The 128840-nt window shown below is 33.2% G+C and overlaps 2 protein-coding genes and 1 long non-coding RNA gene across 3 annotated transcripts; 2 read left to right on the forward strand and 1 right to left on the reverse strand.

Annotated features, from left to right (window-relative positions):
- Nucleotides 1-7323: 7323 nt before the first annotated feature.
- On the forward strand, nucleotides 7324-88170 carry LOC132735315 (serine-protein kinase ATM-like). The gene is made up of 24 exons (XM_060722255.1): nucleotides 7324-7473; nucleotides 9070-9198; nucleotides 11558-11702; nucleotides 13725-13889; nucleotides 14876-15041; nucleotides 15780-15942; nucleotides 16789-16893; nucleotides 18064-18131; nucleotides 18864-18924; nucleotides 19497-19660; nucleotides 21785-21892; nucleotides 22717-22854; nucleotides 23658-24255; nucleotides 26090-26446; nucleotides 26703-26925; nucleotides 27461-27672; nucleotides 76346-76428; nucleotides 80074-80146; nucleotides 80835-80995; nucleotides 83005-83113; nucleotides 84147-84317; nucleotides 84661-84821; nucleotides 85623-85875; nucleotides 88030-88170. The coding sequence occupies exons 1-24, from the start codon at nucleotides 7402-7404 to the stop codon at nucleotides 88126-88128; spliced, it is 3984 nt and encodes a 1327-aa protein (XP_060578238.1). The 5' UTR covers nucleotides 7324-7401; the 3' UTR covers nucleotides 88129-88170.
- On the reverse strand, nucleotides 62735-67072 carry LOC132735314 (uncharacterized). The gene is made up of 3 exons (XR_009626439.1): nucleotides 66935-67072; nucleotides 66287-66367; nucleotides 62735-62796 (listed from the first exon to the last, which is right to left on the reverse strand). It is a non-coding gene; the product is annotated as an uncharacterized LOC132735314 (long non-coding RNA).
- Nucleotides 88171-93091: 4921 nt separating the features above from the next.
- LOC132735312 (serine-protein kinase ATM-like) lies at nucleotides 93092-126948 on the forward strand. The gene is made up of 33 exons (XM_060722254.1): nucleotides 93092-93300; nucleotides 94191-94290; nucleotides 95152-95229; nucleotides 95852-96013; nucleotides 96655-96781; nucleotides 97166-97344; nucleotides 97820-97887; nucleotides 99198-99348; nucleotides 99965-100153; nucleotides 101515-101695; nucleotides 102014-102107; nucleotides 102488-102622; nucleotides 104574-104777; nucleotides 105119-105221; nucleotides 105678-105832; nucleotides 106394-106495; nucleotides 107018-107137; nucleotides 108528-108738; nucleotides 109546-109704; nucleotides 110382-110504; nucleotides 110944-111149; nucleotides 112927-113137; nucleotides 113530-113649; nucleotides 114015-114173; nucleotides 114950-115094; nucleotides 115814-115896; nucleotides 118442-118582; nucleotides 119538-119654; nucleotides 120104-120250; nucleotides 121418-121577; nucleotides 123140-123341; nucleotides 125648-125871; nucleotides 126421-126948. The coding sequence occupies exons 4-33, from the start codon at nucleotides 95918-95920 to the stop codon at nucleotides 126603-126605; spliced, it is 4497 nt and encodes a 1498-aa protein (XP_060578237.1). The 5' UTR covers nucleotides 93092-93300; nucleotides 94191-94290; nucleotides 95152-95229; nucleotides 95852-95917; the 3' UTR covers nucleotides 126606-126948.
- The last annotated feature ends 1892 nt before the right edge of the window (nucleotides 126949-128840 follow it).

Genomic DNA, 128840 nt, shown 5'->3' on the forward strand with positions numbered 1-128840 from the left:
AGAAGAAGGCGCTGAAATTTGTTTGGGTCTCGAAATGAAAGAAAGGTACAGGTTGTGAGATTATATGTATAGTTCCACCAATGCTTTCCAGCGTTTTAATTGTAGTAAAATTGGCTATAAGACTAATTGCAACATGATATTCAATCCAATGTTTATTTGACTTAAACAATTTGAAAAAAAAATGAGTTGCCTTTACTGGTATTTGAACTCCAGACCTCTCGCTTCCTAAGCGAGCGCGAAAACCCTTCAGCCACGGTGAATTTATATGTGAACGGCCTGAAGAAAACCATATTATTCTAAATTAGGGCTTGTAACGACTTTAACTGTTGTTTAACACAGATGTAAATAATCCTGGAGCTTACTGTAAGCATGTATATTTATAAAGAATCAAAGGGCTGCAAGTTCTGTGGTATTTATATGACATGTAGAATCTATATATTCCAGTACTCGGTCTGTGTAGTATTCGGTAATCGACATCCCTAAAAATAGTATTTTCATTGATAAAATCATATTCATCCGCGTAATTTGTGATTGTGCATTTATTGACAATTCTATAAGCCAACGCTATTTTTAAACTTTGAATGCGTTGTAATTTGTTGGATACTTGTAACAAAATAAAAATATTTCTTTCTTTTAAATCGCTAGTTTTAAGCTGTTCTGAGAACTACTTGTTGATAGGTTTGTCGTAAACTTCTGTGTCAGAGATTGAATGTCCGCTTTGTCTTTACTTATTTTTGATCAGAAAATACAATAAAACAATATTAAAAATCTTCGACCATTCGGGAATTATTTTGCTTGAAAATTAATGTGCCTGTCTTTGACCATCTTTACGCAGTGATCTCCCCTGAATTTTTCGGAGTTAGTGTAGCCCGGGGTTCTATGATATCACGGTACTTAACGTTTATCAGAAAATATTTAAATAAAAATATCATAAATTAATGAGATTATTCTTCCATCTTATAATTGAACCTTTTTCTGAACTGTTTGTCAAAAAATTATTTCAAAAGAACCAATAAAAATGACATTTTTTAGAATATTTTCAATGTCTGCCATTTTGGGTAATTTCAGAGGAGGTTACTACGGTATCAAGGTAATCCCAAAAAAGCAAGGTATGATAGGATAGAATGGGTCAAAAACTTTCAAGTTAAGTCGAGAAAAAACTTCCAACACTTAACTTGCTATAAAATTAAAACTATATGAACAGACTATATGTCAGTACATGTATATGTGTTTATAACATATTTTAATTGACTGTGTAAAAAACATCAAGGAAAATGGTAGTCAAATATGAAGGTTTTATAAAATAGTTTTCTTGCCACAAATATATTCATTATTCACCAAATTAAACTTATTGGCAGATAAAAATGAATCTAGTGTGCAAGTTTTACAAATATTAGCATCATCATGTGTTGCTTTTACTAGCAGTCACAGAAAATTTAAATACATTGATATCATAGAACCCTTGATATCATAGGAACCGAGTATACACATAAAGGGAAGTAACCGCATCAAAAAGTGGACTACTTTCGGCATTTGCAATTAACAGCATTAGACTCTGAAATTTCGCTACCATTATTTGTTTGGTCTGACGACCCAAACAAATAAAAACGGTGAAAAGCAAAAATAATTGTATAATTTTCAAATACAGTAGATAAATATCAAACATCAAAGCACAATCAATTGATAAGCCTCAATTAAAGGCATTTTAAGCCTACCAAGGGACTGACAATAGAATTTTAAAATGCGTTTTACAGAACATGCAAACTTTCCTTAATGATGAACATACTTCTAAACTGTTGGTAATTGACGCAATTATCAGAGCCCAACAACAAAAATTTTCATTATAAAGGTGTCAAAAATTAAACTTAATGAAACAAAAATGGATTATCATCAAAATTTTGTAAACTATTTCAATTGATGTTATTTAACTGCGCCCAAACACTATTTTTTCTCAACGTCTTGAGATGATGAAGATCGATATTCGTACTTTTTTTACTGTAGCCAACAAGGCGATTAATGTCTAAAAAGTAAACAGACGAAGACAAATGCTGCTTATTGGTTAAAATCCTCGCTTAAAGTCATAAAATAACATATGCATTTTCGACTTCAATCTAATTTTGAAAATGCCGTACGGCTATAGCCAATACAGTATGTCCTTGATAGTCGTATGTGACTCACGTACGGCTAGAACTTTTGGCTAGCCGTACGGGCCTGTACTGCTAGCCACTTCCTAAACGTTTAGGTGTGAAACTAAAAGTACGAAATTAACCAGGTACGAATATCACTCATGTGGTTATACTTGGTTTTTATCGCATATCACTTGTCAATGGCCAGTGATTTTTCTCACTTTAATTGGGAAGAGGCTTAGCCTCTTGATTTTGGAAAAAAAATACCACTAAAATTTGCTGATTTGGGACGTAAAAACGCTGGTTTAAGTTCAGATTTTTGGGAAAACTGCATGATTTTAAAAGAAAATTTCAATTGGGAAGAGGCCTTTTTTTTCGGAGTCTGTATATAAGTAGGAAAATCACTGATGGCATTTCTGTTTTTTGTTTACCTTTAAATTTGCCGATTTTTGAGGAAATTTTGTGTTATTTTGGGAATTTATCAGTCATGAATTGGGAAAATTTGTTGTCTATTTTCTTTGGGAACGGTGGCCGTTTTCGGTATCAGTTATATAAGGAAAAAAAAAACACTGTGAATATATCCCTTCAGTGATTTTTTTTCCAATTTTCAAAACAACCTGTGGTTTTTTCTAAAGGGGGAAATACAGCACGATAAATCAGAAAACGGGGAAAACCTGAAATCATATTTCAACAACTGAAATGTAATTTACCCACACATTTTATATAAAATTTTTCAATTTCAATTCAATTTAACATGCATGGTACATAGCAGAGGCTATCTTTAGGGACAGATTTCTAACTTCTACCTGATATTAGACAGATGCTGTTTTAATTAATAAGTCATGATTCAGGTAAGGAAGAGCACAAGGCATTTTAGGGGAAAATATAAAGCATTTTAGGGGAAATTTTACCTTTTTTGGGCGAGGGGAAAGTTCAAACAGCCTAATTCGGCTGTAAATACAAGTGAAAAAAATCACTGCCCTTTGGTTCTTTTACATGCCCAGTGATATATATATATATGCGAGGATTACCTGTCCTACCAGTACACCTCTAGGTAGGTGGGAAATACTGAAAGTGTCCCTCTGAAAAATCCTAAGGATGTTACCAGAATCGAACCCGAGACCTCAGGAGTGACAGTCAAGTGGTCTAACCCAACTGAACTATCGCGCCATCTATGTAAGTAAGTGTTATGGGTAAGGGTTAGTTTTGTAAGTTAAAGTTAGATGGTTAATTAGGATTATAAAACATGTATTTCACAGACAGATATGAACTAAATCGTTTTTGAAAAGTGACAAAAAACTGTACACACAATTATCATTAGACCTAATAGAAAAGAAGCAAAAATAACGTTGGTATCCATATGTTACTATGTCTGTACAAATTTGAGTGACATAATGGTATCAGTGATTTTCCTACTTATATAACAGACTCCGAAAAAAGGCCTCTTCCCAATTGAAATTTTCTTTAAAATCATGCAGTTTTCCCATAAATTTGAACTTAAATCAGCTTTTTCACTTCCAAAATCAGCAATTTTAGCGATAATTTTTAGCTCGACTATTCGCAGAATAATCGAGCTAATGCAGTCACCCATTTGTCGGCGTCGGCGTCGGCGTCCCTGTGGTTAAGTTTTTGTATGTAAGCTGGTATCTCCATAACTACTGAAGGGAATGGATTGAAACTTCACACACTTGTTCTCTGTGATTATCTAAGATGATTGGCACAAGTCCCATAACTCTGATTTGCTTTTTTTCATAATTATGCCCCTTTTTTTCGACTTAGAAATTCTTGGTTAAGTTTTTGTATGTAAGCTGGTATCTCCATAACTACTGAAGGGAATGGATTGAAACTTCACACACTTGTTCTCTGTGATTATCTAAGATGATTGGCACAAGTCCATAACTCTGATTTGCTTTTTTTATAATTATGGCCCCTTTTTCGACTTAGAAATTCTTGGTTAAGTTTTTGTATGTAAGCTGGTATCTCCATAACTACTGAAGGGAATGGATTGAAACTTCACACACTTTGTTCTCTGTTATTATCTAAGATGATTGGCACAAGTCCCATAAACTCTGATTTGCTTTTTTCATGATATTATGCCCCTTTTTCGACTTAGAAATTCTTGGTTAAGTTTTTGTATGTAAGCTGTTATCTCCATAACTACTGAAGGGAATGGATTGAAACTTCACACACTTGTTCTCTGTGATTATCTAAGATGATTGGCACAAGTCCCATAACTCTGATTTGCTTTTTTACATAATTATGCCCCTTTTTCGAATTAGAAATTCTTGGTTAAGTTTTTGCGTGTAAGCTGGTATCTCCATAACTACTGAAGGGAATGGATTGAAACTTCACACACTTGTTCTCTGTGATTATCTAAGATGATTGGCACAAGTCCCATAACTCTGATTTGCTTTTTAACATAATTATGCCCCTTTTTCGACTTAGAAATTCTTGGTTAAGTTTTTGCGTGTAAGCTGGTATCTCCATAACTACTGAAGGGAATGGATTGAAACTTCACACACTTGGTCTCTGTGATTATCTAAGATGATTGGTACAAGTCCCATAACTCTGATTTGCTTTTTTGCATAATTATGCCCCTTTTTCGACTCATGAATTCTTGGTTAAGTTTTTGCATGTAAGCTTGTCTCTCCATAACTACTGAAGGGAATGTATTGAAACTTGAAGAGTTTGTACCTTTTCGGACAATTTTATGTATTCATATAGGTAAGCATTATTATACTCAATGAAACACCCTTGTGACAAATTTTCGAATAGTCGAGCGTTACTGTCCTCCGACAGTTCTTGTTCCTGAAATCAAGAGGCTCAGGCCTCTTCCCAATTAAGTGAAAAAAATCACTGGGGATGAATATCCCTGCTCATTACATAAAGTCTTATACTTGTAGGGAAAAGGTTGCTTATAGGGTTTTTGAGATTAGATCAATGATAAATCACATCAGCTCATAGAGGACAAACTTATCAGAATGAAAAAGTTATCAGGACTACTCAAAAACTACCAGTGCAATTTCAACCAAACTTCACAGGAATGTCTGGACTGCTCCTCATAAACTTCTGGTGCAATTTCATCCATACTTTACGGGAATGATCAGTACCAAGTTTAGTTGTGCATAGAGTCAGCATGTTCCTGTTCAATGATTTCTCTTCAAGTTATGACCCTTTATTTTTATATTTTTAAAGTTTTGTCAGCACAAATTACGAGACACAAATTTTCCAAATCAAACATAGTTTGCACAACATCTCCTATACTGCAATAAATGCATTTTAGTGAAATTTTACAGGATTTATTAGTACCTTGAGTACTTTCACATATTAAATGGATTTTTTGGTTGAATGTTTTTATGCTCCCCGAAAAATTTCGGGGGAGCATATAGTCGGCGCCTTGTCCGTCTGTCCTTCTGTCCGTCCGTCCGTTGTCTTGTCCGGAGCATAACTTGAAAACCCTTGGAGATAATTTGTTGAAACTTCATACAGTGGTAGAGGGCATTGTAGGGGAGTGCAGTGTCAAAGAACCATAACTCTATTTTGCCTGGTTTTTGAATTATCTCCCCTTATAGAAAAATCTTGTCCGGGGCATAACTCTAAAACTATAAGAGATATCAACATGAAACTTTGTGGGTGAATAGATCTCAATGGATAGATGTGCAGTGCATAAGAACAATAACTCTTTTTGTCCTTGTTTTGGAGTTATTGCCCTTTGTTAATTTTAACACTTTGAACTTTGTCCGGAACATAACTCTAAAACTATAAGAGATATCAAGATGAAACATTGTAGGTAGATAGATCTCATTGAGTAGAGGTGCAGTGCAAAAGAACCATAACTCTGTTAAGCCTCATTTTTGAATTATCTCCCCTTTTAGAAAAATCTTGTCCAGGACATAGCTGTAAAACTATAAGAGATATCAACATGAAACTTTGTAGGTAGATATATCTCAATGGGTAGATGTGCAGTGCACAAGAATCATAACTCTGCCTTGCCTAATTCTGGAGTTATTGCCCTTTGTTTAGTTTTACTTTTTGAAGTTGTCAGGAACATAACTCGGAAATCATAAGAAATATCATCAAGAAACTTTGTAGGTTAATAGATCACATTGATTAGAAGTGCAGTGCAAAGAATGGTAACTCTGCCTTGCCTAATTTTTGAATTATTGCACTTTGAACTTTTTCCAGGGACATAACTCTGAAACTACAAGAGGTGTACTTTCCTGTGTCCAAAACCTATTTGGGGAGCATCACCCGGCTCAAACCGGGCTCTTGTTTGGCTGAGTTATGGAGCTTGAATCAAAAACAAGCATTTTGGCATGTTAATGATTTTTGTGTCTCATGCTACAAAGTAGTTGCAACACATTATAAGGCATCAAACTGTCCAATCATCCCTCTATACAACTGCTAAATAGAGAATACCATGCTAGTGTCTGATATTATAAAATTTATCAGGCAAGGCTAAGAAAAAAAAAGAAGGGCGAGGCTGTGCCGAGCTCTTCATTTTTTTTCGTGCCGAGCCTGATAATTTTTATAATATTAGACACTTGTTTGGTATTCTATTTATCATGTTTTCAATTTCAATTGTTGATTGATTTGTTTTTATTTTAATTGAAGCAAAACCCTATCCAGAACCTCTCGTGTTCAGACGGCGCGCAATAATATGTGAAATGTCAAATCAAAAAGAAATAGTCCCGAATGTTTTAGTTAATTGTAAGTGACGCGTTCATATTCAAAATTTCTATTCGATTCAAAGTTTATCAGTTAAATATTTCCAACTCAGTAGCAGGAAAATATATTCCATTCTTTTATTTCATTTCGCAAATTTCGCATATTTTTGATAAGGTGTCTGATAAAGCTTGGGGTGACTGATAAAGCTAGGTTTATCAGGCATGCACTTTATCATCAGAAATCAATGTAATGACATGATAAATTAAGCTATCATCAGGTGAAACATGTCATCACTGATATTGCTCTAAGCCTCTTGTTTAAGCAAGAAGAGCGCTTATGCGCCTCAAACTTATTAAATCCCTCACATTGTGGGCTTCAGGTTTAAAGGCATCCTCATGCTTCAGCAGATGTTTTGCATGAGAAAAAGGTTCATTAGCGTTATATTGAATGCAAAGTCTTTCTTTGATATTATTATTATTAATACCTTGAAATACATTCAAATTGATGGTCGCCAATATGGTTTATTCGGTTAGGGAGGGTAGGTAAACCAAACACACACAAATTTAAATTGACTCAACTATGTCTACTAATTTCAGGCTATAAAACGATGGACAGGCAGATTTCAGATGTTTATAACATATGTCGTGATTTGAATTCTGAACGAGGTCCAGAACGTAGGGTGAGTAGTCAGAGTACATTATACCATAAATTTGTGTTTTAAGAATAAGTAAAAGCACTTGGTTATATTTCCAAGTTGCCTTTTTATTGCCTCCACCACTTTAGGGTTATATTTGTTTCAAGTTTGCCCTTGTATATGTGTCTGTTCATCCTGCTGTACATTACAGCTGTCAACTATTAAAACAATCATTACTGATATTATTCAGTAGATAGATTAACAATACAAAATCAATACAGAAAAAATCAATAAATTTGACTGATTTGATAAAATGTCTAGAAAGGACGAAAAAAAGTCACTCAAAACATAAATAGAAGCAGATACCCTGTCAAATGGACCGATCTTAAACTATACTGTAATTACTTATTGGACAAGTTCAATTGTCTTTATACATGGGTGCAAGTTTTTAGGCATATGCCTGAAGCTCAGGTTTTTTTTGTGACAAATTTGATCATGTTTTACTATTAGATTATGTAGGAAAATGATTTTGAATTACAGTTTTTAAGGTTTTTCCAAATTTTCGACTTATACCCATGTTTATAAAATTCGTATTGGATGAAAAAATATGGTCAGCAATGCACATGATGGGGGCATTTTTAAACAGTACATATTTTTATGCACAGACCATGTATTTTAATGAGATAGAGATAAAAGGAATGCCTAAAGAATGCCCAAAACGGCATTTGAAAATGTTGCAGCTTTAGCTTTATTGTGCCTGTTCATGGATGATACTATAAATTGCAAACTACTGTCCACACTTTCTAACCCACCTGGCTTAAGTAGTATTCAACATTTAAATGAGAAAATGAAATAATAAGATAAATAATACTTCATATATCATTAATATTTATCATTTAATATCAAAATTATTGAATCATTGACAGCTCTCCTGTACATAGACAAGTTTTTTACATGAAACTCATAATATATAACTCCTGAGATCTGTCACGGTTCAGAACTGTTCACTATTTAGGGGAGAAGATGTGTAAGCGGCCGGATAGCTCAGTCGGTAGAGCCGCGGTACGGTATTCCGAGGGTCCCGGGTTCGAGTCCCGGTCAGGCTGCACATTTTTCTCACCCTGTGACATTTGGCGCCCAACGTGGGGCCGTGACTGATATAGCTCAGAGTTTAATTTACATTGCTCTGTAACTCTGTGAAATTCGAGGACGAATTTCAATATAGCAGGGGAGTATGTCACGGTTCAGAACTGTTCACTATTTAGGGGAGAAGATGTGTAAGCGGCCGGATAGCTCAGTCGGTAGAGCCGCGGTACGGTATTCCGAGGGTCCCGGGTTCGAGTCCCGGTCAGGCTGCACATTTTTCTCACCCTGTGACAGATCTATTGAAAACATAAGAATTGTTTGCTAAAGCATGTAAACTTACCTATCTAGGTATTGTGTCTTATTACATTTAAATGTTGAATTCTGCTTAATATAAGCCAGTGCTAGGGGGCGTGGACAGAAGTTTGTACTTTACGGTACCATCCATGAACAGGCTCAACAAACCCCAAGCCTGAAACATTTTCATTTTTTTCCATGTTGGGCTTAATCTTTAGGGATTCTTGTTTTCTCTATTTTAAAGAACATTCTTATTTATAGAAAGCTGCTGTGAAGCTGAAAAATGTACTATCCCATTCAGCGACTAAAAAGGCACTGGACAAAAGCCATGAGAAGAAGCTGTCGTCTAAGAGTTCAAGCAAGATTTTCTCATGGGAAAGTGTGTTTAGGGTAAGTTCTAGGAAACTAGGCAAGAATTGTATGAAAATTGTTGTGTCTTGATAAAAAGAGCAAAAACACACTTTCACTCAGGTACAGATAAAATAGGATGGTGACCCCCACCCCCACCCAATTTTTCTCATCAGTTTGTTTCAATTACGATTCTTTTTAATGATGCAAAGTATAAGAAAATTCTTTGCTCCAGTTTAAATTTTCCTTATTTACCTGTTTAAAAAAGCAGTTCTCCCAGAAAGGCACTCATTTTAAGCATCTTTTCTCAGAATAGAAGGACTGGAACATTGAATTTTTTATGATACGCCCGTTTGAAAAACGGGACGTATTATGGGAAAGCCCCTGGCGGGCGGGCGGTCGGTCGGGCGGGCGGGTGGCGTCCAATTTTGTCCGGAGCATATCTCCTACATGTATGGAGGGATTTTAATGAAACTTCATAGAAATGTTCACCACTATGAGGAGCAGTGTCGCGCACATGAACCAGGTCTCTAGGTCAAAGGTCAAGGTCACACTTAGAGCTCATTGAAAAATGCTTGTCCGGAGCAAAACTTCCACATGTATAGAGGGATTTCAATATTACTTGGCACAAATGTTCACCATTGTGAGGCGGAGTGTCGCGCGCAAGATTCAGGTCCTTGCGGCCAAGGTCAAGGTCACACATAGAGGTCAAAGTTCAGATAAAAATATGAAGATGTGTATATGGACCATTTAGTCATCATTTATTGAGGGATTGTAACACAAATGGTCATTTTCAAGAATATGGCTGTGATACATATAATTTAGGTCAATATATACAAGGTCAAGGTCACTAAAGATGATGAAATATCCAGATTTTGTCCAGAGCATATCTCCTACACGCATGGAGGGATTTTAATGAAATTTCATAGAAATGTTCACCATTATGAGAAGCCATGTCACGCACATGAACTAGGTCTCTAGGTCAAAGGTCAAGGTCACACTTAGAGCTCATTGAAAAACGCTTGTCCGGAGCAAAACTTCCACATGCATAGAGGGATTTCAATATAACTTGGCACAAATGTTCACCATTGTGAGGCGGAGTGTCGCGCATAAAATTCAGGTCCCTGCAGCCAAGGTCAAGGTCACACATAGAGGTCAAAGTTTAGATAAAAATATGAAGATGTGTATAGGGACGATTTAATCATCATTTATTGAGGGATTGTAACACAAATGGTCATTATCATGACTACGGCTGTGACACATGTACTTTAGGTCAATATATGCAAGGTCAAGGTCACTAAAGATGGTGAAATATCCAGATTTTGTCTGGAGCATATCTCCTACATGTATGGAAGAATTTTTATAATACTTTATGGAAATGTTCACCACCATGATATGTATTGCTCCATGCATGATCCAGGTCTCCAGGTCAAAGGTCAAGGTCACACTTAGAGCTCATTGAAAAACGCTTGTCCGGAGCAAAACTTCTACATTCTTAGGGGGATTTCAATATAACTTGGCACAAATGTTCACCATTGTGAGGCTGAGTGTCGCACGCAAAATTCAGATCCCTGCGACCAAAGTCAAGGTTACACATAGAGGTCAAAGTTCAGATAAAAATTTGAAGATGTGTATAGGGACCATTTAGTCATCATTTATTGATGGATTGTAGCACAAATGGTAACTATCATGACTACAGGTGTGACACATTTAGGTTAATATTTGCAAGGTCAAGGTCACTGGAGATGATTAAATATCCAGATGTTGTCCGGAGCATATTTTCTACATGCTTGGAGGAATTTTAATGTTACTTTATAGAATTGTTCACCACCATGAGACGTAGTGCCCTGCACATGAACCAAGTCTCTAGGTCAAAGGTGAAGGTCACAGAGCTCATAGAAAAACACTTGTCTGGAGCAAAACTTCTACATGCATAGAGGGATTTCAATATAATTTGGCACAAATGTTCATCATTGTGAGGCTGAGTGCCGTGCATAAAATTCAGGTCCCTGCGACCAAGGTCAAGGTCACACATCCTGTGCATATCTTCCCTACTGATTTGTTTTAAGGTTCATTTAACAACACAGTGCCAAGAATAAAAACTTGCTTGCTAGATAACACTTATCCATAATGCCCCCATCTCCATCTAAAGCTTTCGTAAACGGGCGTATTTTGTGACTATGGCACCCTTGTTATTATTATTTTTATCTTAATTTTTTTTACGTATGAGTGGATGAGTCAGTACAAGCACCATTACTCGCTATTCTTTTCTTAAATCTCAAACTGCCATCATAGTCTGCAATTTTTTAATCAAAACATTTTATTTTTTTGAACAATGAAGTGTTTAAAATGTTTTTGCACACAAGAAGTTCTGTTTTGTTATCATCTTGAATAATTCCAGTCTGTGAGTATTTATGTTACCATGGAAACAGAAGAGCTTCAGAATGCCAACCAGGAAGTCTCGCGTACAACACTCAGCAACAGAGAGTCCAGAAAACAAGAAATAAGTGCACTTGTGAAACATGTGATTAGGCTTGCTGACAAAGGTTAGAAATTTTATATATTTACTGCCAGCAATACATGTAATCCAGTTACATAGCAAGCATATGTTATGAAAATAGATTTTTTAGAGCTTTAAACATGTTGTTTTGTTCACAGACACTTGGGGTGTGGAGCTTAAAATGACTTTAAAATCCAATTAAAATATATATTTGTCAATCCAAGCACATGTAATGATCATATATATCAAAAAAACTTAATATAAGCTGTTTTGAAAAAATTTCATATTTCAATGTCTATAATAATACACAAGATAAAAATGTTCGCCGGAAAAAATCCACACACCTACCGTCAACATCACCATGTAATTTATTCCGTTTCCAATATTTTCACATAATCCTTTGGTCCATCGACACAGAAGATATAATTCTTCACGATGATGGTCAATTTTAAATTTCAACGGTAATATAAACAACGCAACAGCCGAAATAAACATCAAGATTATCGCCGTTTTACTCCATTTACAAAATCTTTCGATAAAGTCAAACGTGGCCCCAGCTTTATCCAAATTTATCATAGCAACTAGTAAAGACCATAATCAGCCGACGCATCCTTGCCATCTCATCATGGTCTGCACTGATCATTATTCATTCAGTTCAACTTTCGAAAAATTTTCCTAAAAATGATGAGTATAGTTTTGTAGGGTTGGACAATGAAAGATAGACAAGTCCATTTAAGATGTTCAGCAGGTTGAATTACTATTTCTTATGAATTCAGGGCTGTCATTGATGGAAATTTTGTATCAATATATCGAGGGATATCGATGATGTATAGACTTTGACAGTAAATACAATGAAAAACATTTAAATATGTGTTATAATTGGGATCATGTTATTACAAATACTACAAACTAACAGAAAGTTTGTTTTTTTCTGTTTTTTTTTGTCACTGACATTTGAAAACGGAGTTTAAAATTCAAGGTAGCCAAGCAAACTGGAAAAAGAGGTATATTCACTTACAGAAATAATTTTATTTTTATTTTTAGCTTGTATCGATATTTGAAAGTGTGTATCAATATTGTATCGGATAATGAATATCGATGATATATTGATATTGCGATATTCAATGACAGCCCTACTTATGATAAGTCACAAATGATACGACAGAAGAATATTATGGTCCACTCTGCATGCTCATCTGTAGTGATGGAAATCGGATGAAATTTGTCCCAATCGATAATCGGTTCAGTCGGATGGGACATAATCGATAACTTTCGAATAAAGTCGCGTTAAAAAATAATAGGGAAGTTACATTTCTTACCAAGGCACTTGATTATATTTAATAACATGAACTTCATTTAGCACTTTTCAACACAGTTTTAACCTTATATAGTCATAATTTTACGAAATAGATTTTATTTTTCAATGGATATCAAATAATACCATTTTCATCACATTATATTTCTTTTGTTTTACATCACTTATTGATCCTGTTCAACTCCAAATTGTCTCTGAGTGATTTTTTGCGATCCGTGAGGTGTTCCTAAAGGAAAATTACCGTGAGAATTAAATTCCCTTTGATAATTAAAACATTTTGACGACGTCGCGGAACAAACTTTTGTGAATCGATTATTGTCGTTTTACATAACAGTAAGTGATAATCGGCGACTTGCGACAATCGGAACATCACTACTCATCTGTTCATGAATCTGTCTATTTATTCACTTCATTAAACACAGATCTATATTTCTTATGAGTGAGACTAAAAAAGGATTGGAGCACCATACTATATACCATATTCTGGTATATACCGGACAAGTCGCTTGAATGATTAAATGCTAAAATCTTGTCTTTTCACCCAACAGATTAAACTTTAAAGGTCTACTTCATCTTTTCACACCGATTTATATATGATAATGATAATGAATGAAAAATGTAAGAATCGTCGAATAAAATGATATTTGTATATTTTGTGATCATGATTTCTGCAAGTGTATGGAGGTACTGCTTCAGTCCTGTAATGAGTTAAATCCATTTCTTATAATAAACTTGTGTTATGTTGTGTTGTAGGAAGCCCAAAGTTAAAGGGTAGTCTGTTATTTGATCATATACGAAAGATTTTACATGAGGAATATACACTTGACTCATACGGGCAAGATTACTGTAGTATACTACTGAAGAATGTCTTGTCAGTCAGGAAATATATGGTGGAATTAAACACGAAAGAATGGCATGGTAAATAAGCTTGTTATCTATATTATTTTTATTTGATGATTGCTTTTGTACAAATTGTGTAATATATAAGTTTAGTGTGGTTGTGCATATTTGATATATCTCAAAGTGAAATGATATTTTTTGTACATTAAAATCATCTTTGGCAAAAGTTAAAATAAATTAAATACTACAACTTGTTAATTGCTGACATGATATATTGGAGAATATAGCCTCACTGATACAACTATAAATGGCCCTACCAGAGGGTTATTTTACCGGAAGGTTAGTTACCAGAGGATAATATACATATAGATTTCAGAATACTATAGCCTGACTGAGACAACTTTTAATGGTGGCCCTACCCGAGGGTTAAATACATAGACTATAAATGTGTTCTTCCTATATATTTTGTAAGCAATTTAAAACAACAAATTTAAGATCAGATATGATGTTAGTAAGATCATGAAAGTTACTTCTACTTTTGAACTCAAAACATCTTTTATTCTACAATAATGCACTCAAAATTGACATCTATTTCTTAAACAAACATTGCTTTATACCAGAATAAAAAAAGAATATAATGGTTCAGAAATAACAGGCTTAATTTTAAGGCAGCAGTGTAAAGATTAGTTAAGAATAGATTCTTTGTTTATATTGTTCAGTATTTAGAAATTAATGATAGTTTACTATTGTATATAAATGTTTAAAATGAAGCAGAGTTTGTTTGTTGGTTTTGGTTTTAATGCCAATTTTGTCATATCTCTACAGCCACATAATCTCTGCAAGTGTCCGACTGCTTTTATGAAATGATTTGAATTAGCCGAGGGAGATCAATTGTCAGGAAAATAAATCACAATGGGACAAGTTAAGTTTCTGCTCAATAGTATAGCAAAGTTGGAAGGTCACCATGGCATTATATAACTGTAACTGTGAATATGTAAGTGAACACAAAAAGGAAATAAATTCCATGAGTTTGACTAAAATATATTTTCTCCTCTCAATTTCAGAGCTTCTGTTTATGTTTTTCAAGCTTTTTAATGAAGCAGATGTGAAGATAGACAAGCTTGTATTGTCACAGATTATTCATTCTCTAATCAATGGAGTAACTTCACAATGTGATGTCAGACCAAAGAAAATTCTAGCTTTCTTCACAGAATTCTTTTCCAGAGCTAAGTAAGTATTATGATATAGGATAATCATATATCAATCTTTTCATATTTGATTTGTTTTAATTGAAAAGAAGCTATATCTGATAATTGTTATTATTTTTATAAGATTTATGATCGTGATACTGAAGGGCTGCAGTATATACATATTTCAAACATTTTGAGTAGAAACCATAATTTTGCTGGGTCATTTGTTAGCTGAATGCTATTATTTGTTTCTTAAAAATGTTTTATAGGAAAACATTTTTTCATAATGATTATAAAATAGAATATTTCGAGTTACTCATTTCTGAAAAAGAGCCTTTCTTTAAGAAAAATCTCCATAACTCGTAAACCATACGGTAAACTTTGTTTAAATTTTGCATTCTTGTGTCTTTTAAAGTATATAACTGACCTATGTTGTCAATTTTATAGTTCCTTATAGTGCCCATTAGGGGGCTCATACCTTAAAACAGATTTAGATTATTACCCTTTCGATTTATGAATATTCGATTCTAATACCTACAGTATTCTTTAAATGATCTCTATAGGAGTTTTTAAAACCAAACTTTGATCATGATGAATTAAATTAAATTCTTTGAAGTCATTTTGATGTTATAAAAATTGCTTGTAATTGTTGTAATATTGTACCAGCTAGCTATCAATGACATAATAGTAGGTGAAAGCTGTAAGCAACAATAACTTTTTGACTTAGCTATGTACTTAAAAGTAGGACATTTGTTCAAGTATTTTAATTATTTAACAGATATCAGAAATCTTCATTGTTGTTACAACATATGCTGTCAGCTTTAAATGTGTTCATAGAGAGCATAGGGCCAACATCACGAGTTCAAGTGTGTAAGCTGGGAGAAGAGATTGTACCAAAATTGCCATACCTATGGCATAATGTCGCATCAGAGGAGTTAAAGGTATAATTGTTCTCATAGAAAGTTTCTAGGCCAAAATTTGGGGCCTCCATATGTAAATGGTTGTGATAGTTTACCATGAATCATCTTTTCATCCAATGTTGGTTTGAATCCGGCTGTAGAAATAAAATCTTACATTTGGAGAAGCTATTCAATAACTTACTCTAGGATAGTGATTCTACCCAAATGCCAGCTTTGTTATGATAAAGTATATATAAACTATATAAAATAATGGGGGTGTTGGATTAATTAATTGATATTTTTGGTCTAACTAATTATTTTATGTATGAAATACAATAGAGACTTATATTTTACAAATCTTCTGAATTCACAATGCTATGATATCATTTTTCAATTTTATAAAAAAAATTCATGAGATATAGCTTTAAGGACGTGTGGCATTGTTTTTATTTTGATTCAGAAATTGTTTGTGTGAGTGTTTAACGTTTTTGTGTTGAAGATATTCTTATGACTCGAATCCTTAAAAGCATGAATTTTAGTCATGCACACGAAATGATATTACATTTAAAATAAAGATGTTTTGTTTTGAAGGTTGTCATTTTACCTATATAGTGTAAGGATCTAGTTCAAGAATGGCAGTAGCGTATACTAAGTACTTACTTCCTGCAGTAAACTTACATTCTATACTGTTTATGAGAATATTAAGAGATATTGTTGATCTGTAATGGCAACAAGATATACTTGCATAGTCGCAGACTTGGTCTTTTTATGCATAGTAATGTTCATATTTTTTGTGACACAATAGTTGTAGTCCAAACCCAAGACTTTTATTATAAGATATGTAACAGGATTATTTCCACTTATTGTGAATATGTGTTAAATTTGCAGGATGAGTTGTTGAAGTTTTTGCAGACACAGATGTGGTGTCATCACCCTAACGGCCTGAAGAATGGCTCGCCTGGAGCTTACGCTGTTGACTGGGACAAATGGATGGTCAGTGAATATCAGTATAATACACCATTTAAAGTATTATTATAACTACAAAAGAAAAAAAAAAAGAAAAAATGCTTTATGTACTACTGTACAAGCTTAAAGTGACATTATGCTCTTTTCTTTTCATAGTTAAGTTAAGCTGGATTGAATATATATTTCAAACAATTGACTTTTATAATGGTGAGTGACTAACTGTTGAAATTGTAAAATGTTTAAGATATAAATCTGCCAAAACTATAATAAGACTGTCCCACTCTTTTTATAAATAAAACATTACAGGTAAATTCTGATGGATATTTACATAAATTTCCTACGGCCATTAGAGTAATTTATCATTCATGTGAAGTAAATTATAAAATTGAAAGGAATTATGGTAAAATGTAAACTTATTTTGACTTTCACCTGTTCATTACCTATATACCCATGGATTGGCATAATGTCACTTTTATAACTTTACTGTACTTCAAATTCCTTTGTGCGGAAAACTTGATATATAGTCAAAGTTATAAACATTCTGAAATCTACTTCTATATGATAAATCAGGGAATGTTTCAAGTTGAAAAGCCAGTAAGCTCATAAGTCATATTTTTTAGCTATCCAGCTAGCTTACGAAACATTGGTGGTTCTACTCAGCTGCCGTTGTTGCCTGAAATAACATACAGAGGAGCACCTTACAACTTCCTCATCTAAAAAAAGCTGGAAAGTTCCCATGTGACCTATACTTTGTTGGTGCAACATAAAAGACATAAAACTCAACCAAAAAGATACGTAGAGTAGTTTTCAAACAGTCACAAGCATATCTTGAACTTGTATTTTGCACTTGAGTAGATTTTACTTGAATAGGATCTGAGGAGGTGTGGTAGCGCAGTTTGATCTGTTCTTAGCTATTAAAATCCATTAGAGCCAAATACAAATAATACAATACATTTCAAACTATACATTCAACAATAATATACATTGATATACATAAATGGCACAATGCCAGCAATATCATTAGATTTCACACTCAAGTTATAAAGATTTTATTACCTTTGGTTGTATTTGTGCATTTGATACTTGAATTAAATGTAGACAAATATTTACAGGTATATGATAAATTTTTGTATTTTTGCTGGCTGATATAAGTTTTCTCCTGTAGCATATAATTTTGAGATTGTTGAATAATTTCAGAGTAATCTCAAGAAGTTGTATGAATTGATGTATTCAGAGATTCAGCAAATGGGACCTTCAAGAAATAGGTAATTATGTTACGCATCCAAAGGACAAACAGTGATTTAATTAAGCAATAATATCACTGCTTGGGATATATTAATTCAATTCTCACAACCCATCAACAAAAACAATGCAGTTGTATGGTATGTTCCTGATATCAAGATTAATAATATCTGTCATATGTTGCGGTTCAGATATTCCGATCCGAACAGCAAACATATGTCAGATATTTTTTTTTCATACTCTACCATATTCCATTATATTTTAAACATTAGCTTAATAAAACAATTTTCCATGGAAATTTATGTCATTACACCCGTAACTATTTTCTTACAACAATGTATGAAATCCAACTTCATAGTCATCCTAAGCATGATGAACTTTTCCGGCATGGGTAAAACTAACAGAAACGCCAGTCTGATATGCACGAAAATTTGTGCTTGATTCGTTTCTGTACTTATTTTCAGAGTGTCACATTTTTAATGGCCAGTCCCATGTTTAAAAAAAAGGTTGTCAACGGTGATTTGATTGCATATTTACATACACTTTCAGTCCTTCTATGTTCAACAGGGAAAAATGCAGGTTGTGTTAAAATAACTATTAGAACATTTTACAATTTTAGGGAACAACTGACATCAAAATTCATTAGTTTCCTTTATTTCCCAATATGAAGAATAGTGTGAACTTTTGAACATTTGAAATCCATCAATATTTGATATAATTTGCCATGAAATTTGAATGTTTTACTTATATTTTAGGGGGAAAATACAGGAGTTGAAGTTAGCATTTGTAGATTTAGCAGTAGATGTTTGTCAACAGGTATTGATTGATTAAATTTTTGAAGCAGTTTATTGCCTCAGTTTGTCTTGCCACAAATTACCAAACGGCATTTTAAATATTTTTAACCAAATGTAGTGAGGGGTTCACACAGAAACGATCATAAATTTATCAGATAATTAATAATTCATGTGTATCTGAGTGTGATATATCAAATATGAGTTAAAAAATATGATAATGTGATTAAATAATATGTCTCTAATTTTGAATTACCTTATATGGTAATTCATTTATGGTATGAAATAATTCATAGAGGGATATTCAGAATCTGTACCCATTGAACAGTGAAAAAAAATGAATTTCAGACTCAAGAAATTGCTTTATATGGGATCCATTTCTTCATTTATACATGTGTTATAATCTGAAATAAAATCTCCATACTGCTCTGGCATTATTAATTCTTTTGTGACCACTGTTGGATGAATCTTTTATATGTAAACATAAAAATTTCTTTTAACAGAAAAATGGCACATTAAATTACAAAGGTTTTTTTCCCTGATAATTGTTATTAAATATAATGCAAATTTATCATGACGTTGTGCTGATGTTTTCAGATTTTTTCTGAAAGTTCACACATGATTGAAGTCACCCAGATCTCCTGTACTGGCAGTGACGGGCAAACAGGACCGAGTGCTAAGAAACGAAGATTGGAATCTGGCTGGGATTCCATTAGGAACTTTATCATTTCTGCAGGACAGACCCCTAAAATGGTTCCTTGGTAAATAGAGTTTCCAAATCATGTGTGTAAAAGACTTTAATCCCTTTGAATTTAGAACATTTGGTCTGTTGATTTATGATTAAGTATAAGATTTAACAGCCTACAGTATAGAAGCTGGTCTTATATTATAGGATTTTAATATTATGATGATAAATGGCCATTAAGCAGTAAACAGTAAAGAATCAGATCACATGTATAATATATGCAGGCATGCATGTATATATAAAGTTTGCATCACCTCCCACTTTTAAAGAAGTTAATTATATTTGTTCTGTCTCTGTCTGTGTGATCATTTCTTAATGATCTATAATTATATATGGTGATGAGGTGAATATCACACCATTTCCTGTCATGATTATTGTGTTTTGACAACACTCTCACTGTATTTAATATATGCTGTATATTGTGTAATGATAAGGAACTGTTATGTTCAAGTCATATTTAATAATAGAATCTGTTCTGTTGTATTATGACAAAATTCAAAATTTACCTTGAATGTTTACTAGTATTTAACGAAACTATGTTTTAAATAAGTTGGATAGTACCCTGAATTCAGTAAAGCCTTTGGTTTCTAATAATAAATGGTTAAATTTGGCATCACTGTTCATAAGGTTGATTCGTTTACATGAATACTACATTCAAGTGACTGTGTCTCAACCAATCATAACACATGGAAATTGTTAGTCAAATGATAAAATTATGTGACTGTGTTTCAACCAATCATAACATAGGGAAATTAATAGTCAAATAATAAAATCATGTTACTGTGTCTTGACCAATCATAACACAGGGAAATTGTTAGTAAAATAATAAAATCATGTGACTGTGTCTCGACCAATTATAACACAGGGAAATTGTTAGTCAAATAATAAAATCGTGACTGTGTCTTGACTAATCATAATACACAGGGAAATTGTTAGTCAAATAATAAAATCATGTGACAGTGTCTCGACCAATCATAACACAGGGAAATTGTTAGTCAAATAATAAAATCATGTGACTGTGTCTCAACCAATCATAACACAGGGAAATTGTTAGTCAGATAATAAAATCATGTTACTGTGTCTTGACCAATCATAACACAAGGAAATTGTTAGTAAAATAATAAAATCATGTGACTGTGTCTTGACTTATCATAATACACAGGGAAATTGTTAGTCAAATAATATAATCATGTGACTGTGTCTTGACCAATCATAACACAGGGAAATTGTTAGTAAAATAATAAAATCATGTGACTGTGTCTTGACTTATCATAATACACAGGGAAATTGTTAGTCAAATAATATAATCATGTGACTGTGTCTTGACTAATCATAATACACAGGGAAATTGTTAGTCAAATAATAAAATCATGTGACTGTGTCTTGACTTATCATAATACACAGGGAAATTGTTAGTCAAATAATAAAATCATGTGACTGTGTCTCGACCAATTATAACACAAGGAAATCGTTAGTCAAATAATATAATCATGTGACTGTATCTAGACCAATCATAACACAGGGAAATTCTTAGTCAAATAATAAAATCATGTGACTGTGTCTTGACTAATCATAATACACAGGGAAATTGTTAGTCAAATAATAAAATCATGTGACTGTGTCGCGACCAATCATAACACAGGGAAATTGTTTGTCAAATAATAAAAATTTCAATTTTAATATAGCTGGTGAATTAAAATTAAGACATTAACTCGCAATATGACTGATCTTTCCAGCACAGCATTTTGGTTGTTCTTCATTGAAAGCAGCTGTGAATGATTAACACAAATGTAGCATGGCAACAGCAGCAGTTGATAGTTGTAGATGCCCTCTAGGTGAATGGGTGTGAGCTTAGTAAGGCTGTGTTGCAAAAATGCCAATGTTGTTATTTCATACCATTAATTAAAAAAATGTTGCATTGATGTTTTTGTAATTAAAATTCATTATTAAAAATTTCTGATATTATAAGAAATGTTTATTTATGCATTAATTTATAAAAAAATGTTTAGAAATAATACAGTCACAAGAGTGTTATTTTGAGAATATTACTGGTAAGTATGATCATGTTTAATTGTAAGTTAATTTATCTTTATAATTATTGTTAGGAGATATAAATATGACAGGTTTTATGTTATTTTAGGTTACAGCTTGTTACAGGCCTTGTATCAAAGTATACTGATAGTATTCCAAGAGATGAGGTTATACCATATTTGTTATGCCTGTCACATGCACTCTCAGACTGTAAAAGGTTTGTATTACCAAAAGTGATCGGTGTTTTCTACCAGTACAGAGCTAAACTGTCCTGTACAGCCATGCAACCTAACCAGGCTCTCTACTTTTGGTAGCGTATTTTTTTGCTTCTGTTTCGAAGATAAATTCAAGCTATTATGGTCGTTGTGCAAAGACTTTAATATAGCCCATTATTCAAAATATTTACTGAAACATATAAACATAAAACTTGGAATATTTGCTTATCATGACAAGGTGCAGTTGTAAGACAAGGGGAATAATTCTGAAAGCAATATATTTGGAGTTATTAAAACAAAGCAATCTGGCTTATTAAAATGTAACACAGGTGATAAAGGGCATTACATTGTTATTAGATGTTCTTTTTTATCGACAAAAATTATTAACGCCCCTGATTGTCTTAGTAAAGATATGTGAATACAAGTCCTATGTGTGGCACACGTTTATCACATGATAATTTGGTTTAATTTGGGGAGTAAAACCATTTTTGTTTAACCACAACCTCAAATGGTTTATTTGATGAAGATTTAAAAACAGGCAAGATATACAATCAAAGATCCATTAAACTTGATAAAATTGTTACTGTGGTGTTTACTGTTTCAACATTTTAGTAAAATGTACTGTAAAATTTATCTCATTCCTTCATGTGTTGGTGTGATACTGAAGTTCTTGCTTTGGTATTAGACAGTGTTAATTGCATGAAAATAAGCACTGATTCTACATTTCATCTCTGAAATAATATTATATTGAAATACTAACTTATTTTCCTGTAATATAATTTTATTGATGCATCAAATTATTTTCATGTATTTTGCATTTTATCAGGACAGATCTGATGGTATACATAATGAGGTGTATTAAGTCATTTGTCGTCAGCTGGGATACAATTGTTGCCATGGAAACAGATACGCTGATAGAGCAAGCAAAATCTACATGGAATCAAATATGGATGGTTACTTTGAGGTAAATTTGATACCAAGTTACTTTAATCATTAAAAAAGATATTTCCTGGCTTGGTCATTAATCTATGAATTATAAATAGAAGGTTTGCATTTAGTGACTGGTTTTTAATCAGGTTCTCAATTTTGAAAATCCTGGATATATGATTGGCAAATGGCGGGTGTGCTGGTGAGCATCAAAGTTGGTATCTTGTTGACAGAGATTAAAAGTTCCTCTTGTCCACTCATAATTACAAGTAGAATTTAAGAGAATTTGATGCTGGACGAGTAGAAAATTGTTGCCTGCATATTTAATTTAGAAGCTACTCGTCCAGCACAACAAGTGACTCTGAAAATAATTTTCAATGCCTGATTGATAAGTTGAGATAGGGGTGATATATTGTTATCAAACTTGGAATATAACAAGCTTATGTGGAGACCGCACTTGGGATTGCTTTTGGAGCCCCTAGGGTCAAGGCCACTGTTACTAAAAAAAAAAAAAAATGTTTTCATGGCAATGTCATGTTTCAAAGATTATTAGCTTTTGATTGTTGTGGAGTGAGTGAAATGGAGTTACATGAGTGGAAATTTTTTGTGTCAAATTTTTTGATGTGTCATAGTTTTCTTGTAGTCCGTATAGAATAAATCTGAACAATAAAGCATATAGATTATCAGACAATGATTTGAAAAGAAGAAAAGTTGAAATATTTGTATTACATCTTAATTTGAATTTTCTGATCTCAGGATTGGCAGTATGTTTTGATACAAGTATGTGAACTTTATTTCTTTGATCAGCAGTTTAATTTTGTTCTCCATGTTGAATTTCAGGTTTGTGAGTCTACATAATGCTGAACCAGAGGGATATGTTTTGCTTTCTGCCATGATTGAGGCACGCCTGGTTACACCGAGGAAGGATATCTGGTCCATCTTTATGCCATCATTAACACGTCCCATCACTGAATCTGTAATATTTCTATGCCAGTGTTTAGAATACTGTGATTTTCCTGAAAATTATGTGCCAAATTTAGCAGTCACCATTGCGTCTGCTTCAGCGGACGTTAAATTTCCTCTTAGAAAACAGCTTCTTCAATGGTTGCTGCCTTCAAGAGATGATGAAACTGAAGGGTCAAGGTCACATTGTAAGCTGAATCCTAATTGGACAGCTCATGCATTAATGACATTGACCTTGAGAAATCTCACTGTTAGGTTGACTGGGTGCAAAAATGAACAAATTTTAATGAGTCCATTGGAGAGATGTTACCTAGAGACTGCCATTGAGATGCCGCTAGAGGTGGAAGAAGTATTGTTTAAAAAAGGAAAGAAAATAGAAAACATTGACTCAGTTCATATACCAACAGTGCTGTTGATGGTTGAAAATTTGGTAAAATCAGAAGTGCAGTTCTATACTTCACGAGCTGAAGAACAGGTTAGTTGGTAATATTCTCCAGTATACTCCTTTATACAAGAGCAGAACCAATTCTTTCCTGATAGTGATTTACGACTTATTCTAACACGACCCGCATTTTTCCCTATTGCACATAGAAGGACTGAATGTGAGTGTTATTATGCAATAAAATCATTGTTGACATCCTATATTAAGACATGTGACATAACCATAAGACAAGTGACGTAACCACTGAAAATGTAACATGCTGAAAATAAGAACCAAAACAAATCAGGTGCAATTTAGCTTAATATCAGGTATGGCAGCATAATATTTGTTGATTTTATGTTAGAATCGAAATAATATAATATATCCAAATCAGAAAATTATCGCATGATGGGATATATTATTTCTTAAATTTAACCTCTCATATCGACACCTCTAAGCAACAACTAAAATTTTTGCCTCACAAGTTGTGGTTTTTATGCAGAGGTTTACAGTGCAATGTTTTAAATTTATTAAGTGTAAAATGGAGTAAAAAAAACTCAATACAACAACAGAGTCGGATCTCAGATGTCTCAAAGCTTATTTGGGTACTTGTTGCATCTTTTCCCTATATGACAGTCCAGTCGAAAATATAATGTTTAAAGCAATTTATTTTTAGTTATTGATTAAACTGTTCAATTCATGGCGAAGTATGTCGATTTTTTTAAAAAGATATTAAAGATAAAGTTCGATATTGGTTCAGACTACAGAAATACATGTACTTATTATAATTAGGTATACACCTGGCTGTATGGCATGCTTACAGATTTGAGTATATCAAACCATATAGAACAAAGTGTCATTGAAGAAAAATTATGTTAATATGTTTTTGTTTAAGAATGTGCCACTTGTGATTCTTGTACATAAGCCATATGATAAATGATTATTAGCTTAATTTCATTACTGTAAAACACTTATTATTCGCGAGAAATTTATTTTCGCTAATATTCGCGAGTTTTCTAAGACGCGAATTCATATTTCTCGCGAATATTTCACTTTGTCTATACACTTGTCCGAAAATGAACACAATCCGAAAATGCGTACACATGGATATATATCTGCGGGAAAGTATCGAAACCAGTTCTAGTACATCATGTAGCTATTCAAGTGTTGCAGCATACACATATCGTACATATTACTAGTATGAAAAAAAAAACAACAACAGAAAATACGATTTTCAGAATAACTGTTTCGGTATTTGGTACAAATAATTAAGCACCTGCGAGTTGTTTGTAACATATCTATTTATTGTATCTTATTGTATTGTACTACAGTTTAAGCCGGAGGGTAAACATAATCGTTTACTACAGGTTAAACAAATTTCAGTACCGTGTAGTTGATTTTCGTCTGCTTGCCTTTGAATGGCTAATCAGTAATACATGACAAACACAGTGAACACATATCAAATAATTATCAAACTTTATTGACACATTATTAGACAGACAGTTTCACTTAACAAGAAGATTAGCAAGCTATTAGAAAAATTGATATAGTTATAAATGCATCCGTTGCACAATAAAGGACGCAAAGTTAGTGAACGGACAGGACAGAAAATATCCGAATGACATCTGGTTTCCGGTTTCACATTTTTCGGGAAGAGGGGAATTCATGTTGACGCGAAATAATTATTTTGGACATTTTGCCTCAAATTCGCGAAATAAGGTTCTCGCGAAAAATAAATTGTTTTACAGTATTTTGATGATGGAAATTTATTTAATTTTTTTTTACATTTTTTTTAGGTGGGGGTGGGTTTGGAGAGTAATATAAAAATAGCATATCTTAGATCCATTATTATCAAATAGTTTTGAAATAAAAACAATTTATATTTCAGGTATCAGACATAGAAGAAAGTGTGAAATTTTTAAGGCTGGTTTGCAGGCTCTTGTCACTGTTGCTAGGCAACCAGATTCTTACACCACAAACTATAGTTACATGTAGTCTGTATGAAAGTTTAGTCCGAGTTTTGAAAAAAGTTTCAAACTCACTTCAAGAAATTATCAAGAAAGATGGATACTCAAATTTGTTTTTGATTGTGAAGGAGTTACGGAACTTGTTTTGTTGGGACGAAGAAAGTTTGTTGGAGAGTATCGGAGGTATGGAGGAGTGTCGTAGGATAATGTCTGCAGTATGTAGGTCTGCTACACCATCAGCACTAGTTACTGTCCTCTTAGACATTGCAAATGAAAAGGTAATTTTTGCTGTTTTTTGTTGTTGGAAGAATATTTCAATTTTACAGTATTTTAACATAAATTCTGCAATTGGTCCTTCCACCATTATTTTGCTGCTGATTGCCCTCTTTAATTGTTAGCTTCATCAGAAAGAAATTTTGCAAGGGTATAAAGTAGGAAATCTAGTTTTGCATTTTGAATACTATCTTCATGCTCTGCAAGGATAATTGTATTCAAAATAATGAATTCTGAAAGCAAACATTCATCTTTTTGCAGCACTGTACCAACAGACAGGCTAGTAGCACTAGTGCAGACTCTAGTTTAAACCAGTCTAGATTTAATAGAGGAGCCAGCAAGCTTCTAGATGACTTTGATGATGATTTTGATTTAGATTTTGAGGACCAGTCTAACAACAATAATGCAATGGAAGTAGATGATCTGGACTTTAATGATGGACCAGACAGTCAGGATTCTGATGATGTTACTACAACAAATGAAGGTAGTTGTTTTGGCAAAGCTAATTTATAGTTTTCTTATTTTTAAAAATAAGGGGATTCATCTTTATCTGCAATTTCTTTATGTTTCCATTAGTTATGACATGATGTTCATGTTTTCATGTTTTTGTATAAAGTGCTTATTATGTGCAGAAATGACCAGTAATGTGTGAGATAAAATTCAAGGATAATTCATTTAAAAGTTGCCGCCTAATGATTTTAATTAAATATTGTTTTTTTTTTTGTTTTTTTTTTTTCATTATATATTAAAGTAGTCATTTTGGATTTAGTTCAAACATTCTTTCACACCAGTTTCAGAAAGAGATGTAGGCAGAAAAAAACAAAACAACTGTTGTGGAATTAAAATAAATTTGCATGTTCTTAGAATATGATAATAGAAACATATTTCACTTATTTCTCCTACATGTATATTGATGTCCCAAGAATTTTCCCGAAATGATTAAAAAAATACTTAAATTGTAGGATCTTTTGCATAAAAAATTGGCAACAATAATGTATCGTGTGTCTGTATTATTACAGTATGTCAGAGTTTATGTTCTCCGAGCTTGTTAACAGACAATCAGCTGTTACGACTTGAGGCGATAAAGACGTTATGCGAGTGGGGCAGATGTGATGTAAAAATTCCAGTTAAACTGAAGAGTGAAATAGATGTGAAATACGTAAAGTCAAAGATTGTCACTTTGTTAGAAGAGGATGTGTTCGACCCATGCAGGGCTGTTGATGTACAAATGGTAATGACTTTATCTAGATTTCAGATATTGTAGAATGCTGTTAGTTGCCAAGCATAGCCAAATAAGATGTGTTGATCTGGTTGTTATTGTTTTGCCTTTCCATTTTGAAGTTTATGCTAAATTAAACCAATAAATAAGTATGAAACATCCTGGAATGGACTTTAGTTCTACAAATTTTGTTCAGAAAAAGATTTGGCAGAGTCATTTTCTTTTAGATTACACCTTAGCAAAACAAATTCCATTGTAAGATACCTGTTTGTAAGTGTATGAATGAAACTTCATCAAACTTGGTATATAGTTATTCTGCATAAGCCATTTTAAGATGTTCAAATGATTTATAGCTTCTTCTTCTTAAAAGTTCTTGTTTTAAGTTTGAATCTTGGCTTATTTTGGGGATTTCAACAGTAAACATTAGAATGAACTTAAAAGTGCACCCATTCAGATGAGCATACAAATTTAAAAAAAAGGAGTTAACTTTACAAAAATTGATAAAAAAGTTTAATGTATAAATGATCACATTCAATTTTACACTTTACATGTCAAGGAGTTTTTAAGACCAGCCTTTAGTTTCTATTTTCCATAACTTTATATGTTGGATGTTAATATATTTTGAACTAGATGTAAGAAATGTTGATCACTTTTCTAATGAGATTTTTTTTCAAGTTTATTACTACTTTTCACTTGAATATATGTCATGCTTTATTGAAATTACTCTGGGATAATGTTGAAGATTAAAACCCATAGTCTCATTGATTTCAAACCACTTGGTTCTACATGGTGGTGGGTTTAAATCTCACCCGGGTCTTTTGAATTCTTTCATGGGAGGAAGCTTTTCAGCTAAGCTAAGCTTACAGAATGTGTTTGTTCTACTCAGGTGTATACTCGTTCCTGAAAAAATGCACCGAGGCGCACATTTGGTCTTCTTTCACCAGCTTGAAAGTCATCTGATATTATAAGTGTGTCAGTGTGTCTTAAAATAAAAATACCCCAAATAGACAAACTAAAATAAAAACCCCAATGAATTGGTTAATATTGACTTATTTTGGCTATTATATTGTCACAAACCAGAAGCTGCTCTTATTCATATACTTTTAATTTATTGGTAACAAGTTAAAAGTAAGAACAGGTTCCCAGTGATAGCTCTTAATGGTTCAAAGATTTAATCCCAACATCCCCATTCTCATTGTCCCCAGCCATGCCATTTTTGCAGATCACCTTTGGTGGTTCTTCTCAAAAAGGTGTAAATTGGTGTAGATAGGGTTCTTAAGTGAGTCACCAGTGCTAACAGTAGGAATACTAAGGAACTTAGCAAATGTGAGTTTTTCCCATCTAATCCTGGGGTACATACAAAGTTATGCAGTTACAAAGTAACATGGTAAATACATTAATAATAACCATTGTGAGTGTTTGTGCTTTGTACCTTGGGCTAACAAGGGAAAACCTTACCTTTTCTAAGTTACTAACAACTTTTGTTTTATTTTTGACCACCTGTGTGTTATACATATATTTATATAATATCACTTTATCTATAGTCTGATTCATTACTGACCTGTCAGTTATGAATACATTATGGCACTCAATTAAAATTTCGGTTCTGCCAGTGTAACTTAGGGGAATTAAATGTGAAATTTGTTATCACATCCTCAATAGCGTAGAGGGTCAAGTTGTTTGTTTAATATAAGTGAGGTCTGTGGTGTGAGTACTACTGTTGACCTCCCTACCAGTTTAACCCGAGGGGACTTTAGGTTTACCCTCCGTCCGTCTGTCCGTCCGTCCGTCTGTCTGTCTGTCAGTCCGTCAGTCCGTCCGTCCACAAAACTGGATCCCGCGATAACGCAAAAAGTACTGAAAATATTTTTATGAAACTTGATATATGGATAGATGGCAGTATGGAGATTATGCACGTCTTTTTCTTTTCTTCCTGTGTTGAAAATTCTGGTTGCTATGGCAACAAATAGTCTGAAAATATGACAAATTTAACACATAAAGTTGATCCAGTGATAACTCAAAAAGAACTGAAAATATTTTTATGAAACTTGAAATATGGGTAGATTGCAGTCTGGAGATTATACACATCTTTTTCTTTTCTTCCTATGTTGAAATGTCTGGTTGCTATGGCAACAAATAGCCTGAATTTCAAGATTTCTGATTTAAATTTTTCAGCTTTTTCACTATAAGTATTTTGTTTCTTAAGGTGTTTACTTCAAACTTTAGATATAAGTTTCTGGTCATCAACCACATCATATGTGACAAGGTTTACAACTCTAGCACAAAAATTATCAGTATTACCTCCCTTGAACTTAGAATTTTTATGAAAAAAAATGTTGTCTTTTTTAGATAACTTCTTTATTTCATAATGTACAGAATGTATCTACTTCAAACTTCATATATATGTTTCTTATTATCACTCAACATTTTTGAGAAGGTTAAATACTCTAGCAAGACTATTTCCAGAATTATGTCCCCCTTGAACTTAGATTTTTTTCGAGAAATTGGTATTTTTTACTCCAACTTCTTCATTCCTTATAGGATTAACTTTAAAATCCTACATCAAAAAAATATGACAAGGTTGTATAAACATAATTTCCTTACTAGGCAGGGAAACTTAACACATTATTGTGATATAGACAAACTTAGAACTCAAAAGATTTAAGTTCATTCATGTCATTCATTCAGTGGTAAAATTAAATGGCCAATGGCCCATCAAAATGTTGCTGGGGTTCTAACCGGTAGGGGACTTATGGATTGCTTGCAATACTATGATAATTGCTTGTTTTAAAAGAATTTCGGGCACATTATGTTATACCCCCTGGCATCCGTCCGTCTGTCTGTCCGTCCTTCCGTTAGCAATTTGGTTTCCGGAGCATAACCTAAGTTCCATTCCTCCCACAATATTAATACTTCATAGGATGATTGTCCATACTGGGTAGAAGACCCCTATTGATTTTGGGGTCACAAGGTCTAAGGTCATTATTACCTTAAAACTGCAAACAGTTGCCGGAGCATAACTTAATATCCATTTTGCCCACAATATTCAAACTTCAGAGTATGATTGTCCATATTGGGTTGAAGACCCCTGTAAATTTTGGGGTCACAAGGTCAAAGGTCAAGGTCACTATTACCTTAAAACTGAAAACAGTTTCTGTAGCATTACTCGAAGTTCAATTTTGCCCACAATATTCAAACTTCATAGGATGATTGACCATATTGGGAAGAAGACCCATATTGATTTTGGGGTCACAAGGTCTAAGGTCAAGGTCACTGTAACTTAAAAACTGAAAATTGTTTCTTGAGCATAACTTAAGTTCCATTTTGCCCACAATATTAAAACTTCATAGGAGTTTTGTCCATATAAGGTAGAAGACCCCTGTTGATTTTGGGGTCACAAGGTTAAAGGTCACTTTTACTTTAAAACTGAAAACAGTTTCTGGAGCATAACTTAAGTTCCATTTTGCCCACAATATTCAAACTTCATAGGAGGATTTTTCATATTAGGTAGAAAACCCCTATTGATTTTGGGATCACAAGGTCAAAGGTCACTATTACCTTAAACTGAAAACAGTTTTAGGAGCATAAATTAAGTTCCATTTGTCCCACAATATTCAAACTTCATAGGATGATTGTCCATATTAGGAAGAAGACACCTATTGAATTTGGGGTCACAAGGTGAAAGGTCAAGGTCACTATTAACTTAAAACTGCAAACAGTTTCCGGAGCATAACTTAAGTTTCATTTGGCCCACAATATTCAAACTTCATATGATGATTGTCCATACTGTGTAGATTAGACCCCTATTGATACTTTATTAAATTCCCATGTCTTATAAATGCTTCATCCTTACTAAAAAAAACACTTTCGGGCATATAGTGTTCCTCCTAGTGGTGCTCTTGTTGCAGTATATGTTAATGGAAAATGTTTGCATAATAGTAGACATGGATATGAAGCAACCATTTAAGAGAGTAATTGATTGATAATTGATTACATTCAATGTAAAGAAGTAGAATCCCTACTTGAGACCACCCCTGAATTGAGACCACCTCCATAATAAGACTATTTTTACACGGTTCTTTATGTGGTTTTATGATCTAGAGTTAAGAACAACTGCTTATAAATCTATTTTCAAGACCACCTGATTCAGTCCAAATTCTTTGCTTTATTTTTAATTTGACCAAATTATTGAGAAGACTGATATTAAAGTCAACACCTATCTAGATCTTAAATTTGTTGTTATGGTCTGCTTGAATGCTTTGCATGACACTTCATTTCACAAGGTGTGAAAAACTTATTTATTGAGTTATTGTATGAAATAAGGTGAGAAGTTTAAATTTTAAAGTGGTTTAATGCTGCTTTCAGCAAATTTATTTTGTGAAGAATTAATTTTTATTTGACAGGTGATTTATGTACATCACATAATAATTGATATTGAAATCTGACCAAAGAAAACTTAATGTTAAATTTCTTCAAAAATATGTTTTCCTCTCATCAGATATCAAGTGTCTTTTATATTATATTTTTGACTTAAGATAATACTGTTTTTTCATACAAAATGACTAAAAAAGACCATGGTCATAAAGTATGTAAGCAATGATAAGAATACTCAAAATTAAGACCACCCACAATTAAGACCACTTTGGTCCAGCCCAGATGGTAGTCTTAATTAAAGGCTTTTAATGTATAAATGTAAATACACGGGTAAACTGTATCATATAAAATAAAGGCATCCTTTGAATTAAAATAGTTTCCTGTTAAATCTGAAAGTAATCAATGTCAATCAAATTGTAATCATAATGACTGAATTTTAGCTGTAATTGATTAATTACAATTAAATTAATCAATTTTGGACAAGGTAATCAATTACATGATGATTACATTGTAATCATGTAATTGATTAAAAATTCAATGATTACAATTAATGATTACCCCTGGTCTGGCAACCAAGACCTCTGTTTTGTCTTGTTTGTATTGTATTTTTACAAATTGATATAACGTTTATTAACTTAAATAAGATTGTAATATAGATTATTTAAAAAAAGCATAGACTTTATCAATATAAGTTAAAAAGATATTTAAACAAAAAGAACAATATAAAAACAATCATAGCTTCTATAATGTTGAAAATATAGATAAGAAAAAAATTCTGCCTGGTTGGGCATGTAGTAATTATACAAACTGATAGTTTACCCTTTTGTGCTATAGAGCTCAGTACAATTATTTCATACACAAAATAAGATTAAAACGAACCTTAACAAAAATTTATCAAAGAATTATTTATTTATGTGCACTGACCGTGTAACGCAATTGACAGGTTAATAAAATCAAACAATACCATAAAATAAGCCTTTTGTTATGAGAAGTAAAGTTGAAATAGTTTTGACTGAAGATATCATTGATCAGGATAGTCTTTCCTTGTTTCTCAGGTTAGCAATTACTGGTCCTCTTGCCTAAAATGAATAGTTTAAAATATACTTGTCTTTAAATACACTGCCAGTGCTTAAATATTTTGTAAGAGATATTATATAGTAGGTACTTAAGTGGCCTTTGATAGTACCACTTTCGGTCCTCTACATAAGAATCAGATTGTAAAAATAGGGTCAAAATTATTCAGTAATTCACTGTTGTTATTTTGTTTCTTTTTCATAGAATTACATTTGAGCAAAATATAAGAATCCTGGACCTGTGGAAACTACATTGGTCCCAACTAAGAGTATGCGAAAATTATCTCCTAGGGTTAAAAATGGCAGAATTAGAATTGAAGAAAAAAATCTAAAATTCCTACTTTTTAAGCAAAATGTTCAGATTTTGGATATATACATGTACTTTGTAGCATTGTGTAATTGATTGTTTTAAAAGTTTGATAAATTGGTGCCCTCCGATTTAAAAGAGGTGACGTCCTTGGCTAGGTGGTTATAGTCATTGTTCCACTCTAATAGGGAAAGTAGTTTATGTAGGGACACCTGGTGTTTCCCTCCTAGTAAAGCTGGAAAATTAGATACAGTAGAACCCGACTAATGAGACTGCATGTGGTTCTGGAGAAAAAATGATTTTAATTGTGGGGTGGTCTTAATTTTCGAAATTGTCTCATACTGTAATGTTGTCCTTTTTAGCTCGACTATTCGATAAGAATAAGTAGAGCTATTGCAGTCACCCGAGCGTCGGCGTCGGCGTAACCACTTATGTTAAAGTTTTTGTAATAGTTCAAATATTTTAAAAGTCCATCGACATATGGCTTTGAAACTTTGCACACTTGTTCACCATCATGACCCCAACCTGTAGACAGGAGGAGGTAACTCTATCAAGCATTTTGACAGAATTATGCCCCTTTTTCGACTTAGAATTTACGTTAAAGTTTTTGTAATAGTTCAAATATTTTCAAAGTCCATTGACATATGGCTTTGAAACTTTGCACACTTGTTCAACATCATGACCCCAACCTGTAAACAGGAGGAGGTAACTCTATCAAGCATTTTGACAGAATTATGCCCCTTTTTCGACTTAGAATTTACGTTAAAGTTTTTGTAATAGTTCAAATATTTTCAAAGTCCATTGACATATGGCTTTGAAACTTTGCACACTTGTTCACCATCATGACCCCAACCTGTCAACAGGAGGAGGTAACTCTATCAAGCATTTTGACAGAATTATGCCCCTTTTTCGACTTAGAATTTACGTTAAAGTTTTTGTAATAGTTCAAATATTTTCAAAGTCCATTGACATATGGCTTTGAAACTTTGCACACTTGTTCAACATCATGACCCCAACCTGTAAACAGGAGGAGGTAACTCTATCAAGCATTTTGACAGAATTATGCCCCTTTTTTGACTTAGAATTTACGTTAAAGTTTTTGTAATAGTTCAAATATTTTCAAAGTCCATTGACATATGGCTTTGAAACTTTGCACACTTGTTCACCATCATGACCCCAACCTGTCAACAGGAGGAGGTAACTCTATCAAGCATTTTGACAGAATTATGCCCCTTTTTCGACTTAGAATTTACGTTAAAGTTTTTGTAATAGTTCAAATATTTTCAAAGTCCATTAACATATGGGTTTGAAACTTTGCACACTTGTTTACCATCATGACCCCAACCTGTAAACAGGAGGAGGTAACTGTATCAAGCATTTTTTTTACTATCAAGCACTAAGAATAGTCGAGCGTTGCTGTCCTACCGACAGCTCTTGTTTATCATGTTTTTAGAATTATGTAAGCACAAAGTGATTTGTTATGAATTTTGAATTAAAATGTTATAAGACTTTGAACATTCAGACACAAATTCATAATGTAAAATTTTCTTTTTTATTTTAATCACTCTGTACAATCAAATAGGTAGAAATACTGTTCAAAGCGTCGGCAGCTGTACTAGTATATACATCTCGGAATATAAATAATTGACGGACAGTAAGTATTTATCTAGTTTTAAAATATCCAAACTGTGTTCGAGTAAAGCAATGATATGGATTCATAGTCAACATCTAAAGATTAACCTGCTAAATGTTGATGTTTAAGTATCGTATCCTAAAAAGATTTATTTTCATGAGAAAATGTAAGTAATTGTCGCATCTCATCAGAAAGTGGTTATTTTCAAACAAAATTCACGTAAAGTAAAGCTTGCACCAGACCAGAAATTTGTTATTATTATATTGGATATTATTGTCCTTTTTTAAATTTTTTTTTTACTTAAGTATTGTCTAATGTTATATGTAATATAACTGTGTCTTTCATGGTGTAAAAGACCGCCTCCGTGGTCGAGGGGTTAGAGTCGATGACTTCTAATCCAGCTACCTCTCTGGCGTGGGTTCGATCCCCGGGAGATGCTTTGGTAGTTTAGCGCGGAGGAAGGTAGTCTAGTACTGGTGTAACTTTCCAGGAACGATGGTTAGGAAACTACCCGCCTATATGACTGAAATACTGATGGGAAAAGGCGTAAAATGAAACAAAACAAACAAACAAACATGGTGTAAAATAACTACATTTGAAAATATAAGGAAACTTATCACCTGTTCCTTGTTGACTACAAAGTGAGTCCTATTTTCTTTTTAACTAACAAAATAATGACATTTCTGTATTAAAAGGAAGGTGTCGAAACATCTTAACTTAAAGAATATAAAAGATCCTTTTCACATAGCAGTTTCTACTCCCTTGGCTGCAATTTTGTAAGTCATTTACAAATCATGTGCTAAATATAAGATATAGAATCTCTTATAATTCTATCATCTTCATGCTGATTAACGGCTGAAAAAAGTTATGATGAGCATAATATTAATTTTAATAGAAAGCTAAAATGTTTTTGAGAAATATACACAATCTTATATTCTATAAAATGTGTTTTAACATAAAACGTTTAACATTATTAACACTCAACACTGGAATATCAAAAGACATAAGTATAAGCTATTTGTTTATAGAATCATATAGCTTTTTATTCTGGAAAAATATGTGAGGTTGAAGTTCAAGGTTATAGTTCTAGAACATCAGGAGGTGGAGGTGCAGGACGATTTCTCCTAGGGACATAGGGGACATTCCCTTGTGCTATGATTTTATCCATTATTGATTTCTGTGTCTCATTATTGTCAGAACTTCTGACTTTTGGTGATTTGTCATAAAATTTGTTTGTATTTATGTTTGCTTTATGTTTATGATTATGTTTATCATTCTCTGGTTTTCTCAAATATGAATCATGTAAGCCATATTCTCTTGTTTCTTTAGATCTGGATGGACTTGAGCCCATGATTGTTATTTTGGGAGATCTGGATGGTCTTGAGCCCATGATTGTTATTTTGCGAGATATTGGTGCTTCAGCCTCAACAGTCTTGATCTTTGTTGAATCTTCGTTGTCTGTATCAGATTCATCAATTACTTGTGCAGACTCTTTGATTTGGCATATTTTGCCTTTGTTTTTATACTTAGTTTGGAATCCTACCTCACTATTTTGTATTTCACTAGTTTGTATAAACTTTCTGGAAGAGTCTTTTATCTCAGATGTTTGTTCTGTAAACTTTTGTTTGTTGTCCATGCTTGTTTCTTACTGAATTTTCCATCTTTTTGTCTTTTGAACGTTTTGGTTTTGAGTTCATAAATCCCATTTTCCAATATGCTTGTTATCTAAACTTCGTTAAACATAGATACCAACAGGTTTTATTAATAACAAACTAAGGCAAAACAAACTAAGGAAAAGGTAGGAAATACATGTATGCCTTATTTTTAGCAAATTATCATTGTTTTCTGTCCACATAAATTATTAGGAAGCTGGTTATTTTTTAAACACTTTAATTCCCATGAATAAAATTCTGATTTTTTTCACCCATGAGCTGGTCTTAGATATATCAAGTTAGTAATTTATCATTAAATCCAATATATCTTAATAAAATTGTTTAGTATTTTCTGAATACATTTACAAGGTTGTTCCTAAATTTCCAAAGTTTACAAATAGGGTTGGACACCGGTTCCCGGTATCGGTCCTATACCGAATAGTAACTTCGTAAATAACCGGTATATACCGTTTCGTAAAATACCGGTACTGGATTTGATACTTTTGTAATTTTGTAAAAAAATAATTTAATAGTCAATATGTCAAAAAAATAAGAAGATTTTTAAATAAAACATCCTACAAACACATAAAACAAACTATGAACTACTATTATCATGCGGCGAGTACGGCTTTCGCGGCAAAGTTGAAGTTTGTGACGCGGCGATATTTTTGTAAAAGTATTGTGTCACTTATGTTCAAGATAATAATATTTTTGTACTCTGCAGGAAAATATAATTATTTAAACTGATTTTGGTAAAAGTTTGTAAATTTTAAATGTCAAAGAAACAACGAGAAAACAAATCAAATACTTGAGTAATCATCGGCACATCGCACACAGTCCTTCCAAATACATCGCACACAGCTTTTGCCGTAATGACAATGTAAATCCAACATATGACAATTGTTAATTCAAACAATGCTTTTAAAAAATAATTAAATCCTTTTTTCAGTTTAAATTTCTAAACACTCATAATGAATACATATTTAATGTTTCCAGGTTCTTTTCTTCCATTACCACATGTACAAATAAATACCCTCCTTTTGTTTTTGGTGTAACACTGAACTATTATTAAACATGTATACATTTTCTTAACAAAAGAATGCTGATAGAACTTCAATCAAAAAGTGTGAATGTCAGCGGCTCTTTGATGGTGATAGAGTAACAACATCAAAGGGAGGCATATTCTTTTGAATAGCCTATTATGCACCTGTCAAAGGTCAACTTTTGTGTGTTACACATTTAGATCTGTGATACTTTAAACAACTAAAACATATTTCATATAGTGTTTTGTAGGATTTATTAGTATTTTTGCGTATTTGAGCAGTATGGAATTATGCAATTTTGTGAGGACACTACCCTTTTTTCTGTAGCAAGATGTTCACGGTGCATGCTATTGAAAAATAAAAAATGTATAAAATTGTAAGGTAAACGCAATATTAATAAATACCAAATCCTTATTATTTGTAAAGCATGGGTATTTTCTTTATGACTTCTACAAGGACTAATATTTGGTTAAAATGAAAATGTAAACAAGTCATTTTGGAAACAGTCTGTGCATATACATGTATTTTCAAATTTCTAAGTTAATAACTTGTGGAAAATATGTTTGTGATGTTGTAGTAGAACAGACTGGAAACATAAGTGACTTTGAAAAAACATCTGATAAAATTTCTTTCTTGTACACTGTAGCCTCGATAACTCGCTCTTCACTATAACGCTAATCTCAGTAGAGCGCTCATAGACCTTGGCTCCCAAAAAAAAAAAAAAAAAACTTCCCCAAAAAATTTTTTTTTTTTTTTAAGTAGACTAAGATTTATAGCGCGCTATAACGCTTGCTCAATTTGATAGCCAAGTACAATAAACAATTGTTATTAGGACATTTAAGATCGCCAAAGGTGTGAAAAACATGCCCAGGTAAGCGTTTATCCGCTCTTTAGTCTTTTGTTGTTTTACCTGTCTTCAAATTGTTTCCAAAATCTCAAATTCATATCATAACTGTTACATTGGCATTCGGTGGTGAGTATAAATAAACTAAAATTCACACACATATCTTTGACATGTAAACCTCGCTGAATTAAATAACCCACAAGCCCAAAATCAATTTAAAATCCTACACTGTAAATAGAGCGGCCATGACAGGAAGTAATTGGCGTTTGATTACTAGGGGACACAACTAAAGCTGGACTTTAAATTACAGTGTTATTTACAGTCCAGCTTTAGTTGTGTCCCCTAGTTAATCAAACGTCATTATAGTAATGGCTACCTGTTTTACACTACATTCATGATTTATAATTTTCTTTCGAAAGTTTTTCCTTTCTTTTAAATATAATTAGTATTATTTGTGAATATAATATATGTTTACATCATTGAATGGTTTTAGAAAAAGATAATGTAGATATTCATTGAACAGTAAGTAAAAAAATCAGCGTTAAATATATCTGCAGTGGGTGGGGTAATGCGGTAATTTCGCAATGAGCGTTCTAATGAGAGCCTCGTTAGAACGCGGTGTTGAGACATTGGACCCCAACATGAGCGTTTTAATGAGGCCGAAGTGTAATTCAAAATTGCAAAGTAAGCCAACCAATCCAGTGATTTCATTTATTACAGTAAACAATAATGTGATTTAAAAAAGAATATCAGCATCAGAATAAAATTTCTACACAGTAATAATATAAATAGCTGTAAGAAAATAATACTGTAGATAACCAATTGTCTTAAATTCTTTTAGATGTAGAAATATCAAGATTAAAACAATAATTTGTAGACTTCTCAGCAGCTGCAGACCGCTGTCCTGTATAAGTTATTTTTCTGTGTTTAAATCATGTCATGTTCTTTTGATGAAAAAGTAAAAGTATTTTACAATTAACATGTGTAAATGTTGTAAAAAAGAGTAAACACAAAACATGGAACTTGAGAAAAGTATACTTTACAGCATGAAATTTCAGAAAGACCAGTAATGTAACATATTTATTTTTTAGCACTACATGCTGTATCTCTTCAGTTCTTATACTTGCAGCAAAATGTTTGATGTGGTATTGTAAAAGTATCAGTAACAGTATCGATAAAATACCCGTATCGTTTCGTCAGTACCGGTATCGGTATCGGACCGTTTCGTGAGGAACGATATCCAACCCTATTTACAAATGAAATAGTTTGTTTGATCACCTTTATATTTTTTTATTTTTTTCTATCGATTGTTTAAATCATTATTTCTTTTTATATAGCGCTATCTATTTCTAATGGTCTTGTTACCATTGATCAATGTTTTGAAACTTTACACTGATAATTTCCTGGTCACATATTGTCAATGTTGGTATTAAATAATTAAATGTAATTTTATAAATTTGAAATTATACTTCATATAGTAGGTTTAGTTTTACTTACTCTAAAGAGTGATTATTTTGATATAGGCTTAAAAAAGAAAATATATTTAAGTCTTCTTTTATGAAACTGCAATGCCCACAACTCGGATATGAAATACAGTTTTATTAATCATACCCACCTGGGGGGTCAAATTTGGTCCTCTCACCCAGAGGTGACAATAACTATACAGACTTGTATGGTAAAAATATCATTGGAAGAACTTCTTCTCACAAATGCCCAGAGCTTAGATATTTGGCATGATGCAACACCATTTGGTCCTTTACAAAATTTATAGAAATCATGTGACTTAGTTTATAATGACTTATATCAGTGAATTACATTTAAGTTTTCTTTTGTGAAACCACAAGAGCAATATATTTGGCATGTAGTACTCTACCTAAGTTATATAAGTCATACACCTGTGGTCACTTAGTTAATATTATTATATATACAAATAAATTATATTTCGATTTCTGATTTGTACGCAGACGCGGGTGGTGTTGCACTTCTGTACTTTAACTTTTTAACATTTTAATGGTTGTCTAGGCATTTAAATGAATACTTTTAACTGTAAATAATTATGTATATTACATAGTCTTAATATTTATTAATTTTCTATTGTGGTCCTAGGAAGTGGCCCTGGAACGGAAGTATTATTTGATAAAGGAAATTTTTATCAAAATATCTTAATTGTCTACATGCCAGACATTGTTTTATTAATGTAAATCAAATGGTCATATAAATTGGGTTAGAAGGCTACTGTTACCCATAATGTTAAAAAGACTCCATATTGTAAATACCCCACCACCCCTGCCCTGTGTTTGTTTTTACTTTTATATTTGTCCCATGTATAAAGTATATAAGTGTATGTGACCCCCCATATGGAGCATAAGCTATACACATACACTCAAGTATGAAGTGTCCTTATATTTATTAAAAAAAGGTCATTTCATCAAATTATGGGTAACAAAGGTATTTCTTATAGCCATGTTTTGGGAATTTATCATTTTATACCGGCACATTGAGAGAAAGTGCAGTGCACAAGAACCATAACTCCATCTTGACTAATTACAAGTTATTGCCCTTTGTTACTTTTCCTTGTCCAGAGCATAACTTGAAAACTACTGTTTGGAATTCAATACAAATTCATACAGTTGTCAAGGACATTAAAAGGAAGTGCAGTGCACAAGAGCCATAACTCCATTTTGACAAAATACAGAGTTACTGCCCTTTGATACTTTTCCTTGTCAGGAGCATAACTTGAAACATACTGGTTGGAATTCAAAACAACTTCATACAATGGTCAAGCACAATAAGAGGAAGTGCAGTGCACAAGAACTATAACTCTATATTCAGTATTTATAGAGTTATTGCCCTTTGTTCCTTTTCTTTGTCTTTCTGGACTTATTACAGAGTACTTCAATTAAACTTCATCAATGGCCAACCACATTGAAAGGAAATGCAACATATAAAAACCACAACTATCTTTAATTGCCCACAACCATAACTCTATATTTCAATTCTTTTACAAGGTATTCTGTTACTAGTAACATCCTCATTTCCGAAGCAGTCTTGTGGGGGTATTAATCACATTTAGTGATAGTTCTAGTTTATATTATTTTTGCAACAACATAGATCACAGTTACATAAAAAAAATACTTTCAAACATTGCTAATCTGTGATTCTTTGAGATTCTATTGCCTGATATTATTTTTTTATCTGCACTTATCAACTTCAAAGACCCAATGCCGACAACAAACTCAAGGCGGGGCTATATATCCCAACAAAAATTGATACGTCACACATTTAGTATCGGACGCTGTCATTGATTAAGCACCTGCAATACTGACACTGATTGACAGGTTTATCAAAGGAGAATTTGTTATTCCTTGACAGCTGAAGTGTGTCGGAGTAACTAACAATACAATTATCCGTTAGACCCTTGCTGTTTAATGGGGAAATATTACTTCAGGCATATATAGTTGTAAAAGTTGTTTAAGTCTATTGTTTAATTATGTTTGTTGGTAAAAATGATGCTTTAATTTTTTTGTTTGTTATCCCCCGCCGATGGAATCGGGAGGGGGATATAGTTTTGGCGTTGTCCGTCCGTCCTTCCGTCCTTCCGTCCGTCCGTCCATCCGTCCGTCCGAATTTCGTTTCCGGAGTAGTTCTCTGCAACTAATGGCTGGAATTCAACGAAACTTTATGGGAATGTTGATCAGCATGTGAAGTTGTGCACCTGGGTATTTTCGTCTGGATATTTTTAGTATTTTTAGAGTTATTGCCCTTGACTTAGTAAAACGTCCGAATTTCGTTTCCGGAGTAGTTCTCTGCAACTAATGGCTGGAATTCAACGAAACTTTATGGGAATGTTCATCAGCATGTGAAGTTGTGCACCTGGGTATTTTCTTCTGGATATTTTTAGTATTTTTAGAGTTATTGCCCTTGACTTAGTAAAATTTTGTAATTTTCAACTTGTGTCGCATGTAACTCAAAAAGTATTTGACCTAGAGTCATGAAACTTTACAGGAATGTTGATCAGTATGTGTAGTTGTGTACCTGGGTATTTTCATCTGGATATTTTTAGCATTTTTAGAGTTATTGCCCTTGACTTAGTAAAATTTTGTAATTTTCAACTTGTGTCGCATGTAACTCAAAAAGTGTTTGACCTAGAGTCATGAAACTTTACAGGAATGTTGATCAGTATGTGTAGTTGTGCACCTGGGTATTTTCGTCTGGATTTACTATTTTTAGAGTTATTGCCCTTGACTTAGTAAAATTTTGCAATTTTCAACTTGTGTCACATGTAACTCAAAAAGTATTTGACCTAAAGTCATGATACTTTACAGGAATGTTGATCAGCATGTGTAGTTGTGCACCTGGGTATTTTTGTCTGGATTTATTTAGTATTTTTAGAGTTATTGCCCTTGACTTAGAAAATGTTTGCAATTTTCAACATGTGTCGCATGTAACTCAAAAAGTATTTGACATAGAGTCATTTAACCTTATTGGAAAGTTGCTCAGCATATTTAGTTTGTTCCTGGGGTTTCGCTTGTGGATTTATCCAGTATTTGTAGAGTTATTTCCCTTGACTTAGTAAAAACTGTTTCATTATGTTGTTATTTGATCCTTGAGTGCTTGAGTTAGAATCAACCAACTTTACAGGAATAATGATCAACATCACTAAATTACGAATAATGAAGTCTGGAGATTAAGATGTTTTTACATCTAGGTGAGCTATTGTGATCCCCCACCGTCCGTCGTCATGCGTTGTCAGCAATTTCTTTAAACAACATCTCCTCAGAAACAAATGACTGCACAGCAACCAAACTTTACAGGAATGATCCTAGGGTGGTCCCCTGCCAAAGTTGATCAAATGGTTCTGGTCTGTTGCATAGCCTTATGTCTTCAGTTGTTGTGTTAATAATAACCAGTACTCGGCGGGGGATATAAATTCAACGAATTTGCTTGTTGAATTTTTGAAAATCGGGGGATTTCGATCCCACGGCGGGAGATCGGGAGACATGGTCGAAAATCGGGGGTTTTTGTCCCCTGGTGGGGGATATGGCATGTATGCCAAGATTACTAAAAAAACATGATAAAGAAAGTGGTCAGCTCTCGGACCCTTATACGGAGAATGAAGCGAAAAGGTGACCGCTTTCATTTTCGGGACATCATAACAAACAGAAAAATGGTTATGGTTATATAATTTGGAGACACAGAACACTTGATAATGTTCTTTCAGAATTGAAATTTCGATATCACGAACGTCATTTTGTTTTATCATTAGCGTGCGCCGGATCGCGTACCCCTTGCTATTTGTAATTTTCACAGAATTGTTATTTTTAAACACATTTCATTGATTTTTTCACTGTATTTTTAAGACATGTGCCAATATTTGTCTCTTGTAAAATCGTGTACGCAGCTTTAAAGATGTGAACAGTACAGCCACAGTCCACAAACTTTTTGAACAGCCTTCGTATATATACAAAATACATAGACAAAACTAATGTGACAAAACAGACCGATTAAATTTTTAAAAAGGAAACTTTAAGATTTGTTCAAACATTCTTTGTTTGCTTTTAGAAAAAGTAAAAAGTCGAGCGTTGCCCCAGCCCGGCGGTGGCTCTTGTTAAGAAAAATTTTACCCTTTTCTTTACTTAGAAAATTTTACATAAGAATAGTCGAGCGTTGCTGTCCTACCGACAGCTCTTGTTTAGTAAATCACTAGAAATTCATCAATTTCAATATCCCCCCCCCCCCCCCCCCAATATTTTTTGACAGTGCAGAGCCCTAGTTAATTTTTGTGTACAGTTGAGAAAAAAATATTGTCCTCTAATAATATCAAACTGCATCCGTTGCAAGTTAAAATACTTTGCTTAAGTTGAATTTTATTTGAATATCACGATCGTCAGTTAGCAAGTGTCATCACAATGAAAATTTAAGTTCTTTCATGTACAACCGTTCTTACAGAAATTCATTTAAAGAATAATCATCGGATATTTCACCACTAAGATTATTTACAGAAGATCATTTACTTATCATTTTCATTCGCCATTGATGCATTTGACAAGAAAATAATAAAAATCAAAACTTTTGAATGAATCATTAGTTTTTGGTGACAAGGTTTTGTAAAGGAAACATATATCAACATGATCACTAGACTTACCGACAAATTTATGCGTTGTGTGTCTTATTGGTCTTAATTGAAAAGAATCACCGCTAATCTGTTAATATTGTTGTTTTTTAGCTCGACTATACAAAGTATATGGAGAGCTGTCCTACTCGCTCCGGCGTCCGCGTCCAGATTTCAGATTAAAGTTTTGGTGCTGTAAAATATTTTTCACTATAACTTTGTCATTTCTTAAGGTATCAACTTCAAACTTCAAATATATGTTCCTTATCACCAACCACATCTTATGTGACAAAGTTCATAACTCTAGCACCAATATTTTCAGATATATCTCCCCTTGAAGTTAGAATTTTCCTTAAAAAATACTATTTTTTACTGTTACTTCTTTATTTTTTTAAGGGATCAATCTTATACTTCAAATATATGTACCTTATCATCATCCACATGTTATGTGACATTAGGTTCATAACTCTAGCACCAATATTGCAAGGATTATTATTAAAATGTTATTTTTTACTATAACTTGTTTAGTTTTAAAAGTATCTAACTCAAATTTCAAATACTTATACCTTATCATCAATTACATTTTATGTAACAATGTTCATAACTCTTGAAGCAATATTTACAGATTTATCTCTCTTTGAATTTAGATCTTTAAGAAATATTATAACTTCCTTACTTTTTAAGGTATCTACTTCAAACTTCAAATATATATTTCATATCATTACACACATGTTGTGTTACAAGGTTCATAACTCTAGCATGACTATTTCTAGAATTATTCCCCTTTATCTTGGAATTTATGTTAACAATTGTTATTTTTTTACTATAACTTAATACATAATTATGCATAATTGATTTTTCTTTCATAGTTTTGTCCTCCTTACTGCGTCCAGTATTTTATTAGTCGAGCTTCGCTGTCTCCTGTGACAGCTCTTGTTGATACATTTATTTGATCGGCAATTATCAACACTCTGATGATGTCACCTGTTGACTTCCAACACCTTCTCAATTGTATCGCTGCGTTTCATTGGTTTTCCAATTATACTGACCAATGAAAATAGGTTTTACAGACCGTTTTGATAAAGGCGGAGTGTGGAAGATTTTGACATTTGGAAAATTATTGCATGTGTTTATCCTAATAAGGGTGACATTGTTTTCGCTTTTCTAAGCAAACTGGAGACAGAGAGCCTAGAAAAGAGTATATTTCTAATTATATATATATAAGTTCTACTGCTAAAAAAACAGGACAGTAGGTCCAGAGAACTTTAATAATTTAACCCTTTAAAAAAAATTACCAGACATGACCAACGGTCTGACGATGTTTCGCTTGGACTGACTATAAGCCATGTAGGATAACCTGACAATTTGAGGCACAGCTGTTAAACAAGGTTCATGATCTTGAAAGCAATATATATTAATTATGACCCCTTTTTAGTCCCCTACCGGTTAAACCAGAGGGGACTTTAGGTTTACCCTCTGTTCGTCTGTCGGTCTGTCTGTCTGATTACCTATTCAGTATAATGATTAAAAAAGTATGGAAGTTTTCAACATAAATCTTGGATCACTTGTTTGTCTTGGCAAGGCATAGTTGAAAGATAAGGGGCATTGTTTTTAAAGCTATATATTTGAATATATATATTAGTTATGTCCCTTTTTCACTAAAATTGCCTATTATTAGTAGGGTGATTTCAAAACTATCAAAACTATAAACTTGAAACTTGTAATACTTGGTTATCATGACAAGGTACTAGGAGCTAAATGATTACTCACGATAATGCCTTTAACTGCGATTCAGAGCTGACTCTTGATTTGTCAGGGTCGTATTTGTATTCAATTTGTTGTCACTATTTTCAGGAAAATATCTCCTTTTTGATATTAAACCACCTCTCCTCTTTATCAAATCAAAATGCACGTAATGTAAACACTAGAACATGATATTTAAAAATGGAAGACAACCACACATTGTTTACAATCTTAGGTTATTAAAGTCAGGTGTCTTTGCTTGCAGCTAAAAATTAGGGATGTCATCTGGATCCGAAACGGCCATCCGGATATCCAAATCAAACATCCGGATACATCCGGATGTTCGGATCGTTGTTATAATTTTAGTTGGCTGATATGACGTAACCATACTTTCGCGACCTTTTTCAAAGTTTAATATTTCGTTTTACTTCCTTTTTAATTAAATGTTTCGTGTCAAAAATGTTTCGTTTTTGATTTTATTATTTCTATATAGAATATGACTGTTATCTATAAATTTAGTGCATATGGTACTTACGATTTAAAATGAAATAAAAATGAAATTCACCGCAGATTGTCTCAATTCCTCAATTAGTGCAATAACACTCGCTCACATTTATGAACCGTAAAATATATATATGTTTCCATTGTTCAATAACACGCATACAATTTACACACGATGACCTTTGACAGGTGTGTAGTCGGCATTTCAAAAGAACCTGCCAGCATGTAGTCCTGACTGTTTGATTCGAATCATCAAAGAAGTTGCCGAAACTTACATGAATAACACACATTTTAAGTGTTCATAAGTAAAAAAAAGCTGTGAAAAAAATGTTTTTAAAAAATGCACATGTTTGATTAACACTACAGTTAAGGAGAAAGTTATTTTGTCGGATAATTATCATATCAATTTCAATACAAGCTGTGATAATTAACATATTATTATTCGTAAGTGCATTTCTTGATTTGATTATTTTATTTCTACAGATTTTTCATTTTCTCAAAATAAGGAGTCGACGGGTCGGTAAGCCGAAATATATATTTAAAAAAAAGCCTTATTAAATAAAATTTGGACATAAGAAATGTAACATCGTTGCCGATGACAATCGCACGGGACTTAGAATCGTTGCCGATGACAATCGCAAGAGACTGAGAATATTCATCTTAAATCCTACGAAACATAATTTGTTTGGTGTTTAATATATATTAACACTCGTAATTATTATAGTAATTATTGATTTTTTGTGGTCCGCAGAGATTATGATGTGTATTGTCAACCTAAGGTACAATATACAATATGGTGTCAACACCATGACTACGTCGATTATTTCAACACATGTTTTTTTTATCACATTTTCTAAATATTCTGAAATATTTTTTGCGAACATCCGGATCCGAATATCGGCTCCGGACACCGAATCGTGATCCGAACGTTCGGATATCCGGACTCCGAATGACATCCCTACTAAAAATTGTTTTTTAAGTATTCCCTATAGAAAAATTAATATTAACATAGCCTGAGTAATCGAATTGAAATAAATCAAACCACAAAATAATAATTGAGAATTCAATTAAGAAAAAGCTGATTTGTTGCACCCCTGCAAGACACATAAGACACTGTGAGAGTATACTGTATGATTATCCTGAAACCAATAATTTTAGAAGTTATTGCCCTTTTAAATTATAATATTTTTAACCAGGTAAATTCCGAAGGAAAAAACTGGTTATTAGATTGAGGTATGTCGGCGGACTGGCGGGCGGGCGTTAACAATTTCTTCTGTGCGCAACTCCTCCTACTTTTCTCAACAGATTTTGACCAAACTTTCACAGAACTTTTGTCATCAAGTGCCCTGGCGCATATTGTCGGGGTTTTGTGATTGGATAATATTTGACCTAGTTATGGCCCTTTGTTTTTTTTCCTTATACAGAATATATAGTGAACAATTTCTTCTGTACGCAACTCCTCCTACATTTCTCAACGTATTTTGACCAAACTTTCACAGAACCTTTGTCATCAAGTGCCCTGGCCCATATTGTCGGGGTTTTGTGATGGGATAATGTTTGACATAATTATGGCCCTTTGTTTTTTTTCCTTATATAGAATATATAGTGAACAATTTCTTCTGTGCGCAACTCCTACATTTCTCAACAGATTTTAACCAAACTTTCACAGAAATAAATAACAATATGTTTGGACCCAAATATTACAGATGGTACTGATATACTTCTGGTGGGGATCTAACCTGTAGGAGACTTCTGTATTGCTTAGAATACTTCAGGCTTTCAAGCGGGCCCTACTTTTCCCTACTTTTTTTGTTTGACCCCTACTTTTTTCTTGAAATGCCCTACTATCCCTACTTTTTTAAGAAAATAGCTCGAGGATAATTGATACAACTCCAGTATAAGTAGTAGATTGATTTTGATAAAATCTTTATCTCAAATTTAATAAGAATCAGATGCAAGTTTAATTGTAGGAAAAAGTTGATGGAAGTAGGTCATCAGTGGTGCAAGGGGGGTTCCATGATGAGGATGGTTGGAGCTGACATGGCAGAATCAGCGACTTTAGGTGAGTTTGCTTCTATAGAAATATTACTTAGTGTTCAAATTATTTTTTATGTTTCATTTCAAAATTATAATATGTTTTTGTACACAGACTAGCCTCTCAATTGTTTCATTTCAAAATTATAATATGTTTTTGTACACAGACTAGCTTCTCAATTGTTTCATTTCAAAATCATAATAATTATGTTTTTGTACACAGACTAGCTTCTCAATTGTTTCATTTCAAAATTATAATATGTTTTGTACAAAGACTAGCTTCTCAATTGTTTCATTTCAAAATTATAATATGTTTTGTACAAAGACTAGCTTCTCAATTGTTTCATTTCAAAATTATATTATGTTTTTGTACACAGACTAGCTTCTCAATTGTTTCCCAATGATGCGTATGCTGAGGGACAATACTTGCCAGCATCTTTGAGCATATATAGATTTTAGGCAATGTTTGGCATATTGGCAAGTACTGAAGTTGCTCACTGTGATCATTTTGTCCTGAATTTTCATTGAATGAAAGATACTGGAAAAATGTAGTGAGTGTTTCTGAAAAATATGTATGCTTTAATTAGATAGAATTTGATAGCTTTAATATGTTGGGGGATTAATTAATACATTATGAAGTGTAAATCCTTGCTTTGATTTGTCAGTTTTGCATGTACTAACTTTGCATACTAACTGCTTGTGTACATGTATATATCTTAAAATTTACTTTTGATTGTTACAAGTATCTATTTTGCATGCCCATGTAAACTCCATGCATAACTAGGATGCTAGTAAACCTTTGCTTTTTTTACATTTACTCCTTTTCATTTTCTATTGTGTTATAATGCTAGTTAAAAAATCATGTTTTAACACCTATCCTTGTTCTAGTCTGTGTTTCACATATTATGCTAGCTAAAACCATATTTTTGCACATAACATTTTTCTAGTTTGTATTTTGTAACAACCATGTTATCTTAAACAAGGTTTTAACACATTTCCTGTTTTTAGTCTGTGTACAAAAAACATGCTTACTTAATGTTTAATGTTGCTAATAGTCTGTGTTCTGACATATTCATTGGTAATAGTTTTCTGTTATTATTTGGAATTGGATCTAATAAAAAAATATCAATTCCAGGTTCATGCCCAGATCGATCCATCCTGTTGTGGAATCCCTATTGAGACACTGGTGACTGGTTTCCTAAATGAAGAAAATGCCATGGATACTAGTTGATAAGGGTCTGTATTTGTTTTTGTATCAACTTTGGAAAAAAGGTGAGTAGAGAGTCCTACTTTCCCTACTTTTAGGCTCTGAAAATCCCTACTTTTCCCTACTTTTCAACAAAAAAAATCCAACTTTTATCCCTACTTTTTTGTTATTGGCCACTTGAAAGCCTGATACTTATATATTTGCTTGTATTATCCCCTATTTTACTTCCTTGCATTTATGAAACAGATGAAACAGAACGAGATAAAGTTTTGTTTTTAAGGTGTTAATTTTTAAAATTATACCAGACTGTGTAAACTGAGGAATTTCTGAGTTAATTTTTTTTAAGTCAAGTGGCTTCTGTTGATCTGTTTCACCTCAATGATTCCCTGGAGTCACTTGGCATTGTTCAGTTTAAGATTTGAGGTGCATTTAAGGTGACAGTTGCCCTTTTTGTGTCGCCTTAAAAAAAGCGACATAATAGGGGTTACTTTTGTCGGCGGTGTCGGCGTCGTTGTCGGCGTCCCCTTAAGCTTGTCCGGAGCATAAGTCAGTCATTATAAGTCGGATTGACTTCAAACTTGGTATGCATGCTTCTTATAATGACCCAAAGTGCAGTGCACAAGAACCGGTACTCTGCATTTCTTATTTTTTGAGTTATTGCCCTTTGTTAATTTTCATACTTTATTTTTGCCCAGGCCATTTCTCCTAAAGTGTAAAATCTATGGACTTGAAACTAAATTCATAGGATAAAAGATCTCATTAAGAAGAAGTGCAGTGCACAAGAACTGGTACTCTGCATTTCTTACTTTTTGAGTTATTTTCCTTTGTTAATTTTCATACTTTATTTTTGTCCGGGCCATTTCTCCTAAAGTATAAAAGCTATGGACATGAAACTTCATAGGATGATAGATCTCATTAAGAAGAAGTGCAGTGCACAAGAACTGGTACTCTGCATTTCTTATTTTTAGCTCGACTATTCGATAAGAATAAGTAGAGCTATTGCAGTCACCCGAGCGTCGGCGTCGGCGTAACCACTTATGTTAAAGTTTTTGTAATAGTTCAAATATTTTCAAAGTCCATTGACATATGGCTTTGAAACTTTGCACACTTGTTCACCATCATGACCCCAACCTGTAGACAGGAGGAGGTAACTCTATCAAGCATTTTGACAGAATTATGCCCCTTTTTCGACTTAGAATTTACGTTAAAGTTTTTGTAATAGTTCAAATATTTTCAAAGTCCATTGACATATGGCTTTGAAACTTTGCTCACTTGTTCACCATCATGACCCCAACCTGGAAACAGGAGGAGGTAACTCTATCAAGCATTTTGACAGAATTATGCCCCTTTTTCGACTTAGAATTTATGTTAAAGTTTTTGTAATAGTTCAAATATTTTCAAAGTCCATTGACATATGGCTTTGAAACTTTGCACAATTGTTCACCATCATGACCCCAACCTGGAAACAGGAGGAGGTAACTCTATCATGCATTTTGACAGAATTATGCCCCTTTTTCGACTTAGAATTTAGGTTAAAGTTTTTGTAATAGTTCAAATATTTTCAAAGTTCATTGACATATGGCTTTGAAACTTTGCACACTTGTTCACCATCATGACCCCAACCTGTAAACAGGAGGAGGTTACTCTATCAAGCATTTTTTTACTATCAAGCACTAAGAATAGTCGAGCGTTGCTGTCCTACCGACAGCTCTTGTTTTGAGTTATTGCCCTTTGTTAATTTTCATACTTTATTTTTGTCCAGGCCATTTCTCCTAAAGTATGAAAGCTATGGACTTGAAACTTCATAGGATGATAGATCTCATTAAGAAGAAGTGCAGTGCACAAGAACTGGAACTCTGCATTTCTTATTTTTTTGAGTTATTGCCCTTTGTTAATTTTCATACTTTATTTTTGCCCAGGCCATTTCTCCTAAAGTATAAAAGCTATGGACATGAAACTTCATAGGATTATAAATCTTATTGATAAGAAGTGCAGTGCACAGAAACTGATGCTCTGCATTTCTTATTTTTTGAGTTAGTGCCCTTTGTTTATTTTCAAATTTCATTTTTGTCCTGGCCATTTCTCCTAAACTATATTGTTCACAAGGCGACACATCCGACTCGCGGAGTTCTAGTTCAATTTTGCACTGTGAACTTTATCTGGGATATTACTGTGAAACCACAAGAGGTTTCAATAAGAAACTAAGTAGGTAGATAGATCTCATTGAGTAGAAGTACAGTGCAAAGAATAGTTACTCTGCCTTCCCTAATTTAGACATTTTTTTTTTTGCACTTTGAACTTTGTCCTGGACATAACTCTGAAAATACAAGAGGTGTACTTTTCTGTGTCCAAAACCTAGTCGGGGAGCACATTCTGGTTCAAACATGCTCTTGTTTAAATTTTAACCGCAATGACTCTCAACCACTTGGGATTGTCCAGTTTAAAAATTAAGATACTAAATAGAAGTAAATTTTGTTGGGGACGTCACAAGCTGGCATTTAAAGCCAAGTGACAGTATAAAAGAAGTTACCATTATTACATGTTCTGACACATTACATACTTTTACTATGAAAAATATCATTTAATCTGTCAACTTTATTCCTTTATATAAATTGCATATTCAGTAGAGCTTTGGGAACATTGAAGGTAAATGGACTGGCATAAAAACTTTGACACATCAGGACAAGTTGACTCATGAATCAGTCTCTATTTATCCCCCGCCGAAAAATAAGTATTTGAGTTATCAACTTGAAACTTCATAGGTGGATAGACCTCATTGAGGAGGAGTGCAGTGCACAAGAATGATAACTCTACCTTGCATGAGTTTTGAGTTATTGCCCTTTGTTATTTTTCAAAATTGATTTTTGTCCAGAGCATAACTCGAAAAGCCTATGAGATATTAACATGAAACTTCATAGGTGCATAGATCTCACTCAGGAGGTGTGCAGTGCACAAGAATGATAACTCTAGCTTTCATAATTTTTGAGTTATTGCCCTTTGTTATTTTTCATACCTAATTTTTCACCTGAGTGGAGCATAACTCAAAAAGTGTTTGAGATATCAACATGAAATGTCATAGGTGGATAGATCTTATTGAGGAGGAATGTTGTGCGCAAGAATGATAACTCTTTCCCTATACAATTTTTGAGTTATTGCCCTTTTTTTTTTTCATGCTATTTTGTCCAGAGCTTATCTGAAAAAGTATTTGAGGTATCAACTTTAAACTTCAAAGGTGGATGGATCTCATTGAGGAGAAGTGCAGTGCATAAGAATGATAACTCTACCCTGCATTATTTTTGAGTTATTGCCCTTTGTTATTTTTCAAAATTAATTTTTGTCCAGAGCATAACTCAAAAAGCCTATGAGATATCAAAATGAAACTTCATAGGTGCATAGATCTCTGACTCAGGAGGTGTGCACTGCACAAGAATGATAACTCTACCTTTTATAATTTTTGAGTTATTGCCCTTTGTTCTTTTTCATACTTTAATTTTTTCTCAAAAAGTATTTGAGGTATCAACTTGAAACTTCATAGGTGGATAGATTTTACTGAGGAGGGATGCAGCACACAATAATGATAACCTACCCTGCATTATTTTTCAGTAATTGCCCTTTGTTATTTTCAGCCATCGGTATTCACATAGGTTTCAAATCTGTAATCACTATAGCCATCAGTTTTCATTACCAAAAGACCTCTTAAAATAGAATTATTCCGCTCTACTACATATACATTCTTCCAATGAGCAAACACATTCGGCGGGGGATAGCCATGTCAAATTTTGGAGCTGTCTTGAAATACAAATGTTGTAACATATTAAGTAAAAAGATTGGTTACTTAACCAACTAACTGTAAAGTAGATATATCCTGTGTGATTTATACCTGTGCAATAAAATAACAAGAAATCCTGGGATTATCCCAGGAAATCCTGAAAAGTCTCAAGAATTTGTCGTGGAAAAAATCACTGGATTTTCTGAGATAATCCTGAGACTTTCTATGCCATTAAATGGGACTGGACAATACTAGGAATTTCTTCAAGACAGAAATAAAATTTTGTTCTGGTGTCCCAGGAATGTCCTGTTTCCAGGAATACTCTGTAATCCCAGGAAATTCCCCTGTTCCCAGGAAAGTTTCATAATCCCAGGACAGTCTCATTATTCCAGGAAAGTCCTGTCCCCAGGACAGTCTCATTTTCCCAAAAATGTTCTGTCCTCAGGACAGACATTTCTTAAATGTAGAAAACAGTAAAAACTGAATTCTTAAATGCTGCTTTTAAAAACTAATTTAATGCACAAATTTAGTTAGTTTAAACATATTTATTTCATTATATTTTACATTTTATATGTATATAATTATTACATGTTATTGAAGGGATTAGAAAGAAATTTTTATAATGCACAAAATTGTTAAATTATGCCAATTTATTGAATCACTGTTAAAAGTAAAAAACTTCATATCTGATACAGATTCATCTGATGTAAATATGATGAATTTTAATAATCAACACTATGAATATACATTTCTTAATTGTAATTGATAAACAATATAAGGAAAGATAGATATTTTAATACTTGTATTCACAAACAAAAGTATCCATCAAATACACCAGCAATTAATCTCACTTGCATACTAATATGTACATGATGAATTTATAACAAAAATTCAGAAAAAAATTAGTAATACACAGTTTCACTATTTCTAATGTCAGCAAAACTGAACTAAATCCACAAGAAGATAATAAAATTTGAGAAAAAATACATAAAATGTCTGACATTATTAACACTATTCCTGAATATCAGAGGTATAGGTTAAATGTTTATAACATAAAACTTCTTATTTTGAAATAACACGCGTGGTTGAAGTTTAAGGTTATAGTTTAATCTAGAACATCAGGAGGAGGAGGTGCAGGACGATTTCTCCTAGGGACCCAGGGGAAACATTGTGCTATGATTTTATCCATTTTTGATATCTGTTCCTCATTATTGTCAGAACTTCTACATCTGTATGGACGTGATAATCTAGTGTCAGTATAACTTATGTGACCATATGTACCGGTATGTGTATAACGTAGTACACAATCGTTACGTGGAACACATGGTTCAGGTGAATGAGATAATGACATCCTACTCAAGTGATCAAAATCATGTAAGTCAAAGTAATTTCCTCTTGGTTTTTCAGATCTGGATGGACTCAAGTCAGTGATTGGTATTTTAGGAAATATTGGTGCTTCAGTCTCCTCAGTCTTGACCTTTGTTAAATCTTCGTTGTCTGTATCAGATTCTTCAGCTTCTTGTGCAGACTCATTGTTTTGGCATATTTTGTTTTTGTTTGTTTTCTTCTTTGTTTGGAATCCTATGTCACTTTTTTGTTTTGTTTTGGGTAGTTTATAAAGATCTTGTATTGGTGCTTCACTCTCCTCAGTCTTGATCTTTGTTGAATCTTCGTTGTCTGTATCAGATTCATCAGTTACTTGTGCAGACTCTTTGAATTGGCATATTTTGCCTTTGTTTTTGTTCTTCTTAATTTTGAAGCCTATGTCACTATTTTGTTTTCCAGTTTTTTTGGCTGAGTGTCTGTTATCGGATGTTTGTTCTCTAAACTTATTCGTTTGTTGTCCATGCTTGTTTTTAACTGAATTTTTAATTGTGTGGTCTTTTGAACGTTTTGGTTTTGAGCTCCTTAGACCCATATTCAAATATGCTTGTTATCTAAACTTTGTTAAACATAAATAGGCTGAACAAACTAAGGCAGAGGTAGGAAATATGTCTAATTTATAGCAAATAATCACTGTATCCTTCCACATTATTATGAATTTGGTTATTTTATAAACTCTTTCATTCACATGAATAAAATTCTGATTTTTGAAACCCATGAGCAGGTCTAATAGGTATATCAAGTAAGTAATATATCACTTAATCCAATAAATATTTCTTAATTATTTTGTTTAGTATATTCTGAACACCTAAATATCCATAGATTACACAAAAAATGCTTTAATTGAAAATGCCTGACAACTAAAAATTTTATTTTTTTTACTATCAATAGTTTTTAAAACAATTTTTCTTTTTAGCTCACCTGTCACAAAGTGACAGGGTGAGCTTTTGTAATCGCTTTTCGGCCGGCGTCCATCCGTCGTCCGTCCGTCCGTCCGTCCGTAAACTTTTGCTTTAAATGACATCTCCTCATAAACCACTGAGCCAATTTCATCCAAACTTCACAGGAATGTTCCTTTGGTGGTCACCTTTAAAAAATGTTCAAAGAATTTAATTCCATGCAGAACTCTGGTTGCCATGGCAACCGAAAGAAAAATCTTTAAATATCTTCTTTTAAACAACCCTAAGAGCTAGAGCTTAGATATTTGGCATGAAACATCTTCTAGTGAGTGTCTACCAAGTTTGTTCAAATAAAAGCCCTGGGGTCAAAATTGGCCCCGCCCCAGGGGGTCATTGATTTTCCCTATATGCATATAGTAAAAAGTTAAAAAATCTTCTTTTAAAGAACCCAAAGAGCTAGAGCTAAGATATTTGGCATGAAACATCTTCTAGTGAATGTCTACCAAGTTTGTTCAAATAAAAGCCCTGGGGTCAAAATTGGCCCCGCCCCAGGGGGTCATTGATTTTCCCTATATGCATATAGTAAAAACTTAAAAAATCTTCTTTTAAAGAACCGTAAGAGCTAGAGCTTAGATATTAAGCATGAAACATCTTCTAGTGAGTGTCTACCAAGTTTGTTCAAATAAAAGCCCTGGGGTCAAAATTGGCCCAGCCCCAGGGGGTCATTGATTTTCCCTATATGCATATAGTAAACACTTAAAAAATATTCTTTTAAAGAACCCAAAGAGCTAGAGCTAAGATATTAAGCATGAAACATCTTCTAGTGAGTGTCTACCAAGTTTGTTCAAATTAAAGCCCTGTGGTCAAAATTGGCCCCACCCCGGGGGGTCATTGATTTTCCCTATATGCATATAGTAAAAACTTAAAAAAATCTTCTTTTAAAGAACCATAAGAGCTAGAGCTTAGATATTTGGCATGAAACATCTTCTAGTGAATGTCTACCAAGTTTGTTCAAATAAAAGCCCTGGGGTCAAAATTGACCCCGCCCCAGGGGGTCATAGACTTTCCCTATATGCACATAGTAAAAACTTAAAAAATATTCTTTTAAAGATCCCAAAGAGCTAGAGCTAAGATATTTAGCATGAAACATCTTCTAATGAGTGTCTACCAAGTTTGTTCAAATAAAAGCCCTGGGGTCAAAATTGGCCCCGCCCCAGGGGGTCATTGATTTTACCTATATGCTAGTAAAATCTTAAAAAATCTTCTTTTAAAGAACTCAAAGAGCTAGAGCTAAGATATTTAGCATGAAACATGTTCTAATGGGTGTCTACCAAGTATGTTCAAATAAAAGCCCTGGGGCCAAAACTGGCCCCGCGCGGGGGGAGGGGGGGTCATTGATTTTCCTTATATGTGTATAGCAAAAACTTAAAAATCTTCTTTGAAAAAACCCAAATAGCTAGAGTTTAGATATTAAGCATGAAACATCTTGAAGTAAATATCTACAAAGTTTGTTCAAATAAAAGCCCGGGGGTCAAAACTGGCCCTGCCCCAGGGGTGTCATTGTTTTTAACTATATGTGTAAAGTAAAAACTTTAAAAATCTTCTTTTAAAAAACCCAATGAGCTAGAACTTAGATGTTTAGCATGAAACAACTTCTTATGGGTGTCTACCAAGTCTGTTCAAATAAACAAATAAAAGCCCTTGGGTAAAAATTGGCCCGGGGGGGGGGGGGGGCCTATATACAGGTGAGCGACCTCAGGGCCATCATGGCCCTCTTGTTTTAATTTAGCGCTTATCTATTTCTGATGACATTTATCACTTTGCTATTTTGCATGTCTGCACAGATAAAAGATAAAATCTAAGCCATATATCGATAGTGTTGGTATTTTAAATGCATTATAAATATACTACATGTAGATCAGCAGACCAGGGTTTAAGTTTGACTATAATTTATTATAAAGAGTTTTATAAGATAAGAATATACTACATGTAGCTCAGCAGATCAGGGATAGTTTTAGAATAATTTATTACAAAGAGTGATAAACTTATTTTGCAGACCTTGTAACCAACATTTATACCAATGCACTACCCATTGTATTTAAATTATGTCACTTTAATTGGGTCAAAATTGACCCATTTTACCCTGATAGTTTAGCTAAGATATTATGCTTGTAGTCCTGTTTAGTGGAACTCAACCTGAAATATTTAAGTCATACTCCTGTGGTCAAAAATGGCTCCACCCTAAAGGTGACTTAGTTTACCTAGACTTGAATATAAAAAATGTCTTAAAAATCTCCTTCTCTGAAAGATCATTGCCCAGAGCTTAGTTTTGCCCCTTTTTAGCTCGACTTTTTTTTTTTGAGAAAAAAGTAGAGGTATTGTAATAGTCGTAGCGGCATTGCTGTTGCCGTCCGCAAACTTGTACCTGGATCATAACTTTTTTATTTCTTGGTGTATTGTCTTCATACTTGGCCACAACAACCCTTGGGACAAGACCTTTCAGTAGACCACACTAACCTTGACCTTCATCCATAAATGACCTTGACCTTCAAGGTTAAAAGTCCAAATTTTGCTTGTTCATGCTGTTATTGGCTGTAACTTTTTTATTTTTGAATAGATTGTCTTCAAACTTGAACATAATAATCTTCAAGGATATCCCTTAAAAATAACCTGACAGACCTTGACCTTCACTCATAAATGGCCTTGACTTTGAAGGTCAAATTATTGAAATGTTCATGTTTTTGGCTATTATTGGCTGTTACTTTGTTATTTTTTAATGGATTGTCTTCAAACTTGAACATAATAATCTTTAAAGATAACCATTAAAAATAGCCCGACAGACCTTGACCTTCACTCATAAATGACCTTGACTTTGAAGGTCAAATTATTGAAATTTTCATGTTTTTGGCTATTATTGGCTGTAACTTTGTTATTTTTGAATGGATTGTCTTCAAACTTGAACATAATAATCTTCAAGGATAACCCTTGAAAATAACCGGACAGACCTTGACCTTCACTCATTAATGACCTTGACTTAGTTTTGGCTGTAACTGGCTGTTACTTTGCTATTATTGAAGGGATAAACTTCATATTATAACAGAACATACTTAAAGACACGAACATGTTGTTTATCGTGACTTCACCACGTGACTCCACCACGTGACTCCACCACATGACTCCACCACGTGACACCACCACGTGACTCACCACGTGACTCCACCATGTGACACCACCACATGACTCCACCACGGGACACCACCATGTGACTCCAACACGAGACTCCACCACATGATTCCACCACGTTAACTCCACCACGTGACACCACCACGTGACTCCACCACGTGACACCACCACGTGACTCCCCCCACGTGCCTCCACCATCTGACACCACCACATGACTTCCACGTGACACCACAACGTGACTTCACCACGTGACTTCACCATGTAAACACCACCGGTAGAGGTGACTTCGAATTGCGTGTCTCTATATATATATATAAATTAGTAAATTTATATATAATTATAAAATATATAGAAAAAATTAATGTGACAAGACAGAATGATTAATTTTATAAAAAGGAAACGTTAATATTTTGTTCAAACATTTCTTTGTTTGCTTTTAGAGAAAGTAAAAAGTCGAGAGTTGCCCCAGCCCGGCGGTGGCTCTTGTTATCTTAAGACTTTTCTCAAAATTACCTATTGGGTATGATTTAAAAAGTATGAAAGTTTTCCGTGAAATTTTGGATCACTTAATGTTTGTCTTGGCACAATCTGATTAAAATCAGCACTAAATAATGCTCCGCTTTTAGATCTGACCGTGACCAAATACAAAGTCATTTCTGGTGACCTTTCACAATGGCAATCATCGGCGAGCTTGCATAATTTTGAAAGCAATGTGGTTTCTAATTTTAACCCTGGGAAAACAAGTATTGAGGAGGTAATTGTCACGATTTGGATAACAAACATGGCATTGTACATATAGCCGACAGGTAAACTGGCAAAACAATCTTGCCCATTAAAAATTTGTTATTATTTCAATTTGATATGTTATAAATTACTTCAAATTTGTATATATTTTTTTATATTTTTTTTCACAAAAATCAACAATTTGTTTAACTTCTACAGTGTTTTGATACTAATCTTCTTATGCCTATGTTAAAACCAGTTTGATTGCATGGCTAAAAAAAGCTTTCTCACGAAATCAGAATTATAAAGAAAGTGAAACATAATTAGATAGTCATCATCAGATCTACATAAAAGAAATAAGTAGATCAGAACTTAAGTCAAATTGGTATTGGCAAGGCATAGTTGAAAGATAAGGGGCATTATTTAATATATATTAGAGTTATGCCCCTTTTTATCATAGAATTTTTGTCAAAATTGCTTATTATTATAGTAGGGTGATTTTAAAACTAGTACCAAAGCTTGAAATACTTGATTATAATGACTGATTATAATGACAAGGCACTTGAGGAGTGGAATGATTATTCACAATAAACTGCCTTACTGCAATTCAGAGCTGATGATACAATCTTGATTTGTGATGGCTGTATATACATGTATTTCGATTCATTGTCACTATTTTGAAGAAAATTATCTCCTTCTCATTATAAAAAAATGTTTTTGAAAACTTTTGTTTCTTTGGTTATACGTTCTCCTTACCCCATCAAAGTGCGTGTAATGTGTTGTTCAAAAATGGAAGACAAAGCACAAATTGTTGACAATGTTGTGTCATTAAAGTCAGATGTCTTTCATTGCAGCTGAATATTGTTTTTAAAGTATAGAAAAGTAATTGTTAACCTGTCTGAGTTATCAAATCGAAAAAAATTAAATAGAAAAGCAATAATCGAGAATACAGTCGAGAGAAAACTGAATTGTTGCACCCAGTACATTAGGCACAGAATGATGTAGACATAGACATCTAAGCCGGGGACCAATTCTTTTAGAAGTTATGCCCCTTTTAAAGTTAAATTTTTTAGCTCACCTGACCACGAAGTGGTCAAGGTGAGGTATAGTGATGGGGCTATGTCCGGCGTCCGTCGTCTACGTTGTGCGTCGTCAACAATTGGGTTGTTAACAGTCTAGCAGTCACAGTTTTGATTGGATCATCATCAAACTTTGTCAGAATGTTTGTCTCAATGAAATACAGATCGAGTTCGAAGATGGGTTATCTCGGGTCAAAAACTAGGTCACAGGAGCTAAAAATAGAAAAAGCTTGTGAACACTCTAGTGGCTGCAGTTTTCACCCAAATATTCTGGAAATTTGTCAGGAAGATTGTTTTAATAATATCTAGGTCTAGTTTGAAGATGGGACATCTCCGGTCAAAAACTAGGTCACAGGAGCTAAAAATAGAAAAAGCTTGTTAACACTAGTGGCTGCAGTTTTCATCCAAATATTCTGGAAATTTGTCAGGAAGGTTGTTTTGATGATATCTAGGTCAAGTTTGAAGATGGGTCATCTCCGGTCAAAAACTAGGTCACAGGAGCTAAAAATAGAAAAAGCTTGTTAACACTCTAGTGGCTGCAGTTTTCCTCGAAATATTCTGGAAATTTTAGTCCAGTCATTCTAGCTCAAAATAGAGCCAAACCTCAAACAAATTGCAACAGAAAATATTTTGAGTGTTTTGAAACCCCAGACCTATATTGTATAACAAATCAAATGTCTAGAAAAATCTAAATTGGAGAATGTTTTCAAAAATTGAGATCAAATATAGGGGTTTCATGCATTGTAGTTATTTTTTTAATTTTAACTCAATGTAATACACACATACAATTTTCCAATCAGTTTTATATATAATATGCATAAAAATATAGCTTAATCTATCCCTATAGTAACATAAAGTAATCAAAAAGTTGTTTTTGTTAAAAGAAACTACTTTTACCTTTCTAAAATTTATTAATTAACTTAAGTGGGTGGGGTAATATTATATTTTTACATTGCTGTAGATCAACAGTTTATTGAAAGCTCTATGTTATATGATATTGAAACAGAAAATACATAATGGTTTACGTACATGTGAAAATGTCAAGTTTCAACGTTTTATGAATTTAATTTACCAGCATTCCATCAATATTTAATGCATAATTGAAATATTTATATTAACATTTGTACAGCTAATGGGTGGGGTAATTTTATACAAAATAGAGAAACATTAAGGAAATCGATATCATCTTATATAAAATATTGAGTTTTTTATTAACTTGAATACTTTCAAGCACATCTTTGTATTTTTTCTGAGTCAAATTATATAACATCGTGACATTGGGTCAAAAGATGTGAACATTGACCTTTTGGAAGGCCAATTTCAAAATATTTGATACATTTGAGCATAAAATGTAAAAAAAATATTTGCAAATTTTAATTTGTAAAAAAGCTTCGCTAAGCATAAGCACAAGAATGTCATGACTTACAAAGCGTCACTAGCTTCTGTAATTTCTGGTCGACCAATCTTTCACTTTTAATCACTAGATGGTAGCACCTAAAATTCTTCTGGTATATCTTGCCTTTAACTGTCTTTGTATGATCATCAAACAGCCGTTAACAAATCCGACAGGAGTTCATCTTGAAAAAAAAAACAATAACTGATATTGTAAGATTTATAAAATCTGTTTTTTATATGCCCGAAAGGGCATATTATGTTATACCCCCTGGCGTCTGTCCGTCCGTCCGGCCGCACTACCGAAAAGGGATAGGGGGCCATCTAACTGTAAACAGAACAAAAGAGAACAATAGAGTTCATTCCGTAACAATAGAGTAAGGGGCCATTGGCCCTCTATTAAACAATAGAAAATAACAAAAGAAATGGCCCCTTATTCCATTTCGGCCGTCCGTCCGTCCGTCTGTTAGCAATTTGGTTTCCGGAGCATAATTTAAGTTCCATTTGACCCACAATGTTCAAACTTCATAGGATGATTGTCCATATTGGATAGAAGATCCCTATTGATTTTGGGTCAAAAGGTCAAAGGTCAAGGTCACTATTACCTTGATACTGAAAACAGTTTCCGTCCGTTAGCAATTTGTCCGTTAGCAATTTGAGTTTCCGGAGCATAACTTAAGTTCCATTTGGCCCACAATGTTCAAAACTTCATAGGATGATTGTCCATATTGGGTAGAAGACCCCTATTGATTTTGGGGTCAAAAGGTCAAAAGGTCAAGGTCCACTATTACCTTATACTGAAAACAGTTTCCGGAGCATAACTTAAGTTCCCATTTGACCCACAATGTTCAAACTTCACAGAATTGATTGTCCATATTGGGTAGAAGACCCTATTGATTTTGGGGTCAAAAGGTCAAAGGTCAAGGTCACTATTACCCTTGATACTGAAAACAGTTTTCCGTCCATTAGCAAATTTTGTTGTTAGCAATTTGGTTTCCGGAGCATAACTTAAGTTCCATTTGGCCCACAATGTTTAAATTTCATAGGATGATTGTCCATATTGGGTAGAAGACCCCTAATGATTTTGGGGTCAAAAGGTCAAGGGTCAAGGTCATTATTACCTTAAAACTGAAAACAGTTTCCGTCCGTTACCAATTTGTCTGTTAGCAATTTGGTTTCCGGAGCATAACTTAAGTTCCATTTGGGCCACAATGTTCAAACTTCATAGGATGATTGTCCATATTGGGTAGAAGATCCCTATTGATTTTGGGGTCAAAAAGTCAAAGGTCAAGGTCACTATTACCTTAAAACTGAAAACAGTTTCCAGAGTATAACTTAAGTTCCATTTGACCCACAATGTTCAAACTTCATAGGGTGATTGTCCATATTAGGTTGAAGACCCCTATTGATTTTGGGGTCAAAAGGTCAAGGTCACTTTTACCTTGATACTGAAAACGGTTTCAGTTTGTTAGCAATTTGTCCGTTAACAATTTGGTTTCCGGAGCATAACTTAAGTTCCATTTGGCCAACAATGTTCAAACTTCATAGGATGATTGTCCATATTGGGTAGAAGACCCCTATTGATTTTGGGGTCAAAAGGTCAAAGGTTAAGGTCACTTTTACCTTGATACTGAAAACAGTTTCTGTAGCATAACTTAAGTTCCGTTTGACCCACAATGTTCAAACTTCATAGGATGATTGTCCATATTAGGTTGAAGACCCCTATTGATTTTGGGGTCACAAGGTCAAAGGTCAAGGTCACTGTTACCTTGATACTGAAAACAGTTTCCGGAGCATAACTTAAGTTCCATTTGGCCCACAATATTCAAACTTCATAGGATGATTGTCCATATTGGGTAGAAGACCCCTATTGATTTTGGGGTCAAAAGGTCAAGGTCACTATCACCTTAAAATCAAAAACAGTTTCCGGAGCATAACTAAAGTTCAATTTGGCCCACAATATTCAAACTCCTTAGGATGATTGTCCATATAAGGTAGAAGACCCCTATTGATTTTAGGATCACAAGGTCAAAGGTTAAGGTCATTATAAATAACTTAAGTATTAATCAACCTACATCTGTAAAATTTTATAGGATGAACAGCTAATTCCCATGTCTTACAAATGCTTCATCCTTACTAAAAAAAACACTTTCGGGCATATAATGCTCCGCCTAGCGGTGCTCTTGTTTTACATTATATGGAGGTTGATCCAGAATTACCCAAAATATGTTTATAATTCTGATAACTTTTTATGTTTTCTTCATTAAATTTATAAATGCGCAAAGATCGATGTTTCTTCTATTTAATTGCCAAATATAATTGATTATAAACATCCACTACCGTCTCAGGCTGCCTTAAAAAACCCTGGATACGCCACAGCAGCGCAACTCAAAGAAGACCTTCGTTGAAATTTATAATACACCAAAGTGCCCGAGACAAAAAGGGATCATGTCTAATATTTGCCGAAGGTTAATGTAAAGCCTGCTAAAATTTCATGTCGTTTGAACATTGTATTATAATAATTGTGTAATCATTTGTAATTGCAACGTTTGTTTATGCAAAAACGTCTTCATTAAGGCTTGGAAAACGGCACTTTCATAAACATTTGTCAACTGTTTAGACAGCCTACCATAGAAACATCTAATATGATGTAAGAAATTCGACACAAGTATTTTGTTAGTCATGGCAAGCCTCGTTACCGCCCATTTGGCGGGTCACCTCGGGACGGATATTCCTATCAGAACCGCAACATATGACAGATATTATTATTATTTTCTAAGGTTTTAATCTAAAATTATCAATATAAAATACCTACTGGTTAAAGTGTTTGGAAGTAACGTAAAGATAAAGTCACATATTGAGTTTTTGAAAATGTGACATTTCAATTTTAAGCATTTCTAATGCCCATCCGTGCATGCATTCAAAAATATTTGTACTGATATGTTACTATATGGAACTTATGACACACTTTAAAAATGATGAAAAATATCATTAACCCTTTCCCCCATGAGCATATCGTGAAAAATGGCCATTTTAACTGAAAAGCCTCCTCTTACAAGTTCAAACTGCTATGAAACTATGAAAAATGCTTCAATACTAATCAAACTTGGCACAAATGTTGACTGGACCATTGCCTTTGTAACGACATGCTCAGTCTTAAATTTCCTGTTACCATGGCAACGAGGGGACATCTCAAAATTGCCAAAAATCACTATTTTGCCTCGATTTTTTTCCATCAAAATTTATTTCAAAGTGTTGCAACTTCTCAATGGATTGAGATAGAGTCAAAGGCTTTTCAGTGTTGGTTACACGTTACTTTATGATCAACCTGGGGTCATTTTAAGCCTCTCACAAGTCCAAAATTTTCTTGGCGATGAGGGGGACTCCGCCCCCCTTCAAACCCCCCAAACAGAAGGGGGCACATCCCCCTTCTGGCAACCCCCTGATGTATTATTTGGATGGGGGACGGCGCCGAAAAAATGGTCACTTTTTTAACAACATTTCTCAAACGAAAAACAGTGTTTTGGGTCTAAATAGGACATTTTTTCACTGTTTGAGGCCTCAAAAGGGGGGGGGGGGCAAAAAGCCGTCGAAACACGCTTATATTAGGGAAAAGGTTAAAGTGATTTTCGATTTTGTGAAACAAATGTCTCAACTAAATATATGCATCTTTACCTTTAACTCGTATACATCACAGTGTCCTCAAAACACTTTCAAGATCGGGCATACTCATTGGCTCTTGTGTGTTGATGAAATCTGTAACATAGAAATTACTTCAAGTTTGAAAGGATTAGAATCTTATTTTCATATTTATGTGAAACAAGGTTCTATAGAATACACAGATGTTTTTATTGTTACATGTATTTGCTTAAATTTTGATTTTAAATGTGATAAAATTATACTATAGTCATCTTAGGTGTGCATTCCGAAAGAAATACTAATATATCGCTGTGAATTAATCTTATACACGTAATGCACTTTTTCAAATTCGCACAGGTGCTATTGTATGCATAAAAGATTTTCTTTTAAATTATGGATCAACTGTGCATGTTCACCTTGAACTCATACACATCGCCAATCATGAACCATAACTAGAAATTACTTTGTTTATTAATAAATTTTTCATGTCACCTTATCATGTATAAATTTCTTCTATGTCTATTAAAAACTGAAAATAATTTCAGATATATTGAATTATGCATATGACGCTCTATTTCCTCCATGTTTGATATTCACTTACTTAAACCAGTAAAAGATAATGTTTGATATTTGTGTAACATATGTAAAAATATTACAAATGTAAGCACAGGAAAGCAAACTTACTCATTTAGTGTACATATAGTTTACTGGATTTTTTTTTTTTTTTCAAAATCAAGCATACATCAATGAAGACTACCTCAAAGCAGTACCCCTGAAATAATAATAACATTACATACATTATATATGTAAAGCAATTTTAAATAAGGTTTCCTTTTAAAAGGAAAGGCTTGCTCAGTTGTGCCATCATCCCTTCCCTTTAAAGTTGGTTTTTTTGGTTTCAATTTATTATCACAATCTTTTTTAATTACGTATTTGCATATCATAAAGGGTTTATTTAGTTTGTTTTTTTCTCGAAAAAATAAAAGTTTCGCTTTTAAAGGGATATGCAGGTTTTTTTCGTTTTTGCAGTTGCTAATTTCATTTATATAGCAGCTTTAGAGACAAGTAAATGCACTAAAAGAATTTGTTACGTGGTACCAATTAATAAACATGTATCAACTATGTTACACCTAAAATATTCTATGATCGACAACACAGGGGATCAGCATGGCAAGGTTAATGGTATGCATGGGCTATTTTTAGATTACCTCACCGAGACGTTTAAACGTCAGTAGATCTAAATATAACTTGATCATGCACTAATATTATGCGTGGTTCAGTCACTATCTTTTGATAAGCAGGACCGCCCTTTGGAGACGGAATACTACTACAGTAACCATTCTCTATTGTATAAAACTAATAAAGAAAAAAAAACAATTATAAAAGAAACTAACTTTTGCGTCTTGAAAAAGAATTGAAACGGAATCAAGTAAAAATAGAAATCCTATTTATATAAACAAACTGGGATTACCGAAGTAACTAAAATAGCTTACGCCCGAATTGTCACGATTGCAATCGAAACTACATCAGCTATTATCATTAATCCGAAGAGTGACGGAAAGGACCGAAAAGTTGCGATTGACACGATTGCAGCTGGTTTCCCGTTCAACCATGCACTAACAAATGTAAGCAGGAAACCACCTAACCGGAACAAGTTTTCCAAAACAAATGTCTTGCAGCCGTGGTTGCAAGCCAAAAACTATTGAAAAATACAAAAAAACAACCTTGAATACACATTTAACAATAAAACATGATTAAAGTATTCAGAATTTATTTAACGTAATTCGTCATAATTAAAGTGATAATGGCGTTCCATAGTTTAAAAATACTGTTGAAATCAACTTGTTTTAAATACACATTTTTAGGCCGTTTTTGAATGTTTACTTAGACAGGAGTTAATCAGAGTTGTAATTGATATAAATTAAACTGTTTTCCATGAAAAGTATAATACAGATCGCTTGAAACACCTGTTGACCTTCAACGGATAAAGAACTGGTAAAACAAGTAATAATTTTCAACAAATACTCATAATAAACTTACGACCCCACATTAATAATTCCTATAATGATCTGTAATATTTTAAGGAAAATATACCAACCCACTTTACAGTGTACTTTACTTACATTTATTTTGTTTAAACTAATTTTGTTGTTGTTGTCGCCATTATGCAGTTGCTATTCTGAGTATCGGAGACACTGTGTTCGCCTATGGAAGACCGTTGTCGTCAGAAAAAATCACAAAAAATAACGCGATAAAAACCCGTTTTTTTTCTATGTTGCGCAACATAGATTTGCTAGACTTTTGATATGATTCATGTTATTCCATATACTTTCTATACCAGGTAAAATATTTTCTGTTGCAATTTGTTTGAGGTCGATTTACAGACTGACTGGACTATTGTCAGGGAGGTTGTTTTGATAATTTCTAGGTCAAGTTTGAAGATTGGTCATCTCCGGTCAAAAACTAGGTCACAGGAGCTAAAAATAGAAAAAAGCTTGTTAACACTCTAGAGGCTGCAGTTTTCATCCAAATATTCTGGAACTTTGTCAGGAAGGTTGTTCTGATGATATCTAGGTCAAGTTTGAAGATGGGCCATGTCTGGTCAAAAACTAGGTCACAGGAGCTAAAAATAGAAAAAGCTTGTTAATACTCTAGTGGCTGCAGTATTGATCCAAATATTCTGGAAATTTGTCAGGAAGGTTGTTTTGATTATATCTAGGTCAAGTTCGAAGATGGGTCATCTCCGATCAAAAACTAGGTCACAGGAGCTAAAAATAGAAAAAGGTTGTTAACACTCTAGGGGCTGCAGTTTTCATCCAAATATTCTGGAAATTTGTCAGGAAGGTTGTTTTGATTATATCTAAGTTAAGTTTGAAGATGGGTTATCTCTGGTCAAAAAGTAGGTCACAGGAGCCAAAAAAAAAAAAAAAAGCTTGTTAACACTCTAGTGGCTGCAGTTTTCATCCAAATATTCTGGAAATTTGTCAGGAAGGTTGTTTTGATTATATCTAGGTCAAGTTCGAAGATGAGTCATCTCCGGTCAAAAACTAGGTCACAGGAGCTAAAAATAGAAAAAGCTTGTTAACACTCTAGTGGCTGCAGTTTTCATCTAAATATTCTGGAAATTTGTCAAGAAGGTTGTTTTGATGATATCTAAGTCAAGTTCGAAGATGAGTCATCTCCGATCAAAAACTAGGTCACAGGAGCTAAAAATAGAAAAAGCTTGTTAACACTCTAGTGGCTGCAGTTTTCATCCAAATATTCTGGAAATTTGTCAGGAAAATTGTTTTGATGATTTCTAGGTCAAGTTTGAAGATGGGTTATCTCCGGTCAAAAACTAGGTCACAGGAGCTAAAAATAGAAAAAGCTTGTAAACACTCTAGTGGCTGAAGTAGTGATTCAAATATTCTGGAAATTTGTCAGGAAGGTTGTTTTGATGATTTTTGGGTCAAGATCAAAGATGGGTCATCTCAGGTAAAAAACTAGGTCACAGGAGCTAAAAATAGAAAAAGCTTGTTTACACTGTAGTGGCTGCAGTTTTGATTCAAATATTCTGGAAATTTGTCAGGAAGGTTGTTTTGATGATTTCTGGGTCAAGTGCTAAGATTGGTCATGTCCGGTCAAAAACTAGGTCACAGGAGCTAAAAATAGGAAAAGCTTTTTAACACAAGTGGCTGCAGTTTTGATCCAAATTTCCTGGAAATCGGTCAGGAAGATTGTTTTGATGATTTCTAGGTCAAGTTTGAATATGGGTTGTGTCCGGTCAAAAATTAGGTCACATTGCCCAAATATGGAAAAATCTTTATAACACACTGGAGGTCACATGTTTGACTCAGTTGTCATCAAACTTGGCCATGATGCTTGTTTAAGACATAATTTGCTTGGATGCAGTTGTGTCAGGTGAGCGATCCAGGGCCATCATGGCCCTCTTGTTTTGACAATTGGTTATTGATAGTGATTTGCCCTTGACCCTTTACAGACGAGCGTAAACACAACATGCAGTGGACCTGTTTCTTCTTCCCATGTTGAAAATTTTTGTTGCTTCGACGACAAATAGACTTAGAATATTTCATAATTATCAATATGGTAAATTGACCCATTATTAGGGACGGTACTGATATACTTCTCGTAAGAACTTCAACACATCGGGACTTCGACTCATGAAACCGTCTCAATTTAATTGACAAAATTTGGAGCTGTTGACTTACAGAAGGTGTAACATAAGAAATGGGCGGATGAACTCAACCAACTAACTTTATAATAGTAAATATATCCTGGGTGATTTATAATGATTTATCATGCCATCGGAAGTTGTTGGGACTGTTTATTTTCAAATACAGCAATAGACTTACTCTGGATTTCAGAATATTTTGGGTTTTCACAAGCTTATAAAGAACATATAGAGATAAAAATTGGGACTTTCATTTTAATACGACACATTGAGAAAATTTGACCAATCAAAAAATGACTCATAGAAGACTGTACATGTATAATATGTGTTTTAATATTCAGTTTATCAATATATATATATATAGCACAGTTTTACAATTTAGAATTACCGTAACACTTTACATACAATATCATTTTCACAAGTTTATATAGACATAATGAATTAAATTTAAACAAAGGAAAGAAAAACAAACTGTTATCTATTTGAATATGTTATGTGTATGTTCTATCACAATGTTCTATCAAAATGTTAAATTGTTCAATCCTCAAAGTCAGATTTCACACCAATAAAATATAATTAGCATTTCACAATATATATAACATAATCATGCATATTCATTTTGTTATTTAGCAGAATTGCATAAATTAATCATCATCAGTTTCTGGAAGGTTGTATTATTTATTTATTTATTCCAGTCTCATCTATATACAATATAATATAAAATACATGTATATAGCCATTCTATAAGAATTATAAGAGACTAAACATCTAAAACACTATAGCATACATAGTAAAACCAATATTAAGATTAAACATTACCATTGTTAGACAGCTGTTAAAATATTAGAATTATGTTTGTTTAAATGATAGCCAAATATCACCCACTGTGCACCTCTATGTGCTGAAGAACTTCCCTGCATTTCAATTTAATTGTGCCTAAAATGTTGGAAAAGGGTCTGAAATTTCAAAATGATTTTTCCACAGCTTTACAATGTTTCGCATATAAAATTATAATATCCTTTTGCAAGTAATATATGAAATGAACCCAGTTGTACAAATTCAATATAACAAATACCATACATGTGCATTGAGTACATCTCCAAAATAGAAGTATATTGATATTAAATTGCTTTGTTCAGATTGGTTGATAACCTGTCGCTTCTTTTGTTAAAAATTTGAATTGTAACTAATAGAATCAATTACGTGTGAATTGTTTCCAACAAAGCAGGCAATTAATTTAATGCTAACTTGTTATGATTGAAACATTTATTGTACTTTAATATTAATGCATGTAGTATTGTTTTGTCAGTTAACAATTAGTAGCTATTTCAAATCTAGATAAAATTATAGATCACTAGCATGTTATATTTATATTATAGATTCTATTATTATTATTTTTTTTGCATTTAATAAATGATTGTTTAAATTCAAACAAAACAAAATTCTCAATAAAAACAAAATATTGCTATCTCCAGTTAAATATGTAATATTCAACAATATTAGTAATAATGTTATAATAGTAATCAAAATGTAATCAATGATAACAGCAAAATTTAGCATGGTAATTCATTAAGTTACAATTACATGTGATCAAAAATGACTTCAATTACTTGAAAACATTTTTTTTATATGATTACAATTACTGATTACGATTACACCATACCTGTTTGACAGACTTTACATGTGTATAATTATGAAATGTTAAAAAATAAAAAAACATTGTACAGCAGTGTTCATACTAGAATGCAAGGAGTCCAGGACTGCAGGACGGTCAATTTTGTAACAAATCTAGATAATCAGGAGGTGGAGGTGCCGGACGTGCTGGAAGTTGTCTTGGAGAGACACTGGTATCTAAATTCTGGCTTATTTCATTCAATCTAGCTCTCCGTTCACGGTCAGCACTTTCATTATCACAAGGATATCTGTTTATAATTCTACCTGCATCGCTTATTGGTGCTTGGACAGGTGGTTGATTAAATCTCCATCTATCAGTTATTAGTCCTGAAACTGATCCTTGTCTCGAATACTCTGTTCCCATTCTTGTTCAGATTGTAAATAATGCTCCAAAGAATTTTAAAAACTTTATTAAAAACTTAAACACCTTTTACAGATCTTATTAAATTTAGCGAATTATCACTTTATCTATATTGTTGAGTCTTTTCTGCCACTGAAATACTGAATTTCTTTAAAGCCTCGGGCTTGTTCTGTAGCTTGAAAGTTTAAATTGTTTATGTTTTCTAAATAACAAAAATTCAATAAATTCAAATGTTAATGGCACTTTATATTTCCCTTCATTCAAAATCCCTGTTGGTGTTCTTTTTTGTACATTGTATATATTTTTCATTTACAAATGTATATACTGTTGATATTTAGTTCACATAATCATCAAGTATTGAAATCTTTTCGACAGACTCAGAAGAAATGACATAATACAATGTAATTGTTACCAAATACAATTTGGTTGGTTTACTTGCACCATGACTACACCAAGGTCAATATTAACAAAAGGCTGTAAAAATCAATTTAATATAATGCATGTTGGTGCACGATAATAGTCAAAAGACATTTGATAGAATTTAACAATTAAAAGAATAAACAAATGGTTGAATACAACAGCCGTTACAGAATGTATGTTTGACAGAAAAGAATATAATGTTGAATTTTGTCGAACTGTTTCGAAAACACTTCAAAAATAAAAGAATATACAAATGTAATTTGCTGTTCAATGGAAATAGAAAGTAGACAGTTAATTTGGGTGAACTTGATTATTTATTCTACTTCATTCTTATATATAATCAAATCGATGTTCAGTGTTTGTTATTTTCAGTGTTTGATATTCAGTGTCATGATTGTGTGCAGATGATTCCTTTAATGTCCTGTCACCCCTTGTAAGATCTATTTTTACGCCACTTTTGCCTTTACTGTATATTATAAATTGTTGTAAAGTTTTGCTTAAGCCTCTAGAGCTTGTAAAAAAACTTGGGTATCTTTTCACTTGAGCTTGTAAAAAACTTGGTATCTTTTCTGTTTTTCTGCTCTTTTTATTTAATAGCAAGCATATATTGATAACATTACAGTGAATTGTCATACTTACCTTAGAAATAGTGCATAATAACTGTGATTAGTTTTTAAATGCTCAAACTGAGGGAATATGTTCTACAGTATAGACTATATAAATCAAGTAGAGTAGCAATTGAACATAACAAAAAGAGTATAATGAGACACAATGTCAAAATAAAATGCACACCATTATTCAGTCAAGTGTCACTGGTTTAAATATTTTTGGATGGTCACTTTATCATTTGTCCATGCTATCATGGATATGCCCCTTATTTTAATAGACATCCGAAACTCAGCAAATGTTGGTTTTTCCCAGCTTATCAGTATGTAGGTACAAATAAACTTTTACCGTTATGGCTTCAGGGTGCAATACCCGTCACAATATATTATTCAACCTATTTTGCTTATTTTCAACGCTGTAACTGTAAAAGTTTGTTTGTACCTATGGATTAGCTTGGAAAAACCCAAATATTCTTAACTACTGTCCAACATTCTTGATCTCTGGTCCTTATAATCATCAATTAGCTTCTTTATCAGAAGAAGGACTGGAGTCTAAGTAAAGTGTATCATCATACAAGTTCTATGTTCAGCTGAATACATTGTATTACTTTGACAATTAGTTGAAAGTATTGAAGGTGCATGAAAAGAGAGTAATTCTTTAGGTTGTAAAAAGATTTAGGTGATAAACAGTATGCTTTTGCATAAGAATTATCATAATACCCCTATTTGTCAATATAAATGTAAACAGGTTAAATCAGGTAATGAAAGGAAAAGCGAATTTGAACTATAACCTGCGCTTGTTATTGCCAAACAGGATACACATTGAATTGTATAGGTTTGTAAGACATTGTACCAGGATTTTGTTTATCCACTGTGATTTACATTGTCCTTTATTTGAATGCAATAAATGGTAGGTTCCCATACAGCAATAAAAGACTGATATAATCATTATTGGATTGTTTGTTTAATAATTATATTGATTTGTATCTCATGAAAAGAACATACCAGGTTTATATCTGATAACATTCAAGTCAAGGATTCATAATATATATTTTATAAAACATGCGAAAATATTTGAATCTTGTTTTTAAGTTCACCTGAGTACAAACTGCTCAAAGTAGAATTTGTCCTTCATTTGTCAGTGCATGCATACTTCTGTTGCCAACTCTTTTTCCAAATGGCTTCTCTTCAGAAATCAGCAGGGTCAAATTTGATGAATTTTTCCTGGGATGTTCCTAGCATAAAGCTCTACTTAAATTGTTCAAATGGTTCTGCTCCATTGAATATCTGTGTCAGAAGGGCTAAAAATAGATTTTGAAAATTAAATCTTCAAAAATCTTCTTATCTAAAAGTCTTAGATATTTTGTGTGTAGCATCATCTAATGTAACGCTATAAACATTATTAGAATAATAGTTGTGGGGTCGAAATTGGCGTGGCCACAAAGTGGTCAAGGTGAGGTATAGTGATGGGGCTATGCCCCTTGTCCATCAACGTGAGTTGTGGTTGTCAACATTTAGGTTGTTAACACTCTAGCAGTCAAAGCCTTGTTTGGATCAAAATCAAAGTTTGTCTCAATGAAATACAGGTCAACTTCGAATATGGGCCATCTTGGGTTAAAAATTAGGTCACAGGAGCTAAAAATAGAAAAATCTTGTTAACTCTCAAATGGCTACTATTTTGATGCAAATATCCTGGAAATTTGTGAGGAATTAGTAGTTTTGATGATTTCTAGGTCAGGTGAAAATATGGGTCACTTGGGATCAAAAACTAGGTCACACAGCCCAAATACTGAAAAACTTTGTTAACTCACTAGAGGCTACTGTTTTGTTCCAAATATCCTGGAAATTGGTCAGAAAGGTTGTTTTGGTGATTTCTAGGTCAAGTTTAAATAAGGGTCACCTGTTGTCAAAAACTAAGTCTGACAGCACAAATATGGAGAAACCTTATATATAAGGTCCATCATGGTCCTCTTGTTTTTTATGCTCCCCAAAGGGAGAGCATATAGTGGCCACCTTGTCCATCTGTCTGTCCATCTCTCTGTCCGTCCGTTGTGATGTCCGGAGCATAACTTAAAAACCCTTGGAGATAATTTATTTATCTTACTTTATTGTTTTTTGTGCGTTAATCTTTCTGATAAATCGATAATTGTCTTAAATTTGTGAATAAGAATAAATCGGCATGTATTAATTGGCGCATTATGAAAGCATGGGAAGTGTCTATATTTGGTCTGAAAATATTTATTCCTTAGAAATTAGGCTCCATGTGATATTTACTGCGTTATAGTTAAATTTTGATTAAGAATGGTTTAAACCTTATCTAAAATTTTACCTCCCGTTAAAAAGACAAATGGTCAGTTGAGTCAGATAAAATGAGCAAAAGACAATCAAATTATGAATTTATTTCAAAAGTAAACATCTATATAGATTTACAGTAAAGAACAACAAAAAAAATGTTGACATAGTAATAAAAGTATTTTGAATTGTTGATTATTCCAAGCATAATTATTAGAGTAGTATAGCTTTGACGCAATCAATTTCCGATACGTATTATGTCAAAGTGGAATATTGGAACATATTTTGCAAAAAAGAATATTCGAATATATTTGAATATGGAAAATTGTCTTATTTTTTCCCAGCCCTACAATAATTTCTATTACACTGAAACTTCCCATGTGGATACACATTGATGAGTTCTACCTGTAACACTGATTTTGAGGTCAAAAGATAATAGGTTAAGTCATATTTTCTAGGTAGTTTACAAAATGCCAGGGCTTCAAGCCATCTGCACAAGAGGCCTACTTCATCATCATTTCTGGTCTTATTGGATTCAATAGATTTTATCATAAATTGTATGCTTTTTACAGTTGCAGCAGATTGTGATGTTACAAGCTGATACAGAGGAAACTATCCCTGAAAACAGTCTTCGCACCATGATTTCAGCAATAAGGTACACACTGTATGATATGTTTTTTCCTTAAGCTTTAAGTTGTATTGATATATCATAGTCTTGCAATCAATGCTAAGGGGCGTCCGTGGGCGAGTGGTTAAGGTCGTTGACTTATTACTTTCTTGGGTTACAAGCTGATGTAGGTGAAACTATCTCTGAAAACAGTCTTCGCACCATGATTTCAGCAATAAGGTACATACTGTATGATATGTTTTTTCCTTAGGCTTTAAGTTGTATTGATATATCATAGTCTTGTGATCAATGCAAAGGGGCGTCCGTGGGCGATTGGTAAAGGTTGTTGACTTCAAACCACTTGCCCCTTACCTTTGTAGGTTACAAGCTAATGTAGGGGAAACTATCCCTGAAAACAGTATTCACCGCATGATTTCACCAATAAGGCAAATTCTGTAGTATATGTTTATGATGTAAGTCTTAATGATAGCTTTTCTTTCCTGCTAAATTGATGGTGCAAAGTTTCCAAAAATTATGTAGGCATTTAGGGATATTTCAGGCTAGACTGTAGAGTACAGTAGACCATCTTACACACGACATCACAGCGGAATGAGCAGAGATGTTCACGCAGCACATCATGGTCACTGTACTTTCAGTATGACATCTTAGAACTCGTGCGCCTCGGTGTCAAGGGTTAAAGTCAATGACTTAAATCCCGTTACCTCTCTGGCGTGGGTGATCCCCGGAATGCTTTGTAGTTAGCGTCGAAAGGAACTAGTACTCGTGTAACTCTCCAGAAATGGTGGAAACCACCCCTATATACGGAAAACTGTTGAAAAGGCGTTAAAAATGAAACAAACAAACAGACCGAATAAGTACCAGACAAGCACAGAGAACACCATATGCTCGATCCATCAACAACCAATAAAGCCTTGAAAAGTTCACCAACTGACCGTCTGTGTGTAGCGTCAACAATAAAAAACCAACCAAACAAAAAAAAAGGATATTTGAGTCATGTCTTTAATTCCAAGCAATTTTTCAGCAACTATTTGACATTGAATACTTCAAGCAGCAATGAGTCACATTAATTCAAGAGGGACTTATCCTAGCATATATATCGACAAATATGTCATATCACTGTTTTAAGCAACCCTATTATTGAGAGAGCCATTTAAGGTATGAAGAAGAGCTATGTTGCAATCAAAACTGTATTGGTACGTTTTCAGGGATAGGTTACCTACCGTCGCTCGTGCCGCCGTCCGTCCGCACTCTCGAATAGGGATAGGGGCCAATCTAACTGAAACAGACCAAAAGGAACAAAGAGTTCATTCCGAACAAATAGGCCAATGCCCTTCATAAACCAAATAGAACATAACAAACAGAATGACCCTAAATTCCAAATTCCGGACCGAGACACGGCCGTTTAGAATCGTGCTGCGATCTCAGTGACCTGTCATGTTAATCCACAAAAACTGTGATCCGCGAAAAACTTGAAAAAGTACTGAAAATATTTTATGAAACTTGTTATATAGATGGCAGTATGGAGATTATGCACGTCTTTTTCTTTTCTTCCTATGTTGAAAAATTCTGGTTGCTATGGCAACAAATAGGCTGAAAATATGGCAAATTTTACACATAACTGGATCCAGTGATAACGCAAAAAGTACTGGAAATATTTTTATGAAACTTGACATAGTTGGGTAGATGGCAGTCTTGGGATTATGCACGTCTTTTTTCTTTTCTTCCTCTGTTGAAAATTCTGGGTTGCTATGGCAACAAATAGGCTGAAAATATGGCAAATTTTACACATAAACTGGATCCAGTGAATAAAAGCAAAAAGAACTGGAAATATTTTTATGAAACTTGACATATGGGTCGATGGCAGTCTGGGATTATGCACGTCTTTCTTTTCTTCCTATGTTGAGAATTCTGGTTGCTATGGCAACACATAGACTGAAAATATGGCAAATTTTACACATAAACTGAATCCAGTGATAACTCAAAAAGTACTGGAAATATTTTTTATGAAACTTGACATATGGGTAGATAGCAGTCTTGAGATTATGCATGTCTTATCTGTTCTTCCTATTTTGAAAAAATATCAGTTGTCCTTGGCAACAAATAGGCTTAAAACATGGCAAATATAACAATATTTGTGATTAGTCAAAAAGAGCTGAAATTTTTTATGAAATTGCATCTTTAATTCAAGAGTTATCTCCTCTTTAAGAATTTTGCTTTTAAAATGTTATATTTTTGGTAACAGGGATGTTTTCAAATATTAACTTTAGAGTGTCCTTCAGACTCCGTCTGTCTGTCTGTTCATAAAAACTGTTTCCTGTGATCACTTTTAAAGAACTTTTCCAACAAGTTTTTACTTAAAATAGAGAAAAATTGAAACATTATAATGCCAATGGCCTCTCAGAATGTGATAGCTTTAACCGAGGGACTATGGAGTTGCAATACGTATGAAATTTCTTGTTATAAAATAAATCAATTTCTCTACACAGAAGCTGTGTCGATGTCACGACGACAGGAAGTTGTAACGTCATCTGAACTATTAAGACTGTCCCCCCATTTACTGAAATAACAACAACCTCCAGTCAACGAGAAGCAGAAGAATCAGTCTTCACCTCATCAGCTTTCTGGTATAACTTACCCTGATTTGAATTTTAAATACGTTCATGGATAATTTAGATAATCACAAAATAAATGTAATTGAGAGTATGTGGATTTAAAGAAAAAACTATCTCCTATTTCATAAAAGTTCCATCTGAAGAATATAGGATGTACATGTACAGGGATCCATCCTTCAGAGTGTTGTCCAAGCCATATCCAGCTTATATAAAGCAACTGATCAGAAGCAGTTGTAATCACTCTGACACAAATGCTCCACATAAAATTAATGTAGTGTGTGAATTAACAGGCTCAAATCAAGGTTCAGTTTCAGTCAACAGAAATTGAATATCAAGAGCCAAAATTATAAATGCAAAAAAAGCAGGATTTAAGTAATACACATTATCAACCATTGCACAGTGTGCACAAGAATTCAGATCCCATCGCGTAAGGGTCACACTGAAGATGGCAAGTAATAAAAACATGAAAAATGTTTGACAATTGTGGTCTTTAATTTAGGATTGATATCACAAATGTTCACAATCATGGGACTGAGTATTGCGATAATTTGCATAATTCAGGTCAATAATATGCAAGGTCAAGGCCAGCAGAGAAGATCAAATGTAAAGATTTTGTCTGGACTACACATAGCGAGATTGTTGTTTTATAAATGTTCAAAATTGTTGGGCATAATTGTGCAAAAATTCAGGTCGCTATGGCCAAGGTCAAGGTCAGATTCAGAGATCAAATGCCATTTAAGAAATGGAAAATGTGACCATTTAGTCATCATGAATTGTAGGATTTTAAACTAAATGTTCACTGTGGGACGGGCAAATTTTCTTTTGTTTATAATTTCGAAAATTGTAAGTGGTTTTTATGAATTTAAAAAAGACATTAGTATGACAAACAACCCCATGTCATAAGGTCAATTTTCAAAATCATTATTTCTTTAGTCCATAGTAACATTAAATGATTGATTTTAAAGAATGCTGTCCGCTATTCTAAAGAAAAAAAAGTTAATCATACTCTTATATGTTAAACAGTGTTTAACGAAGTGTTGTATTACATGTACTTACATAGGAAGCTACAAGAAGAGAGTTACACATCTGATGTGAGGAGCTGTATTGCTAAAGCCATGGAAACTCTTGCACAGGTTAGTAAATTCAGGAAATTCTCTTGACTGGTTGACTATATTATTGTTCATATTATTGTTCTTCAGTAATGTTTTGATATCATGTAACATAGCTAATGTTATATTTTGAATTTCAAGTAGTGCTTATATGTTTTTTGTAACCTTTGTATTTTCTCATATGGAGCTTTAGGATAGTTCTCAATCTGTGTGTGTGTGTGTCCATCCATCAACTATCAGAACCCGATATAAGGATTATGGTGCCTTTTTATATAAAGCCGAAAAAAGGAAAACAAAAATGGGCAGTGGTGTTCTTTTTTGACATAGCAAAATAACTAACAAAATGGCCCTTTATTGTATTTTCAGCTGCATGTCTGTGCATTTGTCAAGCTGTCTGCATAAAATAAAAAGGTAGTTGTGTTAGTTATGGACTTCAATTGTTATGCATTTGACATCTGTGGCTTTGTTACCACGTTAATGTATTCTGGAACCATTTATTGAAGATAAATGGTGGAATGGAGATAATTCTTATTGAACAATTGGAAATATTGCATTTCACATTGGTTAAACCACCAAATAAAATTAATAAAACAAGCATTTAGTGCAAAAACAAGTTTTCTTACATTTTGTTGTAGATCCAACATACTTATTTATAGAAATAATTGTTTTTTGTACATTTTGTAATAGAAAATTTAATGTTATTGTTATTCAGTATGACCCAGATTGTAAGTGGTCACGTTTTCCATCAGACCAGGACGAAGATAGCCCCTCATCTCAGGATGAGACTGGTTCCAGTCCTGCTAATAGACTGGTTGACTGTGCAGGGGATATGTGCCATAATGTCAGAATGCAGACTGTGTCTGCTATATACAAGTAAGATGATTTACCCAGATATATAAACTAATTAATTGTTCTTCTGTTTTTGTGCCCCCACTTTAGTGGCGGGCATTTAGATTCACCCTTTTCCGTCTGTCCGTCCGTTCTCTTTTGTGTTGCATGTAACTCAAAAGGTTATTGACCTAGAGTCATGAAACTTGACAGGAATGTTGATCAGCATGTGCAGTTGTGCACCTGGGTATTTTGGTCTGGATTTATTCAGTATTATTAGAGTTATTGCCCTTGACTTAGTAAAAATTTGCAATTTTCAACTTGTGTCGCATGTAACTCAAAAAGTATTTGACCTAGAGTCATGAAACTTTACAGGAATGTTGATCAGCATATGTAGTTGTGCACCTGGGTATTTTTGTTGGGATTTATTTAGTATTTTTAGAGTTATTGCCCTTGACTTAGTAAAATTTTGCAATTTTCAACTTGTTTAGCATGTAACTCAAAAAGGATTTGACCTAGAGTCATGAAACTTTACAGGAATGTTGATCAGCATGTGTAATTGTGCACCTGGGTATTTTTGTCTAGATTTATTTAGTATTTTTAGAGTTATTGCCCCTTGACTTAGTAAAATTTTGCAATTTTCAACTTGTGTCGCAAGTTACTCAAAAAGGATTTGACATAGAGTCATAAAACTTTACAGGAATGTTGCTCAGCATATGTTGTTGTGCACCTTGAGTTTCGCTTGTGGATTTATCCAGTATTTATAGAGTTATTTCCCTTGACTTAGTAAAAACCGTTTCATTATGTTTTGTTATTTGTTCCTTGAGTGCTTGAGCTAAAATCAACCAACTTTACAGGAATAATGATCAACATCACTAAATTACAGGAAAAATGATCAACATCACTGTAAAGCTATGCATCTGGGACTTTGCATGTGGATTTTTTTCAGTTTTGTTAGAGTTATTGCCCTTGACTTACAGTAGTATAATTTTGCAATTTTCAACATGTTCATGCATAACTCAAAAAGTATTTGACTTGTAGGCCTGAAAGTTTACAAGAATGTTGGTCAGCATGTATACTTACGCACCTTGGGGTTTGCTTGTTGATTTATTCAGTATTTGTAAAGTTCTTGCCCTTTACTAAGTAAAAGATTTTTAGTTTTCAACTTGTGGCACATGTAGTTCAAAAATATTTGACCTAGAGTCATAAGATTGACAAACCAGTTGGGTGTGTGGGCACCCGTGTCCTATGGACACATTTCCAGTTTATGCTGAATTTAACACAGTTTTGTGGGTGACATCCTAGGGTTGATCCTTTGGACTGGCTTACCTTGATAACTAACCAGTAATTATCAATTTCTCTGTGAGTGACTGACTACTATTCCAACATGATTTTTTAGTGAATGGTAACAGACATTGACTATTAGATTCAATGTCTCAGATCAGTTGACAAAAAGAAATTAAACCATAACGGAGGATTGTGAATAAAGTTTTATGAATACAGAGCCCTACCTACTGAGATGAACAGGCAGACCTATTATTGAAACCATCGTAAAAAGTGCTAAAACAAGAAAGTTATATGAATAAATTTACACAATTATTTCAAATGAATTAGTTGTGGATTGGTTTCTATTAATCATCGATATAAATTAACATAGTTTTAACTTCAATTATGCAATTAATATCAATTAATGTTATAGCCATGTTATCTGTGGTCAAGCTGTTAAGATTGTTTTACTTCAAAGGACTTGCCACTCACTGATGTGGGTTTGAATCTTGTCGTGCGAGGGAGCTATCCAACTAGATTATGAAACATCAGTGCTTCTACTCGGGTGCCCAGTCATGCCTGAAATAATGCAAAAAGGGGCCTCTGAAATGTTTCTCATCTAGTTAAGCTGGAAAGTCACTATGTGACTTTTACAGTGTAGGTTTGAATTGTTGACTTATTCTTATTAATATTTTACATATTTTCTTCATAGAGCAAACAGGTGTTACTATATTAAAAGAAGATTTTGTGATAAGAATGATAAAAAAGTAGCATTCTCTGTTTATTAGATTGTTTGTTGACATGAACACAGTAGGCAAGCAACCATTAGACAGGAATAAGCAGCATCAAGTATTTTCTCAGCTCTTCATAGTGTTAAATGATTCTCTAGAACTTCAGGTAAGTTTATTATGTGAATTACAGTGGCTGGTTGTGTCTGATATAACAGTGACTGGTTGTGTCTGATATATGGTAACCGTGGCAGGTTGTGTCTGATATATACTAACAGTGGCTGGTTGTTTCTGATATATACTAACAGTGGCTGGTTTTGTCTGATGTATATACTAACAGTTGCTTTTGTGTCTGATATATATGTACTAACAGTGGCTGGTTGTGTCTGATATATAGTAATAATGACTTGTTGTGTCTGATATATGGTAACCGTGTCTGATTTATACTAACAGTGGCTGGTTGTGTCTGATATTTAGTAACAGTGACTGGTTGTGTCTGATATATAGTAACAGTGACTGGTTGTGTCTGATTTATACTAACAGTGGCTGGTTGTGTCTGATATTTGCTAACAGTGACTGGTTGTGTCTGGTATATAGTAACAATGACTGGTTGTGTCTGATATATACTAACTGTCTGATTTTGTCTTAGATATGGTAACCGTGACTGGATGTGTCTGATTTATACTAAAAGTGGCTTTTTCAGTGTCTAATATATAGTAACAGTGCCTGGTTGTGTCTGATATTAGGTATGAATTGACACCTGAAGCCTTTTGTCACTAAAGACAAACCTTGCATTTCTCTATAATTCTAACAAAGAAATACTGTATAATCGGACTTCTATTGTAATTAGAGTATAGCTGAAATCTACAAAAAAAGATGAAGTTAGAAAAGGGGAAAATACATAAACAATAACATAATTATGAATTTGCTTTAAAGTTTATCACTCATGTATTATGTGAAAATAAGTTATGATGTTATAAGGTAAGAAAGGAATTATTACAAAATTTGTGTCTTTGAAGTTTTGTGCATAAAGGAGAAAATAACAGATTAATATTTTAAGAAAGAAAAACAACATAAAGCAAAAAATCGGTACGATTTAGTGACCATAATTTTTTGATCGAGAAAGTTTGTACCTTTATAAGAAAGGAAAGTTAACATAATTTTCATCCCATATATTTCATAGTAATAATTTTGTCATACAGGGAAAATTATCGCCAGAACGTCTAGAAGATGAGAGACAAACCAGGATAGCAGATATGCTGATTGCTCTAGGTACAGTTATATGTTCAAGTCCCGTCTGTGAGAAGCTGGTTGTATTCTCACTGATGCAGTTTATCAAGGAGAAAGATGTTCCTGTAGACATGGTTATTAAAGTAAGTGATATGTAGTGTAGTTGCACTAGCAGCTATCTTTGTTTTCTTTGATTTTATGCTCCTGTGTGAATTCTTGAAAATGTGGTGAAATGAAAATTAAATTTTACCTGTTTACCTGATGCATATGTGAAATGGAGTTGCCTTGTTTTGAATTTGAAACATTGTATTTAAAGTTTTAAGTTCAATATTTGTGGTTGGTTCCAGAAACAGATTAAAAAGTGTTTCTATAAGCTTTAAACTTTCAACACTTTTGAAATAAAATAAATTCTGTATAAACTAAATATATTTCATGTAATATCAGCTTACTAAGGATTTCAAACTTTACTTTATGTTGATTTTTCAGATTCTTCAGAAGGTTTCTAGGATTTTAGGATACAAGACACATGCTAAGTATACTGAAAGTTACTTCTCTTTCTGTCTACACAAATGGCTACAGTCAGGGTGGCATGTGTCAGAGTTTCCGTACAAATTGTTGGGCAGTGAAAATATTGGACAGTTTTACAGGTACAAGAGCCGTTAATTCTTGTTCGATTAATTTCATTTATTTCTTTGTGAAATGAATAACCAGTTTTTCATATGATTGTTATATATCTTGATGTAAAAATTACATTTGTATGAGTAAAGATGGTGATATTATGTTAACTTGAACTAAGGCTGGTCTTACTGTAATACTGTAATGCTTTCCGGCCAAAAAATACTAACATCAACCTATATCGTAGCAAATCTCGTTATTTTTCAGAATATTATTTTTTGAAAATCTTGGGCATTAGATTATTTACAATCACGCATCCTTTATTGCTATGTACTAAATTATCGCTATGTACTCAATGGTTAAAAACTATTCAATACCGAAGATTTTGAAAAATAGCATTTCGGAAATGCCCATTTTAATACAATATTGACCAATGTTAGAATTTTTTTGGTGGGAAAGCATAATACAGTAAGACTACCTAAATGCTGTTAATCGAAAAATGACATAATGGATTGAAAAACTTTTTTCAGATATAGAATGTGTTATTTGTATAAATATTTGAACAAGCAGTGTTTGGGGGTGGGGGGGGGGATAAGTTTTTACTATTGCTTCTTTGGTATTTGAATAGAATAAAAATTTGAATTTTTTCAAAACTTAATATTGGTAATTGAATTAAACTGCAGCATAATTAAATAATTTATTGCTAGTAAAAGCATGCCCCTTTTCTTACTTCCTGCTTAGCTGATATGTATCAAATTAAAAAATATTTATGTCAGTAGATTGGTATGCTTTGGAAAAAGATGTCTTAAATTTTTTATTTCATTACTCTTCAGGAAGTATTTAAACAGCATTATAGCAGAGTTAGTTTTCATTCAAGACATGGACAGTGTAGAAATCATAGGCTCAAATCTTGGTATTTCACCAAAAGACTTGTTAAAGAACAGCATACCTTATACAGTGGTTCATATCCTACCAGTGTTTGCTGCTAGTAAACAACTGGGGCAGACGGATGATTCCGGAATAAAGAAGAAAATTGGTCGTGCTACAGCTTGCTATAATCTACTCACCAAAGAATTGTCAGAAGAGGTAAATTTTGTTATCTTTTTAATGTGAAGTCCATTTATCAAGTGATTACTTGAATGTGCAGCTGGTTTATTAAGCAATAAGTTGAATGCGAAGCCAGCATATAAAGTGATTAGTTGAATGTGAAGCCCATTTATCAAGCAATTAGTTGAATGAGAAGCCCGTTTATCAAGCAATTAGTTGAATGAGAAGCCCGTTTATCAAGCGATTAGTTGCATGCGAAGCCCATTTATCAAGCAATTGTTGAATGAGAAACCTGTTTATCAATGGCTTAGTTGAATGTGAAGCCCGTTTATCAAGCAATTAGTTGAATGAGAAGCCTGTTTATCAAGCAATTAGTGGAATGCAGAGCCTGTTTATCAAGCAATGTGTTGAATGCCAAGCCAGTTTATAAAGCGATTAGTCGAATGCAAAGCCCATTTACCAAGGGCTTAGTTGAATGCAGTCAGTTTATCAAGTGATTAGTTGAATGCAAAGCCAGTTTATCAAGCTGTAAGTTAGCAACCCTTTAGCAAGCAATAAGTTGAATGAGAAGCAAGTTTATCAAGCAAGTAGTTGAATATAAAGTTTGTTTCTCAAGTGATTTGTTGAATGTGAATTAAGTTTTTCAAGTAATAAGCTAAGGTCATTTTCCTGGTACATTTGCTGATACATTCACATTTGTGTTTATTTTTAATGGGGAATAACACAATTTTGAGTATTTGTATGTGATATTTAATTGTTTATTCTTTATCCCACAAACACAGATTTGTAGAGAAATTTTTCTTTGTAGTTTTATACCTTCTTTTTGTTTTGTTTTTGCATGGCTGACAAAAAAACAACAACAAAAAAACAACCAAATTCTGGCTTAGTCGTGTTTTTTAGCTCGACTTTTCTATGAAAAGGGGAGCTATCCTACTCGCCCCGGCGTCGGCGTCACACCTTGGTTAAGTTTTTCGTACCACCCCACTTTATTTCAGAAGTATTACAAGTATGGCTTTGAAACTTACCATACTTGTTCACCATCATAACCTCCATCTACAGACAAGAGTACATAACTCTGTCAAGGTTTTTGACAGAATTATGGCCCTTTTTTGACTTAGAAAGTGTATTGAGCTTGGTTAAGTTTTTTGTACCACCTCACTTTATTTCAAAACCATTGGAGGTATTGCTTTGAAACTGACCATACTTGTTTACCATCACGACCTTCATCAACAGACAAGAGGACATAACTCTGTCAAGGTTTTTGACAGAATTATGCCCCTTTTTGACTTAGAAAATACATTGAATATGGGTAAAATCCACTTATTGCCTTAACCCTTTGAGATATTGCTTTGAAACTTTTAATGCTATTTCACATCATTACCCCCATCTGTACGCAAGAGAAGGTAACTCTGTCAAGGATTTGTTTTAAAAATTAAGGCCTTTTATCGACTTTGAATCTTGGTTAAGTTTTTAGTACCAGTCCACTTTTTGACTGAACTGTTTGAGATATTAATTTGAAAGTTGGAATACTTGTTTACAATCATGATTCCCAAACATGTCCAGGAGAAGGTAATTCTGTCAAAGATTTTATTTGAATTATGGCCCTTAACTGTCAATGTTTTGTATTATAGGCAAGCACTAAAAAACTTAAAAAATCTAAAAAAATTCATTCCTATCCACTTGTTCACTTTACCATAAATTATGTCATATAAACATTGCTGTAATATTCAAGGGTATCAAACAACTAGTTCACTTTAAAAATACAGAGATTCTTGTATTGCCTTTTACTGCAAAAACTTTTTTTATTGGCAAGCAATAAAAAAGTCGAGCGCGCTGTCTTACGGACAGCTCTTGTTTTTTTTTTTTTAACCTTTTACCTTGCTGGCAACTCGGGAGAAACATGGTACTAACGATCATACATGAACAATTTTGTTGAAAACTTCTTAATGCACAAAATCAATTTTGAGACCACTTCACAAAACTCATTGATATACATGTAGTTGCCACATCTAGGTCATTTAATCAATACTTGCCACTTGTAACTGTGTATTTGAATTCTCTCAAGGATGATAGCCCTTATTTAAAGCTGTGAAAGATTTCAAACTTTCTTACTGTTGTTGATGGTTTGACTTTATCCCTGTAATTGACAAAATGGAAACAAAATAAAAATTTTAAAGTATATTTACCCTGTAGGTTGTAGATAGGCAGATTGTTAACAGTTTGGATGAGATTGTAGCCAATCTTCTTATGTGTTTGTATGATACAGAAGCTGATACTGGCAATATCAGGTAAGTTTTCCTCATAAGCTCTTAATCTCAAAGTGTACTGCATATGTTGTCAACATAAACACTTCATCTCTGTTTATTGGGTAAGTTTTCCTCCTTATGCGGTGGGAATGTTTCTCAACTTCATTTTTAGCTCACCTGTCACAAAGTGACAGGGTGAGCTTTTGTGATCGCTTTTCGTCCGGCGTCCGTCCGTCCGTCGTCCGTCCGTCGTCCGTCGTCCGTCCGTAAACTTTTGCTTTAAATGACATCTCCTCATAAACCACTGAGCCAATTTCATCCAAACTTCACAGGAATGTTCCTTTGGTGGTCACCTTTAAAAATTGTTCAAAGAATTTAATTCCATGCAGAACTCTGGTTGCCATGGCAACCGAAAGAAAAATCTTTAAATATCTTCTTTTAAACAACCCTAAGAGCTAGAGCTTAGATATTTGGCATGAAACATCTTCTAATGAGTGTCTACCAAGTTTGTTCAAATAAAAGCCCTGGGGTCAAAATTGGCCCCGCCCCCGGGGGGTCATTGATTTTCCCTATATGCATATAGTAAAACTTAAAAGATCTTCTTTTAAAGAACTGTAAGAGCTAGAGCTAAGATTTTTGGCATGGAACATCTTCTAGTGAGTGTCTACCAAGTTTGTTCAAATAAAAGCCCTGGGGTCAAAATTGGCCCCGCCCCGGGGGTCATTGATTTTCCCTATATGCATATAGTAAACACTTAAAAAATCTTCCTTTAAAGAACTGTAAGAGCTAGAGCTTAGATATTTGGCATGAAACATCTTCTAGTGAATGTCTACCAAGTTTGTTCAAATAAAAGCCCTGGGGTCAAAATTGGCCCCGCCCCAGGGGGTCATTGATTTTCCCTATATGCATAAAGTAAAAACTTAAAAAAATCTTCTTTTAAAGAACCCAAAGAGCTAGAGCTTAGATATTTGGCATGAAACATCTTCTAGTGAATGTCTACCAAGTTTGTTCAAATAAAAGCCCTGGGTCAAAATTGCCCGCCCTGGGGGTAATTGATTTTCCCTATATGCATATAGTTTAAACTTAAAAAATCTTCTTTTAAAGAACCGTAAGAGCTAGATCTTAGATATTTGGCATAAAACATCTTCTAGTAAATGTCTACCAAGTTTGTTCAAATAAAAGCCTGGGGTCAAAATTGGCCCCGCCCCAGGGGTCATTGATTTTCCCTATATGCATATAGTAAAAACTTAAAAAATCTTCTTTTAAAGAACTGTAAGAGCTAAAGCTTATATATTTGGCATGAAACATCTTCTAGTGAATGTCTACCAAGTTTGTTCAAATAAAACCCCTGGGTCCAAATTGGCCCCTCCCCAGGGGTCATTGATTTTCCTTATATGCATATAGTAAAAACTTATAAAATCTTCTTTTAAAGAACCCAAAGAGCTAGAGCTAAGATATTTAGCATGAGACATGTTCTAATGGGTGTCTACCAAGTATGTTCAAATAAAAGCCCTGGGGTCAAAACTGGCCCCGCCCCGGGGGTCATTGATTTTCCTTATATACATAGCAAAAACTTAAAAATCTTCTTTGAAAAAACCCAAATAACTAGAGTTTAGATATTAAGCATGAAACATCTTTAAGTAAATATCTACAAAGTTTGTTCAAATAAAAGCCCAGGGGTCAAAACTGGCCCTGCCCGAGGGGTGTCATTGTTTTTTACTCTATGTGTATAGTAAAAACTTAAAAAATCTTCTTTTAAAAAACCCAATGAGCTAGAACTTAGATGTTTTGCATGAAACATCTTCTTATGGGTGTCTACCAAGTCTGTTCAAATAAACAAATAAAAGCCCTTGGGTAAAAATTGGGCCGGGGGGGGGGGGGGCTATATACAGGTGAGCGACCTCAGGGCCATCATGGCCCTCTTGTTATATAAATGTTGAATAATTAGTACACTCCGATAATCTAAATGGATGCAAATGTAAAAAATAGCTTTCTGATATTTATTGACAAAACAGTTTTGATCCATTACGTACATATTTGACATTTTTTCCAGAATTTTTTAACTTCTCCATTGTTTTTCCTTGTCTCCAACACGAAAGCCCTATTAGTGAAGATGTTTTCTGTTGTCCATTTTTTCATTTGAAATAAACAAACTACATCTAATTGTTACGATTAATTTAATTGCTGTTCAAGTTCAAGGTCAATTCAATGCAGTCTAAATGTCAAGAAGCGAAGCGTATACACCATCTCAGTAGGGGCGGAGCGTTGCATTGTTTATTCGATATTATTGGATAATACACGTCACGCGTATACTTAACTTCAGTTGCATACACTAAAACGGTTTGGAAAATAGAGATTTTCACACGTTTATTTGTTGTGTTTTGATTGTTGACACTTGTGACACTACGAGGCGGCGTTCTCTTAAAACACAATTACTTGACAGGTAAAAGTGGTCGTTTAATGAAAAGATTGATCTCAATAAGGTGACTAATTAGCGGTCGCTGGTCGCGTTGAGCAAAAGTCGCTTAATACATTAAATATATAGACAGAAAATGATCGGGGGAATTTAAAGTGATCGTTTAAGACAAAAGTCGCTTAATACACGTGGTCGCATGGGCAAGTTAGACTGTATATCTTTATCAGATATTTTGTCCTCATAAACACTTTATACCTGTATTAGGTATATTGTCTTCATACACATTACTTTTTTGTATTAGGTAAGGTGTCCTCAAACACAATCTCTATTTGTAACAGGCAATTGTCCTCATAAACAATGTGTGTGTACCATGTAAGTTGTCCTCATCTAATATCTGTGTTTATCAGTTAAGTAGTCTTCATAGACATTTAATCTATGTGTTTATCAGTAAAGTAGTCTTCATAGACATTTAATCTATGTGTTTATCAGTAAAGTAGTCTTCATAGACATTTAATCTATGTGTTTATCAGTAAAGTAGTCTTCATAGACATTTAATCTATGTGTTTATCAGTAAAGTAGTCTTCATAGACATTTAATCTATGTGTTTATCAGTAAAGTAGTCTTCATAGACATTTAATCTATGTGTTTATCAGTAAAGTAGTCTTCATAGACATTTAATCTATGTGTTTATCAGTAAAGTAGTCTTCATAGACATTTAATCTATGTGTTTATCAGTAAAGTAGTCTTCATAGACATTTAATCTATGTGTTTATCAGTAAAGTAGTCTTCATAGACATTTAATCTTTGTGTTTATCAGTAAAGTAGTCTTCATAGACATTTAATCTCTGTGTTTATCAGTAAAGTAGTCTTCATAGACATTTAATCTCTGTGTTTATCAGGTAACTTGTCCTCATAGATGCTTCATTTCTGTGAGTTATAAGTAAATTGTTCTCATAAACAGTTCATCTCTGTGAGTATCAAGTAAACTGTCCTCATAAACACTTAATTTCTGTATCAAGTAAATTGTTCTCATAAACACTTCATATCTGTGAGTATCAAGTAAACTGTCCTCATAATCACTTAATTTCTGTGTGTGTGTCAGGTATAAGTTGTCCTGATAAAACCCGATCTGTGTATCTTGTAGATTGTCCTCTAAAACCCTTCATCTCTATTGCATGGGGTAACACAGATATTTCTATGTGTTTGTATCAACTTCTCTTCATACGCATTTAAAACTGTGTATTAGATATGATGTAATAAACACTTAATGTTTTTAGACCAATCAGTAGGGATGTGAACATTTAAACATAACAATAAATCTGTTATATTGCTTGGCTTAACCTTTTATCTCAAAATATATAGGCTCTAAGCAGTACCTGTGTGTATAAGTATTTAATTTAATTTGAAGTGTTCAGGTGAGTTGTCCTTCTTAATACTTCTAAGTGTAACAGGTTTGCCCATTTATATTAATGTCTAAGTATTTGATTTCCTAAGAATCATTTTTAAAATATACCAACCCCTTGATCTTAAATTTTTTAAAAAATTTTTACCTAAAACTTTTAAAAGTTTATAAAAATATTTTAATGAAGTATTTTGCTATATCTACGATGTATCAAAAAAATAACTTAATGAACTTATGTTTATTGTGATATAGGGACCAACCAGAACCTAATCCACCTCAACACACAGACAATTACCCTAAAACACTGGATTATTTTTAAAGCATTTTCTCAGGAAGGGGAAAAACACTCTCGAAATTTCTGTCTAAAAAACATGAAAGGTAAAAATTTTTATAGAAAATTTAGAATAACAACCAGATCTAAAATTGTTTGGACGGCAATAAATGAATGGCTATAGTAGCTTACCTTATCTTTTGCCTTTTATTTCATCAAAAATTTGGTCCACCTCTTTAGCTAAAATGGGCAAGCATCGTATTTGTTGATTTAGGGGTCACTGACTTGGTCCTCGGGCAAGGCATACTTGATCTCAACAAAATGAATCTCATGGTCATTTTTTACTCAAAGCTGATTTAAGAAATCAAGTTGGATTAGTATTTGGTCACTTGCAGTGAAACTAGTCATAACTGGTTTGTTATCAAGGAAGGTGGGTTAGGTGGAATGACTACTAAGATAGGACTAATTATGTTGTTGAAATTGGTGTACAAAACAGGCAGACAAATATTTCAAATTTGAATACTAGTGTTGTTTATGGGATGCTGAATATTTTTTTCCCTAGAAATTCTGCCCTTGTGTATATACATGCATAAGTCTGGAACAATGTTTGACCTTAACAAAAGATCTGCAGGTCTTCTGCCCATCAAAATAGCTGGAAAGTTGTGATTGTGAGTGCTAGTGCTGGCACATTTGAACAGTGAAAAATTTAAATAAAAGAGCAAATTTCACTTTTGTAGAAACTGAAAGTAAGAAAATGATACATTAAGCATTTATGCTTTTGATAAGTTTACAATATTACATATGTTTTGAAAATACAAGAAATAAGTAATGAAAATGAATTTAATGAAGAACTTGTGGAAGATAATACAAATTTTGATTGATACTTGACTTGAATAAATGAATACATTTTTCAGGACAGTATACAGAAGATTATGTTAGAGTTATCTGTAATGATGTGGAAGTGTCACAGGATGTCTGAGAAGAGACGTACATTGTTCATGTACCAACTGTTCACTCGTCTTCTACTCCAACAATTTCACACTCAGCTCGGAGGGGCGTGGGTGTACGTTCTCAGAGATGTTATACTCCGCCTTGTTTATCTCATCAAAGATATCACCGCAGTCCCTCTGTATGTTTTTTGAGCCTGTATTTATTACAAATTTTTATTTTCATTCTTACATTATGAGTCACATGAATGCATCAGAATATTAGTTAGAAGCTACTTAGCTGTAATGTCAAAAAATGAAATCAGGGAAAAGATATCAGGTCAAAGAACACTTTGCCATTATAAGGCTTTGTGCTGATTTTTATTTATTAGTTCCTGTTTATTGTCATTATCTCATGAAAGTAACAAAGTGATCAGAAGTTAATTTTTTATTGTAAGTAAAAAGTCACTAAATATCTTGGTATGAAACCTAACTTTCTACTCAAAATTACATAAATCAGGGTCACTTTTTTGAACATAGAAACTGGAGCAAGTATAAATATTATTTAGCACTGTGTGTAGAAGGGTTCTAGAAAAAACTAGATATATATTAGTCATAGCTGTGAATAAAAAGATAACTGTCTGTACACATGCTTGTATAAAAAAGCTTCTGAAAAGAAAAAAAGATTTTCTTGAAGATACATGTAATATGCTCAAGTTTGATATTTAGTACAATGTAATAAACTATGTAGTATTGCAGATTTGGGCTTTATAAAAGTACTTTAATTATGGCTCTAAAGTAAAAAAAAGGGGACAAATTTATTTTTCTTCTTATCCATTTACTCTTATGAAATTTATTAATATTTCTGTAATATTTTAGTGAATGATATAAGACTTTAAAGGTCCTTTTGCTTTTTTTTTCTAAGAAATTCTGTTTACTAATCATTTACACAGATACAAATTTGAATGGAAATCAAACCTTTAAAATTGTTTAGTTGAAATATTATGGGATGGACCTTGACCCATTTTTGATGGCATATTAAATTAAAAAAACTGCCAGCTTTAATTAGATTATTTCAATTTGTTTGTTTTAGAAATGCTGGGACAGAGAGTTGTTATAGAGAGAGTATTGCTTGTATGGCACTAGAGCTTCTCAGAGAGGTTTGCACTGTAGGAGTTGATATTTGTCCTAAGGTCAGCATCACTAGACTTACAGAATGTCTGTTGATTGTTTATTCTGTGTTTCTTGTATCCTCTGTGTTGCTTGTATCCTCTGTGTTTCTTGTATGTTTTTTGTCTCTTCGTCTTATGTGTTGTTTTATCTACAGTGTTTTCATGTGTCCACTTTGTTTCTTGTATACTAAATATTAACTGTGTCCTCTTTGTTGTATAGATTTTTCCTTCATCCTCTGTTTCTTGTATCTTCTGTGTTCCTCTGTTCTCTTTTGTTTCTTGTTTCATCATGTTTTTCTCTGTCTTCTCTGTTTGTTAAAGCTGTAATACTTTCTATATCTTCTATCTTTTCTTGTATCTTCTATGTTCCCTGTGTCCTCTTTGTTTCTTTGTATATTCTATGTTTACTGTATCCACTTTGTTTCTTGTATCCTCAATTTTTGTTGTTGTTTTCATGTACACTGTCCTCTGTTTCTTGTGTCCTCTTTCTTTATTGTTTCCATGTCCTCTGTGTTTCTTGTATCTTCTTTGTTTTCTGTTCTCCATTTCTTTTATTATCAGTGTTGCCTGTGTTTCTCTGTATTCATCAGTGTTCCTATCTCTTTTACCTATATTTTCTATTTCTTCTATCCTCTATTTCAACTAGTCTCTTTAAGTTTTTATCTTCTGAACTTCGTCTGCCTGCATTGTTTTTGCATTCTGTCTGTTTCCTTTTTATTCTGAACAATGATATGCTGTTATAGTGATGAATACTTTGAATTGATTCACTGGAACACCTTATTTCAATGCATTTTATTTATTGTAAGTAGGAAACAATGTTTAATACTTTCTACTATTTTAAGCACAACAGTGTGTTTATAACCATGGACATTGTCTTTATAGGAGCTGATGAAATATTTACCATTACTTACAAGTAACCTGGTATCTACTGTTGGACACAGTGGGGATGTGGGACAGCTGGTAAGTGCAAATTTTTACTTAGTTTGAGGATATTTTGCATCTGATTCTCGATATTGGATTTTTTTTGCCAAGTTTATAAGATTGCGAACTTAAATTAACTTGGGTTGGAATAAAGCCATGAACATTGATTTTCTCATGTGCGGAAGGTTGTTCAGCTAGTATAAGGCGGCTTGTACTATCCACTAGAGCCTGAAATATTGCTAATAAGAGGATTTTGGATGGTTCACCCTTATCGATTGAAAAATAATAGATTATCTGGTTCAGAGTTAGAGTGACTTTAACACAAACAAGCAGAAAAGAAATAGAAATTTTTAAGTCAGACAAAACAGAAAAATGTACTATTTTCTAGTATACTGGTAGCCTTTTGTACTGTGTGCAAAATCCTTTTCACTCTAATATTGTTTAAAACTTACTCATCATGTTGGCTTCCTTCAAATAAAATAAAATTTAATCCTTAAATGAAATCTGTGTTTAACAAATTTTCCATCTAAATGATCTTTGATATTTCTGCTCAGAGGTATATGAAAATTTATTGGGAAAAGAAACATCTGATAATAAAAAATAATATTATGTATATATTTTTTGTGTTATATAAACCATGGAACAATTGCAATTTTTTCAGTCACTAAGCCTGCTGAAATTTTTTTGACACTAGAGAAGGTGAAAGAATTACGTACAGCTATTAGCAATGTTAGATAATTTCCCGGACAAACCTGAATTCAAGGAATGCAGAGCTGTACATCATAAATTGAAATATGCTTCTGGAGCTTTCAGTTTGAAAAAGGTAAAACTATGATAAAAGTTGCAAATGAAGGTCTAAAAACTGGTTTTTAATTGTGCACTTATTATTGCCAATCCAATGTTAAACTCGACATATTGACATTTACACCAACATATTCAATTAAAAAGTGTGTTTATTGACAGACTTCATGATTCTGTAAATGAGGAAAAGATCTGTATTTTTGTATTTTAGATGATAAATGCTTTGATTTACAATCATTCAGTGAAGTACTGTCATATAGAGAATAGTCTTATTACATGGTTGATGTTTGGATGGAGGTTTATCTCGTGAGGGAGAAAGTATCTTGACACAGCAAATCAGATAAACCATCCCGACATGAACCATGTTTACAAATTATCCTCCTTTCTGTGTAGTTAAACCATGTTCCTAGATTATTAAAATGGTTTCATTCTTACTGTAGGCTGATAAATACCTTAGGAATTTAATAACAAGTCAAAACTAACATGAATTTTTTCAAAAACCATAGTTAGAAAACGTCATGTACTTATGTCCTGTATTTGACTGTTTTGTAGTTGAACACATTTATTAATGTACCTTTATTGTACCTTAATTTAATATACCGAAATTTATAGATTCAGTTTAACAGTGTTTTATTGGTTGAAACATTTATATCTTAAATTCAGGAAGTAGACCATTTCTTGATGGCTGGTAGGAATCCTGTAATAGATCAAGATTTTAGACTTGAAGGTTTAAAATTTCTACATGAGCAACTAAAGTGTGAACAAAAAGAGCTGCAGCAACTTGCATCAGGTAATCATTATATTTATGTTTTATGCTAAAATGAAACTTAAATTAATTCATGTATTTGTTGTACACTGTAGCAAAGTCTCATTTTAGTGAAAAGTAAAACATACATGTACAAACTGTAAACTTATTCTTTCAGTGTTTGTCTTATGTTATGCATGTAAAATTGTATCTGTTTCGTATTAGTACAAAACCCATAATATATGATTAAACTAAACTTAAAGTCTGTTTGGGGAAAAAGAATGTTTTCTTTAAGAAAGTTAGGTCCTAACTAAATTCTCTTTTTAGAGCATCAAGTAATAAATGCTATGTGTTGGTATATGTCAGATTCCTTGTCTTGGAAGTCGATGAATTTTAAAGATTTCAGGTTTCTCAATATTTTATTTTCAGATGATACACTATGCAGACTATCATGTTCATTGGTTGAGCTGACCAAATGTGAGAATAGAGATGTTGTGATAATGGCCAGTAAATGTCTTGGTGTCCTTGGACCAATCAACATGAAGACAATATCTCTCCCTGCACCACCTATCAGTATAGGTCTACAACTTGCTCTCCAGTGTTTTGAGGTAAGGAGGTTAAGGGGTTGGGTTTTTTTTGTGTGCATGACATACATGAACATGTATTTCTAGACTCTCAACAAAAAACCCAGACTAGCAGCTTGCTGCAGAACAGTATGAAGCCATTGGTCATTGTTGGGTTTTTTGTTAGGATATTGAAAAAACAATACAGAGATTTTCTGTCTAAGATGTAACGATTGTACCATCAGTTTAAAGTTTTAAAATCAGAAAAAAAGATTAATACATGTTACACTGTATGTACTTATTCATTACTTTAAACTTTACTTATTCATTATGTATTCATTACATTATTCATTATTTATTCAGTGCATTATTCATTATTTATTCATTACATTATTCATTATTTATTCATTACATTATATTCATTACTTATTCGTTACATTATATTCTTTACATCTATTATGGTTACTATATTACTGCCTGTTGTCAATAATGTACAATAAAATAAGCATCTTTATTATAGGAGTTGCCTGATGTTCACAAATACTGCAGAATATTTCACTGTCTGAATACATACCTCACAGATAAAAGGTATGACCTTCACATTAAAAAAGATAGTTGGTTTTTATCACGCTTAGACTTAGACAATTGACATTGTCTTTCTTTCATTCTGGCCAAAACCATTCAACCATTTTATTGTTTCTTGGAAAAATTCAAAATAAGTACTGTTTAAATAGCTGAATGAAGTAAAAGTGCAAGTCATGATCAGACGGTACAGATCTACTGGCATATTTAGGTCTGCATTGGGTTCATCCATAAATAGATTCAGTTGCTTACTACAGTCTTAAATTTAATTGTTATTATATTAGCTCTGAATGATTATCAAGATACAGAGGATATTGAATAATGAGCATACTCATTTGACAAAGTATATATGTCATAGTGTCATTTAAGTTACATATTTGACGAACTGATGACCTTGATCAACAATTATTATGAAGACATATTTTCCATTCCACCAGATGTCTTTCAAATAATAGAAGTGAGCACTATTTGAAGAAGGATATATTTTATGTCTCCCATAAAGAACGATCTTTTACATAATACATGTAACACTTCAACCCCGGTTGGCTTGAACTACTGCTCTCTAGGATAAATTTGTTTGGGCCCCTTCGATTTCGAGCTAACAAAGTTCGACTATTTTATTCGTAAAGCTTGAGTTTTAACCATTGAGGTGCTTTTACAGTAACAATAACTTTTAGCCTGACTTAGCTCTGTTTATAAAAAGGATATCACTCTATGTCAAAATTTATGCCATCTGAGTCCCAATATATGATAAATCCAGGAATGTAATCACAATAGACATGCATGTTATTAGAAAGCATATGGACTGTAATTTTGAGTGATGACAAGCTTTGATACAAATACTAACACTCCAGTAAAACCTTAGAGATGGTGCGATGTTATTGATGAATCATGATTATTTCCCTCACAATATAGTATTGTACAGTATAGTACATGGCGATACATTTTAAAGATTTGTTTGAACAAACACACTACTTTAAAGAGAATTGTTATTGCTTATGGTCTTCTCATCTTTGAAGTTAAAGAATCATACAGTGATTGTTTCCTCTTTTCATTTAAAAATAATTGTATAATGTAATTTTATTACAGATAATTGTCACATGTATAAACATGTACTTGTGAACATTTTAATGATTAAAAGCAGATATAAATGTAATAATTAAGTAGGAATGAATTATGTTATGGTAAAATTGCTGTTTCCATTTCAAACAGGAGAATATAAGTTACAACCTAGTTCATGCAACAGATTCATACCAAGTTAGGTTAAAAAGTTTAGAACAGTGATTGTACATAATTCTGATTGTCTTCTATTTCAGTATTGAACTGGTACAGTCTGCTAGTACTGTACTGAAGGCTTTACTGGCAGTCAAGAAAGGTATAGAGTTTACCAATGGGTACAAATCCCAGCTAGGTGAAAATGAGTACCTGTTTCATTATCTACATCCTTTCAGAGCTGGCAAGAAGAAGGTAACAACACAGCTAGATACTAGATCATCTTTATTCACTATAAGGATACAAAGATATTCTTTCTGCTTTATTTTAACTCTTGGACCTATAATGAATAACAACATTTGCTGCCAGTATAGATCCAGGTTAGCCTGCACATCCATGCAGACTGACTAGGCTCAATACTGTCGGTGGCTCGTGTTTTTATATTGAAAACTTTGAAAATACCTAAAACTTTGAAAAAAGCTCAAATGGACTGTTCCAATTCAAAGCAGGGGGAATCCACAATATAAATTAAGCAGGTTATGAGTAAAATTTTATTTGTTTGAGCAATGTTTTACCCCATCATTTAAATGCCAGCTACCAATGATTTGCTATGTCACCTGTATAATTACTGCAGCATACATATATCTGACCATACTTTGTACATTTCACTCCTTTACTTTAGATGTTGAAATTCTTCACACTAGTAATTGACAAATCCATTAAACAAATACAAGGTTATATTGATTACATTTTGCATTGTTTTCTTTTAGTTCCTCAAATCAAATAAAAAGGAAAGAAAATATTAAGCCTTGCTGCAAATAAGATGAAGAACTGTAGTAAAGAAAATAATTTTTTTTTTTTTTTTTTTCAGATTCCAACCAGTAAGGTAACAAAGCCTGACTGGGATATGTTCCAGACCACAGTAGATCAACAGTTGCTATGGAATCCTGCAAATAGTAACCATGGTAACTGGTTGGTTACCTTAACAACTACATTGATAAACAGTGGAGCTGTCAGAGATGAACTTTTACAGCTGTTAGAACCAGTGTGTTCTATAAAGGTGAAATAAACTGCAATAACTCAGGGGCTTTTAGTTATAAAACTGTTTATTGTTGTTAACACAGGTTTTAAATCACTTTAAAACTAAGTTACCTTTATCATCTACTGCTGAGGTTATGTTATGTGTTACGAGCCAGGCGTAACGAGAAAGAAAAGCCAGCAACAAACTTGTAACAATAACAAATTTATTACAGAAAAATTATTAAAGAAAAATAAAATAACAAATTATGTTAACAAATACCTGAAGTTCAAATGAAAATGAAAAATTACAAATGTCCAGTCTGATCCTGGAATGATCCTTTTTGAATAGCACAGTTAAATCCAAGTTAAATCCAAGAACACTTTAGAATAAATTCCCACAATAAAATCCACAAGAATAATTAATAATCCAAGCTCCAATAAATCACTTAATTTCCAAATATATTGATGACTTAAAAGATTACTGATGACTAAAAAGGTAACTGATGACTTAAAGATCACTGATGACTTAAAAGGTAAAGAGTAATGAAAAATGTCTCCTTATTTATATTAACTAAGAAGTTTCTAGAATAGTCTTCCATTTACTACAGTAATCACAATCTAGCAACTTCAACAATAAAGATCATTCCAGAAATTTTCTATCTAAATATAATGCATGAGTTTTCTACAACAGGTAAGAAAGTTCTAGTACATACATGTAGTCAATGTTCTAAAAATAGAACAATGATAATATTGGAAATACCAACTGATCATATATAAATTATATACATGTAATAAGTTGCATACATATAACATATGGAATATGAGGGAGACTTAAGTATAACTTGAACCCTTGATTCCATACACTACAAAAATACTGCTACTACTATATTCTTTCAAGTACAAGAAAAAAATATTTGATTTTAAGTATTTTTCAAAATCAACTTTTCAGGCTCATTAGCGAGGTTAAATTATTGCAAATTTCTGCTTTCAGTTTCCTTAAGTTTATGATATCCATGGGTAGTTATGATTTGTTACACTAATCAGAGTCTAGGTTCATACACTATATTTTTTAATGACCCAAGCATTCTATGTTGAAGAAATTTGGCAGATACATTAAATTTACTTTGATGTTTAAAAATATCCAACTGTTTTCTATTTTTTCTTAACAGACATTTGTTGAGACTTTCTGACATACACCTTAGCATTGTTGACTCTGGGACAGAGACAAATTTAGAGCACCTGACAATACTTAGATTTTTAGAGAACAATTACTTTGGGAAAAAATTTCATTGGAGAAATCAAATCTTTTGAGAAAATTTCAGATTTTACAGTATGATGTCAGTGTATAAATGTCAAGTTTTGATGCCAAATTGATAACTACATGTATTTCTCTTTTTCAAGGTTGAGTTTTGTGAGCTAGTGCTGCCGTATATTATACATGATATTCTAGTCAATGGTTCAGATGACCATCATGAGGTCATCTCCAGACAAGTGGTCAGCTTTTTCTCAAGTCACTGTGGTCAGTCAAGGTCTGGACAAGTTAGCAGATGCCAGTCTGTGACTCATGCTTATATATACCCAGGTAAAAATGTTTCACTGATGATTAAATAAAAAGAAAATGATTTAATAAATGTAATTTAGTGTGGAAAAGATGTTCAGTAATGTTAAGTAGAATGACAATTAAGGCTTTTTATATGAAAGCAAAATGTCTGTTCATGTAATGCTTTGATAAAGGTATATATGGTGAAAAGTTTCCCTTAAAGCAATGGCTGTCTTTTGACCATTCTTTTTTAATCATTTTGATAAAGTCTTGTATATAGGCACCACATTTCAACATTATTTTCCATCATTGATCTGAAATATCTTCAAGTTCAATTGTTATTTTTGTCCTTTACTTTAGAGGGTGAACAGAGTATATGTATGAACACAGAGTCTGTGAGAACTATGTTAGATGTGATACAGTATCTACGTCAACAACAAAGACCACAGAAAGGGTAGGCTATTTATGTTAGGTACCTTACCAGTGTTTTTAGATGCAGTAAATGATTCTGAAATGTTGAATTTAAAAGTCTGTCTTTAAAACAAAAAAGCTCGAAATGCATGTTAACAAGTTTTACAAGCTTCGGGTTCAAGGTCGTTTATATGTGGAAGCTATCCACCTTATTAACGGAAAGTTGGTGGTTTTACATGGTTGTTTGGTTATGCCTGAAATAATGTACAGTGGTGCACCTGAAGTTTTTTCCCCTAGTTAAGCTTGAAAGTCATCATAGGACCTTTACTGTGTCAGCCTGACATATTGTGTCAGCCTGAAATAGTCTGTTTTCTAATCCACAGTTACTTAATTCATAATCTTTCAAGCATGTGATTATTTTAGGAGACAAGAAATGACAGTGTGGGACAACAATTTCTGGCTGGATGTTGATTATCTACAAGTTGCCATGGCAGCACAATATTGTTCTGCTCACTTTACAGCATTAATGTTTGCAGAGATTTGGTGTGATCTTCAAAGGTAAATATAATAAAATAAGAATATTTAGTGTATGACATTGTTAAGTTCTTATACCTTTATACACTGGATCAGATTAGATAAGTGATTAGCCTATACTATCAGTGTAGAACCAAACCAGGTTGCACATGTTTGTCTCGGCTTTTTAGCTCACCTGTCACAAAGTGACAGGGTGAGCTTTTGTGATCGCTTTTCGTCCGGCGTCCGTAAACTTTTACTTTAAATGACATCTCCTCATAAATCACTAGGCCAATTTCATCCAAACTTCACAGGAATGTTCCTTTGGTGGTCACCTTTAAAAATTGTTCAAAGAATTTAATTCCATGCAGAACTCTGGTTGCCATGGCAACCGAAAGAAAAAACTTTAAATATCTTCTTTTAAAAAACCCTAAGAGCTAGAGCTTAGATATTTGGTATGAAACATCTTCTAGTGAGTGTCTACCAAGTTTGTTCAAATAAAAGCCCTGGGGTCAAAATTGGCCCCGCCCCAGGGGGTCATTGATTTTCCCTATATGCATATAGTAAAAACTTAAAAAAATCTTCTTTTAAAGAACCCAAAGGGCTAGAGCTAAGATATTTAGCATGAAACATCTTCTAATGAGTGTCTACCAAGTTTGTTCAAATAAAAGCCCTAGGGTCAAAATTGGCCCTGCCCCAGGGGGTCATTGATTTTCCCTATATGCATATAGTAAAAACTTAAAAAATCTTCTTTTAAAGAACCCAAAGAGCTAGAGCTAAGATATTTAGCATGAAACATGTTCTAATGGATTTCTACCAAGTTTGTTCAGATAAGAGCCCTGGGGTCAAAATTGGCCCCGCCCCGGGGGTCATTGATTTTCCTTATGTGTGTATAACAAAAACTTAAAAAAAACAAATTGCTAGAGTTTAAATACTAAGCACGAAGCATCTTCTAGTGAGTGTCTACCAAGTTTGTTCAAATAAAAGCCCTGGGGTCAAAATTGGCCCCGCCCTGGGGGTCATTCATTTTCCTTATATGTGTATAACAAAAACTTAAAAAATCTTCTTTGAAAAAACTCAAATAGCTAGATTTTAGATATTAAGACCGTAGCATCTTCTAGTGAGTGTCTACAAAGTTTGTTCAAATAAAAGCCCTTGTGTTAAAATTGGCCGGCCCGGGGGGACATTGATTTTCCTTATATGTGTATAGCAGAAACTTAAGCATGAGACATTTATAGTAAGTGTCTACAAAGATTGTTCAAATAAAAGCCCTGGGGTCACAACTGGTCCTGCCCCAGGTGTGTCATTGTTTTTAACTATATGTGGAAAGAAAAAACTTGAAAAAATCTTCTTTTAAAAAACCCAAGGAGCTAGACCTTAGATGTTTAGCATGAAACATATTCTAATGGGTGTCTACCAAGTTTGTTCAAATAAAAGCCCTGGGGTTTAAACTTGCCCCGTTCCGGGGGCCTGTATACAGGTGAGCGACTTCAGGGCCATTATGGCCCTCTTGTTACTGTTGATGGCTGATATTTTAAATGAACTGTTCTAAACCCAAATCTTTGCAAATATGTTGCAACCACTCAGCATGTCAAGGGTGTAATCATTGTTATTAACCAATTAAATGGATGCTGTGACTTTGATAAACGTTATTGTGCCTTAACATTCTAGCACCCTCTTTCACTTAACCATACTCAGCATTAATGGGATATCACTTAGACTGCTCTGTAGAAAGTAAGTTTGATATTGTCCAGTTGAAATATGAATTGTGTCTAGCAAGAGTGAACCAGAGCTCTAAAACTAGGTAATGTACATTTCTACATTGAAAGTAGGTAATGTATGCTTTAACTAGAAAATGTGTGTAGTATTGAAAGAAGTAAATGTATGCTAAAACTTGGTAATGTATATACAGATGAAAGTAGGTAAAATAAATTTAGAAAGAAAGAAATTCTGTTATCTTGGACGTAAATATTTTTTGTACATTGTATCTATATAGAGAAAGATCAGAATCAGACAGGGGCAGTCAGAGGTCATCACAGGGGTCAAGCCAGGATACAAGAATAGATACCCTAAGTGAGGCCTCAAGTTCAAGGTCAGGTGTATCTGTTCAAGATCTGCTATTGGAGGCTTACAGCTGGATTGGGGACCCTGATGGGGTTTATGGTTGTGGTGCAGGCAGGAAGGCTGATAGTTCCTCACGGTTTGTAGTTCTTTTTATTATTATTTAGTTGTGGTCTACTACATGTAGCATGGCACTATGCATTGAAGCTTTTGATTTGAATTTGTTTCAAGACTTGATTATATTGTAATATTAATGTCATGGTCAAGTTTTTTGTTCTCCATCATTAGCCCCTTCAGACATGAAATAAAACAAAGATCGGTACCAAAGTTTTTTCTACAATAAGTTGCCATGTGAACTCTACAATTATGTTGGAATTTTGTTAAAGTAGATTGTTCCGTATTCTTTATCCAGAATTGCTAAATATGCTTCTTAAATGAAACCAATTAGCAACGTGTCAGTCTTACATACATTTTTTATAGAATCTGCACTTATCAACAAGAAAACCAATGGGATAAGGCAGTTGTGTCATGTGATATTCAAATGAGCCAATCAGGAACCACCAATCAGTATGATCTACTTAATGTAAGTCAGTATTTTTGATAAGGTTTCACTTTGGTATAATATATGGTCATAGAAATGTTTAAGTCACCATACATCAAAATTCATCACTTGAAACAAGTTTTCAAAAAAAAATTAACCTATAGTGTAGAATAATGCTATGAAGTGATTTTTTTCATTACTAAAAACCTGGAAATTAATGGATTAAATTGCTCAAGATGATAAATTAAAGCCCTTTTACCAAAGTAAATTGTTATGATTCATTTGAAATACTGAAATCCTATTGGACAAAAAATAATTTCAAATACTAAAAAGTGATATGATATGACTTTTTATTCCAGCAATAAAAGAAACTGTGGAATTTGAAACACTTACTTTAATTTAATGATAATTTTTTATAATTTTTACAACAAGTAACTTAGAATACATCTCAATTTGATTTGAACCCTCTAAAAATGTTTTCTTTCATTAAAACTTAAGGTTTTGCAATGCTTCGGAGCTAATCACATCTTCAACACTTACCTGCAAGGGATTATGGGACAGGATGATGTGCCAAATTTAACTTCAGAAACTAGAGAGCTACAGTTTGAAGCTGCTTGGAGAATGGGAATGTGGAACCTTGATTCACCAAACAAGTAAGTATTTCCAGAGCTGAATTTAGTAACCCTCTGCTTTGACTGAATAAATGTATGTAGCAAATCTTGATAGCATTGAAATATATTTCAGAATAAACTTTGCTTTTCGTATTAAGTTTTTAACTTTGTTCTACAAATTTTCAGACTAAACCCTTTTAAAATCACATGTATTAGCCTACAATTTGGATTAAATAATATTAAATGTACCATTTGTAAGTTTAACTGGTATACACTTTCTGTACAATAGATAACAACCTGTATACGTATAGATAAGTTGTAAATGCAGGGAATTCTACTCATTCTAGTTTTAGTGGTTGTGTTAATATTTTGCTTATGTAGCATTGTTTATAAAGTGTATTCTTAAGAACATAAAATATGAAGCATCGGGTTGTTCCTTCAGGTTTTGTTTGTCAACGAACTTTGCGAGTAAAACAATTTAGTAATGTTTCGTTAAGAGCTTTACAGTCACTGCCACATTTGAAATTCTAAGCGAAGCAATATGAGTATAACATCTAATAAGGACTTTAATGCGCTCAATTGCATTGTATAATATTTAACCAGGATTGAGACGGGGACAGGATTTCATGAAAGTGTTTTCAAGGCCATGAAGTCAATCAGAGAGGACCATAGCACTTTTACAGACAAATCTCTAAACCATTCAAGGTAAACAATTAACAAATGATTCAATGATTTGTAATGCAGATATGTTTTTTGACTCAAAAAACTCTAATAGTTATTTTATTACAATGCCTTTCTAAACATTGTATATCTACAATTTTAGGGGCATCCGTTGCCGAGTGGTTAAGGTTGTTCAAATCCCAATAGGGACAATGGATTCTTTCATGTGAGGAAGCTATCCAGCTATCTAACAGAAAGAAAAGTTCTACTTAGGTGCCTGAAATAATGCACAGAAGGGCGCCTGAAGTCTTCCTGCATCAGTAAATGCATCAGCCATATGATCTATTATGTGCTGGTGTGACGTAAAACACAATTAAACAAACAAAATATCTACAATTAAACTGTTTTGAATAAATTTTGCAACACTTTTGCAACACTTTTAAATTTCTATGTTTGTTATGCAGTTGTGGGTCAATAAATATTAAAAGTTACTTGATAAACTATGAAAAGTATTAGATGCATGTATATATTAATCTTATTTATACCATGTACGTATTATTTTATCAGATTATGTGCAGTGTCAAGGTTGAAGGATGGCTGTTTGACTAGTGCTAGGAAATTATATCCTGTTTTAGCAGACCTAATGTGTGTTAACATTGTCAACCAAACAAGTGATCTACTTAAAAGGTGAATATGAAAATATTGGTATCTTTTTAATCTTTCTTTGTACATACAATGAGATGCAGATACGTAATTAAAGAACTGTGATATATGAATAAAATGTTTTATAAATATACATGTGCATGAAAAAAAGAAAGTTTATTATTATGTTATATTTTTTTTAAGAACTAAAAAAAAACAAAAAAACTTTTCAAACACTACAAAAGGAGCATTCATCAAATTTTTAACACACTTTCATTATGCATGTGATGTCACTGATGTGTCATTGAAGATAGCTACTGTACTTTAATATTTGGTCATGGATATATGATTTTTTATGGAGACATCCCTGGTCTAATGGTTAAGGTCTCTGGCTTCAAATCACTTGCCCTCTACCACTTTGGGTTAAAATTCAAACAGGGCCGTTGGATTCTTTCTTGTGAGAAGTTTACATAACATCAGTGGTTCTACTTGGGTGCCTGCTCTTTCCTGATCAAATAATGCACTGAGGGGCACTTGAGGTCTTCCTCCAGTAATGCTAGAAATTCACCATATGGCCTTTAATAACTATGTTCGTGTGACTAAAAACCCCACCAAAAAAAGAAATAAAGAAAATTATTTCATGTGAAAAAGAATATCAACTAGTCTACTGAAGGGCTCGTGGTCTACCAACATCCATACTATTACCTGATTACTAGAATACCTTGGAGTCTACTGCAGGACTATGATTCAGTCAACATCCAAACTATTGCCCTAATTATTGCATGCTAGGATGCCTTAGAGTATTTCTCAACTAGAAAGTACTGTAATGTTGTTATATGACTGAAACTGTGTAACTAGGGGCACTTCTTAGGGAGTATTTAACCTCAATTTTTTTGTTGGTTGGAAAAGCAAAAACAATTATGGATTCTTTTATTTGAGGCAAGTAAAGCTTCCTTAAGTAAGGCTTGTTGGTCCTACACATGAAAATGCTTAATTACAGAAATAATTCACTGTCTACCATAATTTTATTCCACCAGTTAATAGTATTTCAGTTAGCCAGAAATACATGTAATATTCATCTTAACCATTAACAGGCTGGAACCCAAAAGTGATCAACCTGTGCCACCAGTATAGAGCCAGGCCAGCCTGTGCAGTCTGACCAGGCTGTATACTGTTTGCAGCTCACTTATTATATTTAGATATTGAAATCCCTGGAAGTTTGAATGAACTGTTTCAAATTTAAAGCTGGACAGATCCATTATAGAAATATAGCAGGTTACGGGTTAATTGGTCTTTCTCATTATGAGTTTCAATATCGTTACCATATCATGCAGAAAAGTTACTATTTACTTTTTCTTTGATTTTCTATTATTTCTAGTAAAATTTCACTAAAAATGTTTTGCTTTTATTTATTCACACATTGTGTTTGAAACAGTTTTAGAGAGGTAGGGAGAATGGATCTTAGTGATGTGAACCAGATATTGGACACTGACAGTGATATCAAGTTTACCTTGCCTACATTGTATATGAAATGTTCAGCAATGAAGTTACTGTGGGAAAAGACGGATAATAAACATGTGTTCCGTATCTATGTAGAAAGTCTACACCAGCTAGCAACTAGTGCAAGGGAAGCTAATAGGCATCAGGTAGTTTTTTTCTTAATTATTTCCACTACTGTCATTATAATTTGATCATAACATATTTGTTTAAGCCATTTGCCGCCAGAGCTGTAATTTATACTTATTTTCTTAATTGATTGGGATATTTCTAAGAGCTACAAGAATTTATTATGATAGAAAATTGATGCTAAATGTTCACTTGATATGTGTATAAAATATGTAAAATCTACACTTTTATAAAAGAAAATTAATGAAGTTTAGATGAAATTATTTTTTTCTTCATCCTCAAATTAAAAAACTTTTATAACTAATCAGACAAATATAAAACTTTCATAACAAAGACAGTTATACTTGTTTTCTGGCCTAAATTAATGGTACAATGTATGGGACAGTAACTGTCTACCACTTAGTCTTGTAGTTGAATTACAAATATTTCAATATTTTATGCTTACCAATTTGATTTCTCACATACCTGTGTAACAGATGATATACATGTACATTATTTAAGAAATAATATATCCCAAACAGTGATTTTATCATTCAATAAAATCACTGTTCTGATAAATTGTGCCTGATTTGTTTTAGTGTGTCGCATTTTTAATGGCTACATCATAATGTTGACTGGTTCCATCACATGTCTTAATTTAGAAAGTCAACAGTGATTTTATTGCATAGTAACACACACTTTTGGTCCTTCTATGTGCAATAGAGAAAAATGTGGGTGATGTTAGAATTTGGGATAATTACAATTTAACATTAAAAACAAAGGAAGAATGCATAATATTCTCCCAAGGAAATTTTACATTTGTTTAGGTTACATTTCATCATTTGTAGGTATCTGAGAGGGCCATAGCAACAGTCAAGGAGCTGGACATATCAGATCTTTCTCTAAGCATACCCTCTCAGATTGAAGAGGCAAAGTTGTTCTGGGCAAGAGGAGAGGAGAATATAGCTAAACCTTTACTTAGAGGCATGATTGATAAACTTAGGAAGGTAGTGTTTTCTTATGATATGTTGCCTTGGATATGTTATTTTCAAAATTTTCTCAAAAATTTTCTTAAAACAATATTGATAAATCCACTAATATTTGATAAAGTTTTAACTTTTATTTTGATCACAAAGAAACAGCAAAGTAGTTATAAGTCTTATTAATCAAGGAGCAAATCTGTTAAATTAAATTATTATTATTAGAAGCAAAACTGTGAAATTATAAAAAGGATATTAAGAGAAATAGAAATTCAAGTATTTAAGTTTAGACCAAGGTTTAGTTTCGGGAACAAGGCAGTAAGTGACATTGAATTTACCAGAGCAAAGTTCAGCCACTGCTTCATTCCTGGGCATGCTGTTGATCAGGTCACAAATACTAGTTGCCTTCACTTTTGCAAGGAAATAATAACTTCTGTACATGCCAGAACCGAGGTACAGTGTGAATGACTGTACAAAAGATTTCATGATCAATCACACTGAAAGTGACCTGCACATTCCAGGAATCAAATCTGGGTTGCTTGATTCACAGTCCCAACACTCTACCTATTTAGCTAACTGAAGGGTTCTGATGTCAAAGATTGCAGGCCAGGCCATTTTGTAAGTTTGTTGTCTTGGTCCAGGGTCATCTGCATCAATTAACTTATTATATAAAGGTTTTAGATTTTTATAAAACACTTTTTCAGTTAAGATCTACGGACAAATCAGCAGCCATGTTTTACCCACAAACCCTCAGTATCTATGGTAACTGGTTAGCAGAGACAAGATCAGAAAACCCCAACATTATTATGGAAAACTACATGGAAAAGGTAAAGTCTTGTCTTTCCAGTAAAGCTTCAATAAGACTCAGTGGATATGTGTTGAATATTTTAGACTGAATAATTTAACCTTGTACATAACATAAGTCTGGCTATATCATTTAGACCGGTCATTTTATTACTTAAAAAACACTTGCTTTTGGGAAGAATGGAGGGGATATATGGCCAGAATCTTTGCAGCTCCAAACATACATTTTTCTGCATTAATTCTGTTGATGCTGTAAATTGGACTTTCACCTTTACTGTTCATAGCTATTTCAAATGAATTATTTCGAGAATTTCAAGTGAATTCTATTGAAATTATTATTGTTTAAGTCTTTTTAGATAGTTGCTTAAAATCGTGTGTCTGAGGTTAATTATTGCTTAATCAAAATACGGAGGTATAAATATACAATACATATAATATATATGTACATATGTAATGTTACAGGCTATAAACATGTACGAGCAACTAGATGAAACCGGGGACCGGTCAGTGGACGCGTACCTTGCGCTGGCGAAATACGCTGACACCCAGTACCAGAATATTGTTAATTACATGAACTCAAGTACATACGAGGCAAAACAATCTCTGATGAGGAAATCTCAACAAGAAGCTGATCGACTTAGAGAAGTTATGGGAGAATCTGCTAAAGAGTATGTTAAGATGATCTCATTTCAAATATATAGATTGATATTTGTTTATTTTGAGAAAATACAGATAATAGCTTACTAGTGACAGAACAATATCATATTATTTCTTGAGTTGGGTACCGCCAGAAAGAAAATACCACGGTATACCACGGTTTTTTCCTAAAAACCACGGTATTAACCGCGGTATACCACGGATTTTCATTGTACGCTATAGGTTAATTTTTATCTCTAAAATAAGTATCAAGGTAGGCTGATATAGAATTTCAAATATCAAAATTAAGCAGATCTATAAAATACAGATTAATCAAAGCATCATTTAACTTTTTTTCATAAGGTACTTTCGCATGTTGACAATCATAAATTAATTGGGTCATGGATAAGTTCTTGTTGTTGTTTTTTTTATTATATATTGGTCTCTTTCAACATTTAACAACTGTTATATAAATTGCATAGTTGAAATGGAAAAATAAAATGTTTTTATTGCTTATGCACGTTAGCCGATGACAAATATTTATTTGTCGGTTAATTTTATAACAGAGTCCCAGCTGCTATTGTAAATTTTTTTATTGCAAGAGCTAGTTTAATTAATCTGTGTCAGAAACCAAAACAAACATGTACCCCAAAAGCAAATTAAAATTATCACATAGAAAAAAGCTGACCATGTTGCTGCTTAATTAATATTCATTAGTTGAACGAACATTACTTTTAATCCAGTTTCTACGCCGTTCTATAATTAGTTAATTGCCATGCGCATGCAGTAAGTGCGTGACGTAAGGAAAACCCCTAGCCTGATTGGTCGCTATTTATATAAATACTTAAAATAGTAACACCCTAATTTTATGCAAGCTTGGAATGCCCTCATGAATTATCAATCTTTACGATTAGTTTTCGTATCAAATAAGCGATATTTGGACAAGTAAATGTAAGTCGACAATTCTTGCTTCTTCAACTGAGATCATGCAAGTCGACAATTCTGGCTTACATGCGGTAATCGATAAAGCATTCAATTTTCGCTAAGAACTATCGAAGAATGATAACAGTCGGCGAAAGTTGTTTGCAAAAAGGTTAATTCAAAGAAATATTGACATATACAACAGAAAAAGTTTTTTAATTTAGTACATTTTACGGATCTGTAATTGCTTTAAATTAGAGCTAAAAGTACCGGTTTTCCAGGTCTGTACCGCGGTACGTACCGCAGATGTCTCGGACCGTGGTTTACCGGTATACCGGTTAAACCGCGCACCTCTAATTATTTCTCAAATGATGTATGGAAATAATCATGATAATGAAAATTTACAATTTTTAAAGGACTTTTTTTTGGATATTATTGATGGAAAATGGGTTTGTCCTCAATGAATGAACAATAAGTATGCAACTTCTACTGATGTAAGTCATATCAGTGAAATCCAATATTTTATATCGGGAGTTGAAATGAAGTAAACACAATCTGATATTTAAACATTTCTTTGATTAAGTTTTTATACATGTATTATTAGAAATATATTGTACTTTGAGGTCTGTAGGAGTTCAATAATATTTTTAGTCATTTCCCTTTAAGAAAAAGAAACTGTAAGTTACTAGTACATGTATATTGCTGATTATAACACATTATTATTGCAAGTTGTCCTTGATGTGGTATGACGTTGACGACATTTCCTGTAAACAAATATACCTGATGAAGACATTAAAATGTTTATAAATAAAACAAAACATTTTGAAACTTAAACTAGATTTGATTTCTATATTAAAACTTACATATTCATTACTAATACATTTTTAGTCGATATCTACGAACATTAGAAAAGCAAACAGAGATAGATCAACATGAGCTGTTGTGTATGCAGGAAGATAGGAACATTTATCTACTGAAGGCTGTACTTAATTATATCAAATGTTTGAGGTGTGGAGACGAGCATAATTTACGAGTGTTCCGACTGACATCTCTCTGGTTTAATAACGTGCATAATAAGGATGTAAATAGTATGATGGAGGTATTTTTAAAAAAATTGCGTTTTTTCTAACAAAGTGCATAAATAATGATATTATTTCTTTAAATGGTTATATGTGTAGTTTCTTCTGCTATAATTTTGTAGATTATGTGATTGTGGAGCTAAAAAGAAAATAATGTTGGGTAATTTTTCCCTGTAAAAAATAAAATAAAAGAAATATATGACGATTCTGTTATTTTATATCTCTAGGTCAAATTTATACACGAGAAAACCCAAATATTTCTTTTGAAATCTTTTTTTTTTGTGTGTGTGTGTACATTCTGCAGCAGGAAGTATATAGAAATGTACAGATTCTTGAACAAAATATGTAATATTGTGTATCTTCATTGACTGTTTGAAATATTGTTATATATTTCGATGTCTTGTCACTATAGGGAGCAGTGAAAGAAATCAAGACATACAAATGGTTACCACTGATGTACCAGCTAGCAGCAAGAATGGATGTCAAACCACACAGAGATACTTCACAACCTTTCCTACAAATTCTTGACAAGGTTTGTTTGTCATATCATTGTATATAAGAAAGTTCTATATATTTATCAAAAGACCTCTGACTAACGAAGTGGTTAAGGTTGCTTACTAATTTTTTGTCGCTCACCTCTTTGGTACAAATCCTATTAAGAACTTTAGAATCTTTCAAGTTAGGAAGCTGTCTAGTTTTCTTACAGAAGGTTGATGGTTCATAAATGGTGCTTACTTTTGCCTGAAATAATGCAACAGTTGAAAAAAAACACAACACTTACTATGTAATTTATCAATTAAACATGTATATATAAATCTTAGAAAAGAAAACATTGAATATATTTGAAGGGAAAGATTTTCACTGTGATAAAACTAAGAACAATGTTATAATTTTTAGATGATTTATGAGACAGCAGTGTCGCATCCACACCATACCTTGTTTTGTGTTCTGGCATTGGCTAATGCCAATCGTGATACAGAGTTGTTACAGCAGGCGAAGACAATGAGAAGGAGCAGTAAGATGTCCAAATCTCAGGCTGATAACCCAGCCGAAGAGGTATTCATTCATTTTATTTGTGTGTGTGTTGTTCATCTTCATAAATGATACTCATCTTTTATCTCAGGGATATCACCTCTGGATGAATAGTTGTTTATGTTTTTTCATACTTGTTGAAATTATGTTTTAGACTTTCCCTACAATGAAGTGGTAATTTTCTATCAAGAACAAATACTGACAAATGGACTCCACTGAGAGTTTTTTAACATGACTTGCTAAGAAATGTTATTCAAAATTATACCATTTGATGAAGTTATATACCAATAACATGTATGCAAAATTTTAGATTGTTTGCTATCTCTGTTTTTCAAGTGTGCAAAATTACCTAAAAATGAAGTATTAAAACGCTTCTGACGCAAATTGGGCTAAGAATTGTACTAAGTAGCGATTTTCTATTTAATTCTGTGCATATTTCTTTGTTATGTTTTCCATATTTTTTGTTTGTAAGTGATTCTGTTGATTTATGCCACATTGTCATATATAGGCATTTAACTGTTTCTACCTCAGTGGACTTTGTGTTTATTCAGGTCTGTAAATACAAAACCTTCATGTTTGTGAGTACACATTGTAACTTTTAAAAAAATATGGTAGTTATTTGCATTATAGTCTGATATGCACTGTCGTAAAATTCTATAACACTAAACAAAAAAGTTTATTAAGTAGATTATCCCTTCCTGGAGTGTTAATAAAAAATACTGTACAAAAGTGGTAACAGTTCCAATGAAGTTAACAAAAACCAAACATTTTAGATATTGAATTATTTGTTGTATAAACAGGGTAGAGTGCTTGCTGCTAAAAATATGGTAGGAAAATTAAGGGAGAATAAAAAAGTTGGAGACATTGTGAAAGATCTACAGACACTTTGTGATGCTTACATACAGTTAGCTAACTGGAATGTTCAGGAATATAAAACACAAACAAGTAAGTTATAAAACTACATTTGAGCCGTGTCACGACAAAACCAACATAATGCGTTCGCGACCAGCATGGATCCAGACCAGCCTGCGCATCCGCGCAGTCTGATCAGGATCCATGCTGTTCGCTTACAAACCCAATAACAAGTAGAGAAACTGATAGCGAACAGCATGGATCCTGATCAGACTGCGCGGATGTGCAGGCTCAAACGGTAAAATCACAGTGATCATCCTAACTCTTCCTCCTAATTTTGTTTTTGCCTTTAATAATACTTTCATATATTAGTTGGTGTCTTCATTTTTAAGAAAGTGAATATAGAAAGTTAAGATATGGCCATACAAGTTTTGATTTGATATCTAAGTTAACTTAACCAAACCAGGAAAGCCATAATTGGTAAAAGCTATTATTTTAATTTTTTAAAACTGTAATTATGTTGTTTCTATAACTGCATAACCATTTTCCAAACGTTGGAACAAGAAGTAACTCTATTATATATATATAACACACTACAATATAATAACTAATAAGAAAAAAATATTCTGAAACAAAATTATCCATTACTATTTTGTTTTTTCTGCAATCTGAGTTTAGTGTGTACACCACATTCTTTCATGAAGTACTGTAGTTTTCTCATCACAATAAATGCATGAATCTGTTGATCACAGAGAGTTCAAGATAGGTTTATAATGTTTAATTTATTTGGTTCTGTTTGTCAAATGTTTCAGAGCCAATCCAGTTGCCAGCACAGTTATGGCTCACTAAAGTGAAGGGCTTGCGGAATGTGCCAGTACCTACAAAGGAAATAAAGGTACATGTAGCATGTTGCGATGACAATAGCAAAAGCATACTAAGATAACATTAACTTTGTAATTATGCTCCCCGAAAAATTTCGGGGGAGCATATAGTCGCCGCCTAGTCCGTCCGTCTTTCCGTCCAGTCGTCCGTCCCCTTTTCTTGTCCGGGACATAACTCTAAAAGTATAAGAGGTATCAACATGAAACTTTGTAGGTAGATAGATCTCATTGAGTAGGTGTGCAGTGCACAAGAACCGTAACTCTGCCTTGCCTAATTTTTGAATTATTCCCCTTTGTTTATTTTTACACTTTGAACTTTGTCCGGGACATAACTCTAAAAGTATAAGAGGTATCAACATGAAACTTTGTAGGTAGATAGATCTCATTAAGTAGGTGTGCAGTGCACAAGAACCGTAACTCTGCCTTGCCTAATTTTTGAATTATTCCCCTTTGTTTATTTTTACACTTTGAACTTTGTCCGGGACATAACTCTAAAAGTATAAGAGGTATCAACATGAAACTTTGTAGGTAGATAGATCTCATTGAGTAGGTGTGCAGTGCACAAGAACCGTTACGCTGCCTTGCCTAATTTTTGAATTATTCCCCTTTGTTTATTTTTACACTTTAAAATTTGTCCGGGACATAACTCTAAAAGTATAAGAGGTATCAACATGAAACTTTGTAGGTAGATAGATCTCATTGAGTAGGTGTGCAGTGCACAAGAACCGTAACTCTGCCTTGCCTAATTTTTGAATTATTCCCCTTTGTTTATTTTACACTTTGAAGTTTTCCGGGACATAACTCTAAAAGTATAAGAGGTATCAACATGAAACTTTGTAGGTAGATAGATCTCATTGAGTAGGTGTGCAGTGCACAAGAACCGTAACTCTACCTTACCTAATTTTTGAATAATCCCCCTTTTTTATTTTACACTTTGAAGTTTGTCCGGGACATAACTCTAAAAGTATAAGAGGTATCAACATGAAACTTTGTAGGTAGATAGAGCTCATTGAGTAGGTGTGCAGTGCACAAGGACCATAACTCTGCCTTGCCTAATTTTTGAATTATCCCCCTTTGTTTATTTTACACTTTGAAATTTGTCCGGGACATGACTTTGAAACAACAAGAGGTATCAACATGAAACTTTGTAGGTAGATAGATCTCATTGAGTAGGTGTGCAGTGCACAAGAACCGTAACTCTGCCTTGCCTAATTTTTGAATTATCCCCCTTTGTTTATTTTACACTTTGAACTTTGTCCAGGACATAACTCTAAAACTATAATAGGTATCAACATGAAACTTTGTAGGTAGATAGATCTCATTGAGTAAGTTTGCAGTGCACAAGAACTGTAACACTGTCTTGCCTACTTTTGGAGTTATTGCCCTTTGTTCATTTTGACACTTTGAACTTTGTCCGGGACATTACTCTAAAATAATAAGAGATATCAACATGAAACTTTGTAGATAGATAGGTCTCATTGGGTGGAAGTGCAGTGCTTAAGAATCATTACTCTGCCTTGCTTTATTTTGAAGTAATTGCCCTTTGTTTATTTTTACTTTTTGACTTTTGTCCGTGACATAACTTTAAAACTATTAGAGATATCAACATGAAACTTTGTAGGTAGCTGGATATAATTGAATAGAACTGCAATGCTTAAAGAACCTAAACAACGCCTGGTCTAATTTTGGAGTTATTGCCCTTTGTTCATTTTTACACTTTGAATTTTACCCAGGACATAACTCTGATATCATCAGGAAACTTTATAGATAGATAGATCTCATTGAATAGAAGTGCAGTGCAAAAAACATAACTCCGCTTTGCCTAATTTTGGAGTTTTTTGCCCTTTGTTCATTTTTTTTATACTTTCCTGTGTCCAGAACCTTCTCGGGGAGCATCACCCGGTTCAACCGGTTCTTGTTTTTGAAAGCTGTTAACTTATGTTGTTTTTTGCGAATTAATGTATGCTTATACAATAAAAAAAAAAACACCTTCTAACAGGCTTTCCTAGATAGCTAACCAGTAGTTATCAATTTCGATGAAAATGACACGACTACCAATCCCACATGAATTTATCATCATCTGTGAGAGACAAATGACTGAATATCCAAGATCAGTTGTCTCGGAGAAATTTCACCTCACCCAAGGATCAAGCGATAGACCGCTAGATTACTAATCAAATGCTCTCTTAGTTGAGCAAATGCGTGGACGCTCATTGATGTACTCATTTTATAAAATATTCAAATCAGAATGGTGTTGCAACTCAAAACAACTTTGGCTGTATTTGTGAGATTAAAGGTCATAATTATATACAAATAAGAGTGAAGTGTATTCGGTACATCCATTTTATAAATGCCCATCTTAATAGCCATCAAAGATGAATGTTTTTATTCAATAAATTTGTGAAACTTCTTCTAATTAGCTGGCATTGGGAAACAATTGCAGTACTAAAAAGAGCCTGATTAAATCTAATATTAAATTATTGAAAGGCCCGCTGACACTTACATAGATAAAGAATGGAACACATGTAAGGTATAATATAAGATGATATTTACTTACAGGTGAATGCCAGTTGTGACTACAGAGATATTCCTCATATAGAGAAGTTTGAGCCGACGTTCAAACTAGCCGGTGGTATTAACTTGCCGAAGATTATTTCTTGTGTTGGATCTGATGGTACCAAGAGCAGACAACTTGTCAAGGTGTCTTACACTGACCTTTTAATCTTCTAATACTAATGTTGACAAATACTGACCTTTTTTAAACGGCAAAGAAAGAGCCTGGCCTGCACATTTATGCAGTTTAAACAGCATCCATGCTGTTGGTTGTTCTATTTTCCTATCTACATCAACAATTTTATATCATTTATTCAATTAACAAATGGACTGTTACAAATTTAAAATTGAGCAGGTTCATTACAAAAAATACATAAAGGAAAAATAGTATTTAGATTTTATATTCTGAAGCTATGCATTAGAAATAGGTGATGTTACAGACAGGTATGAGATAATAAGCTTAAGATACATGCTTGGTTTACCTGTTGTGTTGATAATTGTATGTTTAAAGTCATAGCTTCCTGGTTTTAATAGAAGGCCTAGTTATCACAGAAGGGGAAGTTATTAGTTTCACAAACCTTGGATTCTTTTGGTTTCCATGATTCCGTTTTAAAGATGAAATTTGAAAAAGTCAAAATTTGGCATTTTGCTTGGTTTTCAAAAGATATTAGTCAGAAAGTTTGCAAACTTTATTTTTGAAAAATAGGGTAATTATAAAAGGATCATTTATATGTTAACTGCAAACCTGACTGTGACTGAAACACTTGCTTATAGAAAGAGAATACATTTTTATTTAACTTTGATGACAAGCAATGGCATATATCTAATTGGTATAAATTCTTAATCTCCATTGTAGCAAGTATACATTTTTCAGGATACAGTCAAACCTTAGCGATCATCTGTATTAAGCAGTCACCTTCCTTATTCAGTCAGTTTGAATGCTCCCCAAATTGACCATTTGTTCTGCATATGACCTGACTTAAGCAGGCACCTCCTTTAAGCAGCCACTTTTTGTTACTCCGTTGTTACTCCCTTGACTGGTTGCTTAATGCAGGTTTTACTGTATAGTCAATATGAACAACATTTTGTCTAATTGTTTTAGGGACGAGATGATCTTCGACAAGATGCTGTGATGCAGCAAGTGTTTGATATGGTCAATAATTTACTACAGAAAGATTCTGAGACACGAAAACGACAGTTACAAATCAGGAAATATAAGGTTTCGTTTGCTACAACTCAATTTCCTCTTCTCATGTTATAGGTTATACATTAGTTTATGTTTGAATGTGCTGGAAAATATAAGCTTAATGAAATACTCTCGAAAAGGTTCCGGGAACTAACCAGTACTTTGTGATGAATCAGAATGTTTAGTTTCTTGCTCAAGGAAACAATGGATTCCCCTTGACGTGGTGTGAACCCTTAGAAAACTTGTCCTTCAAGTTAATCATTCAGGCCATGCTGCCTAACTAAAATTTTATTGGTCATATGGTCAATAGAATGAATAATAAAGACGTTATAGCTGAATTTTGTACACTATTGTATGTGATTAAATACATTATTTCCAGCTTTAACATGTAAAAGTGTTATAACTTACATGTATATAGTGTTATAGCTTTTACATTTATATTGTTTATATATTTGATACATGTGTCTGCTGTTAACGTTTAGGTTATACCCCTGTCTCAGCGAAGTGGTCTTCTAGAATGGTGTGAGGGTACATTACCAGTGGGCGAGTACCTGGTTGGTAGTAAAGGGGCTCATGCACGCTACAGACCCAAAGATCTCTACTATATTGACTGTAGAACTAAACTGACCGTGAGATATATTACATTTTCCTGATTATTTTTTAATTGAATACAAAATAGAAGAATAAAGTTAACGATAATGCCATATATGATTAATGAAATTATCATATAATTACGATGGATATTTATGGAAATTTCCTTGGAACACTTTACTTATTTATCGTTCATGCGAAGTTAGTTTAAAATAATTAAAAGGAAATATGGCAAAGTGCAAACTTATTTTGAATCACCTGTTGAACATTCACTATATAACCTTGTACAGTAAAAACTCTGAAAACCGGACCCTCTCCGGACTTGACCAAAAGTCCGGTTTTCAGAGGATTCCGGTTTTCATAGGTTTTATACATTTATTGATAATTATGATGTGTTTGAACAATGACTTTGTTTAAACATTTTGTATTTACTTTTTAGCATTTTTGACTAAGTCATATTTTAATTTCTTTTAGCAATAAATAACTTAAGTAATTTTATTATGCAAATCCATGAATATAATTCAGAAAATCAGAAATTAAAACAACACATTGTCTGAAATATATCTTTTTAATTGGCTTTTGAAATATGTAATCAATGGAATTTAGTATTACTATTTTTGCATATAATAAATATCCAAACAAAGATCAAAATTTTTAGCAAAACAGGAATCATTTTACAAAAGTTTCTTATTCTTTTAGACATTTTATATTTAAAGAAGAAAAAACACACAACAAATTAAAAACATTTAGAAAAATCATACCTATACAGGGAAAGGCACAATTATAATGAAAGAGCTATAATTTAATTGCCAATAAGAAATTAACACACACTAACAAGTGTTTTCACACCTGCATAGATAAAAAAGGTGATCATTAACTGGTAATTGAACATGTCACCTGTTGAGATTATGTTTTAATATACTTTGAAATACACAGAAAGTTGACACTTAAAATTGCTGTCCGGTTTTCAGAGGATTTTTTATGCATGTTTAGCATTAGAAGCCACAGAAAAGCGTCCGGTTTTCGGAATTCAGAGGTTCCGGTATTCAGAGGATTTTTTTTCAATGAACATATAAGGAGAAAATACGGGACTTTTGAAATGGTCTGGTTTTCAGAGGATTCCGGTTTTCAGAGGGTCCGGTTTTCAGAGTTTTTACTGTATAGGTATAATGTTACTTTAAATCAGTGATTATGTGTATTCTCAGGCTGCAACAACAACAGAGGGTAAATACAAGGTTTATCAGGAGATCTGTGAAAAATTCCAGCCAGTGTTTCGACATTTCTTCTTTGAGAAGTTTACATCCCCACCAGTATGGTTTGAGAGAAGACTGGCATATACAAGGAGTGTAGCTACCAACTCTATAGGTCAGTTAAAGTCTTGTAAACAATGACATTCAGTATCATCCTTCTTTGGGTACTTTTATGAAGACCTTTCTTTGGAAGCCTTATTTTTGGCACTAAGATTGTTCTGTCAGTAGTTTTATTAAGCAGTTGCTCAAATAATTATATGAACAAGCTTGATAGGATAATGACAATATTATAAATCACAATTATATCTATCTTTTTTTGGACTGGAGAATAGCAAAATGTATGTTATTGCATTAGTTTCTTGGACTTCTGGACCTCTACACAGCTTTAATTGTAATAGTCTACCATTGTCTAGCACATTATAATGCCTCACAAACAAATAAATTTTTACTTCTTTAGAAAGGCCAAACATGAATTTTACAATGTTTTAAAAATGGCTTTAGATATTATTAGATGCTTGTTACAGTACATAATACTGTATTCCTAGAAATGTTCGCGGATACAATATTTCGCGTTTTTCACAACGTCAGCATTTTCGCGGAGACAAACTTTTGCGGATTTGTAGTAACCGCGAATTCCGCGAATATTAAGTCGCTACAACCTAAATTACAGTTTTTGAAGGCTATGTTTTGGATGCATGACCTTGCCTGTTGGGTACTTTTAATTCTTTTTTTGACAAGTCGCGCCTAAAGCGCGACGTTACTCGATACCTTTTCATCTATTGACTAGTCGAACACGGACGGTTGTTCCGTGAACACTTTTATATTTCCTTACCTTTTTCACTATGTGATTAAGTAAGATTTAATCTCATTTGAATTATAACTGACTTTATCTTCAAAATGTCGATACGTATTTTTACACAGTATCGGACTGTACATCATATTATAACATCATTCATTATAACAACATAACAGCTGTTATCAAAAGTAGCACTAGTGTACTTTTAACAAAGGATTACACCTACTCCAAGCAAATAAAATCCAAGTCATTCAATGTACGCAAACTGTAAATGCATTTGTCAACGCCGTGACTAGCGAATAACGTCAATAAGCATGATAATTACTAATAATTGATATTTTCTTTTCCAGCATGCAAACTAGTGTCAAAAATATACATAAATAATTCTTTACACATTTCTATAGCACCTGTGTTTATATGTTTTTTTGCGTAAGTAGATTATAATAAATATTCTGCATGTTTATGTTATATTTGGTTGAAGCTAGAAATGTTCGCGGATTTGTTATAATTGACATATTCGCGGCTATAAAGATTCGCGGAACCATGCCTACCGCGAAAAGCGCTAACTTAAAACACTCAAAATCTTTTCTAGGAATACAGTACCAGAAAGCAACAGATAAAAAAAAGATGGTTTAGGTAAATGGCAATTGAATAAGTAACTTTTTGGATACTATAAAAGTGAACAAAATTAAAAAGTTTTTGAGATATAAAAATAAATGTATTTCTGAGGCATAATGGGCCACCTCAGAATATTAATGATATCTCTATTAAAGTGAAACCAAAACTACATTGCCTTTTTTAAAGAAGAAAAAAAAGATTTATAAATGAGGTTATGTACCTTTAAGTCATACGTTAGTAATTGTTACCATGTTATTTTACAGTGGGATATATTCTTGGACTTGGGGACCGCCACATACAGAATATTTTGATTGACTGTAAAACAGCAGAACTGGTACATATAGATTTAGGTATAGCTTTTGAGCAGGGTAAAATCCTACCCACCCCAGAAACTGTTCCATTCAGACTCACCAGAGACATTGAGGACGCCATGGGTGCATCAGGGGTGGAGGGAGTGTTTAGAAGGTGGGTTTGATTGAATTTTATCATTCACAAAGCTATCTAGCATTCAATATAAGAGTAATAATTAATGTTTTTGTGTTTACTCTTGGCATTTGTGATTCTTAATGATTGTCAGGGATTATATAAAGGTGCTTGGTTGAACTTAATTTTATGTATAGAGAGGTAGTTGGGATTTGCTACCTTAGGGGAAGTTTGAAATTTCCCTTTTGTTCTAAAATGTAGGCCAAACACATGAAAGGCTCATGTAAGGTTGTTGGTTTTTTTTTTCTTCTCCAATGATTTGTTGTGTTCAACTTACACAACAACGTAAGGTCAAGGTCACACTGGAATGTTTATAACGATGCTTCTATTTTGTTTCTGCTTGTTATCTGATAAAAATTTGGTCAAATATTCACCATAATGTGTTGATAGGATGACTGTGTTATGAAGCAATGCAGGCTCAATATGAAGGTCTAATTTAAAGGTCATACCTTCATTCTGGAGTGGCCATACCAGCTCACTGTTAATACAGCTGGAAAAATTAAACAATCATCAGGATGAAACTGTTTTTAGGATATGCATGTGTGACGGAAATGTGCTTTGTAGTAAATTTGATTGCCTCCCCTTGTTATAAGTTCGCCGTTTGCATCCAAATAAAAAATACAGTTCATTCGTAAATTTAATTAGATAGCGAGAGTAGGTATTTTAGTTGTTTTTACCGTCAAATAAATATAAGTTAGGAGAATCATCCAAAGTGTATATATTTTGAATTGTTTCTTTACTCACAATAATTTGTATGGAAATTTACTTCAGATGACAGACGCTTATAATGTTTAATTAAAATCAGTTTCAAGAAAACGTTTTATTATTTTAGCCAATCAAAATCATTGTTTTAATGACTGCGGAGATGATGCTTCACAAGCATATAAATAGAGGGTGTTCAGTGTAAAAAATCAGTGTGGGGCCTCCGTGGCCGAGTGGTTAAGGTCGCTGACTTGAGATCACAGGTCCCTCACTGCTGTAGGTTCGATCCTCACTCGGGTCGAAATCTTTCATGTGAGGAAGCCATCCAGCTGGCTAACGGAAGGTCGGTGGTTCTACCCAGGTGCCAGCTTGTGCCTGAAATAATGCCCGAAGGGGCACCTGGGGTCTTCCTCCACCAATAAAGCTGGAAAAAAATCTCGGCGGGACGCTCTAGGATGGCCCGACTTGAGTGTACGGTCGCCTATATGGGCTTTCCGGCGGCGACCTTAAATAAACGCATTAAAAAAAAAAAAAATCAGTCTGGTCCTGTCCGTTGGAGAGTGGAAACGAGGTCATAAATACTTACTAGTACAAAGAAATCTTAGATTTCTGGTACTAAGGACGTTTTATGATTTCTGTAAAATTCATTGGGCATAAATTATTTTAAGAAATATATTTTTGGTTAGTTTTGGTTTTGGCTCCGGACCGTTAACATCGAAGTTTTAATTATATTTACTAGTAGCCAGGCATCTTAGATACTGGTGCTAAAAATATCTTTACTTCTTCAGAAAATATTTTATGATTTAAATAGTTAATCTGCCTGTTGTCCTTGTAAGAGTTGGATATAGGTGATATTGTATTTACTAGTACCCAGACATCTTAGATACTGGTGCTAAAAATACTTTATTGCCTAAGTAAAACCTCTTGGACAAATGTTTGATAGAGAATAGTGTATTTGAAGACATTATTTGAAGAATTGGTTTTTGAATGTTTTATGATAAGAGATTGTTGATTTGAAACATTAAAGTAAGAAATAAGAGATAGGTTTAGGAATGTAAATTTTAGTTTGTTTGAAAGTAAGTGTAAATAGAGTTTAATTGCTTCTTGGATAATTTAAGAATTAGTTGAAGATTGTTATTTTTGCATTTTATTATTTCTAGAGTTTTTATTAAGTTGATATCTAATCAAAAGGTTAAGAAACCACAAGGAAAATTTATATTTGAATATTTCAAATCATTTCGGATAAGTATCCCAAGAAAAATTATATATTTGCATTTGTGATTTAAAATCATTTTATCTTGTAGCCATAGATTTAATAACCAACAGCTCGGTACACGCTACACATGTACATGTACCTTTTCACTGCATTATATATTTTATTGATTGTACATGAAATATTAATTGGAATATAGAATTAATTATAATTTCATTACTGTATTATTTTATTTATAAAACTAAAACCTTTGTTAAATTAATGTCTTTGTTTATACATATATTTAAAGAAATAAACAAATTAATGATGTTAGAAAACTTATGATAAAGAAAAGAGTAAAAATATATTTCTGTTATTAATTAATAACCCCCAGATGTTGTGAGAAGACAATGGAAGTAATGAGAAGTAATCAAGAAGCATTGTTAACAATATTAGAAGTTCTCCTGTATGACCCGTTACATGTTTGGACAATCTCGCCGGCGAAGGCGTATGCTCTTCAGCGACAGAGAGGGAGGGAGGAAAGCGGTGATACTGTTGACGTTGCTAACACGACGGCTGATATCATAGATCTTGCTGAATCAAGTACATCAAGAAATAGTAAGTGATGTTAAATCTACATTTATTAATGATACTATTGATAGCATACATGTAGGTAGTATGGGCAAATGTCGACTAAAATAGTGTATATAATTTCATCATCCGTGGTGGCTGGTTAGTCGTTTATAGATCCTAGAATACCCTTCTAATTTACAAATAGTGGAAGAACTGTACTTATTCATTATTAAAGACTGGAAAAGGTTGAATTTTCTTTTAATGTTGTAAAATTATATTCAATGGGATTTTGTTATGTAATAATAAAATTGATAGGGAATATATCAGCTTATGAAAGCAATATTATATGGAGGGAGCTAAAGCTGTGGAATTCAAAATTTATCGTTTTGCCATTATTTTTAGCACAATTCATCAAAAATGGTAAAGTATATAATTATGTATGATGTACATGTACGTACAATGGAGTCAGTTTTGACAGTTATGTTTTATCAAAGAATAATATAAAGTTTTACTAGAAGTGTGAATTAGTGTTACTTTGGATCATTATAAGATTCACATGACAAAATAAGTATGACATATTTTAATATTATCCAGGTGAGACACAGGAGAACCTGAACAAAGTAGCGGAGCGTGTACTGTTGAGGTTACGTCAGAAACTCCAGGGGGTAGAGGACGGTGTTCAACTTAGTTTGTCAGGCCAGGTGAATTACCTTATACAGGAAGCTAGAAATCCGAAAAACCTTGCTAGAATCTTCCCTGGCTGGCAGCCTTATGTATGAACTTTGCTGATAGATTTTGTGAAATTAATTTGTTTATTCTGGTCAACGTTATTGTTTGGAATGCAATGAACTTGTGATAATGCATTAGCAGAGTTGAAATCTTAATTATCATGTTTAGAATATTTATAGTACAGCAGAATCAGATTTTGAGAGAACTTGTTTTACATTGTCATTTGCTGCTGAATATTATTTTTAGTTAATTACATGAATATATGAACTAAATGAATGTCAATTGTTTTAGTTCTAACGTTACCTGTTTATGTTTTGCTTCATATATAACCATCATACTGTGTTCAGTTTATAAATATTTGTATGTTACATTTTGTTGTAATAAATGATCAAAAGGAAAGCTGTAGTCTTTTTTATTGCATTGAATTCAAAAAAAATGTATATTTACTCATTCTGGAACTTATTTGACCTTTGGGATAGTGGGGCTTTACTCCCTTTGAAACTCTTCTGCATGATACCATGTGGTCAGTGTCATGGATGTTAATTTTAGTATTTTATCTGATGCTTGCGTAACGTACGCTTATTAGCAGACATTCACCAATACAAATTTCAATCGCATGCCATGCGTGGACATTAAGTTTACTTTTCCCGCGACTAACTAACGAACATTGCATAGCAAAATGAACAATTAACATAACAAATAAATCGACCCGTGACACCTCAATGGGAGGCTGTTGAGATATTTGACTGCAATAAAGTATGATAAAAACTGAAATTTTTATCATTTCACATGTATGTTCTTTTACAAAATACATGTGAATGTAACATTTTGTGTATTTATTTAAAACTAGGACTAAAATGTATCTTTCTGTTCCAGTTTAAAATGATGAAGCAATTCATGATTGGAGTTACGACATTAAAATGTTTAAAAACAGGCTATCAAGTAATGCATTGAAACAAAAAAACTATTTGTGATGTTTTTTTTTAACCAGAAAGGTTTGCAGCACAAAAAAATGCAGTGTCTAAAAATGAGATGTTTATACATTTACCCTTTACCTAAATCGGTTAACTAAAGTTTGCGATGACCCGGCCAATTGATTTGAATTTCGTCAAAAATCAAAAGGTCTATAGGCAATGTGTTTCATATCTTACATAGACTTCGACTACGTTTATCAAATCACAACGTACTTTTTATATGCGTGAAAATGGGCCCTGTCTCGGTATTCTCTAAGAAGTTAAATTGTTCTTTTTTTTCTTTGAAATAAAGGTGTTAAAACAGATTTCATGCAATCTTATGTATTCCTTTCTTTTCTTCCTTTTGGCTTTCACAAAAGATTTATTTTCTAAATTAAATTAACAATTCATGGGTGAAAGTTTTCATGATTTCTGAAGTTCAGGATTTTCAGTCTCCTGAAAGCCTTCTATTTTTTATGTAAAACTATAGAAAAACTACTAAATTCAGGATTTTCAGGAAAATTTAAATTTCCAAATTTCACCTCTTGTTTAAGGTTGTCCAATAAACTTAACAATTTTATTTTTTATGACTCGTCATCCCAATTTGTGTCCTAGTCTCTACTTGAATTAGCAATCTCCCTTGCTTTACAAATAAACTTTATAATGTGATAATATAATGTTGGTACAGGTATCTCATAGTCGACCAAACCATATAATGGTATGTCCTACTACTTAACATTTTTCAACCGTGTCAGGGCCCCCAACTAAATGATCCGGTTAAATCACATCTTGGGCTAAAAGATTTGATTTTCATTACACTGTCAAAAATTTTGTAGCTGATTCATTCTTTTCCCAATCAATCTGACTAAAATTAAAATCATTAAAACGAAAGAGTACAATTTGTAAACACAATTTGATCAATACTAGCACATATTTTCAAACATGTATCGTTTATCTTTTCTTAGGCCTTTAACAAACTCTTATTGTAACTGATACCTGGTGTCAAGTGTTGTGTGGCAGCCGTAAAAAGTTGTCCCGTATCACTTCAGTGTTCTATTTTTCTGGTCCTTCGGGATCATTGAGTCCAGCACTCTTAAGTGTTGAGAATTGAGTACCGCTCAAGCCGGTGCTACGGGCGTGATCGAGGGATGTCGCACTTTACCGTACTGACTCCATCAAACCGAGTCTGTAATTTTCATGTAATTTTGCTTTTTTAAATGCTTTCAAAGAGGTATTTTTTTCCAGATATTTATCCTTGAAGAATGGAAGATCAATAAATATAGTTCTAATTTCTCTCAAAATTTTCATCCTCACAAATACGGATTGGGGGGC

Source organism: Ruditapes philippinarum, unplaced genomic scaffold, assembly GCF_026571515.1.
Source record: "Ruditapes philippinarum isolate M1 unplaced genomic scaffold, ASM2657151v2 ctg3764_1_1_1_1, whole genome shotgun sequence".
Classification (NCBI taxonomy): Eukaryota; Metazoa; Mollusca; class Bivalvia; order Venerida; family Veneridae; genus Ruditapes; species Ruditapes philippinarum.

Bases quoted from the DNA above. Each gene is read 5' to 3' on its own strand.
- LOC132735315 (XM_060722255.1), top strand. From the start codon at position 7,402: ATGGACAGGCAGATTTCAGATGTTTATAACATATGTCGTGATTTGAAT. The intron at 18,132-18,863 runs GTAATTATGTTA...CTTATATTTTAG, and splicing joins ATGGGACCTTCAAGAAATAG to GGGGAAAATACAGGAGTTGA. The intron at 22,855-23,657 runs GTAAATTTGATA...GTTGAATTTCAG, and splicing joins ATATGGATGGTTACTTTGAG to GTTTGTGAGTCTACATAATG.
- LOC132735312 (XM_060722254.1), top strand. From the start codon at position 95,918: ATGTTAGATAATTTCCCGGACAAACCTGAATTCAAGGAATGCAGAGCT. The intron at 99,349-99,964 runs GTAACAACACAG...TTTTTTTTTCAG, and splicing joins TCAGAGCTGGCAAGAAGAAG to ATTCCAACCAGTAAGGTAAC. The intron at 121,578-123,139 runs GTCAGTTAAAGT...GTTATTTTACAG, and splicing joins TGTAGCTACCAACTCTATAG to TGGGATATATTCTTGGACTT.